A 144179-nucleotide genomic window follows, 5' to 3' on the forward strand; every position below is an offset into this window, starting at 1 on the left:
AGGCAGGATCACGATACTTCTGAGGCACTTCAGGCAAGGGCCATGCAATCCTCCCACAACAAGAATCAGAATCAGATCCTACCAAGAGTCCAACAATGGAGAACTACTAAACCAAACACCATGTCTTATGTTTTTCATATCCATTTTCATGTTATTTCTTCTTCAATATAGAGAGTAGATGAAAATGAGCATCAAGAACAGAGTTTATTGCAGTCAGAAATGACAACTTAGAAGACATGGGTAAGTTGCATACAAGTGGAATTGCTGTACTTTATTCTTCCTTGTTTTCATTTCAGGGTGTGTCCAATAGATTTTAGATCAGAATTAAGTGAACACCATGATGACTAGGTATTAAATTAGTGAAATGCCACAACACTTTTTGCATTTGCAAAAGACAGTCATGACTGTTTTCCCACATATAAAGCAACAAAAAAATGAAGCAGGTATTTTGATGTCTCTCGACTAGGCAGTGGAAACACCTTCTGTCATTTCACTGTAAAATGTCAGTGGTGTTGATGAATGGTTTTATTGACATTATGCTGTAATTAATAGTATTAATACATTGGGTAGGGGGTTTTGTCGTTTGGTTTGAGTTTTTTTGTTGTTCTTCTTCTTCTGTTTTTTTTTTTTTTTATAAAGTAACAGAAGACTCAAGACATCTGTCAGATGACGTTGCTATCCAGAACAGAGGACACATGGCTGTTATTTAGCATAGTCACCCAATTCTCCCATGCATCTTGGTGGTCAAAACCTTTAAAGCAAGGCCAGAGCAGCAATGGCGAGCCAGAGCCACAAGTCTTTCAGGGGCAGGCAGAAGCCCAGCATGGATCTTCACTGCTCCCTGTGTGACCCCCTCAGTTTTTTGGGGAATCTAGGACCTGAATTACTGAACCTCCTTCTGTTTCAGGCTGATGTAGAAACTGTATGGGAAGCATGAGATGCTAAAGAAACGTTGTCTCTTGCCTCTGTCATGAAGGGACGAGGCTGAACAAAAACAGTGGGGCTGTCAGAAGCTGAGTCCTCCCTTGCTCTCCTTTAAGGAAGGGGAGAAGGAGCAGGGGGAAGGAGTAAGCCATTCTAGGAATGGTGTGTGACAAGTATGTTATCTGGTGTCACTTGAGAAAGCATGCAATGGCTAAATTGTGCCAAGCAGAACAAACATAATCCAAGAACATTAGTATATTTCAATCTTAAGCAAATGAGCAGATTGACTACATATATTTATATTTGAAGGAACAGGTAATTTCATCCACTAGGACCTCTAATACTTAATCAGTTTATACAACTTGACTTAGTCACATTCCCAAAATGGAGGAATTAATTATATATCCATCAAGTGGATAGAATTTGTCTCCGAATAGTGGCTTGTGAAGTCCAGAAGACTTTACAAAAGTATGAGCCTGCTTTTTACTATTTCCATACCCGAAAAAACCTGACTAAACAGAGGAAAAGCAAGTGGATTTAGCCAGACAACTCACCTTTTGGAAGTATTTTGCAGTTCTTGGTGAATAACCTTTCAAATCTTACATCTTGTAATCACTAACAAAGCTTTGGCTAAGGATCAAACTAGTTCTTCAAGCAAGCTTAAAGCCCTTGTGCCTTCATCAACCACCTTTTCTAAGATAATGGTAAGCTGCACCAGTGATGTGAAAAGAGTATAACAGCAGAGTTATTTCCATGACTGCCTGGTGAGCATATTAGTGCATAGGCAGTGTAGAATAACTAAGGAGTTCTGGAAACTGCATAGATGAATACCAACATGGAGCAAGAGCAGCAGCTAGTCCACTTCCCAGACAGCAAAATTTGGGATTCTCCCTTTTAATACTGCTGCAAATTATAAAAGAACTATCAGTATGTGGACAGGGAACTGTTTGTATCTGTAACTGTATCCACCCTGAGACTCAGATTCACAACTTGGTTAATGTTTGAACTGTGATATAGAGACATCATACATACAAGGGTCATCAAGATCAGAGGAGCTATTTCTTACAGGAAAAACAGGAGACTTCAGAATGACTCCAAAGCCTTTTCTCTGGGTCACACCCTTTTTCTATACAGTACCACACTACCTGGCAGCACAAGCTTCATCTGGATCAAGCTGACTTAGTCCAAATACAGCATGTGATGTTTATGCCAGTTTAAGGCATTGTCTTGACTGTAGCAAAAAAGTTGATACTTGGTCCAGTAAAAAAGGCCTATTCTGTTATCTCTGCTAAATACAGACAGAGCAATGCTTTAAAGAAGCCTGCGAATTAAGAAGCTGAAGCCAGTGCAATGGGCAGGGGGGCTGTTGCCAATTTTTTTTTGGCAAAGCAATTGGAAAGCACCGTTGCTGTTAAAGATTTGTTTAAAATCATTCTGTAGCACATTGCCACAATGTCTGGCACAAGGAGCCCTAAAATCACATGTACTCTCTCTCTTTGCATCTGTTAGCTGAGATGGAGACAGCTGACTGAGAATGTAGATTTTTTTATTTCAGTGCTGTGGTTTGGCTTACGTGCATACTTATCAGTGTATTAAAACCAAATTCTAGTCCGGTCTTCTGATTTTATTCAATTTTTTTTCAGTTACGTGTGAAAGTAATAGATTGAAAAGTTATATAGCATCATCTAGTGTTCATTTACAAATTTACAGGAGCCTGCAGTTTCACCATCCTTACTTATTCAGATTAGCTGGCACCAGTGTAGACTCCAAAGGAAGATGTAAGGTAAATTCTTTATTTCCAGCTGTCAGTCTGTGGACTCTAAGGAAAAAAAAAGAAAAAAAAAAAGAAAGAAAGAAAGAAAAAGAAAGAAAGAAAAGAAAGAAAAAGAAAGAAAGAAAGAAAAGAAAGAAAAAGAAAGAAAGAAAGAAAGAAAGAAAGAAAGAAAGAAAGAAAGAAAGAAAGAAAGAAAGAAAGAAAGAAAGAAAGAAAGAAAGAAAGAAATGTGTCATACCCACACTGTTAGCATTTACAGATGAAGAACAAGAATATCAGATATTTTGTTGCAAGTATTTTTGAAAATAAGGTGAAGCAAGAGGATTTTGGTGTGTGATTTTAGTATAAGGATGGTAAAAGCCCAGGTTCAGAGCCTGCTGTACTTACTCAGATTTGACAAAATAAACTACAATGCTTTACTTTTTAAGTACTTGTTCAAAGACAGAGAATCAGAACAGGAATGCAAATCTTCTCTCTTCAAGGCTAAGCATTTTAAATTAAATTAATTACAAGAAAATGCAATAGAAATCCAGGAGAAAGTCACAGACTTGAAAAACTTGCCTTCTGTAAAGCTTGGCTGCTTATATTCACTGCTCTGGAGGGGGTTTTGCTTTTTTCTCCTTCTTAAAAGCTTCAGATTTCAAGATTTTAAAATCAGTTGTGCTTAACTGTATACTGTGTTAGGATTTGTAAAATAGTTGGTAGCAAGGTTTATGCTAATGCAAAAAAAAAAAAAAAGAAAAGAAAAAAATTACCCCTGGTCTTTCATTTAAATCTGAGCTATAATGTAAGACTTTCTTGTATCTGTGTCAATGACATTCTTAGTCATCTCTAACAGGTCACATTACCCTAGGAAAGGCAACCTTTTTTCCTAGGGCACACAGCAGTTCCCTTCACCACCCAAACAGCAGAAAAAATTCAGATCACGTCTCTCTAGCCTCTTCTGCTGGATGGTTTCCCATGGTATGCCATCCTGGGTAAGTAAGCATAGTATTGGAGCTCCCCACAAAGACCACAGAGCATGACTCAAGTGATGGTGCAGTCAGGGAGGAGACAGACAGGTTATGCTGGAAACCAAGGTAGGAACAGGACAGACAGCTGGATAGGAGGCTGAGGGAGGCATACCTTTTTATCAACAAAGACTATTCTTGTGTTCTTGATGCCAATTAAATATGACAATTAAGTATGACTTGAGCTGAGTAAGGTCATGTGCCACATTCATTTGAGGAAACGGCTCTTCAGAGCAGGCCAGGAATATTTGGGAAGCTGGACAGTTTTTTCAGTGAAATCAGTGAATCCTCAGAGGTTCTTGTTTGACAGGAATACCTGGGGGCTAAAATGAATTCCTTTAAAATCTATTTAAAGTTAAAAATGTGTTTCTCTTACATCCTTTTGATAATCCAAGGCTTAATTTTTTAATGACCTGGGAGAATGGACTAGAAAGCCCTGTCCCACGATAGCTACCCAGTTGTGTGCTGCAGGGCTTTTATTATAGTCCCAAACTTGGTGGGCTTTGTGGCAGTTAGTCATGTTTATGTTTGCTGTGTAATATCAGCAGGTAGCTGTTATATATAGGAAATATATTTCACATGAATAGTTATACATTGGACACTTGCATTATGGAATTGATATTGATAGATATGAAATCATGTCATGTGAGAAATCTCAGAAGCAGAGTCCTTAGTAGCATCCAGGTATTGGAGCTTGGAGAAAGAGAAGTCAAGTGAAAGAAAAGCATGAAAAAATGGGCAATGGAAATATTTATTATGTTTTCCAGAAAAATGTTCTATTTTATAATTATTTCTTTTTCTATCATATCTCAGCTTGATGATGTGACATCTCTCCATATAGTATCATTAGGTATCATTTCAATGTTAGCTTTGTTGTGCAAGTATCTGTGAATACCAAGTCATTTCTCTCTTAATACATATCCATGCACATCTTTGCTTCTTACAGACCTTTTCTAGGTTTATAGTACCATGATTATGTTTCAAAAATTACTGATTTGATTTAGGAATTTTACATTAAATACACATTTTAGTTTAATCAAATAGGTTTGGAATTTGTTTTTAGTGACTTATTCAGAATTCTCTAAACAAGAATGAAATCTGTTTTTCTTGAAAATCACCCTTATTTCCTCTGTCATTGCAAATGAAACTGCAGACCAAAATACTGTGCTGTATACCAACAGAGAATATCAATTAGAAACAACAAGAGTGTTATTCTTTTCCATGACAGAAACAAAATTAGGCAATAAATGTGAGGATAATCTATATCACTTGTCTTTTATTTTACTACATTTTCTTCCAGTTTTCTTACATTAAAATTTATTTTTCCTGCTTACACAATGAAGACTAATTTGTTTCTTTGAGAAACATTTTTGTTAGCTCTCCTTTCCTTTCTTGTAAGGAAGCTTTTCCCCTCCCCCTCCCTTTTATTTTTTCAGTGTGAGGAAAATGGCTGCAGCTGGAAGAAGATGGTTCACAGTCTTCTGAAAATTTTGTCTGCAGTCTCTGAGTTTCAAGTGCCTCAAAATATACCCTGATTTTAATTCCTGAAATAATTGTTTACTCCTTCCAAATGGCAAAAAAAAGCTATTTTGGTCCAAGTTTCTAATTGATGCAGTCATTTTGCATACTTCACATCAGTAAATCTGGGCACCAGCAACTGGCTACAGATTTACTGCTTTGGAAATTTGTGCCTTTATTTTAATGAATCTTTGCCATTATGGTGATTTTTTTCTAATTAGTTATTCCCACTTATTCTCATTTTCATCTAATTAAAATGTCATGCTAAAAATATAAGTGAAGATTCAGTTAATTTGTCATATAAATGGATGCATAATTAATGAAAGATTGAAAATCTTTCATCAGCTGACAATGTGATTCTAGCATTTTTTGCTGCAGTTTGCTCACTCCCTAATGATATACAAAAAAGCAGCCAGAAGATTTCCTTGACTCTGTACACAGTCTTAGGGAGGTATTTGAGTAACTTCTTCTGAGACAAAATAGACATATTATATTAAAAATTTACTATCATCTTCCTCCATTAGACATGTGTTTACAACCCTGATGCTCTCAGGAATATATCTATCTATTTTGGTTTTACCAGCTTTTAAATCTCTCTTCCAGTGAATGGAGGTTTTGTGTGGTCTGTCTCAAAGGAATGAATTCCACCATACGAAAATAAGGTTGATGTCTTGTAGAGTAGGTGTTGAAGAGGTGATGTGGAAGACCATAGATCTGTAGGTGCTAAATACTACAGATATCTGAGTCTGTGATCAGCTTAAGCTTCACCTTCTAAGCTGAAGATAACAAAAAGATGTGAAGGTTATGGTGTCATCTGAGCTAACCTCTAAGGAAAATATACCTCCATAATACCATTACAAAAATGAAAACTATAGGTTAATTCAAATTTTCCTGTTTTGGGTCTGATGAAGGGTTGTTGTTTTTTGGGTTTTTTGGTTGATTGGTTTTATATCCATCTATCTATCTATCTATTTATCTGCCCATGCACAAAGTCACATTGGTCCTGCAAACTAGCCTGCTCAGGAACTTGAGTATGGTCTGTACTCCTCTGGAGCACTCTGATCTGAAAGAGTACACCTGGGGCAGCTTCAGGTATGCATTACACATCTTGTAGCTTACTCTTAAATCCATATGTTTACCTTGCTGGTAGTTACTCTTCTTTTACTATTATGAACTGGAACTCTGGAAATGTTGGACTTACACTTGCTTTTGTATCCAGTTATCCAGCCAGACTTTCACCCAGCCAGCTCCATGGAAAGAATACTGCTTCATCTGGGAAAGAAAAACTGCAAATGGTAAAATCCCACCACAGATATGAATCTGGTATTTCCTAAAATAGGAGTGATTGGATTTAATTTGATTATTAGGTTCAGGAGGGGTTGAGTTTTTTGTTTTGGTTTGGTTTGTTTGGGTTTTTGTTTGTTTGTTTTTGTTTGTTTTTATTTCTTTTTTTTGTTTGTTGATTTGATTGGTCTGGTTGGGATTTTTTTTGTGCTACTCTGAATGGCCAATTCAATAGTTTGTTTTGTTAAAAAAAAAAAAAAAGAAAAAAAGCGAGAGAGAGATAAAGTGAATATATTATTATGACCATACTTCACCAGCATTTATCAGCACAATTTATAGTCTGGATTGTCAGGATCTGCAGGTCTGCAGCATAGGTTACTCTTTCTGGTGATGCAAGATCAGCAGGTAATATGGGAAGTCTTTTGGAGAAGGGAGAACAACATGAGAATGATGTTTTCCAAAGAAGGAGAAATGTTAGGTGCAAGGACATATGGAGAAGACAGGATATGATGATGCAGCACCTGCTGCTAGGTCCACTACACACACAGCGTAGTTTCCCCTCAGATGCCTGACAGTCTTACCACGTGTGTTGCTGCATTAGTGGTAGAGCCCACTCATGGTCACGAGGTTAAGCTGATGACCTTTACTCACAACCACACCAGCAGCAATTTATAATCACTTTTATAGCCCTGTTAAGGGTTTTGCTGGAGGGCACTGAAGCCAGAGAGATCCTCCCTTGCCAAATATCCCTGCCTGTGACAAAAAGAAAGTCTGTTCAAAACGATAGCTGCAGTCAATAACAACAAATATGAGTAAGTAACCTAAATATATCCCCTGTTCTAAGTTTATCCAGTGAAATACATGAAGAATACCTTCAGCTATGGTGTGGTCTTGTTTTCCCTGGAACAGATCACAGTCAAGGAGTGCTCACAGTTACTAGTGGAAATGTCAGGGCATGAAAAAATGTGCCAGGTGGTAGGGAGGCTCATCCAGAACAATATCCCATCTAAATGAAAACTCATTCTTCTTTTTCTTAGGACAGTTGCCCTAAAATGAAGTGTGGGAACCCTTCTTTTCAGTGCTATTTTATGTGATTGAAGGGTAGTGAGAGCGCCAGATAATCTAAAGATTTCTGACATGCTTCTGACTTCACTCCAGTGGGAGTACTGATGCTTCTTCCTCACTCGCTTTCCAGTTTCTTTCTCAGAGTATCCCACCAGGACTACAGAACTTTATGTTTTGATAGTCTGGGGACTTAAAGCTGCTATCTTTTCTTGCAGTCACCTCAACCAGTCTAATTGATGCTTATCAGCTTTTCTGCTGTTATCTTGAAGCAAAATCTCTAGCCCATCTGAAAACTATAGAGTTGTCTCTTGAAACTTGACAACAATTACATATCAGACCTGAAATTACCATCTATCATAATCTACAGTCTTTTCCAGCACGTGCTTCTATTGCCATGCCTGTATGAGCACATCCTTACTGAGTAACTGGTAGGGTGCTTATTAAGAGAGTTGTGCAAAGAAGAGCGGTGCTGACATTACTAATAGTCTTCCTTAATCTTCCACTTATTTAAAATTATGATAGTCCTGAAGGGGTGCTATGACTCAACACCCAACATCACCACCACTCAAATCCAATTGATATCACATGAAGCACACCCTTATCCCTCTCTCAGGACAGCAAAACCAACAAGCCTGGATTCCAAACTGGAAACGCCAGATATTTCTCAAAGGAAAACTGTTGTCCCTAAAGACTTAAAGAAACTTCAGCAACATATTTACTGACACAGATAAATGCAAAAATGGAGTAAGAGCTATAAAATTAATTATAATATTTTTCAGAAAGAATTTTTTATTGTATTATGGAAAAATTATTGTTTACTCTTTAAAGATGAATTGGGTTGTTGAACTACTTTTAATAATAAGCAAAAGGCTGAAACTCCTAAAAGTGAATGAACTCAGCAGAGTTTGTCTAAGTAGATGTATTCAAGTGGTTTTTTTACCATTTAGCATACAACACAATTTTTTTCTATAAAATAACTCAAAAATTGATAAAAGACAAGCATTATGCCATTAATTTCTCTTAATTCTGTATTATAAGTCCTTTGATAAAGTACATTTTTGCATTCAGACTAGTAATTAATAGGGTTTGCTTTTCCACATGGCAGAGCAGGACAGTTTTTCATGCACAATAAAGTTCCACACAAACATGGAACCAATCAATTTATTATATGTAATCTGTCATGAGGATGTAAATATACTGTACCTCTGCAAAAAAAAGTGAAGAAGTTTATTCACCTCTCTACCTTAATTACCTAAAGCAAAATAACTCGTAATAAAAATGGCTGGTATCTCTCACTAGCAGATTCAAACTCTCCTCCTTGACTATAGAAAACCAGAAAGAATTTAGGCTCCTGATTTAGACATTTCTTTCAGTGATGGTAAAAACCAAAATGCCAGCCACTCTTACTCACTCCTTCATGTTTCCAAATAAAATTTTTACCCTAGTGAAATTATGAAATTTGTGCCTTTTATTTCATTGAGTCACAGGTTTCCTCTGTAAGTCTTGTGACCTAGTTAATGCCTTTCAGCATTCTTCCTTTTTAGGTGAGTCTTACTGCCCATTGTCTCAATTAGATCCTAAAAAAAATATATATATATATGTACATAGGTATGTATGAAATCAAAACAGTTCTTGGCATTTATCCTCAGTATTATTTCACAGAATGTCTTATTTCAAGGAAATAAAAAGTACCTTTGAAAATATTTCTGAAAGAGTTATTTCAGAAAAGTAGGCAAAACAATATTGATCTTATTTAATCTAAAAATATTTTTTTCTCTGTCTAAAGGTAAACTTGTAATTTCTACTCCCTTTACAGTCAGTCAGGAGCAATACTCCTCTCAGTGGTGTGTTTTAAATGAGTTACATTCTGGACATGCCTCATTCTCTGGTTTGGCTATCGAGGGAATCTTCATAGCTAGGTTAATATTTAAATGTCCACAGTGAGGTTAGATAACCTCTGCGAGGCAGTATGATTAGAAAAAGCGTTCTCCGATCTATGTTAATTTCTGTTGAACACTGTATTTCAGAAGCCTTTGTTTCTTTCTCAGTAACGGAGCCAAAAATAATAAATGATCATTGAAAAATCATGCTATTTAGATATTTAGAGACTAGAAAGTCTCCTTAATACATAGAGAAAATGGAAAAATTTTGAATTGAACTGATAAATTTCTTTTAAATTTACTGTGAAAAGTTTGCAGCCACTTTTGACTTGTTCCATCCACAGTTTAAGGTACTTTAGGCACACAAAGCCCAACCGAAACTCACAGAATTACTTCAAAGAAAAGGGGCATTTGCAATTTTTCTCATTCAAATAAAAGACTACAGAGATAACAAACCATGTGTTTGCTGAGTGTTCTTTTGCAACCATTGCTTATCTGAGAAAAAGCAGCTGAAGATTATAAAGTCCCAGAATTCCTAGAAGTAGGTGAGAGGAAGGCAGCTGGACAGTTTCACTTTTTTTAGAGTGTAACTTACACACCCCTTTTATCAGTGGAGGCTTGGCCTTTGTATTCCCTTTGCGGGCTACAAGATCATGGAGGTTTAGGACTTTAGGACTTTATAATGATGACCATTTCCACACAAGACAAGTCAGTACTTGCAGACAGGTTGATTTGGCTGCTTCCAACACTCTTATGACCTGAAGGCTGCAGGCAGTTGTCTGGAAGCCAAAAGACAAAGGTGCCAATGGCAGTGCCGGCCCTATGTCACTGCTGTTCCTTTGTCAGCGCTTTGAGCCCTCCTCAGAGTACCTCAGCCCTAGCCCCACTCTGCCTTGTATGTGTGCTGGAGTGAGCTCTATGGCATTGCTGTCCCTTTTTTACCTGAAGGAACTAGGATGGGAAAGGGAAGCTGAAAACTAGTAAGAAACACTGCAACAAAAATTTTGATAATGCAACTCTACAATCAGAATTGTAGCACCTCAGCCATATGGAAGGGTGGGTATATGTCATGGGCAGCGCAGACTTGGACATTTTCTGATTAGATTGATTCTTCTTAAACATCTGTTGCTGCTCCCTAGATTCCATGGAAAGGACAGAGCATTACTCAGTTGCTAATCTGGCAATTCCACGTCAGGGTCACTGGGAAGAGGGAAGGGCAACAACGGAGACCTCTGTGTTTGAGTCACCCTTTTTTGCCCAGCCCTCACCTTTCCTGATAAAAGCCCTGCAGCCACAAACACCTGGGTTACAAGCCTTCACAATGTGGCCCTGCCTTGGCATATACACTCTTTTTGTAGTGACTATTACCCTGAGTCCTGTGACGGCTGCAGCATGGAGTGAAAACAAAGTCCCTGGAGAAGATGAATATCCCCCTCTGTGGGACATTGCCCCTGAAAAACTGCTGGATTTCCCAGTAAAGGACAACAAAATTGTCATCAATGTTTGGAACTATCAAGAAAGACTGGGAGTGTATAAGAGCTTGCTAAATTCTTCAGCCGAATATTTTAGTGCCTTTGGACTCCAAAACATTGGCAACATTCTCTGGGGATTACCACTGCAGCATGGGTGGCAATTTCGTACAGGTACGAGTTATGTCCTTAAAATGTTAGATTAGCAAAGGATTTACTGGATCTGCTTTGAGTCTTCCTTTCCAAGGTTTTTGCCCCAAAAGCCCAGCATAGCCTCAGTACGTGTAAACTTTGACATGCTGAGCTAAGCTGCCAATTTGAAAAAGAAATGCTGAACAAAGAGAACACCCTTGCCTTGTTGAGCAATAGCTATTAAAATTCCTAATAGGAAGAGGTCAGAATACAGAAGATCTGTGGTTTAGATGGGTAATATTTCAGCTAGCACAAAATCTTTGAAAAGGCATTCCCAGTTGTTCCAGTTTATAGTAGATAGATTTGAGGGCCTGCACTGTGAAGGACTGTTCTTAATTTGTTAACTAATAAGCTTTTATTTTTTGTTAATGGTTGCTAATGTTATGATCTTCTATAGGTAGTTTTAGTTTAATTTCTAATACAGACAGTTAAAAGTCCACCTCTCCCTGTGAGAATTTATTTCCATTTGCTTTTATGATCAGTTTAGAAGTAGCCTCATTATTTTCTAGATATGCTTTTTACAAAAATTAAAGCTTGTTCTGTTTGTTGAGGTTGTTTTGTTTGTTTGTGGGGGTTGTGAGTTTGTTTCGTTGTTGTTGTTGATTTGGTTTTGTGGTGTTTTCAATTTTGTCCAAATTCTAATGGTTTATCCCCTAAAAGCTTGTTTTTATCTAGGGCAGTCATTCTTGTTTGCCTGTTCATGACAGGGAAGCAGACACAGAAACACATATGAAAGGTCCCTTAAGGCTAAGGCTGTAATATCTTCTCAGGGGCTTTATCAGAGAATGCATTCTCTCAGAGGCTGCTTCACATGCAGCAGCCAGTGAACCTTTCCTTTCAAAGCCAGAGCTGAACTCGCCTTGTTCTAGCAATCAAAAAAAGAGGGGAAGAGGGGAATAAAAGTCAAGGATGTTTTCACGAACTTGTGCCTGGTGGTAACAAGATGTAAGCAAATGTATCTGTCTGCCTGTTTTTTTCTTTATTGGATATAATCTGTAGCGGCGGTTTGGCTGAAGCTGTATATTTGGAAGAAGCTAGAGGTGCTGCAGCTGGCGGTGAAGCAAGGCTGCCAGCATTTAGTCACAGCTAATGGAAAATTAACTCCTAAGTAAAAATTAGGAAAACAACGTAGTAAGCAAAATCCAAGCAGGAAACTAGCTGGCAAACAGATAGCAACAAGAAGAATTTAGTTGGAGTTTAGTCAAGCTTTTTCCTCTTTCCGTTTTTTATGTATACAAGAAGAGGAGAGGCTAGTGCAGCAGGAGAATTGACCCACTGTGAGGTAAAGATGACTGGATGTAGAAGCTACACTTCAGTGGTTACCTGCTGGAAAGGATCTAGTTATGTAGAATGGCCTCTTCCATAAAGTGAGGATGTGCCTTGTTGCAGCGAGGATTTCCAAGTAGAGACGAGGGACATAGTAGATGAGAAGAAGATTTGCAACTTGTTGCATAGATAGGTAAAGATGTACTGTCACCTGCCAGAGAGTCATAGGACTGGTCCTTAGACAAGGAGATATATTTTTGAAATTACATGACCAGAAGGTTAAAAAAATACTAAAAGGTTTTACAGTAAAAAAATATGAGAAGTTGAAAGATAAATAGATAAGGCGCAAAGAATAACATAATTCTGCTGCATTCAGTATTGAGGTTAGCAAAAGGCTAAACCTAACTGAGATAGGCAGCTGGGATAAACTAGTGAGGAACGGCTGAAGTGTTTGTATGTTGACTTAATAAGCTTGGACATAAAAAAGCAGGATGTGAGTCCAGAATGCAAGACAACAGATCTTTAAAAATACTACAAGAATTCTTGAATTAACAGTTCTGCCTGGTCTTGAAAGTTATGTTGCTGAGAAAATATTTTTATGGATATAGTTCTGTATAAACCATAAAGAGGAAGTGAAGCTGCTACTTAATAAGAGCAGTACAAAGATTTGCAGTAATCTACTCATGGACATAAAATGAAATCGGTAATTTCCCTAAATTTACAGTAGAGAAAATTATGTTGAGACAAAACGGATGTTAGGAATGAGACTGTGGAAGCACAAATTGTCACTTGGGAGATGAAGCTAGACTGGGAGTCCTACCTACACAAACTGAGGAAACTGGGTAGTCTCTACCCCCACTTCACATATAGAAGTACAAATTCAGGAGCAAGAACTTCGAGAAAGATTCAGGCACCATTGTATGTCTGAAGAGCAGGATAGGTTGTACCTATATTTAAGAAGGAAAAGTGGGATAAGAACACAAAAGCATTTGTCTTACATCAGCAGTAGACGAGACATTAGAATAAGTATAGAGGAAAGAATAATTAAAGACATAGAACTAAATAGTAAAAGGGATAAAGCAGAGCTTACATGAATCAAAGGCAGATTGTGTCAGGCTAACTTGATATTTTCTTTCATTATATGAATGTTGTTTTATCAAAGTCCAGAAATGTATTTCCTCCCTTTGTAAAAGCAAAGTATAGGATGAAAATTTTTAATGATACTTTACAAGATAAGAATGAAACAGGGAACTGTAAATTTGGTAAAGGAACACCTGAAGGAGAATTGTGATGAGTGTTGCTAAGAGAATTACACAACTAAATGGAGGATGTGCTCAGAGTTCTTCATCAGCAAGATAAGAACAACTGCATTTAGCATTTTCAGTAACAACCTTTCCACAAAAAATAGTGGAGAGATCTTGCTGGTGGGATAACATACAGCTGGGGACACTGTCAATACAGAGAGACACAGTTTAGCTTGGGTAGACCTGAAGACTGAAATAATGATCATGTTAAGCACAGAGAATGGGAGGGAGCAGAGACAACAAAAATGGAGTATAGACCTGTAAGCGCAGCTAGTAATTACTACATATCTTATAATTATCACTGATACTGCCTGGGATTCTTCATTTTCCCAAAACACCAAGGCTAACAATCTTTCATAAACCTCATATACAACTCCTTTGCAACATTTTGTCTTCTTTTCTTCTTATCCTTTATCCTCCCCATTCATCTCCTTTGCATATCAGTGATCTATTGTGCCTATTTTTGGCACTCCCTGTTGAAGTAGAATATTGAAAAATAGAATCTTTCCATTAATATTAAAAATTATAGTTTTTCATAAAAAAAAATAATCCAGTTGAACTGCAATCCTCATCACTGCAAGTTCATGTGCTCTGCTAATGAAAGATATGAGTTTGAGCACCTTGCATGCCCCAGAGCACAAGCTCTGTCCAGTCATCTAGGGAAGATAATTAGGATAATTTGTATCCACATTGTTCATGAGCATCTCTTCTTCTTAGCAAAAAGTATCAGAAAATTTGGTTTGGTAATGAGGTTTAGTTCTAATCTGACAGAAATGATGCTGTCTTCATTCAGCTGACTTGTTAGAGAGTAAGTGCTTTGCAGGGCAGAGTTTGAGAGCTTCTGGAATAGCTCAAGTCATTGGACTAGACCATGGTAATTTCACATCATGCAATTCAAGCAGACTTCCTGACACACTACATGACTACTTACCACTTCATATACATGTACGTTCTTCTTTTAATACTTGGGCTGTTTCTTCACATCACATGCTTAAAGTAAAATACGCCTTACATGCTGTCACGAATAATTGTGAAATGTCTTGCATGTTTGCTACAGCATAGATGCTTGAAAACCTTGCTAATCAGTTACAACAACATTTGCATGCTTAGCTTCACGGTAAGGCCATGTTTGTATGCATGATTAAACTGAAAGGGATTCTGTATCACACAACCCAATTAGGTGAGACAATTACTAGTACATTTAATTTGTGCTATTCTGCTCATTAAGCAGCTCTCCTGCACTAGCAGTCCTACATCTATTGGAAATTATGCATCAGCAATGCATGTGTTTACCTCTCTATGTGAATATATATTTACACCTCTGTAAAAATATCACTGTGGTGTCCTGATTTCAAACAGCTCCATAAATTCACAGGGAGGCATAAATCAAACTGTACAACACAATCAAATTACTATGCACTGAGAGATTCAACTACTCTAGGAACAGTAGTTTATGAAACAAAGCAACAGTAATTGTTTTGCTTCTCTGAGCAAAATTCTGTGTGCCTTACATATTGTTTTCATCTCAGTAGGATTTCTTGTGTGAAAAGTTTGATAAGTATTTGTTGCATTATATAATTTGATTTATTCAGGTAGGTTAGCAGATCCTTCTGGTGCAACTTCCTGTGGCTATGAAGATGGAGACCTCCTGTGCCTATCTGTAAGAAGCTGGTGGTCCTGTAAGTATATGCTAATACATTGTTCTTCTCCAGAATAAGATTAGTGTCCTAGAAGGCTATTTCTAAATCTTTCCTCCCCTTAGAATTCTCTATTACAATGTAATTTCCATGTTATGTGATGCTCCATTGCAAACTTGCAGTAAGACACCTAAGTGTGAGTAAATGAAAGTTAGTTGATTTTGATAATATATTTGAGGAAGGAGAAAAAACCCCCAAACCTGCAGCTTTAAAAATGTTTACACTGCAAAAATTTATGTTAAATAAGTGGGAAACACCATGACAGTTACCCATATTTGTAGATATTTGTAGATATTTGCAGTTTTCAATTACTCCACAGCAGATTTGTTCAGTTTAGATGGTAGCACTTCAAACTAAAACCTTGTGTGAGAATGTTAAGCAGGAATCTTTGTGGTTCTTGCAATCAGCTTTGGTTCTTTTTTGCATAGCATATTCTCCCTCCATCACTTCTGTCCCTCGCTCCCTCAGCTTTCTTGCTGTCCTGTCCTAGGTCCCCCTTTCCACCAGACCTGCCAGCAGGTTTCAGAGAGTAGCTCTGTCCCTTCCCCGCCACAGGAATGCTTTGTTGAATGATGCTTCTGGCTGTGAGCCAGTAATTAAATGTATATGTCTTCAAGCGAACAAAGGCACAAGCACAGAGAAAATTTAAAATGTAAAACCAAAGCCGACTGCGATACTCACTCCAGCTTCAGTTTCCCATCTCTGTGGTTGGATAGCACTACATGCTCTGTGGGAAGGTGTCCCATGAAGTGACAAGTAATAAGAGTCATTTCATAGTCCTGTGCAAGCAGGGTACTCTCCTGGAATAGAAACCACCACCTTTATCTTCTCAGTGTTTGCATTCCTGCTTTTCACTTACTTCTAAATATTGCATGTTTGCTTGATATCAATTTTGTTGCCTCCAAAAATGTATAAACTCAGCCTTGATTTAGCCTATTGCAGCAAGAACATGCAAAAAGTCTTTGAGACTGCATGGAAATGTCTCTTACTGTTCTGAGTGTATGAGTGCTTTCAGCTGTCCTTCAGAGCTGCCCTCTCTGGTACGAGTAGTCATAAGAAGCCAGGAATGAGTTTAAATAAGAAACTCACATTTAATACACCCCTAGGTGTATGGGAAACTCCCTACTTAAGAACATCAGTCTTTTTAGCTCACTGTTTTGGAGGGTTGGTTAGTTGGTTCAACCAACCTATTCAGGTTCATACACCAACAGCATTCCCGCTCTGTATGTATGAGCAGTTTTGTCAAGTATGATATTGCTGCCAACCACTCCTAGTGCCCTCGAAGGACTCACACCAAACAGTTTACAGAATAACACACTTTATTAACAAACACACTGATAGCAGAAAACTGTGACAGGTTAATGTTCAGAGATTGCTGTTGATAGTAACAGACTGCAGAAATGAATTTGAAGCAATATATAGACAAGCTCTAACCACCAATTAAAGCTAGCTAGAGATAAAAATTTAGCTTGCATAGAATGAGATTCTTACTCAATAAGCATCCCTATGGGGGAGAAGACAGGTTCAGCCTGTCGACTGATCCCAGAAGTTATGATTGAGTCTTTGGTGACCTCCCTCCCTACTTAAGAGATATTTATATTAATTTTTTTGAGGGAAGAGAGAAGCTAAAGTTAGAGTTGATGACATTTCAAGTTGAGGTGGAGTTTGAGTGACTTTAGTCATTAGTATATGTAGGGTATCAAAAGTAATATGTATTTTTGAGCTGCATTGTTTTTGACGGAGTATAATCTCAATACCACTGTGTTGCTCTATCCTTTGTTTCATACTTGCCACTCCATCCTTCTCATCTCATCCTTAGAGCAATACACCAAGCTCCCTCAGTGTTCCTGTACAGACAGTCCCTGGTGAATTACAGCCAAGGTATACACTCCTTTTTGCTGAACTTTGTTTTGTGGTCTTCTCCCCAGAAGGTGGAACAATGGTTTCCCATTAGTAGGACAGGGATACATGGTCACTGGTCAGGTTTTGGTAATTTTGGTCCTCGCTGCTGTGATTGTATAAAACATACCAGGGCAGCCCATGGCCCGGAGACCATAAGCAAATGACTTTTCATCACAGCACCTCAGAGGCACCCACACAAAAGAGAGAATAACGGATTTCCAGGCTTCACTTCACTGAAAGTTATTAAACTTTATTTCTACAAAGGGGACACAATTAAAAGGAGAATTTAAAATTCTCCTTTCAAATGTGGAATATCAAATAGCCCTATGGGCACTCTCACTGCAGACATGATTTGGTAGAGGTGAGAAATGAGCCTGAGCTTCCTACGTGCTGGATTGACTGTTCCAAATTATGGATCAGACCAAAGGAAGCCATCACCCTAAAATAAAACTGGACAGATAAAGTGAGGTAGTTTTCAGGTAGTTTTCAGTGCGTGAAATATTTTTTAAAAGCAAAATTATTATTTTCCAGTAAAATATTGCTAGTATTTGTCTTTTCATTGCTTATAGGTCTAGGATGCAAAGAAGGGGATTTTTTAATGAAAACAATACTTGTGGAGTACCCTTTAGTCTTTCTGTACTTAGTTTGCAATTAATATTTGAGAGGCTATTCTTGTCCTGTCTGTGACAGCCTACAAAGATTTAACTTTTTTTTCAGTAGTGTTTTCATTTCCGGCAAAGTAAAGCCCTCTGTAAGCTCATGCGAGGCTCTTAAAGGACAATATATAAATGAACATTACAAATCATATCTAAATTTCAGTAAATATGTCCCACTGCTGAACACAGTTGTATCAGTGGCAATTTGAAACGGTTGAATTTGGTGTGGGACAGAGTTCACTTTTCTATGCAGGATTTTTTCATTTGCTTGTGATTAACACTTTCTCCTTTTTAATTATTGTTACAGGTATGAATTACTACCTGGCTGTCATACCCTTTCTGGGGGCAGTGGAGGCTGGCCTCTTTGGGCAGCTGCCGTTCAAGATAGAAATATTGCCACCAGAGGAACGAAAAGATGATTTCTGTTACAGTGTTGCAGACTGCTGGTCTCGCATGCCCAAGCTCATGGATGAGTGGAAGGCCTTTTTTGAAGTAAATAATGTTACTTCCCCCCCCCCCCCATAGTTTTAGAAATGAGGTCAGAATATTACCTTTAAAAACTATTATTACTGTCACTTGTAAGACTCAGAGAGCTTAGTTTTCTTTCAATAACAACTTCATATAAAAGCAAGAAGCAGGAAAAATGAAAAGCATAACATAATTTGAGTCAGAGATAAGAAGGCCATGATTTTTACTAGTTATGGATTTTTCTTTTCTTCCTTTAAGATAATTTCTGTAATTTGGCCTCTGTCCCAAGACACTGCATTGTTAACAATTATATTTGTGTTCTTCCAATAGTACTTATGTTAGCAATGCAAAATAAGCATGCAAGATGGAACACTGTCATTAAGAAATGGCCTTGGGTTGGTTTTATAGGGTTCATTTATTCCTTTAGACATCTAAAAACCTGAAAATGTGAAACTTCGTTCAGAGGGACACTTATTCATGCAAGTAGATATTGTCTTTCCTCCACATTCAGCTGTTCCCTAATCCCAAAGATGACAATATTTCTTATTTCATAGATTTAATAACTATTTTTTATAGATAGACTACTACAGTCAACATAATTGTTGGTAGTCAATTAATTTATAATGATCTGAAAGCTTAAACTATAAGTTCCTCTTGGCACCTCTGAGTGAAGGTAGAGGATTTGAGAGACTTTGAGAGTCTTTGAAAGACTGGATTTGTCTTCATAAGATCATTTTTCCTAGGCAGCATGTTTCAGAAATTATTATAAAATATCAACTCCTCAAATAACCTTAATTATAACAACTAAGGATAATTTTCTTGTTTTCTGAAAATCTCCAGAAAGTTGTGGCCAAAAGGATAGAGACAGGTTTTTAAGGAATCCAATATTTCATTGCAGTAGCTTCCACGGAAGTTGGATACAAAAGTCCACTGACAGAATACCTAAAGCATGTGGATAAAACCCTTGCTCTGTTGATGTCAAAGAACAGCAGCTCCCATTAACTCCAGCGTGGATACATATTAATTTTAAAAATGTATATTAATCTTCTTTTTGTCCCTATGTCAGACATTATATTTACATACAAAGCAGCACATTCTAACTACTCAAAAGCAATTTTCCTTAGCTTGCAAACTCCTTATTTTGTGAAGTATGTGTGCAAATAAAAAAAATTCATTGTGTTTCGATCTCCCCTTTCATTCTCTGCCTTTTTTCCTCCCTATTGCTGTAGTATCTGCTATCTACAGAACACAAAGCTGTGAGCCCTGCAACCTTCTCCTCCTTCAAACTGGATGATGCCCTTGGTCTTATGTGGAAGGCACATGTTACCTCCATTGCTTATGCACTTCCTAAGTTCCACGACAGGTAAGGGGATGAGAAAGGTGGCCAAGGAGGATCTTCCCACCTCCATGCCTCTTTGGAAGGGTAGTATCCTAACAAAGTCTGCATGAGCTTTCTTACTTTAGGCATCTACTGTTTAGGCTCTGCTCTTCTTTCCACTCTCTCAGAGTATGGGATGACCAGTGAGAGATGGCTACCCAGACTGTGATGGGCAAGTAGGCTGTGCCCTTAAAATGAGATGTTGATTCCCCACTGGGAGCCAGGGCCTGATTCAGGAGCTGTTTTGAGTCTGGGCAGAGGCAGTAATACCAGGAGAAATTAGGTGTAAAGTACTGAAGGAGGCTTTAGGTCACTGTGGCACTAAGACCACTCAGGATTTTATGCTGAACAAAAACATTTGGGATAAATGATCAACTAGTGTGTTCTACAGGAGATTTCAATTATTTGTTACATTTTTTTTATCTTCATCTCTTTCAGCTTAAAATATCTCTCTGATCCAGAAGCAAATTTTGGCGAAGACTGGTCTAATGCTGTAGATTTCATTGGGGCCACACACTTCCCTACAGATTTACCAACCACAAACAAGTTCCAGGCTTTCCTGCCCTCAAGGATGCTTGTTGAAGGGGATGTTCCCCCATCCATTAGTGACTTCAGTCCACAGCAAAATAAAGTTCTGGTTTCAATGAGAGCTCTTCATAAAGCAAATAAATTAACAGGTATGAGACTGACCTACAAATGTATGCAGCCTATAGATATTTAATATCTTATTCTCTCTACATACCTTTCTCCATATGAATACAATGAATTTTTTGTATAAAGTACTATAAACACTTAGAGACTAACAGTAAAACAGTTAAAAATACAACCATAAGCAAACAACACACCCGAGAGCAAATGCAGCAATGGGATAACACTGACTACATGTGGGATTTCAGTGAGACAAATGCATTTTTTAAGCAGATGATCTTACTTTTTTCCCCCAGTTTTCATAAGAACTTTAAAAACACAGACACTAATGTGTGTTTCACCAGTTGAATGTGGAAACATTAAAGCTGTAAATGAAGTTATTAGATCAGTTGAACAACAACAACAAAAAGTAAACAATCATAAGCAAGAGTTTGTGAGTTCACAAGTGTTCTGGTTTTCGTTTTTGAGAGAATGTCATTTGTCCCAGCAAAACTGTATCCTTAGACAATGCTGGCTTCATCATCTTCACCAAAATAAGTCATGTATCACCATCCAGCGGTGCGACATAGAATTACACTCTTCTGAGGATTCAGTTCATGCATAGATACTGCTGGGTTGGCTATTTTTGTTTGACCTTTATGAAGCAAAGTTATTTTGAATCTTTAAATGGAAATTGAACGTAAAAATACACTGGAAAATTAGTACGCCTAGTTATGGTATTTGTGATTCTCTTCTGTCCATATATTTCGGTGAAAATTCTCTCACCAGTTGCATTTGCAGCTGAAAAAGATGTGAAATGAAGCTCTCGAGTGTTACAAAAGAGCACCCTCCCATCACAGAGTGCTTCCCTCCCACTTTCCATATAGCATTATACCTCAGAATCTGAATAAGGGTCTTAACAGCTCTATCCCCTGCCTGGTAGTCTATGTTACAGCTCAGGGTTTCTTGACCTACCTCCAGAGGGAAAAAGGGGCAGAGCAAAGAAAAGCATGACCAGCAAGATGGCAGGGAGGGAGAAGGGCACCAGGGCAGCACAGCAGGTGAGGATAACAATGCAGGGAGAGAGGAAAGGAGATATCAGTGCTGAATATGGTCGATGGAAGGAAAGCGAGAGATCATGTTTCATGCAGGTGCAGCCAAAATGAAGTTCATAGCTGAAATCCTGAAATTGCTTTGCAGGGAAAAGGTTTCCTTGACTCTGCTCTAAGGGATGAACTTTGAATTCAGCTGAGAATTAAAGGCCAGCTAACTCAGTCTGGTGACTGATTTGCAGATGAGAAAAAGAAGCTTTGAAATATATTTTGTCTGAATCCACAGCGTCAGCAGGAACCTGAAAGATCCTACATTATTGCTAAAAACCTCAGGTGACAAAATGTGACATACTGTTTTTGCAGAGTCAGATTCCTCAAAATTTTGAATACATTCTGTGAGATATAGAGTCCTCTTCTGGTACTGCAAACTTCAACAGCAGATAGAGGGATAGACTAGAGCAGATAGTACCTCCTAGGATGGGACTCCATCCAACCAAGAGTGAGACTTCATTTCTTGATTCAGACTTTGATTACTCTTTATTTTCTTCTAGTTGCCTCTGCTAGTCCAGCAGGAACTGTACTGGGAGAGTGTTGTGCTACCTCTAAAGCTTCTCAATCCATGGACAGTCAGAATCTTTATTTTTTATGCTCTGCCCCTCACTGATACCCAAAGGTAGAGCAGCATATGCCACGATATTCAAAACCTTTCCTGTTGTCCTCACCTTTTCTGCAGTCTTCTTGTTGTCCTCCTAGGCAAGAGGACTGTTTGCTTCCTTCTCCTCCTAATTCATTCCCCCAGTACAATACTGTGCAAATTCAATTCTTCAACATTGCCAGTTTTATACAAAAGCATGTTTTGCAGGAGAATAACTCTTCTTGGTTTTCTAGTTGACTTTTTACCCTCAAATTTCCTCTGTAGACCCTTTATCCACTGAGTGGATAAAGTGTCAAGTGATCAGTACTGAGTGTAGTGAGGAGCAAACAATGACTATCCTGCAAACTGGTGCTAATGTTAGGTTGGACTGGCCAGGCACACTTCCTAGAGGGCCACATCTTATTGCCTGGACATAAGTACTGGGGATTATTTTCTTCATTAGCTTGAGGTCTTAGCTGGCAGAAAGCACAAATTCTTTGTTATAGAGTGAAAACAAAGACAAGCCTAGTTATAACTATCACACTACTACTTCATAAACCATGAAGGTATGTGCAAGTGCAGACCAAGACCTTAACATGAGTCTTCAATCATCTTGACTTGCAACACAGGTGACAAGGGAATAAGCCCAGTTGTCTCTCAGTACAAAGGACCCTGAGCTGAATCAATGGCCTGTATCTCCCTACGCATTTGTAGGCAATTATTACCCCATCAGCAAGCTCCAGCTTTGTCTACTTTTCACTGTCCACAGGAGAGCGGCGAGTGCAGACATGTATTTCATCCCTTGTATGCTGCAAGCTGCATGTGCCCCATGCTAATTTGACAATGTCATGTTGTGTTTCTTTCCAAGGAGGATTGCTGCTGAAGCTCTGGCAAAAGGCTATGTCTAACGAAGCAGGAAGAAAAATGGGCCGAAAACTGCTTGAAAGCTTGACTTTGAGCCAACAGCTTGACCTAGTGGGAATTTAGAATGATTTGGAAGGAGATGATTTGACAGTGCCCAGGTTCTTGAGAAAGAGCAGTTCCAACATTGTTTGATTTTATCTTTAAGCAGACATGTGTCTGGTAATCTGACTTTGGTAATTTCTTACAGCAGAATTTCCTGAGAAACCATGTGTGCATCTCTCTCATATTGAATCAATATTTTTATCCTTAATTTTTCTAATTATCTCATTTGTTTAACTCAATTCCTTATAAATAAAAGGCCTCACAGAAAATATTACTTTACTACTTTTTTGACTTTATAAATAGTGTATCATTATTGGAGATAAAATTAAATGCAGGCAAATTATATTCTGTTTCAGACTGGGGTTTTTTGTCCCTGTAGACAGAGATTCCACCAGATACGGAATTACTCAGGTCCTTGATGGTCTGGATGATCATCAGAAACTTTTCTTTGAAGTTCTGATCAAAAACCAATGTCTTGACTGTTTCCCACCAAAGCTGTTATTTTGCAGACCAGCTGCAATCAAATTTGAAGCTTTCAGGCTTTTCAGGTTGAATACTAGAGTACAGATGTATTCCCTCGGTAGGCTGCTTTGCAACAAGTAAATGCCTCGTGGTAGTGCAGAGCCCATCCAAAGAAGTCCTGAAAGCAAATTACCTCATTCTGTAGCTGCTTTTACATGACAACAGAGATTTCTGGTTTTTGATTCATTACACTTACTTCAAGAAAACTTTGGTCTATATATTGATTTATGTGATTATGTATCCTGTATAAGCACAGGTTGCTTTTCCATTCTCCCATGTCTAATCCTCTTGTTGCAGTGTGTCATATGTTAGATTTGATTACCGAGGAAGAGAAATATTTGCAATGTTTGTAATCTCAGTGCCTGGCACACTCAGACCCAAGTGCTGATCGCAGTCTTCATGGTGATAACACATACTGGGAATCAATTATAACTTGGAAACAGAGGTTGTGGGGAGGTGGGACAGGGAAGTTTCTTGGGAAGTCTGCTGGCTTGGATCCTCCATCTTTATGGAAACTCCCTCTGAAGAGCAGGCATAGCTGGAGCTCCCTTTCCATGGTGGAGTGCAGGACCACTGCCTGCTATATCATATCAGGTTATAGCCTGCACTACAGTGTAGTCAAAGATAACACAAGTCTTAGACTCATAAGTCAAAATCAGGAAAAGCAGATTTCTTCTGACACCATTTTAGGTCTGCCTCATAGTTTTGGTTTCACCCAACATGTCAGTTGGTAACTCACTCCCACAGCACTCAATCAGAAGAAGAAAAGCATGTGCCACTTGCTCTTCTGCTGGAGCACAGAGTTTCATTCTATTGCACTCACACACCACGTTTCATTTGTAGCCATTGTAGAGATGGCCTTTCTGACACAAGCAACAGTCCAGGATTTTCCGTGGACATTAGAGGTGACATTTGAACATTTCCTCCATCAGTAGATTGACTGAAAGAAGCTCTCACAGTCTTGCTGGCCACTGAGCAAAGGCCCTTCCAGCAGGAACCCTCTGAGACTGCCCTTAGGAGCCCACCCTCCCAGCAGGTTGACCCTGGGGTGGGAGAGCAGCCCCCTCTGCATGCCTGCCAGACACAAGTCCTTGCTGTCTCTTTGTATTGCTGATTCAGCTTCAGGCAGCAGGAGAAACATCAGCTCCTCAGGAGGCTCCATGTCTCCTAAATTATTAGCCATATGCCAAGGAAATGAATGAAAGGTGTCCATGCACATGGCAATGGGGTTGGAACTAGATGACCTTTAAGGTTCTTTCCAATTCAAACCTTTCTATGATTCTATGAAAAGGAAATTATTTCTGTCTTTCCCTTCCACTTTCCCAGTTTGACTGGTCCTTTCTCCCCAAACTTGCACGATATTTGGACTACAAATTAAGAAATAATTACTGACACATTGAGCAGTTAAACACTATTCTGTCCTTTAATGTCCCAGGACAAAGGTTTTAATTATTCATTGTCACTTAATGGATAAACTCTTAATGTACCATCATTAGCTAACAATTTTCAAAGGAAATACATTAATGAGGTCTACGAAAATGTGGGAGTTTTTACCTTAATTACCTGGTTCATATATCAGAGTAATTAGATTCCAATAGACTTTAGATATAATCTAAAAGTAATCACCACAGCTGCCAGCTGCTAAAATATTAAGCTAGTTGTGCTCCTGAAAACTTTGAAAAAAATTTTTGACCTTTTCTGTGGTTAACTTAGATTTAACCTAAGGCTCGCTTTGAGAAAACAAAGAGCCATTAATACAAACTTACAAACTGCACTTGAGAGAATATTTTTAAAGCACGTTTTAAAAAAGCAAATAACTCCTTACCTGAATTTATGACAACATTAAGAGATATTTCAGATTTTTGAAAAAGAGTCATCTTTCTAATACAGCATCAAACACTTGTGTATTTTAGACACTTTGTCCTAATCCAACAACTAGTTAGGTAAAGACTTTAAATATTGGCCAATGATTGCACTTTGGAGTTTGAGGAATGTATAAAAGTTTAGATAAAATATGGGATGGGAGATTCTTACAAGTAGAGCAGAGCCCATTACCTTGAAATGGAATAGATGCATTCTTGTAAGAAAACATCTGGGTATCAGAAACAGAAAGAAACAGAGAGAAAAGCAGCAACAGAAAGCCTTAGAGGTATGGTAGGTGTCCTTGGAGAGGAATGGGAGAGCACTGGAGGAGCCTGCTTGCTAGTTGGAGCTAGTAAAAGCTGATAACTACCAAAGCAGGGGTTTGCCCAGCAAGAAGGACTCGCAAAGCATTTGGGTTTTTCTTACTCAGCATTAATCTGGGGTTTGCAGCTCTGTTCTCATACCTGTTACACATGTAATCTCTTTACTGAGGAATGCCTGGCATTACACAGGACTAGTTTCTGTTTGACAGAGGTGCTGTTAGAAGAAAGCATAACCACAGTTGGCTGCATCTCCAGAAAGCCAGGGAGATAAATTTCCATATGTGCCTACAAATAGCAAGCCTAAGAGGACTAGAAAAAACATCTGTGAGTGAAGAAGGGAGGTTTTAAAAATTAAATGTAGCACATGATAAAGGAAGAACTGGGGAGAATAAAAGCCCACCAGAAAACAGCCTGTCCATCCTAAAACTTGGATAATAGTGCTGAACACCATGCAGTGATCCGCCCCACCCCAGCTCTGTGGGGTTGATGGGGAACTACTGCCTTTGCCTCCTCAGTCTACTTGCACCCAAGGTCACCCAGGCTCATTTTAGGTGGATCAGCTCCTTATGTCTGAGAGCTGAGCAGTTTTCAGTGCCCTTCCTACAGGAATGATCACATTTCTGAGGAATGGTGAGAAATGAGGTTCTTGTCCTTGCCTACTCTTTGCAACTAGGCATACAGTCATGGTAAAATGGACCTGTGCTTTACAGATACTGTCCTAAACTATTACCTAATAGATATGTGTAAGGGCTGACCTCTCCAGCAATCTCCCTTTTTTGTTCCAGAAGGCGAATAGCACCCTTGTCCTTCTCTAGGAAAGATACCTCTCTATTCACAAAACTGTAAACAGAGGTCAGCAGTCATTTCTTTAGGTTTCTTAGATATCAAGACACAGAGGTTACAGGGCCTACACCCAAGGAGGTCATTCGCGAAGATGCCAAAAAACTATTTTTTTTTTCAAGGAGGAGTTGGAACCCTAGATTTCCCCTTCCATACGATCCCTAACCTGTGCAGAATTACTTGGGCATTCCTTCCCAGCCTATGCTCCCTATTGCATTTTTTCTGGTGGGAAAAAGTACTCTCCATACACCTGCCAGGTGTGGAGGAGAGCAAAGACATTCTTGCCCTGGGCAGCCTCTAATCTGGCAGCTAGGAGGTTTTGCTGGGAAGAAGATGTAGATTTGCACTCTGACAGAAAACAAAAGGACCTAATGTAAGTACTCTAACTGTAGTGCACAACATTAAAAAACTCCCGCATTTCCCAAGCCTAAACTGATCCATTACTTTTTTAGACCAGGGAGTGCTGCCTGCCCCTCTCACCAGGTGTTGTGAGCTGCAGACCTTCAGTTCCCACTACCAAAGGTAGTGAGGTTCGAGATGATGCAGTCATAACATTTCCCTCATCCTAACATTGGTGGCTTCAGAAGGAGCATGTTGTCTTTTCCAGAGCTCATACTGAACCTTGATATACTGAGTGCAAAGAGCTGGCAACTGAAAAAGGTATGATATTTCCTTCAGTTTAATTTTTGAATAAAAATTCCAGCTTGATACCACCTCTCCTACTGCCACTTCATTTTTGCACGAATGCTGGACAGCAGAGCACTTGCTGGGTTCTATTCTATTTAAGTTTGAAGTGCTTACAGCCTATATTCACAGCGGCATTTGGGCTCCTAACACCTAATAGGACATTTTTTATGCTTGTAAATCTGAGTCTAAGCTCCTTTTGGATTTAATTCTCTGTTCTACAAAGAGATACAATTGGCCATGAGGTATTTCAAGAGCAAAGTGCATGGCATTGAAGTGCTGTGCTGCCACAGGCAGCGGTGGCAAGGATCCCTGGAGGGCATAAGGGAGCCTGGGACTACAGATCTGCCTGACTGCACCAACTGGAAAGGGCTGCTCCAGCTGGGAAGCATAGACAGTCACTCAAAATGGGGTTCAGAGGATGAGGTATGGAGGCAGAATCACATAAAGGTTTGTTAAAAAGCATTTATACCTACTTAAAACATGACTCTAGGAAAAAAAAAACATGATACTTTAAAAACGCTTTTTAACTGATTCATGCCTAATCAAACTCTCCAGGACAGAAAATGCAATAAAATAAAATCCTTAATGTCTTTCACTTCCTTCTACAAACTGTTTGTAGCTGTGGGAAAATTTGCATGAACTGTTTGTGTGCATGTTTGCAGGAAGGGGCTGCAGCAGGTACGGTGGACAGATAGTGGCAGTATAAACCAGCCTTCTGGACTAGGAAAGTCATTTTAGAAAGAAAGGCTCCTTCTACCTCTCCTTTTGTGCGATGTTAGATCTCAAAATACTAACAGATGTGATCACTGAAGCTAAGAAGAACAGGCAGCTGAAATAAGGGGGGAAAGCAGAAGAATCTTTTTGCTGACAAAGTAGCTGCAGTGCCCCATGAGGGGCAATCCTCTGAGCTCCACTCAGACCCTTCCTCTGCACCATAGGGACCAGGGGGTTTACAGAGGAACACCATTTCCTAGAAAGAAAGACCATAACATCTGAGGCTGCCCTAGGAAGAGTTACTGCTTTCTGAGGTTGGTCTGAGCCTCCAGTGGCTGGCACTGCTGCATCCAGAGCCTCAGGGACAATGTCACAAGAGGACATGGGAACAAGGCGTGCACATGTACAGGCACTTCTTAGATCCTGATGGGATCAGCCCCTTGAGACATCATGTAACCTTCTCCACATACTCCCAAATCTTAATAAACATGAGGAATTTAAAGTTACATGAGAAAATTTAAAGGGTCAGATTGAGTTATCCATCCCAGTAACCTCTCTCTCTGCTGGGGGCTGGCAGCAGTGAACTGGGACAAGAGCAGCAGCAGCAAGGCAAAGGCAGGGTAATCTCTCCTCCTACCCAGCCTGCCAGCAGTCTGCACTTACATCAGACCCACATGGTTTATCAGTCCTAGAGAAAGAGTTGTAAAAGGCTATCCTAGAAAATAAAAAAACCTACGAAAATATATGAAGTAAGCCTATCAAAGAGACATGTTATTGCAAAGCACAAGAACTCTTCCCAGCACACAGATGCATTAAAAAAAAAAAAACAAGAGGAAAAAGCAAAACAAAACAAAACAACAACAAAAAACCCAAACCAGCAAAAACCAGCCACTAATACATGAAGCAGAAGCAAGAAAACTTTCTCTTCAGAGATGATCAGTTTTAATATGGTGTCAAAAAGTTGAAAATTAAAGGTGCACCAAAGCAGAAAAATGTTAGGGCAGTCTCAGGAGAGGTAGGAAAGGTATCATATCAGTTAAGTGAAGAGATAGTAAGAATAAAAGGCAGTTTCTTATTGGGAGCATTGTGGCAGACAAGTGTTCCTGCGACATATGTCATTTAAACAAAAGAGCTTTTGGCATTTAAAGAAGAATGCAGGGAGAAGATTCTTCTTATCTTCCCAGGCACAAAGGCTGGATATATAAAAAATGTGCATATTGATCATCCAAACAGAAAATACCATCTCACTAAGGGCTTATGTACACATGGAGTGCTGTGGAAGCAGCTGCTTCTGATCAGGTCCTCAGTGAGAACACACTGGAAATACTTCTTAGCATTAAAAGAGATAAGCCTTTAAGCTAACAAGTCTGTGCAAAAGCTTATGCCAATCTTTTGCAAAGCAAATATCTTATTATTTAAATACACTTGTATTCTCTTCAGGCATAGTGATTGTGGTCTGTGTTTAGCTGAAAATGGCTTTCCCCTCTTGAATGCAGTCTTCTTGAGCATTAATGTCTGGGAATGATAACCATGTCCCTCAAGGACTGCAATGACATTATAGCTTTGTCAAACATGTATTAGCAAACAGTATGAAATCACTGTGGTCATCTGTATGGCATAAGGGAATCACAATACTTATTAAGTCTTAAATATCAAACACAAGCGTTTTATTAGGACCTTACTTTGTGCCTTATCCCTCTCCTCTGCTTTCCTCAGCAAGACTGGATGCCCTTTCCTCACAGCACAGCACAGCACCACGGCCTCTCCTCTACGCCAGAACTGAATGCAAGAGGCACTGTCCCCCTGTGTCATGTAAATTGAACAGCCAGGCTATTTCTCATTTCTGTGATAGGACACGATGCTGGCTCATGTGCCTGAGGAAAAGATACAGGCCTTCACTCAGTTCAATAAAACTCATTCAACTCAGTGAGGTTGAACATACAAGATAGGATTATAGCATGGGACAAGGGTGTTAAAACCAGACTCCTTATGTGACAAGGATCTATGCAAACAAGAGAAATTGCTTCTTTGAAAGCATTTTAAAGGGAAGAATTTGCAAAAAGGGTTGATGAGCCTTGGTTTTGTTCACAAACTAGATCCCAAATGCTGACATAGAATGTCTGAAAAAAGCCTAGGTTTGTTGGGAAAGTTACTGCATCCCACCTCGTTCACACTCATCCTAACACTTAGAGCAACTAATGAGCACCTTGTTTTTTCTAGACTGTCTCATGCTCTCCTTGTATGCCAAAGGCTCCAAGTCCTCAGTCATCTTCATGGTCCAGAACTGGACACAGTAGTCCAGATGTGGCCTCACCAGCGCTGAGTAGAGGAAAGAGTCATCACCTGCTGGCACCATTCCATCACTGTAGCCCAGGAGGCTGTTGGTTTTCCTCTCCTTTCTATCTGCAGAAGCCTGGTTTCTGATACTTTAGTGAAGAAAAATTGTGGTAGTAATGTATCATACCTTTCAAACATTCAGCAGATGACATCACCACATTCAGTAGAAAAGTAGGAAAAGAGAAAAAGAAAATCAGCAAAATGCACAACAAATTTCTTTTATTCAAATACCAGGCTGTACTTGCCAGTGAAACAAACAGGGCTGTTTTGAGCTGCTAGAAGAGAAATACAGATTTTTGTGAAAAAATCCTTAAAATTTATTTAAAATATCCAAAAGTGATGTGTCAGCCACTTACAAGTTCTGTACACATATGCAAACCGTATTAACTAGTGATATGTATAGAATCAGAGTACTCTGAGTGATACTTTTAATACTTAAATGTTTGTCCTCATTAAAATCAGTTACAATTTATCTTGAATAAATTAATGTGAGACTATTAAGAAATCCTAAATCAATTTGCATTAGGGAAAATTAATCATTCAGTAGAATTTTAATAGACAAGTCTGAAGATACTACAAAGAAAAAGTCTTTTCAAGCAGACAAGAAAGTATTTTAAGGCATTTTTGTGAGCTTTTGCTTTTTAACTCCTCAGTAGGACTAAAAATAGGTATGACTAGGCTTTATAAAAATGTTCTCTTTTTCCACCCTGCTGTCTGGGATTTCTGGATATGTCACTCTGATCAAGTTGCTGTTGAGTCTGGAAACTGTTGGCACATCAACTCTGTGTTTACACATCAGTTCTTGATAGTTTTCCCTGGAAGTCAAATCACTGCCAGAGGGTTATGCACCTCTCCTAGGTCTAACACTTTTGGATACACAGCACTCACTATGCATGAGCTGCATACAAGGACTAGGTTCAGTACCACCCAAAGATGTCAAGCGCACCCTATACCTGCGCAGCTCGTGTGCTCGCCCAAATCGATCCCAGACAGGAATGTGGCAGGTCTAATATCAGCATCGATTACATGCTCTCTGCTAAGCCCACTGAGATTCTCATCCATGTAAGCAGAGGCTCTCCCGGTCCCTACTCAGCACTCACAGGCTAGGGGGGCAGGACACAGAGGGAGGTCCCTCCATCTGGGCCAAGGAGGTCCTGTATTCTTTCAGATATCATGCAACCATTTTGCTCTCATTTTCATTTTTAGATGTATAAAGTAAAAGGAAATTCTTCAAAACAAACACTTGTTTAATTTAAAAAGGAAGAGGTTATGATGCCCTTTCTGTACCTTTTCTCCAGTGGGGTGATGTTGGCCATTCATGGGTGTTGCAGAGAGGTGCTTGGGGCTGCCTCTTCCCCCAAACCCTGTGTGGGAATATGAGGTACCACAAGGTGTAGGTGAAGTTCTTCAGCATTGCTTTTCTCAGACTTCTTAAAGAGGGCAGCATGTGCCTTTATCTCAGTTTGCAGAGTCAGCACGAACACTAACCTTTCAGCCCCAGCTTCTCTCCATCCTTCCTGGCTGCATTTTCAGAACATTGTTGAATATAGTAGTTCTAGTGTGATTCTAAATATTAGCTGTGCAAGGGGTTACAGAGATGGCAATGCTATCTAAGTTGGGCGTTCCTGGGCCTTCTGAGTAGCACTTCCCTCTGAGAGGAGTGGTACTGTTTTCCAGGAAAAATTAAATGTTTTTCAACAGTACTACTTGTACATTGTTCATCATCTGGAAGAGTGGCAGAATCTGGTAATTTCCAGTTTTAAGCCTTAACCTGAAGCATGTAAGATTGGCCAAAGAAATTGGCCAATTGTTCACCTAAGACATCTCTTCCCTTTCCACCTTTCCCTTCTCAAAAAAACCTAAGGAAACAACCATGCAGCTGTTTCAGTAAGGGATGTTCCTTTTGCTTATACTCTACAGTGATTCAGGAAATAACTGGAATTTCAGGTGCAATGAGAATGAAGGATTGGACTTGGCATTATTATCTGAATTCATTAATAAATATGTATAGAAGAACTCTATCCCTTCAACGGATTATGAGACATTAGCTGGTTTGACTTCTTCTTCAGGACAAGTAAGCAGTTTATTTTTGTGGGGGATTATTATAGCTAAATTACAGCCTCATTGCTCTTCACGAGACAAGAAGGACACTTTCATGAGTAGTTTTTTCTTACAGTTGTGGTCAATCTTAATGTGTGAAGGACAGAGCTTCCTACTTGTTTCCAGTGAATTTCAGAATTATTTTGCTTCAGATGTTTCTGAAAACAAACAAAACAAAATGACAAGGTGAAATGAGAATTTTTACTTTCGGATCTAAAAATTGCACAGAGAGTACAGGTGAATGAGCTCGAGTGAAATTAATGGCTGCAAGTTAGGGCTTGTCTGTGCTGTAAAATGGTTTGTCAGTACCATTACACCAGCAATCCCAAGACTAGAGCAAAAAATAAAGCTAATATATGACTCCAACACAGCTATGCCAGCAACTTTGCCTAAATAAGTGAAACTCATACCAGTAAATTTTTCTTCTAGCTTATGCAGTTTAGGGAAATATTTTACCTACATGGGGCCAAAGAACTTATCTAGTCAGTATAAACTGTGACTCCAGCAAAAATTTTTCCTAGTGTTTCTCCAGTATGATTACAACCATGGTGCCTGTGTCATGTTGCTGGTCTGGTAGACATGGGAGAAGAGATACCTCCCTCTTGGAGAGTGACTTCCAAGATGTGTGCCCTGGGGCTGATGTAACAGAGGTGTAGGCCTGGAGGGAAGTTAATTAATAATTTAATTAATATTTAATGGCAATATGCCAGTGTACTAAGACTTCACTAGTGGGCTCTGTTCCCAGCTCTGCCACACTATAAAAATGTTTGAATCCCCCGTCTGGGGGAACGGCAGTGCTTGTGCGTGCAGGAAGAACATCTAGAACATCTAAATAATCGTGGTAGTCTCCCCTGCCATTAGAGTCTCTGCACCCACAACTGCTTTGAGACAAACTGTCTGAAGTCCTGCTTGTGTCAAAGCTAAGAACTGATCTGCAGCTCTACGCGCAGCACACCCTTTATTTGCTCCCTCTTGATTCTTTCTTCCTTCTGGAATCACCATTGGTTGCAACCTAGAAAAATGTTCCACTTCACATATTAGGGGAAAGTGGCAGTTGAAAAATTACTTAACAACGAAAATGAGCAAAGTAGATGATGCCCCCAAATCTGCACTGAAAGTTACTCTGGAGGGAAACTTTCAAAAGTGCTGAGAACACACAACTACATTCATGGATTTGGGTTCCTCACTCCAATATCCCCAAGGCTACAAAGTTTGCTGCAGCCTTTCAGCCAGAGGCTTTTCTAAGACAGAAACAGCTAACTTAGAGGGTCAGTGGTACAAAAGCTCTAGAGAAATATCTTAGAAAAAGAGTACAAAAGGATTAATGAAGATGTGGCAGGGTCAGAAAGGCTGGTTTTCATTTGTAGTACTGGCTCTACATTTCAATTATGAAGGAACCTGAACCTCAGCAGAACCAAGGTAAAAAAAAAAATATTGCTCCTCAATCTGCTTCATATAATTACTTTAATAATTTGGTACAAATTGAAAATACAAAAATCTACTTTGCCTAAACAAAACCCCCTCAGCTGTTCAGTTCATGAGAACAGGAAAACACAGCTGTGTATTTTTTTCATTCCCTACTGCATTACTCTATCTTTTCTACTCTTCCTTTTTTTTGTCTCCTATTTAATAAGCACAGAAGGTTAGTCAGCTGAGACCATTCCTTTTCCGGCACTTATGTGCAGTTCAAGTCCAGAAAGCAACGTCCTGAAACAGTTTGACACTAGTACTCATTTTCAGCTCTCCAGGCAGCTGGACCATGTTGTTTTGATCCTTTTTCAGCCATGAGATTACAAGGAGCTATCAGGACTGGAGACACAAGCTGCCTCCTCCGGTTTTGCTGCTATTCTTTTGTTGTCATTGCTGTTCCTGCATGCATGCCTCTCATTTTTGTCTGCAGGGACATAGGAGGAGACATTACAGCAGCACCACCGGTATTCCAATTCAATGCAATGGACCTTTTCTCTTCCGATTTTCTCACACCCAAGAAAAGCCACTGTTGACATCTTTAATACCACCTAAAAGACTGTCAAACTGAAGGCTTTCCTCCTTAAAAAAGCAAAACCAACTCATGGCAGTAAAAGAAGAGAAACTTGTCTTGTTAAAAAGAAAGCCACACATTTTAAATGCTTCCAGGGTGGTGTGTTTTTTTCTTAATTTCTCTTGAATCTTTAATGAAAGGTTAAATAAAATATGTTAATGATGGTTGTTGCTATAGCAAGCTCAGGCATCTGTAGTGAAGTCCCTTGCTTAATTGCTTATTGTTCTGGAGTGATGAGGTCATGTTAACATCATTGACCCACTGGGCACATTTTTTCTATCAAAATTAACATAGTAATGACCTGAGGCAAGTCTCCTTTCTTTCTCACTGTTGCTTAGGATGAGGACTAGCTCTTAGTAGTATCATCCTGGCATGCTTCAGCCCTGACTGTGGAAAGATTTTGAGGGTGACACTGGTGAAGCACTGCAAATAATAAATACAGGGGTTTTTTAAGTAGACCTGACTGTTGAGGTTTACTTCTTTATTTCTTTAAAACTATTTTTCCTCCTAATGACTCTATTTAAAAGTAATTTAGATCGATAGATTTAATTTTGATAGATCATACATACCAAATAATTAAAAGTGGACATTAAAAATAGCATAAATATCCTGAGGAAAGTAGGGACTATGGGTGGGAAATAGTTGACGGATGAATTCTTGAAGAACTAACACGATCAGATATTAAGTATTGGCACAGGTGAAAGAGACAACGTATTTTGGTGCATTATTTCTCTACGTATAAGCCTAAAAGAGCTAGTTTGGTTACTTTATCTGGTTAGATATTTTATAAGACTTTCATCCACATTAAAGGTTAATTGTATCAATTCTGTATTTCTCTCAATGCTCACATGTGAGGAAGCTTAATAGAAATTTTAAGTGCTAGAAAAAAGTCATAATGGAGGATTTCTTATGGCTGGGGGAGACCAGCAGCTGGAGGAGCCACATGCTCCTTAGCTAATAATTTCAGAGGGTGGATACTTGTGTGAGCCATCAAGGATGATAATTTATGAGACTGCTTTATAATCCAACAATGATCTCCCTCAAGGTGGCAAAGGTCCTTTCTTTCATGTTTTGCTAGAGCCCCACTAGAAGACAACTTATAAAGTGAAACCTTACCTCCATTGATAGGGAGTTTAAAGGGCAGGTGGATAAAGACTTAAAGAAGCTGATACCATAACAGTAAGTACTATAATCAGATGCTGATCCTCTACCTGGCTTGCTTCTTGAGAGCATGCTTTTCCTTTAATACCTATAGCTGCAAGGGGTATTTTAGTCAAAAGAGAATTTAATTCTCTCTTTCTCAGCTTCTTTACATGATAGAGCGAGACCCTACCCTCACTGGTATGTGGACTGAGGAAATAATGTGTTATATGAAACATACTACTTTGTTTCATTTTTCAGTCTTTTCTGTAACTTTGGACTTTCTGCAGCTGTGAGCAGGGGAATAGATGGTCTCACATATACCACACACTGCCCTGGATGTCATGTTTCTGAGGGGTTTGAGCATTTCAGAAAAAAAATAACAGCTTATTTCAGATTCATGATATTGTTTAACTCAAATACAACATTAACATTACATGCCAGTTAAAAATAAATAGAAAGTACATTTTGAAATAAAATACCACTTCATAAAAAAATATTTTTTTAAAATCTCTGAAACAGAAAATTTCAAGTTTCTCTCTGTTTTCATGGGTTTCTCTTCACAAAAGAAGCCATTCAGCTGAATTAAGTGAAGTTCATACAAGGTTTAGCTGTGAGTGAAAAGAGCTGGGACCACTTAGTTTCACTCATACCTAGAAAAAGTCTCATCTCTGTTTAGCTGGAAATGATGCCTAGAGATCTTTAGAAGCAAAGACTCTCTTCACTAGCGTCTAAAGCCTCTGCAGATTGCCGGAGCAGAACCTCGAGGTTTAAATGAAAACACAGATTATTCCTGAAAGCTTTTAAAGTGACTAAACTTAGTCACAAGGCATCCATTTCCAAAAAGAGGAAAAGGATTGAATTCAGAGTATTACAATTTGTTACAGCAAACTGGCACAAATCAGAAGAAATGCCTGTGCACTTCTATCCCCGGAACAATGATAGGTAGCGCTTTAACAAAGGTGACACAGCTAAGAGTGACAGGGGGTCTCAGGTGGCAGCTCAGAGGTGCCTTTCCTGCCATATTCACAGGACGTTTGGGGTAACAGCAGCAGCCCCAAGGTAAAAACTTCTCTTGTTTCAGGAAGTGAAGATTACTGTTCAGTCTGAAAAATCACTCTGCCTGCTTTTGTTTGCATAAGTGACCATAGGTTATGCTCACCTTCTTCCTTCAGAGATTGCAGGCTTATTTCCAACGCTGCTGTCATGAAATGCTTTTCTTATGTTTTCAATTATGTTTTCATCCACATAGTTGTAGTCATGCTCTTCTTCCTCTTCTTTTTCTGCCTCATAATTACTTGTTAAGCCTGAAAAATTAACAAAAAATAACTGTAGGAAACGGAAGGCTCTGCCCTTGGCCTGAAAAAAAAAAAGTACAATTCAAACAGGCAATCATAAAAGCAAAGAAAACAATGTTTCGTTTTTCGCATAGTACTAGTACCTCAATTTGACCACTCCCTGCTACCTATGCACATATAACTAAGGTTTATTGAAACGTTTAAATGACATAATCACAAACAGTATAAAAGCAGGCAGATAAAATTATCTGACCATAGTAAGAGAAGAGTAGTCCACTTGCCATTCACATACCATCCTTACCGCAGATGTGCTCCCACGTTCCTGTGTTTCATTGCCTTACAAAATGAGCCACTGCAGCTAGGAAACCACGGTGTTACCTTGGGATTTCCTAGAGCCAGAAACCCCACTTGCTGCTTCTTCTGAAGGGAATAACAGAGACATAGTCTTGAAAGTGGCTTGAGGTTAAAATGAAAAGTGTTGAAGTACATTTCTTTATATCCACCTAAACTAGCTTGAAGTAACACTGAGGACAAACCTTGCAGAAAACAACAGCCTTTTTCCAAAAGGGCAGAGACCCTCACTGGAGGCCTCTTGGGAGTTCAAGGGCTAGAGCAACCCCTGCTTTTTATCTGGGTACAGCAACAGTTTCACGTTACAGCTCACACTGACGAGCTACAGACTGCTGTCAGGAGGCCCCAGTCTCCTCCCCTGCTTGGGTGGTCCTACCACTTCCCTGAAGCTAGAGGGAGCTCTGCAAGACACATGGGACCACTGGTCTCCTGCAGAACCCCATAAGGATCAGTCAGTGAGTGCCCCACATCCCTCCTCTAGAGCCACCCCATCCCTCAGCTCAGGCTGTGGTGTGGAAAAGCCAGGTAGTAATAAGACCAGCCAGGGTTGAAGTAGTGGCACTGGGACCAGCTGGAGCTGAGGTGGTGGTGGAGGCATCATCAAAGTCTCCCTGCCAAGAACAGCTCACCCTTGAAGTTTATCAGGAAGACTATAATTTAATAGAGCTGAGAGGATACTGTATTTCTACAGCAAAAAGTTTCACCTGAAATTGCAAAACCATGTGAAATGCTGCTTTGGGTACAGCTGTTCCTGGTTGTTTAACTTGCTACGACACAACCTGAAACAACCTACAGTAGTGCACTAACTGACCTCCCAGCAAGGCTGTGCTTGTTAAACATGTCCTTCTTCATGGGACCAAGCTTCTCAAACATGAATCCTGCCAAGTTTACTCTTGCAACCACCATATGCCCCTTCACCAAGACAATAATTGTATAATCTCTCAGCAGTCTCCAAATCCCATTGTGTTCCTCCTGAGAATCTCCATGGCTGATGTGTCTCTCCCTGAAAAACTGGTTAGTAATAATTTCTTTCTGAAGTTGTGACTCTTTCCTTTATAGGTTTTTTTCAAGGCTAGAAATAAACACCAAGTTAATCAAGCAGCTGTCTGGCCACACAAGTACAGAGTCTATCACAGACCAATTTATCCACAAGTCCCCTGCTACTAAATTAGCAAAATATTTCCAGATCTAGGCATCAAAAGGAAAAAAACAAAACGAAATCCCAAGCATATGATTACAAATATATTGAAGATCTCATTCACACATATGGCCACTATCTTGTTAATAAGCATTTCCAGGTTTGTAGTTCATTTGCAATTTGGCTATGTTTGATATCAGTAAAAGTAAACTAATAAATAAAACAGGCACTGAAAGAATAAGCTAATCCCTGTGATTCAGCAAGGGAAATATTGTTTGTGCACTTAGACTTGCTAATACGGATATAAGGTACAGATTGCTCATGGGTGGCATAGCTAGACTTTCTTCTTTCCCAAACATGTGCAAACAAAATTATGCGGTTCTAAGCAAGACAGCTCAAGGGAAGAAAATTAATGTCATCAGGCCAGACTAAATCACAGCTGTCCCCAGTACCAAACTTGTGCAGGATGCCTTCTCAAATGTATATATTTACACTTCAATAAAGCATTAAGCAATGAATAGACAAGCTGAACAATCCCATGGGGATTCTGAATATTGAAATCAATGCAATTTACTTCCCTGTTTGAAAAAAAAAAAAATCTATTACCCTCAACACTGAATTACCTAATCAGATAGGTCGTGTCAGCCTGCCAAGAAAACAAGGCTTATGTCATCATGCTGTCTATCCATTCATCAATCACTTTGGTACTTTTACAAGTTTATTTCTGCCAATTTCAGTCAGATTTGAAAAGGGGGCAGAAGTCTTACCGTGGTTACAAAAGCAAGATTTGAATTAGTTACTCCATTGAAAGAGAAAGATGCAGAACAGAGCTGTCATACACTCCATTTGGCAGCAGACAGCAGGATAAGTCAGCGTGTGCATATTGGTTGGCCATTCAACACACACATAGCTCTAGACTTGCTCTTTTGCATTTGATAGGAGCACCATAAAGAGAGTTTTGGTTATTATCAGGAAAGGCAGAGAGAAGCAGTAGGGGACAACAGACCTGAATACTTATTAAACCAAATTTCATTAATTCTGCTCTTCCTGGAACAATTTGTATAATTACGTTTGCCTTTATAGTGGAAGGGTAGTGCTCTGCAGACTAAAATTTTCCATTTATCTCACTTGTATCTTCAAGTGAGTAGGATTTGATTTTTTTTTTTCTCAGAATATACTTGCTGTTTTTTCACAAATTTCAGGGTCAGAAATGGTTGTCATAACTCTCCATTTTGGCCTTATTCAAAATGTAGGCAACAGAAGCAACCCAACCCATCAAGACCCTTGGTTGGATGAAACAAGTGCTAGAGGCCCCAACTCATGTACATACAAGGTTGGCTGCACACCTAAATGCCTTTGGCTGTGTGACCATAACACATTTTTATAGCTATGATAAATATTTCAGATCAGTATTTACAGTGTATAAATTAACATTCAACCACATAGCATTTATTGTTTATTTATGCCTAACTTGAAAAAAGTAATTATGAAATATTCTGCATAATAATATTATGAATTCAACATGGTAGAACCACATTTTTATTTCTGCACATCACATAAGTGAAAATGCACAGAACTGAAAGTATATGCATAAACCAAAGTGTTTTTATGAACAGTAGCATTTTATTTGCCGTGAGCCTGGTTCTAATGCTCCTCAGTGCTAATGAGAACTAATTCCTTAGGGACTGCTGCTGAAAGTCGTTCAGTGACAGCAGAATCTGAGCCCATAAAACTAATGGATTGTTCCTTGAGCTGATATCCATCAACCATTCCTTCATGTGATGATGTAGTGTATCTTTAAAAACTGTTAAGTGCTACAGTCCAAATATTTCATATAAACTGTAGAGTTGCAATTAATGTATGGGTAATGTTTATCTCCCTCTGGAATCTACTAACCTATTGTTTGGAAAAGTTTAATCTTAATTTTAATTTCTTAAAAAAATCTTAAGTTTCCTGAGAGACACAACTGTTAACCTCTTTCACTGTCCTTTTATTTTTTCTTTCTCAGTTTTTTTTTCTAGTCTATCTTGATGGTTTTATTGAAATTTTTGAGATCTGATTTCCACTGTTGCACCACTGCCTTGTATAAAATAAATCTCCAGTGTATCAACAGCTCTTCCAGATCAGAAATGGTTGCCATAAGTTTTAAACAATCACATATTTCTTGCCTCATCACATGTTCCTGCAAGAGGATAAGGGAAAAGGCCCAGGGCACCATGAACCACACCTTCCCAGGTTCTGAAGTGCTGCTCATCACGAGGCTGGAGGAGGAGAACCTGCCAGAGAGTGGGAGAGGGGACTGACATGATGTATCCTTTAGTTACACTACATATAACACTGCGATACCCCCTCTTTGCAACCATATCCATGAGTTCCTGCCTGGAACCTCGGCATATTACTGCAGTTAGAACCAGTCATATCTAATAAATCAGTAAAATGTGGAAGGATTCAGAGCTTTCTTCCCCCTGCTCTACAGTAAGTTAGAGTTTGGTTAAGGGCAAAGCTGATTGAAAATGTTTAAATATAATTTACTAAAATTTACTCACCATCCTATGAAATTAGATGATCTCCATATTTTAAGCAATTTTCTTGCCTTTTTTTAAACTGAGCTCAGAAGATGTGGCAGCCAAGAATAAGTTTTGTGTTTACAGCCCAAAACCCAAGAGTCTTTTTTTTTTTTTAAGATAGTTACAAGACCAGAGGAGCCAAAGAATCTAATAACAGCTTTGCTCTAATCAAAGCCTGAGCTGAGTGTGGAAGCTGGAGAGAGTTGTCACACATGCATAGAGTAAAGGATTCCTAATTCATATTACTTATCCCCTGCACCCAATTCAGAACACTAATGCAAAATCTCTGTGATGAAAGAGCAACTTATTTTCAAAATAATTTAGAATTCTATATTTTGCTTTTTATGTTTTTGGGTTTGCTATGTTTAATTCATTTTAATACTGGTTTTAGAGCGCAGTGACATAGCCTCATGTATTGTCATAACTAATGGGACAGCAAGTTACAGCACAGGGGTAAAAATTTCTTAAACCATCTTTGCTGCCAAATTTATTAGACATTATATGTGTATCCTAAAGTACAATCAGAAGGCCCATTTCTCTTTTTCTTTCTCAAGCCCACTAGCCTCCTAAATCAAGTGCCTAAAGACAGTATAAATAAATACCTTCCCTAAAATATCCTAACATCAATAAATAAAATCAACATAAATACTGTTTTACCGCAGACTGTAACAATTCCAGAAACTAAGCCATGAGCAAAAAGATTATGCAATGTTTCAGAAACTCCACATAGAATAACTTTCAAGGTTAAAGAGAAGCTGATAGAGCAGATTTCTGCTGAGAGTTATCCTGCAGATATTGCTACTATTTCTAATGGATTCAAACTCAGTCAAATATTAGAAAATAATATTTTTAGTGGCCTATTGAGGTTTAATTGCAACAGAGCAAAAAGGTTCAATTCCTTAGACATAAGAATAATAAATCCTACCTTTATTAACATGAACTCCATAAGGAAAGACAATAGAGGCTTTAAAACTGAAAGAAAAACATGTTGCTTTTCCTTTCAGAACTATATGGCCTTTGGTAAGAAATAGTAATTATCTCTATAACTAGTTTGTGGGGTTTTTTTTAAGAGTACATACTCAATATCCTTATTAGGAATTTGAAATACGTTGGTGCTTTGGAGGGTGGCTTAACATTCATCAGTAGAAGTTTAAAGATTAGTCAGTGAATGGTGCATTTCCTCCCACTCAAAACCCACAGGAGTGAGTCTGTGTTATTAGTCTTGACATATTTTCTAAATCCATTATCTTGTGAATTAGCAGAGCATACTCTCTGGAACAGGCAAGCTTGCTGCATGCAACAATGGACTCATGGGGATCCCTTGGCTTGCCAGGAAGAACTGTTTTATCATCTAATCTAATCTCCTGTATAATTCTACAGTCCTATTTGAATAAAGCCAAATAATTTTGGGCTAAACAAACATGCATTTTTCAGAAAAACCTTTAGCTTTAATTTGGGTATGTCAGTGTACAATCCACCACTGTTCTTTGGACAATTAAATCTGCCCAGCTCAAATACACACTATGCTCCAACTCAGACAGAGTTTGTAAAGGGATATACTCCAAGGCAATTTCCTAGCATTTCCCTAGTCTTGCAAAAAAAGAATCATTATGATACTACTTCTTGATTTTCTGTGTGTGTACTGAACTGAAGTACCAGGAGTTTGTTTGAAACCTTCAGTAACAAAAGTTATTCTTTATCTGGTGTTCCGTGAGTAGTCTAAGCAAATATAGTATATAGGATGAACTTCAAATTATCTAATGGCCACTTTCATGATAAAGGAGGCAGGAGACGTGACTGATGAGCTTTTGAATCAGGTACATGGCTAAGAACTGTGCTAGCAGGAAAAAGTTAGGTGCTGTGAATCTCTGCAGTACCAGAGGCCCGCAAACATTTAGCAGTTCTAACATCACTTTTTCTCTAATACTCTTGGTCATACACACAAAGCTACCTTCAAAGCACAAGTCTCTAGTCATAAACTCAGGGAAATAAATAGATAGGAAAAAAATGAGCCTGACTGATACTTTAAGTTTTTAAAAAAATATGTCTACTGGTCACAGGAACAGTTAAGTCAGAAATCTACCATGACAGTTGATATGTGAATCTCAGCCAGCAGGAAAGTAAACTCTGCTTTCTCAGAAGGGATGTTACAACAAACATTAGGATCTTGATGGAATGAGGAGTAAAGAAAATAGAGCAAGAATAGCTAAGAGAAGATATTTCCAAACTTCAAAAAGCCTCTGGAAAAGGCTTTATTCTCAATCAGATTGTTTCAGAATTAAAAACAAATGGAGAATTGGCTGGGACAAATAGACTTTTATTAGAAAGTGAAAAATTGCAATAAAAATCAAGTGCTGTTCAAGAGTCTGAAAAAGGTTTATCAAGGACATATAAGTAAGGCTTAATGGGGTGGACAAAACACTAAATGCTAGTGCCTCTGAGTGAATATAGAGAGAGGTGGCAGGCAGACTTCAAGTAGGACAGCTCAGACAGTCAGCAATATTGTTTCGTTTCAACATCGTGCTGAAACATGTTCAGTAGAAGGTCCAAATAATGAACTGTTGCAGAAAGTCCAAGTCTGTTTTCTAGTGTCCAGAGCCACTAACTGCATTAGCTAACAAGCAACATGAAGGAGAAGGAAGAAACTTTGCTTGTAGCATGGCTGACAGAGGCAGCCCTCTTTCTACGGCAGGTAAGAGGCACAGGAAGTGACTGTACGACTCCACTTCTCACTGCATGAACCGAGCAGCTGTGTTCAGAAAAATATTTGAAGAATCTTGACTGTAAAGCCATTTTGAAACTTTAGCCTGTGTGACTTTCCATGTCTGTGAGGAGTCTAGACCCATCAAGTAAAGCACCTACACAAGCATTGACTTCTGTGTCCTCAGCATAAGCTTTATGTCTGGCTTACTTCAGTAAGGAAGCTTTGGTCATGTTTTCTTCAGGTGTGTTCCCCCTGCTTCCCATGCCTGCCTCATCCCACAGAAACTAACCCATGCACGTGATCTGACTGATCCCTGTAGCATGCACAGTGGTTTTCAAACTCAAGCCTCAGTGATTTGCAGGTAGTTCCCTCGACAAAAATCCTTGACAAAAATGAGTACCACATTAACCCATGCTGGTACTCTTTTTTTCTTTTTTTTGGTGAGGTTTAAACAGAGATGCTGTCCTTTGTAGCTACCAATATGTAAGCTTCACCATTTACCCTTATAAAATCTAATCAATTCATTAAACATTGACAAAATGAAGCCTGAAAGGGAGATTTTTAAAGTCACAAAATAACATATGTGGAATTATATTTCAAAGCAGCCAGATACTAAAATACCTTTCTGTGCTGGTTTTGGTTGGGGTAGAATTAATTGTCTTCATAGTGGCCTCTATGGGGCTATGTTTTAGATTTGTGCTGAACACAGGGTTGATAATATAGAGATGTTTTTGCTATTGCTGAGCAGTGTTTACACAGAGCCAAGGCCTCTTCTACTTCTATAATGCCACACTGGCAAGAGAAGTTGGGAGTGCATGTCAGACTGGGAGGAGACAAAGCCAGGATAGGTGATTCAAACTGCTCAAAGTCTGAAGTTCCATACTAAGCATATAAAGGGGGAGGAAGAAGGAAGAATGGTGGGACATTTGGAGTGATGGTGTTTGTTTTCCCAAGTAAAGGTTATGCGTGATGGGGCTCTGCTCTCCTGGAGATGGCTGAACACCTGCCTGATGATTATTTGTTTTTCTTTGTTTGTGTGTGTTGCTTTTGCTTTCCCTATTAAACTGTCTTGACCTCAACCCACGAGTCTTCTAGCTTTTACCCTTCCAATTTTGTTCCCGATCCCACTGGGGGGAGTGAGCGGGTGGCTGCTTGGTTGCCAGCTGGTGTGAAACCATGGCACTTTCAAAAATCAGTCCTCAAATAATCAACTTCCACAGCAATAAGGATTAATGAATATTCAGCATGACACTGTAATTCTTCTCTATAAAAATTACATTGCTTTTAGAAGTTTCAATACACATAGTTTCAAATAGACAATCCTTTTTAAGAATCTGACACACTGAATGACAAGAAAATTAAGAGAAACCTTATGGGAGGTTCTTATATTGATATCAATTCTCAGTTAACAAATGCTGTGAGGATAAGTATTTGTGTTTTAGTCTTCCAAATGTTCCAGTGTTGTAATTAATGTGATATGATTGTATTTCAGATATAACCTGTGACTGACAGAGTAATGAAATATTTTTTTCTATTAACTGCAAAGTTATTATATCTGTATAATAAATATAATTTGGATTTGTCCTCTTATTATCTAGCTTCTCAACTTCAGTACGGTTCCTTTCTGCAAAAGGAAAAACTTGAAAGATAAGTAGAAAAACTATCTATCTATCAAAAATTATGGGAAATCCAAACAAATGGTGACTTTAAAACCAATTATCAGTCAAGCAATTTGCTCAATATTATTTTTTCTTCAAAATACAAAAATGTGAGTTGAAGACATCCTCATATCTTTATGCAAAATGCTTGCTCATCTTAAAACCTTTTGGGATAGGTATTCTTTTCTAACAGATTATGTGTAAGCATCACCCTAAAGCTAAAGGAAAGCACATCTTTTCCAAACGTCTGTTCCTCAGACCCACTGAATATTCATGCTGGAGTGTCAAACAGAGTTTAATACCATGCTGCTTTTGAGAGCTTGGATGAATTTGCCTTACAGCATTTATGGAGGAAGAACAGAAATGTTCACTTTTCATCCCTTTTGACTAAGCCACAGATTCCAAGTGAAATAACACAAGATACTCCTGTATGTCAGTCTTTCATCAGGGCTGGGGTTAAGCTTTGTTATATTAATAGCTCAAACCATAAAGCTTAACTGACCTTTAATCATAGTAGGTTCCACTAGTGGAGTTTTCCCAGTCTTGTCCTTATTCTCACAATGCACCAAATCATTTTGACAACTGACTTGCAACTCTGAAACATCAGCAGCTTGACTTGAGCACAATTTCTTCATGGTATCTACACAAAATTTCTGAAACAGAAGAGTACAGTAACTTTACATGTAAATTGTTATTCCTAACTGATGCATTCAGAGATGTGACATGTAAGAGCAACATTCTTTGAGTTGCTTCTGTGAGTTTTAACCATAGATCTGTTTGTCAAAGTCATGGATCACATTTACCACAATGCTTGTCTTTGAGGTATGTACATCACAAAATAACATGACCAGAAGGCACTCCAGGTGAAGAAATTACCTCTAAAACCTATCTTTAGTCTTTCTTTTTTTTGTTGTTTTTTTTTTTTTTTGGCTATATGGAGTCACACAAACAACAGGAGATTTATCTGTCCTTTTGGCTGATACAGATTACTTTCTGATTAACTATTTTTATTGTATTGATTGTTCATTTAATGTGTTCTGTTAGATATTACATCACAAATTCATATAAAGTCTGACATTTCAATTCCATTTACCCAGTAGCATTCATAGCATAGTAAGTCTAGATGGATGATGGGAACAGACAATTATGGAGTAATTAATTATAGTTTTACTACATTGCAGAAAGTTATATGGCTGCAATATTTGCATCCCTTGAAATTCAGGCTTGATACGTACATTTCCATAATTCCGTTGTTTGTTTTATTTTTAATTCAGAGATATTTATATAATAAATACTTTCAGTCAAATACCTATTTTTGGCTGTGTAAATAACAGTCAATTAAAAGTGTCAAAAGGTGAATCTTTGGTGAAGCTGCAGTATAGGTACAAACCAATTGCAATCATTATACCAGAGAGTATATATTTTAAGAAATAATCAGTATATACTTTCCATTCAAAATCAAATGTAGATTTTTCCTCAGCAATGACAAGCCCATCCTATTCAGAGAGATAAGGTCATGTTGGTAAAACTGACAGCAGCCACACAGTAATAGTATTTGATCTTTTCAGAATCAACCCACAATTTGTGAAGGCACAACACAAGCCCACATTTTATGACAATCTGCCCTTTATGAAAAAAAGATATTAGCTAGCAACAAGAAAGTCACAGGTAATTGAAATAGAAAATTTGATAGAGTATATTAAGAAGACCAGATGAGGATGAAACGTGTAACACATAGGGATGATTTTCCTCAGTGGGTGGGTCACGATATTGCATAAGTGGAAGACCCTCATTTTTCAGTTAGAGGAATCTATGGTACTTTTCTCTATTTTCTAAAAATAATACTGCAAGCTGAATCTGCAGGGGGCAGTTGAGTTACAGTATTCAATGCATGTTTGTGCACTACAGGCTCTACAACGCTTGACAGTGCTCTCCTTGATTGCAAAACTGCCACTGAGGCCAAGCAAAGCTTTAAGCAGTGATGTAATAATTAAAAAAAAAACTCAAGGACTTATACAAAAATAAATTCAGCTAAGAAATATTTTGCAAAAAGGACAGAAACATCCTAATAAGTTCTTCACAGCAGAGAATTAACCCAATGGAAATGGCACTGTTCAAACTGGGATCATGCTCGGCTGGTGTGTTGTGGAATAGCTTCAGGAGGCTACAGGATCTTTACCTTTCTTTCACCAGTGTGGCATGGCCTTTCTTTCATCTCCAGTTCTTTTCTTGATCATCTGCACCTAAACATGCCTGTATGCACCACCTGTTTGTTGCTGGACTGTCCCAGTAATACAAATCCCAGAATCATAGAATATGCTGTGTTGGAAGGGAACTACAAGGATCATTGAGTCCAACTCATAGGACCATCCCCACGAATCACAACATGCACCTGAGAGTATTGTCCAAACACTTCTCAAACTCTGTCAGGTTTGGTGCTGTGACAACTTCCCTGAGGAGCCTGTTCCAGTGCCCAAACACTCTCTGGGTGAAGAACCTTTTTCTAATATCCAACCTAAACCTTCCCTAACACACACACTTCACAGATAGTTATTGAGAAACTTCCACCTTCTGCTGGGGGAAAATATATGCTTAAATAACCATGTTTCAGAGCTGTCACTAAACTAGTCCCATCCTTTGTATCAGTCATACTTGTTTATCATAAATGAAAGGTCTTGGGCAGAGTAGGGTAACTTTATTATTCACAGGCTGATTATTTCGATGTTCAAGTTATTTGGCATACTTAACACACAGAAAACTTTCACTTAGTAATCAGCTTTCAGGTGAAAATGGATCCTTAATTTAAGTAGCACACATTAAAAAAAGAAAAAACAAGATTTTTTTTTTAAATTATAAATTCTTTTATTTTCTAGTCAGTTCCTTATTTAACATATTAATACTAGCAATCAATATGATGAATAAGCATTGAGTTTATTTATTTTTGTATTGCCTTAACTAACTAAAAACAAGCCTTGGAATCAAAATAGAAAGATCCTCTCATTCGGAAAAATGTAGCTGAAATTTGTGCTAATCTTATAATTCCTCAGTAAAACCACATACTGTGAAACAATAGTTACCTGGGGCACCTTGCAAACCAATTAAAATATGCAGAATTCAAATATTTAAAAACTAATATAATTACAGAGAGCGAACTGTCACATCACTTTATGCTGAAATCTGATAGCCTTTTTAACATCCTTAATAGCACTATAGATAACAATTATATTAGAGACCCATAGAGATAAGATTTTTTTAAAAACTATGTAAGACTGAAGTCTTACAGTTGTCTTTCAAATACTTGGCGTACTTAACAGCACAGGGTTTCAATCTATGCAGTTATTTTTCCACTAATTTAAAGAAGTCAGGATATCAGCCATGGTTTTCAGTAGTTACTGCCAGAAGAAACACTAATTCAATTAAAAACTCATGATCAGAACTACAGTCACTTGTTTTAAGAGACTACTCATGAGGAAACACCAAATCTCAGCATCTGGAAAATACAACCAACAGCAACATGTGCATGAACTAAAAATTTTACCCCAGTGGCAAAGCACTGCCCATTACATCTCTAGGCTCCCTCATTGTCCAGGAACAACTCAGGAGACAAAGCACAAAGCTGTAAAGGTAAGGTAGTCTAAATGTTCCTCTCAGGAAACAGGAGGTTATGTCAAACAGGATACAAAAAAGTGTGAGTGCTAAGGTGAGACCTAAAGAGGCAAAGATGCATCATTTTAGTAAGAACAGAAGTGTCAACATTCTGCAGAAGCTGTAAGTGAGTGCAGTTTATCAAAGGTGCTCAAACTGAAAACACTGCAGTAGCAAACTGAGTTTTGGACTAAATGGTTTGAATTAATTTCCCTTGGTTACCTGAAGAGTTTAATGCACTACATGTATGTGTGTGTGTGTGTGCGTGAGCTCTCTTCTGCAGCAAGGCTTCCCTCTGCCTCTCTGCAGAAGCAGTGAAATCTGACAGTAGTTCTTATTTTTATGAATGGCACTGCACAAATAGTAATGCTTTCCCTATCTACAGCCCCAGTTGCATAAAACCTGTTCCCAAAATGCCAATTTCCCCTGCAACATAAGTGTATGCTATCATCTTCTTCTCATAGCTCCAAGGTGTGTTCTCCTCTCACTTAAAAAATTGGGATATCAACAATTGTTTCCATATGAATATTTCTTTCATTACTGTGTCTAATTGTTTTCTTTAACTCACATTTCTGTTATCAATATCATGTGGCAATGAGTTCCAGAATTTACTTCTGCATTGAAATTTACTTTTGGTTGTGGGGTTTTTTTGCTGCCCTAGCTCATAATTTCATGCTGCTGCTGTAATCCCTTTCTATTAATTTTCCCCCTGCATTCAGGTTTTTACTCTTTTTTCTTGAGCTGCCTCTTCCTCAGGTTGAAGAATTTCTGAACAATTTAAGCTTTCTTCTTATAGGAACCGAATTGTAACCCAGGATGGTTACATGACTGGAAATTCCTGCTCCTTTGCAAGATACAACCCAAAAATACTGAAGGCAATCCATATTCCACACATACATCAGACAGCAGTATTTGGTCACAACTACTCAGTAAGCCCATAAAATAGCACAGAAGTTCTTACAAAAAAATATCCATAAACAACACCACCACCACCCACCACCACCCAATAACAAAAACACAGAACAAACAAACAACAAAAAAACAACTATCAACTCTGGAGCTGCCCAGCAAAATTATTGTAACCTCTGAGATAGAACAGAAGAAAGAGAAGCTCTTACAGCAAGTAAGAAAACAGGCTGTTAAATCTGTTTACAAAAAAAAGAAAATAATACATGTGTTCATAATACACATTATTGTTTGGTTGCTTTTTTTTAAGGAAACAAAGACTCAACAGCATCTAGAACATTCAGAGCAAAGAAGGAGAAACAACATTTGTTTAAAGTACAGAATAATGTGGGAGTAAATATGAAACCAACAGCTGTCATAGTCTCTGAAAATGCTGTGAGAGATGTAGTGGCATAAACCAGTGTGACACAACTATGCTTTTCCAGACAGAAAGTCAAACTGTTACATGATTACAAATGACTCTAGTGAAGAGGAGTACTCATTTGTTGGAGCAATCAGTGCTGGACATGGCACTACACCACTGGAGTACATTTATTACAAGTCACCCACGCTAGTAAATACAGATCATAAACCTTTTACTGCAGTCTTTAAAGACAGCTTGGAGTGGCACTCTCTACTACTTGCACAAAACCAAGCCAAAGCTAGATACATATTTTTTGCTTTGGCATATACTGCGTGGATATATTTATCTGCAAAATGCTTAATTGCTGGATGCACCTTTCTGCCAGAAAAAAAAGCTGTATACATAGAATGAAAGTGTGAGGAATGATTTCACAGTCAAAACACAAACAAAAAAACCAATTTATCCCCAAAAGCTGCATATGATGATTCTGCAAGAGTCACACAGCACTTTATTCATGGGGAAGCCCAAAACAGATGGAACGAAGATTTAGTTTTCAATATTTTAGAGAATATTTTAAGGAAATTGTGAAAGAGGGGGTTAGGAAGAGTCATATCAGTCTAAGGTTATTCATAGTTGCTGATTTATAGAGAAGACTTCATGAATTTCTGAGCAACCTACAGAATTACAACCTACTTATATAATTTTGCTGCAACTGCATGAGTTTCTGCAGGGACACTTTGGAACTACAGTGAACTAGAGAAGAATCACAGATTTCGATTCTCATATCATATCAACCAGTGTAAACGCTATCACAATCAGAACCTCGGACCATCCTGAAACACAGATCCGAATACTTTTTCAGTTTGCAAAAGCATAAACTGGAGTAAATGCATTCTGGAGTAACTACATTCTAGAGTAACTTCATTGATCAGATTTACACCAATGTTCGTCATTAGGTGATTCTGCCCCTCTGCTCTGGGGACCCCAACCTAACAAGGACATGGATCTGTTGGAGTGGGTCCAGAGGATGGCTGCAAACATGATCTGGAGCACCTCTCCTATGAAAACAGGCTGAGGGAGCTGGAGTTGTTCAGCCTGGAGAAGGCTCTGGGGAGACCTTATAGTAGCCTTCCAGTACCTAAAGGGGGCCTACAGTAAAGATGAGGAGGGACTCTATCAGGTACTGTAGTGATAGGACAAGGGGGGCATAGTTTTAAATTGAAAGTAGGAAGTAGATTAGATATTAGGAAGAAATTCTTTACTATGAGGGTGGTGAGGCACTGGCACAGAGAAGTGATGGCTTCAAGGCCAAGTGGGATGAGTCTTTGAGCAAGCTGGTCTAGTGGAAGGTGTCCCTGATCATGGTAGCGGAGTTGGAACCAGATGATCTCTAAGTCCCTTCCAACCCAAACCATTCTATGATTCTGTGAAAATATATTTCATCCACTGCATGACTAGAAGTAGGAATCGGTGCTCCCACCTAACAGATGGGAAAGACAAATTTGAATAATGGGAACACACACATGCAAATTGCTGACACCTCTCAAAATCTGTATTATTACGGCAGACAGGATTGATTTATTCCACTTGAAAAGAAACAATTACCTTTAGATTATTACTCATTTGTATCCCAAGGTAGCCTTCTTGCATGATCTATTGGCAAGCCAACTTATCTTGCACATCAAGGTAATTTTTGCAAGGGCAAAGTGTACCCATAGCAAAGGGTACTGACAAGGGTCTATGATTTTGTAGCAAAGAATTTTAATGGTCTTCTCCATTGCACTGATTCCAGTACATGATATCAAGTCTTCATTTTCCACAGTCCACTGGAGTGTGGAAAAGGAGAAGAGCTAGTTAGAAGATACTTCAGAAAGGCCATGGGCAATAAAAAGGATCCTCATTTAGCCTTATTAACATACAGGACAAGAGCACTTTGGAGAATTATTATTTGCCTGCAGGACTCATAAGGTACTATAAACTGCAGATGAGCTATTTTTGACAAAGGAAGGGTCAAGGTTATATCATCTCAAAGACAGGGACAAAATTACATTAGTTTATGAGTTCTTCTCGGCCTAAAAGAGACACAGAACATGTGATCACATTAGGTTTCTTTGATCCAGGTTCAAGCCCTTGATAGGTTTCTTCCTCACAAGGTACTTTCTGTACATACCAACAAGAACATAATTAATTTGAATTTCATTGTCAGCAGTATGGGGTTTATCACAGAATCATAGAATAGTTTGGGTTGGAAAGGACCTTAAAGATCATCTTGTTGCATCTCCACTGCCACGGACAGGGACACCTTCCACTAGACCGGGTTGCTCCTGGTTCTTTTCCCAAAGATTAAAAAGGCTAAGATTATAAATAAAGTCATGCTAGATCACAGGCAGATGCTGCTGTAGGCTCATTCTAAGGGTTCAAACACCGTATTTAAAAAGTGGTGTTTTCCTAACAGTAGGGACAGTATTAGTTAATCCTTCTGCAGGGCTTGAATAAGAATATTCGTATTTAAAACCAAAACAAACCAGAGCAGAGAGCCGTGTTCTAGCCGGATCCATTTCTACAAAAATAATGCACCAAACCGAAAGGTCTTGGAAAAATCAGCGGCACCGAGCCCTTCCCGACGCGCAGTTTGCCTGTGAGCTGGGATTCCCCCGACATACTGACAAAAAGGAATACACGGGGCAGCGGGCGGCGGGCACCGCTAGGGGGCTCCGTCCGCCGCCGCATCCCGCCGGATCGGGGCTGCCGGGGCTCGCGGCTCAGCGGCAAAACCAGGAAAACCTGGCATCCGAACTCTCCTCTGACAAAGATTCTCCTTCTCGTTCACCCCTTTCCACCTGTTTAAAACGACAAGCACAGCAAATTCCGCGGTTCCGTCTGGGACTAGGCAGAAAGAAAATATGCTCGATCAGATTTGATGATTTTTTTTTTGGGATGAAATATGGTGAAATGTTAAAATCTTGTAATTTAAGAGGATGAGGTTTAATAATTGCAGGGGGAGTAGCAAACAGAGGGGAAAAAAGGGATCCAGCCGATAGAACGGCCTTTAAAGAACAGCTGTTGTGCATGAATGGTCTATGCTTTTCTAGGATATGTTGGGAGGGTTTTAATGAGCTAACGAAATAGTGCCACTCTTCAGTGACAGTTCCCACAGTTCAGGTAAATTTTCTACAGCTGACTGAGACAAAACAAATTGCATTAAGTCATCAATAAAAATCACACAAGAGTGTACTGATATTTCATTCTACTAAAAATTCTTTGCTTGCTCCAGAAATTCAGAGCCCCAAGCTTTTTGTTCTTAATCCAATGACTTTCATGTACTCATTCACCGCTCACAGTACTCGTTTAATCATTTGTTGAATGAGATCTTTTTCTTTTCCAAAATCTATCCCAGAATAAGACAATTTACGTCTCAAGAGACTTTAAAATGAAGTTTTGCTACCAAAGGGTCTTTTATATCTCTGGGTAACTGAAGCTGTCAGCCCCTCTTCCCAGACAATTTTTTCCTGCTCTGTGTGTGTACAAGCAAAAGAGAACAGAAAATGATGTTGTGCACCCATGAGTGGCCTGGGATGAAACAATGCTCTATTAGCCAGTACAAAATCACGAGGCTTACACCTTCAGCTCTTGGTGTTACAAATCAAAAAGGGTATTTGAAAATCTTTAAGCAATAGTTCAAATGCAAAGTTCATATCTGCATTTTGCCTTCCCAGCTCCATCTCTTCCCTCTTCTCTGCCTGATAAATGCATAAAGGTGGGAGTGCTTGATCCTCAGTGCCTTGGAGCAGAGAGCAGTTTTTTCATCTTTACTATAATGTGGGTGATAATAATATTACATTTATTTTTGCAGCTATGTCTTTATCTTAAGGCTTGGATTTTTTTTCTGAGTATTTAGTCTTAAACAGCACTTTCTCTCTTCAGCACAGTATGCAGTGAAAGGTAAATATTGTTTTCTGCATTTTACATGCTGGCAAATTGAAATGTGCTCTTTTCTACATAGATTCAAAAAATGGGTAGGAGCCAGGGAGGTGCCACAAGCTGTCACCTTTCCATACACACTGACTCTTCACGACTCTGCCTTCACTGCCAGCAGGCACAGCAACTGCAGCCACACTTGTGAGCTCTCAGCTAAAGAAATTAGGCCTGGACTGTTTCAGATTGGGCAATGAAACACCATTAGTAGCAACCTGTGAAAATCCTGGTTTCCATGGCACTCATGACAACTGTGAAAGGAAGCAAAAAGAGGACCCCATAGTTTCTTGGAGAGTCCACTGTCTTAACCCCAAGGAGGCTTTGCTCTTCTCCTGGGCTACTCACCCACTCAGCACTGAAGTTCTTGGGAGAAAAAAAGTGTACACCTGAAGAAGTAAATTATTGAGATCTGCTTCCGTATTATAAATGCACCTCACCTTGGCAAATGGAAGTGCTTGTTTGTTCAACGACTATGAAATGTTGCATTTTGTGCAATCACCACTTAAGCAGGAGATGCGAATTCTTCTCATTTATCTTTAATAAGACATTAACTTGAAATATAATTACAAGGGAGAGCTAATTACCTGCAGGTTTGCCAAACTGCAGATGGAATCTACTCAACAGAATGAAATCTAAATGCTGAAGCTGATGTGAACATAAGTGCAGTTTAGCGTGCTGAAAATTTGAATTGAAACTAAATGAAAAGAAGAATGAAATTTCCTGTAACTCCTGACACAGAACCTCAAATGAGGCAGCCCTCACTGCACCGTTGTCTCAGCTGTCTCTCTCTGAGTCCTCAGATCTTCTCTGTCCCTAAAAAATGAAATAAAAACCATACCGGTTCAGGTCAAAATGCATCTCACACAGTGTTTTTTCTTCACCATTGCCTTATGCAGACAGCAAGGAAGAGTGAGAACTGAGCAAGGTGACCTGCTATATTGAAATACACTCTCAGCCTTTTATTATTTTCACCTCAGGGAATTTCCTGAGTTTGATGTGGTTTGTCTATTAGCAACCCTTAAAGAGTCTCTCTTCCAAGTATCTGCTCAGTCTCCCCTTGAACTCCTGATCTTCTTCCAGCCTTGTTTGGGCTCCCCTTAATCTGAATGTATCCTGCCCCATTTCCTCTAATTGTGGTCCTGCAGTGACTGGGGAAGGGAAGGAGTAGGGGGGCAAGATTTTTAAAATAAATTGTTTTCAATTCTTACTGCTGTGCTGCCCTTCCTAGCATAAGTCTGCAAGTCCAGCAGAGCTCACACTGTGCTTCCTCTTACTGCATGACAGAAAATGCTGTGCGTGGCAGACAGCAGCCTCAGGAAAGCAGCAGGGCACTGTGTTGGTAGGAATTAAATACTTCAGACTGGACTCGGACCTCAGAAGGTGTAAATCTGGAGTAACTCCCTGTAGTTTGAAAGCATTATTCTGGATTTACTCAGTCATGGCTGAGTCCAGCATCAGGCTTCTTGTTTTTCAAAATCATCCAGTTTCCAGGCCACAGCAGGAAATGTAACAGCAGGAGTGAAAAGAAAATGGGTTATTTTATTAGTAAAATGCATTTCTATTCTAACAGGTATTTCTGCAATGTTTCGATTCCTTCAAGAAAATTTTGCCTTCTCACACACATATGCACATAAAAATGTATACAAAAATATGAGTACATAAATATTTCAGTTTGCCCACTAGAAACCAGCCTGTTTTGTCAGAAAGAAACTATTCTGCCCCATTTTCAATTCCCTTTTTGTTCTTTTTTCTCCAACATAATTTCAAAGCTCTGAAAATGAATTCCCTAGCAGCTGTGTTAAGCTGCATATTGGTAGTTAGCAAACCTGGCTAAGTCACAGGGGGTTTTGGTTTGTTGGCAACATTGAACCATGTCCTGTAGAGGATCTGGATTTTTCCTCATCAGAAAGGATGTTCACATTCTGGAACTTCTGGCAAATTGGGAAGTGCTCATCCCCTGAAAAAAATTCACTTCTAATTACAAGTACTTATCAAAACTATTAAAAGGAGACTTTTTGGTCTGTTTCTGTCTGTTGGCATTTTAGATTTTGATTTCCTCAATTCACTACAGGGAACAAAAAGTAAGAAGTGGAAAGGCTTTCAAGAGCTTTTGCTCCCCAGTATCAAAATGAAACTCTGTAATGCGATGTGCCCACTTCTGCTTCCTGCCCCCCACCCTGAACCACCCTCCCTCCTGGGCACTGGAGCTACTGGAGGTCTGAGAGATCTCCCTGGGTTATCTCTATGGCAAACAGCAGGCCCTGATAACCAGCTCACTTCAGAGCCAGGCTGTAGCCTGATCTGCCTCAATAGCAAGCTGTGAGAATAAGAATTAAATATCCTCCTCTGCTCATAACTGTTTTCCATCGCTTTTGTTAAATCCACTCCCTTTCTAAATTCTCTCCAGAGAGCTGGGTTTGTAGGACAGGCCTGGCACTCCAACAACGTTCAGAGCTATGCCTCAGTGGCGTTTATAAGGAAAGCCTTTTAAGCCCATTCAAAAAGAGATAAGTGAGAAGATCTGTACAAATCTCAACCCATTATTTCTTGGCTTTCAGAATAACAACTGAGAAGTCATCCTAATAAGCATGGAAAACAGTGATGATGGTACTTCCCTCATACACTAAAAAATGTCGAATAGCAGAAGAAGGTTCATATTCAGCCATTTTACTTTATGTTATAGAAGTCAAGGCCTGTCCCATACGTGTTCATCTTAATGCATTATGAGTTTGTCCAAGGGACAGAGATGGATGTGTCATACCACACATTTCTTCCAGCAAACACCACTGTGACTTGCCTCCTGTATTTTCTTCACAGGAGTTATGTGGCAATTAGATGTTTTCTTCTCTTGCTTGATTGTGATGGTATCTTGACACTCATTCCTGTTGCTCCCAAAGGAACTAATCTGGAGACAGTAGTTACTCATTCTCAATATATTCCATTTATTTGAGATGCTATTAAAAAGATGAGCGAACACCTGTGGTTTATTTTTGTAAGACACAGAAAGGTCTGTGATAAAGTATTCTAAGGTATTTAAATATTTAGGTAATTTTTAGATCTTAAAGGCAGATTTTATTCTCAGTCAGATATCATGCTTCACAAATATGTCTCCTTTCACTGTTTTTCTCTTTTTAATATGGGACAATTTCTTCATTATAGAATTATACTTTAGGTATAATAGTGGTTGGCTTTCTTGGGTTAAAAATGGGAAAAACTGGATTTCATTAATCTCATTAAAGATTTGTTTTCCCATCTCTTCATTGAGTGTTGTAGCTCAAAAGGAGATCACGAAATTTCATCCATGTTACATATGCATTTTTTCATAAAACCAAAGATACCCTGATAAAATCTTGGTTGCTAGTTCCACCATTCTGTAGATGACACTGATGATGCTGCAGTCTTGAAAGTGGATGTTGCTTATCCCCTGCTCATATTCATTCATGTTCAGCATGTGTATGTCTTCATGAAATAGTGTCTGAACTTTGCAGGTAGTTTCAACATACTAAACCAGGCCTTTTAATCCACTTGTTTAATATTTTTCTGAAAGACTCTATGTGCAGAATACAGTGTAAGTGGTAAATATCTGCATTTCCTAACCAAAATAATGAAGTAAATAATTCCCGTACTAAATTTACAAAACCCAGGTAGACATCCACATTGGCGGGGTTTTAAGCACCGCTGCAGCTGACTAACACATTAAAGAGCTGTTGGCATGCTCTGTTGTATCCTATGTCTAGGCACACATACAGCTGTTACATTCTGACCTGTCAGTGTATCCATATACATTTTCAGAGTGCTTTGCCACAGTGACCACATATATACACCAGACAGAACATTCTTCGAGCAAATAAATACTTGCTTGGTGGACAATACTTCAAAGTACTGACAAGGGCAAAGAACTGTGTAACTCTCATGAGTTTCAACAGTAGGACTGCTTTGGTTTCCTTAGTCCACTGAATTACCTTGGGAATTTAGAAAAGGTTTTATCTCTGCAGCCTACAATTTCATCTCATTCAGTCTTTGAGCCAAGTTTAAGTATTTATTTGCTTCTCGATTCAGCAGCTAGCCTTTAAAATATAATGCTGTCTTCTCCTGAGGTTTCATGCTCAACATTCAGATGGTCAGGTGGGTCCAGGAGGTGGAAATACAAGATCACAGAAGGTTTTAAAAGAGATTATTATCACATCAATCTTATGCCAGTCTTTAAGAGGTAATATTGGCAGTCCTATTTAGTGCACAAGAAAGACAACTTTCTTACACTTACTGACAGTAAGTAGTCCAAACACGCACACTAGGCCTCCCCTCAATGATATGTGTTACGTGTCAGATTATCAGTGTAGTTTTTATGCCCTACATTGCAACAAAGTTTGCAAGCGACGTTGCAGGCTGGTCTCCCAGATCTATGAATTTGGCTCCAGAAACAAAAAGGTGAGCATGTCTAATCAAACTGGCAGTGTTGCCAGCAGCAGGACTTTTTTTCCTTTGAAATTCCAGCTGAAATGACTGCTGATCTCCAACCTTCTCTCATTTCCTTCATCTGGTTTGCAAAATGGTGGCAGGTATAAGAGGAAGAGGCTCTTGGCTGCAGTGCCAGGAGTTAGCCATTACTGCCTCAGGAAACTGTCTGGCACAGCAGGCCTGTGAAGAAAGACTCACCACAGCCAGATGTGAGAAGACATTTATCTCTCCAGAGCTGTTCTTTTCTTTGATTTCACCAAAAACATAGATTGTGGAAGTACAGTGCTGTAGAGGGGCATGGCACTGAGCAGATGCAAAAATATTCCAGCTCTGGGAATATGGGGTTACCTCCCACCTGTGCCTTCCGCCAGCCACCATGAGTATATCAATTTTGCTGTAGATCATGCAAATAAAGAGATACGTGGCAGAAATGAAGTTGTCTGAGCTGAAACAAAATGGAAAGCCTGAAATGAGCCTGACCAAGTCACAGGTGGTGTCAGAGGTCGCTGGTACTTGTTTCAAGCTGGTTGAAAAATGGCTTGTTGAGAGTTTAACAAAAGCAACACAAATTCTCAAAATAATTTGGCTGGTTTCAGCTATTGTTGTGTTCTTGACCCAGTGTGAAACAGATTAATGCAACAAAAATATCTAATCAGCTTGAGTAAATTAGTCTGTTACAATGAGTGTGCATCCTTGTGTGAGTACAGCTATGCACATGTTTAATTGCAAAAGCAGAGCCTTAGAGGCCAACACATTCACACATACTGAAGTTTACTATGGTGAACAATCCCACTTGGCAAGTGGAAAATCTCAGTGTGGTATTGAACAAGCCTAACAGTTGGCAAAGTCAGGACCTTGGAAACAATGTTTTCTACAGCTATGTGTATTTTTTGGCATGGAGAAAGCTGAATAATCTATCAGATATATAAATCTAGTATGTCTTAAACAAAAAAGTATTCAGGGAAGAAACTGTATGGGGACAGTCTTAAACATATTGTGGGTGCTACCAAAATTCAAACAAAAAAAATGAGAAAATAACTTGGCATCATTTATTTATTTGCTTCTTTGTGGATATATGAAAAGACTGACAAGAAAAAAGGAAGAATGTACAGTGTGTTGTCATTAATTCTGTAGTTTAATAGTTTTCTATTTACTTAGGTGTAGAAAACTTCAAAACTTACAAATCCATCTATGCTTTCTGGGTGCCTGGTGACATTTGAAAGCTTATAAAAATCATGCGGATCTCAGGTTAGCCTCACCCCCCAACACTTATTTTTATTTCTTAGATAACTAATAAGACCAACAGCAGGTGACACTGCATGTGAAAATGGCTCTAGGGAGAAAATTCTCTAATCTACCTGGAGTTGGACTGAAATCTCTCATTAATTTCACATGGATCATCAAAGAGCATCTGTGAGGTAGCAACAGTTTGTGGACGGCACAACCCTGCTTGCCAACAAAAGCCTTCCCTTCAGCATTACTTATTATTCTAAGACATAAAGTCTCAAATTTTGCAATCTTGACTGAAACTGTGGAAAAAAAATTGCTGTGAATTAAAAAGCTGTGTCATAAGCAATCTGAGGGCATGCCCAATACCTCCTTTTGAGACAGAATTTACGGGGTTAGCAATTTCTGACTCCTCCTAGCCCATTTGGCCACCTCTGTAACAGGCATGTTAGCAACAGGGAAACATACCTCCTGTGACAGTAACTGTCTCCTTTTTGAGGCCCCATTTTGCATTGCCATAGCAAAAAGAGGCTTCAATGCAAGTGAGAGGTAGATCTAGGGAGGAGTAAGAAGCCACGCTTAAAGTGTAGAACTCTTTGAGGTCAGTGAGTTTTAACTATGCACTGGTTTTAGCAAACCTTTGCAGAAGGTGGTCTGTGAGGGTTTGTGTCCCAAAAGTTTCATCTTAAGTTTGGGGAGTTAGGTGAAAGACAACATTTTTGAAGAAACTGGGCGAAAGATTTACACATATCTTTGAAAGATTCAGAAAGTTTTCACTGAACTGCCTGGTTTCTAGTCCAGAATTTCACTGGAATTTTCCGGTAAAATTTCCAAGAGCTTGACTTTTGATCCACCATGTATTATGTCTGAGATTTAACAAACAAACAAACAAACAAAAAAACCCAAAACAACAAAAAAGGCAGAAATAAAGGGTCTTGTATTTTAAACCATCTTATTTCGATATTTCTAATAGTCTAACACTTTTGCAGATTGTTTGTTGCATAAACATTTTCTAATGTCTTAGAACTTGATATAAGTAAGACTGCAGTTATGAAGTTTCTTATGTTTTTCCCCTGAAAAATTGGTTTGCATTCATATAGTGAAAGGAGAAAAGCAGGGGCTATCACATACTCTTCTGATAAAAGCAGTATTACTGATAGAAATTTTTAGGTTTAAATAGTCCTCATCAAATTTCTCTTACTAACTTAAAAAATATTCTTTATAGCAATTTCATAATGTAGCTATCTAAAACTTCTATATTAAGCAGTGGATTCAAGCAGGTATTCATTTTTTTGTGACTTTACAGGTACAACTGGTACATTGCTCCTGGTAGACTGGCAAGATAGCACACAGGAATTATCTCATTTAACCGTAGATCAATGCCATGACTGCAATGATAAAATTGTAGGCAAATTGTACTGTAACTACAAGGTTATTATCAATCACTTTTAGCTCTGCAGTGGCACAGGAGAGAGGACAGATACTGTAATAGGTTCTCTGCTGAGTACATTTCTTTAACATGCTATGCTTTCTTCCAGTCTTGCACATCTCTTGCTCCCAATGGCTACTTTTGTCTTGCTTATGACAAAAGTTGGAAATCAGCCTAGGTTCAAGTAAATACATCAGGGTGAGTGTTACTTTTCCTCTTATAGACTAAAAGATTCATTTAGTGATTTATTATTTGCTAGAAATGTATCGCATGGACATTTAATAAAATCAAGCAGCATCCTTCTGCTTTTGCTTAGTAATTATTAGGTCACAGCCCTAAGTGGAAGACAAAGCAAAACCAAAGGTTTGATTTCCAGTGTAGGCAGGTGTTCCTTTACCGAACATGGTAGCATCACAGAGGCACAAAATCAGGAGGCCAGTCAAATCTCAATATTGATCTTAAACAATTTATCAGATTTTGTTAATGAATGCATAGAGGCAGAAATGGAGCCACATGTTTTTTCACTGCTGCTCAGTATCAATGGCTGCAAAGTTATTTAAAGACTGAAAACAGTAGTATAGGAGAGTGGACTTCACTCTCTGTTAAAATAGCCTCTTTTGCCCATCTCAAATGCTTCCTTTCAAAATTACCCCTTCAAAAACATTTATTTCATACCTGACCAAAATCCTTTATTTCTGGCAGTCCTCTGACTTGGTCTCTCATGGTCATAGTAGAATTTAATGTTTTGGGCCAGGAAAACAGTAACACATATTGGCACAAAAGAGTGTCTTGAGGATTTTGCTTCAGAGGAGAGCTAAATACAGTAGTCACTTGCTCCAGTATTTTTTCTTAGCTGCCTATATTTCATCTTTACACTGTAAAGATAAGAACATGAAGGACTTCCAGGAGAGCAAGGTGGCAAACTTATTCTGGTTGTCACTACAAAAGGGGACATCATTCAAGAAAGAGATGTCTGGTGATGATTTCCAACTAGTTCAGAATTATTATGCAAAACTAATACCTAATATTACTTCACAAGGCTATTCTAACACAGAACTTCATGCTAGACTTTGGTGTAGATGTATAGGGACACATTACAGACTTGTGACAAGTGCATCCTTCCAAGTATAGCATTAATTCAACCTGAACAACAATGCTGACTTAAAAAATACTATGGTTGTTTTGAATTAATTTTGTAGGCTGACTGTTTGACAAACTTTGTATCTGGGATCTCAGTTTATTTTTCTCCTCAAAAACTGCAGAGAAAAAATTCTGCCCAGAGATTTAGTTAGGACAAAACAGGCCTGCTAGCCAAGAAACCCAGCCACTAATCTGCTGAGTGACTGCAGGCAAGTCATCTGCTGTCTGTTCCCTCTGACAAGAGGTCTCCAGCTATTTAGAGCAGAAGGATATCTGCTGGGATTGCCACTCACTGCATGTTTCTGCAGGGCTCAGAGACCCCAAGCCCCTCGCTCTGCATGGGCCTGTAGGTGATACAATGGCTGTAAATATCCACGCAGTGAATCTTCACCATCACACCATTCCCTAGTGGAATTCTATTCATCCAAATATCCCACTCTTATATGCCAGTGATTGGCCAAGGCAAGTCCCTAGCTGTAAGAAGCCCTCCAGCTGCCTAGAAACTGAAGCTACAGACAGCTGCAATAGTATTAGATACCTCCCGGGGATCCTTAGAGCAAGCAGTAGCCTTTTGTTCTCATCTCTCTTCATATTACCCTTATACAGTTCTCTTGTACAGCTAATAGTAACATGAAAATGCGGAAAAAATCAAGTTTGCCTTACACTTGACAAAATAGAAACATGCACATATAACAAATATTGATATATTTATGACATATATTTTGAACACAGAATGATGGAAACCTTCTAAATGAAGGTCTAAGGTCAGAAAACTTCCCTTAAGTTATGGTTAAGGGTACAAAGATGAGTTGATTTAAATATAGACTGCCAATAAAGAAAATAATCTCTAATTAACTTTTTTATCATAAAAAATGGTATCTTACATAAATGTCCTAGTTGTCTTAAAACCACTGAGAAAACGTGAACCTGATCCCTCAAAACAAAGAGCTACCTTTTGTGAACGTTCACCATGTATTCTGGTCACTATGACAATAATTACCAACCAGCTCACAGTGTTACCTGAGACACCAAGGGGACCTGACTTACACGAAAATAGAAAGCAGAATGCAGGACACTGTATTCCACCGGGCTGTAAGGCAGGTAAGCATTGATGAAATGACAGGCACAGGAAAATATACTAGAAAGCAACAGCCTCAGTTCATAGCTTCCCTCAATGCCCATAATATCTTTTCAGACCACATAAGGCTTTCATTTCAGTTATATCAACTATAACTCCAGCCTTAACCTTGATACAGGCTTTTTCTGCAGGTTTTTTTTTCCCTGCAGATGGCAAGCTCTTTCAGCAAGGATCATCTCTTCTTCACTGTTTGTAAACAAGGCAGCCCTCTCTCATGTTTAGCAACATTTATGTATGTTCATAGCTGTCCTGCCGATTTCAAATTAATTTTGTCACAAGGGAAAGCTAATGTGTACGAATGACAGCATCAGAGCTGGACCAGAGCTACATGGAAGCATGCCTCAGGTACCACTAAGGTAAATACTCCAGCAATGAATGCAGACAAAACTGACTGCTGAAAACAGAACACAGCCTTTATGAAATTACTTTACATGAGGCTTAAAAACTAGAAGCACATTAGCTATCTTAATTGTGTGGTTCCTCTGAAATGAAGTGCCCCATTAACAGCTACATGTCCACTGTACAGGTGAGACTGTTGTCAAATCCATCACTATTCAGTCAAAAACCCTAGGGCGAAATTTTGTGCTGTGTAACAAAAAAATTACAGCTGAGGAAGAGGGAGCTTTGATGGCTTAAAACAGTCTTCTTATTATCCAACTTTTAGCTGTCCCAGGAGCTACAGCTGATATTGGCCAGTTTTGTGTCCTACTACCTCATTTTTTACCAAGGCCCTTCAGAACAGAGGAAACAATGCAACAAAGTACATGAGCTCCTGTCCAAGGATGTATTTATTTCAGTTAGATGTATTGAAGAAGGCATGCTCAGCAGACGAGAGATGGGAGATAGAAGAGAGAACAAAATTACGGAAGTGAAGAGCAGCTGTTCGAATTAACTCATTGCATCTGTCTAAAGTCATACAAAAAGATATAATTTCACCCAAGAGCAAGCCTTCCAAATGGCAATTTATTTTCTAGAAATAATTTAATGACACACAACTACTTGAGCGCCTGGTACTTTACATACAAATAAAAATGGCAAGTCCTTGCACTTCAGTTTTGTCATCTAAATTAGACTTTTGAGACCAAGTCCTCTGTGGATATAAATTAGCATAGCTCCACTAATGCTAGAGGAATCATTTATGCACCAGAAGGGGAAACAGTATGGGGAAAAGATATTTTTTGACTATAAAACACCAGCTTAGTCCTGGTTGTTTTAATTTAAATTATTAATACTCCAGGCATTTCCAGTGAATTGATTTTACAACACTTGTAGATCTAGAGAATGCACATATAGATTCATGAATTGATAGGATAACCCTTTCAGTTTTCAAAAAGAAAAAATACAGGGAAGAAACATATAGAACAAGGGAATTCTATAACCAAGCTTCTAGGCTTCTTATGCAAAACTCCTGCAAATTTTGGCTTAAAAGGTCGCAAACGCCAACAGGGAAAAAGGTCATAAAAATTAGATATGGTCACATCTATAGAAAAAAAATTCCTTTACTAGTAATTATTGTCAGAGCCAATTTATTCTCTGAGCTTTCAGGTCTCTTGGTGAAGAACTTAAACTTTTTTATACTGCTCTACAAGCAGTAGAGCATGCTCCTCATGCCAGTGGTACATGCTGTAAGTATCCACATATGGGAAGTAATCTCCTGCTTGAATGCGTACCAGTCACAGAAGAGTGGTAAAAATCAAACTTTTTTCTATAATAGGAATTAAAGCCTTGTCCAAAAGAAATTGAAGTAGTGCAAATTACAGCCAGAAGGAATCACGTCTCTCAGCTCTCGGAGAAGAGAATGCAAGACACTATACATCAAGATCACTGGACTCAATCGCATGGCTGCATTCAGCATTGCCTTGGAGCCAAAGCATTTGTACATTACTGCAACTGGTTATGACCCCTTCAAACAGAGGTACTACAACTGGGCCATTCATCTTTCTGTGATACATTGATGGTACTTCAAATGTGATACAATATTGCTTTTTTTTTTTCTCTTTTTTTTCTCAGGAGGCATTAGGTAATGCTCAGGAGGGTTCTCTTGTGAAATTTTCCGTGGGCATGTTGGAAAACTAATAACCGTGCTCCTGTTTTCTCATCTCTAATTCCATTTATTGCAAAGGACTGCTGATGCATTCTCTCTTCTCAAAGAATATATCCAAACGGGCCCACAAAAGGTAAATAAACAAGAAGTATGTGATGTTAAAAATATACATTTAATTACTTAAAAAGAAGAAGGTTTGTGATAGTAGGAGGCATTAGCAGGGGTTTTGCCCTCTGAACTTCTACTGAATATGCTTTACTAGGAACATTTTACTCATCAGTTATGTTCTGCAAGTTGAATGACAGCGATGTTTTTCCAGAATGATCAATTTATTAAATAGGGATTTTATATCAGCCCATTTATTGTAAAATGTAGAACACGGCCTAAATGGTTAAAAAAAAAATTTTACAGATAATTAAGATGAATATGGCACTTATTATTAGACTAGGCCATAGTAAATAAAATTCTAATGTGAAAAGCTGTACTTTTCATGTGTTTGGTTTCTTTCTTTGAAACAGTAGAGATGGCATCTCAACTGAACAAGCTTTTAAACGTAATGAACATAGGTGCACAAAAATACTCATAGTGGTTGTATATCAGCAGATAGTTTTCTCAGATTTGAAAAAAATACCTTGTCCAAGGTTATCTGTCTGTAAGCTATGGCTATATGAGGTAAATTAATAAAAAAACCATTTACTATGTTTTAGGCAAGGGCTCTCAATAATGGTGTGGTGTTTTGTAAAACATAATTCTCTATAAATTAAATCTATTCACATACATCTGCTAGATGAAAGAGAAATGTTACTGAACTAAAAATCAAAAAGTGATATGAAAAAGAAATAAATTTATTTTATTGCACCTATTAATGAAAATATGGACCCTGTGTGCTTAGTAGCTGGGGACACATTTATTAAACATCTATGAAAAAAAGAATTTCAGTAAAAAAAATTTTCTGTGGATGATTTCTTTTATCTGCCATTGAAAATTATCTAGGACAGACATTTAATACACTGAGATGCTTGTGTAATAAACATAAATTAAATGGATTCATAAAATTCAAAAAGAAAAGGAGAGCTAAAAAATAGTGTACTTCTGTCATGTTACATTGGCAACATGCAGTGAGGAGGGAGAGGGAGAAGGAGATGGACATGAAGAGGGAGAGGACCCATTCAATTAAATAACCCTGGGGGGGGGTGTGTGTCACAATTTTAGCAAATTGTTAGTTTATGTACCAGTGAGGAAAGGAAAACCACGACACATGTATATGCTCTTTTACCTGAAATAGAAACTGAACTGATACGTTCACGTGTGCAATGTTTCAGTATGTAGGAATCAAAATTTATGGCAGGACTACAAACCATACTCTTTTCTTTCAATTTAAGTTGATTTTTTCACATGTAAAGTCATGTAATTAAAGTTTTCTTTGTCAGAACAAAGGCATTAAAAACTTACTGGAATTATTAATTTTTTAATTCTAGCTGATACTTTACATCTTCATCAGAAGTAAAGAAGATGTCTTCAGAAATCCCCATTATTAATTTCAAGACTTCAGAGAAAGATTTGACCACTAAGCAAATACAACCAGTTTTAAATAAGGGTTTGAAGAAAAACAGTCACACCTGTCACTTCTGAGGGCTCAGCGTTTCTATGTCTTTGAAACATGTATGGATCTTCTCATGTGTGCCCTTAGCTACTGTTTAAAAAAAATGCTGCAAAAGCAAAGTGGTGGATGAAAACAAACATCTTAGAGATCCCAGAACCCAATGTGCCTTTTCAATTACTGGCATTGCAAGAGCTATGGAAACAGGAGGACTAGCTTACATTCGAATTCTTACTTTGTCTCTTTGTCCAGAAAGAATTATCATGACTATATTTAGTTTTATTAAGAAAAGCAAATCCGAGAAACACAAAATTTTCCCAGTCCTACTAAGTAATTCCATTAAATGAGCCTCTGAGAGTACAAACCATAGTGGAAGCTTAGAGATGTAGCTCACATCTCTAACACGTGGCTACCTAAGCAAAAGCGCCTTTCTGTGTAGCTAGGCTGTACCAGGCCATCAGTCACGGAACCATGCTGGCCCAGCTCTGAAGAAACACACATGACATTTTTCTCTCCCAAAACAAATATTCCAAATTCATACTTGGAAAATGTTTTGATTCCATTAAAGCAAATGGAGCTCTATTTCTTTAAACCATGCCTGCACACGCCCCGTGAGGTCCATCTATCTCAGCACAGCCAGCCTAAGACAGAACACATTAAAATGTAGACAGAGCTGAGAAGCTAGTCAAACAGCAGAGCAGTAAAAAGTTTGCTTATAGTACGGGTTTCACTAAGGAAACTATTTAGCAGTGCCCGATGACCAGAGTCATTAGCAAAACCAAAGCTAGAAAAACCAAATGCTCTGTCAGGAATCTTCATACTGGGGAGGAAGTTTCTCTGTGGTTACATATGAATGACACTATATGTTGAGAGAAACCCAAGCGTGATGTTTTGGTTAGGGATGCATGCAATGTATAAGCATATAAAACATCTGTAAAGGATTTTTTAAATCAACAAATTAGTGTCTCAGACTGTCATGTTATTACAGTTGTGCTGTACCTGCAGACAGGGCGAGGAAGTTGCATTTACACTTGAAAATTGCAAATACAAATTACATTTGTACATTTGAAAATGTATTTACATTTGAAAAAGTTATGAAAAATACAATGGCAGCACTTGGCAATGTGTCTTTTGAAATAAGCTGGAAGTTCCCATTTATTTGAAATTGTTAGCATAATGGTTTATGCCATTAGGTATCAAATCTCTTTTTGTAATTACAGAAGAGATCACAATCAACAAATAAAGAAATTGTGCTTAGGTGCTAAGGAAAAACAAATTCGCTTAATCTACAGTCCACAGACATTTGAGAGTCATATGTTACTGTTGCCTTTGTTATTTTTGAAAGCTGCTATGATTTATTACTCTAAACACATAGGCATAAATTGAAAGCACGGATTAAAATGTTTCCTACTTGACCTTTTCCGAACTATCTCATGAATATAAATATTTATTTTATGCATTCAATAGCTGCTGATCAAGTTACATATTGTGAATAGTATTGCCTGAATTATTACTCCACCATTCAAATTACATAGTTCCATGACAAACTGTATGAGCATTTTATGCTAATAGGCACTTTACAAACCATTGCATAACCTCCACAAATTTACACGACATGCGTAGCTGTAGAGGCATATGACAGCTTCTGGTCTATGACTGGATGATCTTTGGACTGTAACAATACAAGAAATCCCCTCTGATATCAACTCTTCCCCTGAAACAAATCTTGACATTTATTCATTCAGAGATGAGAAATCAGTCAGCTACTTCGCATTAAAAATGAATGTACAGCAATAAAACCAAAACAAGCACTTTCCACTTTGCCTTGATTTTTATTCCTGTTCACATTTGTAACACCTTTGTTCTTAGCCTTGCCCTTATTTCTCTCAGGCACTGCAATTTTAGTGAAGACTAAGTTGTCTCCGCTTGGCACAAAGCAAAATAAAAGATAGTGCTAAGGTGCAGTGATTGAAGACAAATAATAGAAGAAAGAATATTGTCTCAATACAGCTACTACGTTCTGGTGTTGATTACATCCTATTCTCCCACGTGTGCCTCATCCAGTTGAGCCATGGAGGGAGAAAAGATTACTTACTCTCTTCTCAGTGTGTATATCTGCTGTAGGTTCAACACACAAACAGCAAGCCCTTATACTCATGCAAAGATTACTGATGCTACCAGATTATTTGCTACTTGACCTGCAAAACAATGAAAACAATCCAGTGTCCCTATGCTGGTTGGCATTATACTACTATTAGAAGCTACTCTAAGTTCCCCTTTATTGTAACCACACTGATTTATCAGAAAAAGAACACTTTCCGGGAATTACTGTTTCGGCTGCCCTAGAAAAGTGTTTTCAAGATCTTTATTTTTTAAATTGAGTCTAAGTTTTACCTTCTCTGTGGCTTCTGTGTCCTTAATGAATTGTGACCTGCATAGACTGCATCACCTCCCTCTGTTACATCCACAGAACTGGGGCCTCCAAGATGCAGTTTTTGGGGTTTGCCCACAAAGTACCTTCTAAATGACATTTATCTGAAATGATTTTCAAAGTGCTTTCAGTCTCAGCCTGAATATTCATCTGCTTTGATAACCACCTCAGCTGCCTATGCTCGTTCTGTCTCTGCCCTTGTTTATAAAGATATTGTGCAGTAAGTTAGGATATGAATTTACAGTTTCTTGCCACTAATTTTCTCTGTAAACTCTCTTACAGAGAGTTTCCTTGAACAATTTCCTTGGTTCAAAGCAATTTAATCTCCTCTCAATGCCACGTGAAATATCTAATACTTTCTTCATACTGAGTAACCACAAAAGAGGTGATATAGAAAACCAAATTAGCTGAAAATTCACAGCCTAACACACTTCTTTACGTAGAAAAGCCACCTATTTCAGTTAATTCTTTGCAACTAGGTCGTAGTGATGATATACCAGCATCCCCGAGAAGAAGTTTCATTTACTCTTCCTGCTTTCACTTTGACTGTCATGACTGTAGAGCTGGTGTCTAGTCAGTGAGAGAATCTTATTATAGCAACATCCAAATGTGACACACAGCAAGGATTAAAGTGTTATCCAACTTGTAAATGCATAAGCAGGCTCCCTGGAAACAGAATTCAGACTGGTATTTTCATTTTCAAACCTATATTTTTCTCCATCTGAGCAGTCAATGGAGCATCTTCCTTTCTAAGTAAGATCCAATTATAATGAGAGCTTGGATTGACAGGAAACATTATTATAACTGAATGAGCTGTCAAATCCATGATTAATAAGGTTTTTCATTTAGGTTCAACAATAGCAGCATTAGACTACTGCCATATTATTATTCAATAACTCATAACATTCAAAGAAGGTTTATTTTCTGTTTCGGAGGAGAGAGGGAGATGTCTCACATTCAGCTATTCGTATGGGCAGAAGTGGTTTCAATATTTCATGAGATGATTTTATCTCTATATTTTCTGAAGATGCAAACTAATGAAAAGCCTTATGCAAAATCTAAGCCTGCTGTTTATGGATTTAGGTTCTGTTTTCCTTCTAGCTCCCATGTTTTTTCATCCATACTCCTATAGCTCGAGCCATGAGAACAGAGAGGGAGTATCAGTAGTGTAGGGGGTTGGTAGCCTGGATATTTGCACCATCAAATGTTGACTATATACAGTATAAGTAGGAGGCAAACCAAGACCTCTTTGGTCCGTCTGGTCAACAAGGTGCAAAGTGACAGATGAAGAGCAGATATTTCATGTTAACCACAATGTATGTATGCATGTGGTTGGCTCAAGCAGAGCATTTTTTTTTTTTATAGTACACTACTTTTCATATTTATCTGAGAGACAATGAAGGTGGGATAGTTATGAATTAGGACATTCAAAAGAGGAAACAAACATACTTTAAAAGAAAAATCCTCCCCCTGAAAAAAGCCTCTTTGTAGCAAAACTGCAATTCTCTCCATCTTACATAAATTCTCTTTTCCCATCCCATTTCCCAGTTTGATAGAATGTAACTGGATATTCCATTTTACTGTTTCACTAGTTCTCAATTTTACCTTCCTAGCTTAGCTGCTTAATCCACTCTTCCATCCGAACGGTGGTGCTGCTCCACCATTGTAAGTAGTATAAATGATGTGTCTGTAAAATCTGTGTGCTAGAGTTGACTTCGAAAAATTACCTTTTAGTCCAGCATTTATTTGTATATGATCAGTTATGTCCCATTACGTTTTATCCAAGTATGATCTATCAATATAATATATATATATTTATATAACCCATATTGTAGCAGTCTCTTTCTCATTTTCTTCCCTTGCTGACACCTTTCGTGCTTGCACAAACTAACCTTTAACATGGATTTCTTAGTTTAATGTTATTATCTGTCAAAGTTTCACAAGCTGTGAAAATTTACAGAGGCATTATAACATCTGAGCATTGTAACATCTGGAAACATCTGAGTTTCCATCCGTTAAGTCTTCATGTCTTGAAACTAACTGCTACCTTCAGTAAGCCAGTAGGTGCAGACAAGGATTAAGACACAGGATATACCACAGCAGATGCAGAAGGCAAGCACAAAGACCAATATCTACTATTACAGTGAACTGGTTAACAAAAGATTGAGCTCACAAAAGTGTTAGTGAGCTTCAGGGTTAACACCTTGCAGTGACATAAGTTCTTTCTTGTTTCTTCCTCTTTCAAATACCCACACTTCAGAATCCATCTATCCTAGACAACTGTCACTTGCCTTTTTCACCTCTTCTGTAGATTAACTTCCAGATAAAAACTTTTAAACAAGGATAAAATGTACTAGTAATTTCATTGTTGATATTATTTTTTATGTTGTTACTGTTGTTCCTATTGCAGTAGTCAATGCACAATACATATGAAAATTATGCTTGTCTATACAAATACCCAAGATAGGAAAATGAAATATTGTGTCCCATTTCATAGACAGAGGAGACAGCTACATGAACAAGTCGCCACCTAGTATTTACATGGATTTACAGCTCATTTAATACTCCATGGCAACTGTCAGTGTGGTTAGTGCTCCAGAGTAAATGTGAGGTAGCTCTGACCCTTACTGAAAATGAGGCAATGTATCTTGCAGTTACCTGAGATTTAAGCAACCATATAAAGTAACTAATGAGCTGTAAATCCACACTCCCTCTTCACACTTGGCAGTTTCTTCATGTATCTGGAGGCAATCATATTTATGTGATTTGCCTGGTGAAGCAGCATGTGACAGAAGTGGCAATGTAAACCAGACCTACTGAGCTCCTATGAACCCTACTCCTCTCATGGCCAGAATTTTCTTGTAGAGATACTGTTCAATTGCTTGGCACATTTCCTTTCAAACGAGAATAATTCACAAGCAAACTCAACCATTCTTTCCCTTATTAATACTGCAGAGCATGCATTTACCACTTATGCAAAACGATGGATCCGTAAAAGTAGCTTCCAGATACAGTTTCTTAATTTCACACATAAAATATTATTTACTTTTTCAAATACTCTTAAATTTAAAGCTTAAAAGTAATGCTTTGGGAATAGCCTTATCCTACTTTATTAAGCAGATTTCAACTCTAGCTAATTTCGAGTCCAAACCAGGGCATAGTCTAAGTGGTTCATCACCAGTGTTATCCATCAGGGTGGTGCATGGCATGCCACAAACTAGCAAAGAGTTTTCTTTCTTTTCCTTTTTTTTTCTCCAGTGACTCCTATGAAGTGATACTTTGCGTAGACTCCATCGCACTAGTTCAGATGGACCACTGATACAAGCCACTGTCTACAGGCATTGCAAGCCTGGGATCATTGCTCTGGTTTTCAGTGGTACTACGGGAATCCCAACAGAATTGAATACCCTGGGCATCCTCAATCCCGTTGTCATTTTGTATTAACAAAAGAAAAAAGAAGTGGGAGAAAAATCTGAACTACAACACCACAACATTGTCATCACAACATATTTACCAGTAAAACTGTTTTGTGTCCTGAGGCAAAACAAAAACATAATGTTGTTAAATACCTCGAGGTTTGGTGTACATTATACATATCTATGCATAAAGAAGGAAAATTAATTTTCTTGGTAAAGACATTAAATACATTATTTTTCAATCCTCAAAAGCTCCCTCACCATACTTTTTTGCCACATGTATGGACTAACACATTCAAAAAGTAAAGAGTGAAAGCCCACGACAGACTGTCATGAAAAATTGTAATGGATTTGATGACTGTTTCCACAGCATTCTCTGTTTCTTGATAATCACTCAATTCCTTACTGCAAGGACTCTCTGGAAAATATGAGACATGCCCACAGGTCTTTTGGGATTTGACCCTGCTGTCACACTGACAGCAAGTTTCTCATTTCCTTTCACAGGGCATATTTTTCAAAGCATAATCCCAACCTTCTGGGGTGCTTTCACTTCCAGAATACCCAGCTGATAGTACTGTGAAAGCTTGAATTTCATGAAAGAAGGTATAGTGTAAATGGGCAATGTCAGTGTTGTCTTTTACACTGATCACATACAACACTTTAGTGACTTTGGTGAGCATCCTTCTTTTCTCTTTTTTTCCATCTTTTTTTAGCAGTGGCTATATCAACACTAGTTGATTACACAGTGCCTATAAACATCCTTGGATTTCATTTCAACCTGTGCCAACTAGCACTTTCCCAAACAACTCCCAGGCATGATCTGGGGGTTAGAGCACCACCAAGGCCCACTCCCAAAAATAAGGAGACCAAAGGGTTACTAGCAGAGATGCCAGTTGGCCTTCAGAACCCAGAAAAGTCCCTGAAGGTGTTTAAGTAGAGATGGAGTCAGAGAGCCTGGCAGCTGTCCAGAGCTCCAGTAGCTAGCTCTGTGGGATCCTTGTGAGCTGCCTGGCAGGTCACTGCCACTGCTCCACACAGCCTTTTGAGGAGTATGGGGACTGTGCTTCCTGCTGGAAATTCACTGTGGTGTAGTTTATCTCTGGCCACTGTAAATTGAAAAGCTCTTTGATGACTTCCAAACAGACCAAAATACAGGCCATAAGAGGTAGTGTTAGCTACCCATGAACTTAATTTTCCAATCTTCTTGCTGTGAGAAGGGCAAACAGTAGGATGCAGCCTGCAGAACAGTCTTGTGGGAAGTCAGGCTTCTTGGAACCCCAAGTGAAAAAAAAAAAATTCCAGTTTCTATTTTGAAGAGTTATTCTGCTGTAGTGCATCCTTGAATTTTGGATTTATTTTTTTACTTTTTTCTCCTTCTTTATAATTATACATAATTGTATGATTTTGTTATGTGCTTTATTATGTTATATACTTTCTGTGAGACAAGAAAAAAAATGTGCCAGCCAATTCTCATCTTACTGACATCAATGGCTTTTGACTCACACACTCTTTGCAGGATTTTCCTTCTTATCAAAGGTTCCATATTTTCATGTGGTTCAATTTTTTATTTCTTCTGGGCATCCTCTTTATTTTTATATTTCTTTTCTCTTTGTTCTCAAAGTAATGAATTTTTAGCTCTAAATTAAGCAATTTGCTTTTAACCAGTTGGCACTTTCATCAATCAGCATATCCAAATGTTCATCTGTACCTTCCTTAATTTCATGTACTATATCAGCATTTCCTGTAGCAGTAATGCCTTTCTGCAAAGAGACTTACACCTCAGATTGCCTTGCTGTTTATCCAGGCAATTATGTACTGCCTGTCCTTCTAGCAGGCACATTGCTATCTTCCCTACTGTATTTAGTTTTTGACACATCATGCCACAGTAAGGGCCTACAGACGTTATGATTCTCTACGAAAATGTTAAGCTTTTATCATTGTTTAAAAGAGAAAGAGGTCTTAATGCCTGCTCTCTATACTGAAAATATCAGGAAAACTCCAGTCATTTATTAGCTAGGGATTTAGAGTTTACTGCTCTTCTAACTCTGTTGGTTCATACAGAGTCCATAGGGTACCCAGCAGTCCTGGTCCCTCACCATCCAGATTAGAATGCTTCTACAGACAGCATTGCTTGGTTTCTTCTGCAGAAAAACCCAGGACATGAAGTGGGATGGCACACATGTAGGCTTCAGCCCAGCATGGTATCAGGATGCATATAGGCTTTGCAGAAAATTGTCATGGGCCCCCAGGTCTGAACATAGCTATAAGGATCTCTGCAACAGAGCACCAGTGCAAAATCCTTCAGCTTGGACTGTCCAGCCAACAAGAGAATTAAATTGCTTGACACTTGTCAGCACCTACATCCTGCTCCAGTTTTGCTAAGAACCTAGCTAGAGACTGATGCTCTGCTGAGGTTTGGAATACGTGCTGCTGGGGAACACAACAAAAACCTTTGTGTAACTTGTGATATCCCTGAAACCCCTTCTCCATTATGCCTGTGACCTTGACTTCAGCTCACTGCGTGAGAGAAGAGAAAGCAGTAGAGATGTGTTGGGAAGAAACAAGGAACAGGAAAAGGCAAGCCTGTTGAAAGCAGTAAAGTGGACTGGACAACCAATGTCATGTAAGTTAGGGGGAGTGAAAGGCTACATGAAAACCATAGTACGGGGGGGCCCAAGGCACGTGGGTCTGGGGGAAATCAGGCATATGTGGCACAGGACGGGTGTTAGGAGGAAAAGGAACCCATGGCACAGTGTTGACATGGTGCTCAGAGAAGCGAGAAGCTGCAGCACAAGGACTTTGAGGGATCTGGGGCCTGATTCACCAGGTGAAGCTGCTGTTGGGATGGAATTTTGAGAGGCTTTAGGAACTTGACCACAGTAACAGCATGGGGTGACCCTCAGTCTCTAGGGCTGTGCTTCCAAACTTCACATGCTCCTTATTAGGGACTTACAAAGGTACTAGAAAGTGACAAGGAGAAGCAATACATCGAATGTGGGGAAGGAGAGAGAGAGCGGAAGGTGAGATTCCAGGGAGAGGGAAACCTCCTCTTAAGTGTGGACAGAGAAAAAGAGAGGAAGAGAGAGCACAGCTGCTTCCTCAGCAGCCACCCTCCTTCTTATGTTTGCATATGCACATTTCTGCATCTGCTAATGAACCACATTTTTCTTCATTTCCAGAGCCAAAAGATTGTTAATTCCTAGAGTCTGTTGTTATCTATTTCTTCCTGGCTGTCCAGTGTGCATTTTCTAACATGCATTTGTTTAGGAAGGTTAGTTTCTTGTTATACAGAAGAAATATTTGTGTTAAATCTACTCCATAAAGGCCCCAAAAATGTCAAAAATGCTCTGGAAGCAGAAAAGAAATAGTTATGAGGAAGGAAAGGAGACACTGTAGGAAAACTCATTTGCTGAGAAATGCAGCTTATGTCTTATCAACTTAATTCCAGCTAAGTCTTCATTTTGCTGTGAAGACAGATGCGATAAATATGTTAATGGCAGATTTTGATAGTTCAGTTTGTAGAATTGCAAAGCCAGATGGAAGTGATAATTTTTCTTTCATTTTAATTTTGAAATAAAAAGCAAGAAAGCAAGAAAGTTCCTGATATCACAACACTGTAATGACTTTTGGAAGGATAATGGACCCTAGCACAAAATGACAATTAACTATCATGCCCTGATACTCGTATTTTATTACAATCCAGTTTCCCTAGCTAGAATTCTCTCTTGCCAGAGACGAGCAGATTACTGCCTGAAACTGACTTTTCCAGTACCACATTCATAAAGGTATTTAGGAACAATCCAGCTGCTGAGTATTTTACTGATTCTATTGTTGCTCAGGTTACATACATGACTAAACATACCATTGAAAATAACATTGGATGGAGCTAACCTCTCTTTAGCAGGAGTGAAATACTGTCTTTTTTTGTCCCTTAAGTAGGGCACTTAGTGCACTCAGGGTATTAGAAGTACTAGGACTAAACTGTGGCTTTCTATGCATTGATTAAGATTGCATTTAGCAATATTTGGTGTGGGCTCTTCTTTGTTTCAATTTAATACAAAACCATTGAGGGGCATATATTAGCACCTTCTTAAATCTGTAGGATATTTACAGCTTCAACTAATAGGCAAAGAGAAAGCCAGAAAACTTTTGCTGCTTGAATGGGAAGAAAACAGGTAGCAGGTAAAAAGGAAATTTAAAAAACAATTTTCAATGGAGTTACTAAGTGAAAACTTGGTTTTGTTATATTCATAGTGGTGGTTGTAACTGTGGAGACAGAATAGACACATCTGTCTTGTTCCCTTTAAATGAATTTTCATTTCAAGAAAGTGAGGCCCCGACTGGTTCCTCTCCAAGGAACTTCTCTCCAGGACCAATTTGGCAAGAAAGTGAGATGCTCCATTCTCAAATCAGTAGCATTAACTTCTAGGGTTTTATTTGGTCATTCTCACTATCTAGATAAGCTCACAAATCAGGAACTGAATGACTTATACCATTTAATTCAACATGTCAGTTAGATCCCCTTGTGAACTTTATTCCAGCAAGGAAAATGTGGATTTCTGGTTAATGACTGCTTGTATCCCACATTTTACAATAAGACAAAGGCTACAAGTTGTTTTATCATCCTTGTCCTCAGTTGGGGCTTCTTGTAGTTAGAGGTGATATTGGTTATTGGATAGATATCTTCTATCTTCTATTCATATTAAATCGATATCTGCCATATGAGATATCAGATTAATTTCATCATTCAGTACAAGCTGTTTTGTTTCATTTGTTTAGTTTACACATATTTGCTTGTGCCTTGTTTATTCGATCAGCAAGTAATACAAAATTGCAAACATATGTGATCTGTATGATTCTTACTCAAACAGTGTTCATATGAGAGAGAAAGGGAAAGTCTATGATGTACTGTGGAGGGGAGAGGAGAGATCTCCAGGCTCTGGAAGGGAAAGCTGTATCAGCAGGACCTGAGCCAACTTAATTACCACTGTGAAAAAACTCAGCAGAGTGCTTGGTTAATGCAGCTATATTATGTTTGAGAATTCATGTGTTATCTCTGGACTGTGCTGAACTGTGCAAACATCCATTCCTCTACAGCATTGCACCTTGCACACAAGTGCAGGCAGTTCTTACACTCATCTGAGGTTCCAGTCTGTGTTGGCTGCTAATCTCATACAATTCAGTAACTAACATGACCAAAAGTACACAGTGAAGCATACAGTCCTGATCCAGGGTTCCCCTACCAAGGTCAGAGAACAGCAGGAAGAGACAGCTGGAGCCTCTCTGCCCTCATGGCCTTGCTCTGAGCTAAGAGGCAATCAGAGCACAAGCTGTAGCTAAAGGTGACCCACTCTTGCAGATTATCCGCAGGTATTGGCATAAAAAAGACAGATTTTAGTCCTCTGAGGACTCATGCAGCAGCGGCATTACATCCTGGAGCTCCAAGCCAAGCAGAGCTTCCCAACTGGTGGGCAAGGAAGCCATTTACCACCCTCCAGCAAGCAGCCAGAGCTCCCCAAGCACCAGGCAGGGAGCTGCCTGCAGGAGGAGCACGGCAACTCATGCAGCACTAAAGCTTATTCCAGGCTGCCACCTTGTCAGGCTTAAGTTCAGCTCATTAGGACGCTCATCTGTTATTTATGTAAATAAGCCTATGCATAGTCACAAATATGCAAAGAGGGCTGTTTATCAGTTTGGCACAATTTCCAACTTCAGACATTCCTGGTGCATGTAAAAGCAAATGTAGTCTCCCCTAACGCTGCAGAGGGGCCAAGGCAGAGCCTAGCTGCTACCATCCACCTCCTCTCGGAGGACTTATGGTGCTTGGGATAAAAAAGATAATGCATTCTGTGTGACTTTAAACCAGTCATATGTTACAGCTCAGGACGCTTAAACTAATGAATAAGGGATCTCTACTTGTTTCACTTTCCCAGGGAAGGAGATTTGCAAATCTGCATAATCTAAGCATTCTGACTGCAGTTTATTATTTATTTATAACAAATATGTGACAAAAAAAAAGGTCTTCTGAAACAGTGTTTAAATTATCTCCTTCATCTGGACAGCTGCAGTCTAAGGTTGCTCTCACTCATGAACGCACAAGGAGGAACCTCATGTGCAAAGGAACCTCAGCTCATCTATCTCCTGCTCATTTTGCTCTCTCCTCACTTCAGGAAAATATCATCTTCTGCGTGAACCTGATCTGGAAGCAGCATCCACCTGCTTTGCTCCACACACAGCCATCACTAACTGCATGAGGTCTAAGTTCTCCTGACAAGGGTACAGGTCTACCAGAAACACAACTTCAGGGAATTTTTCCCCAGTTCTGTACCCCAGAACAGTACCAGGCTGATTGCTTGCCTATTAGCTCAGAGACCAGTTTCTCATGTATCTTGCCTTGCCTAACAGGATGGCTTATTTAAGTTGCTGCAATGTTCATTGAACAAATTAATAGAAAAGAAGTTTCTGTATGAAAGATGGGAGAAAATGATATACCTTTTTATTGTATTACCCTTATCTGAGGGACCCCCTTATCCGAGAGACCCTCTTATCCATTCACTTCTCCTATGGTGTGTTGTAACAATCTTCCAGGATCTATGTGGAGCTTTGGACTTGCATGTAGTCTTGGAATTGGCATGAGGGGAGGAAAACCTCTAGCAGGCAGAAGGTACTCACAAATGCTGCCCTTTCAGAGGGGCTCCAACTGGACTTTAATTTGATAGCAAGAAAAAACCCCCCACTTTCTATGAAACTCTCAAAATATAATTACATGAGTTACATTGCATTTAAAGCATAGCACAAACACAACCCGGAGACCTGAAAGTTTTTCCCTCTTCCCCTGTAGGGAATTTTTATTTGCACATGAGGTCAACTGCAACCTAAGTTAAATACCTCCTAGACTGTGTCTCTCATTAAAGCCCATCAACCGGCCTTTGATTCTTTCAATACAAGCAAGGAAATTGTGGTGGGTTAACCCCAGCCAGCAGCTAAGCATTCATCCACATGCTTGCTCACTCCACCATGACATCAGGATGATGATCTCATCAGGAGAGAGAAGAGTAAGAGCAAAAGCAAGAAAACTTGTGGGTTGAGATAAAGACTTTAATAAATTAAGGAAAGAGGAAAAAAACCCACAAAATCAGTGATGCAAAGGCAGTCACTCACCACCTCCCACAAGCAGACTGATGTCTTGCCAGTCTCTGAGTTAGGCTAACTTCCTAGACAATCACCCCTTCACTTTTTATTTCTGAGCATAGCATTATATGCCATGGAATATCCCTTTGGTCATTGGGGTCAGCTGTCCCATCTGTGTCCCCTCCCAACCTCTTGTCCAACCCCAGCCAACTTTCTGGGGGAAGTCCAGGAAATAGAGAAGGCCTTGATGCTGTGGGTGCACTGCTGTGCAATAGCCAAAAGATTGGTGTTGTCAACACTGACAAATCCAAAACACAATGTGTTGCCTTAGGTTAAACATGAAGAAAATTGTCCTAGAAGGGACACTTCTTTCTTAACATCAAGTGCTTCTAAAACGACTGCCTTTTATTTTTTTTCTTTCCCAAACCTATTTGCCACTTAGGTAAGTGCAAACAATGAATTCAAAAAATTCTATATGACCTGTCCTTATGGGAACTTGAACTTAATTCTGCCATTTCCAGCTGAGCAAAATTGTCTTTACACCATGAAAACATATGCTTCCCCTTAATAAAGATTTAAATACAGGCACTTAAGTCTCTCCCTTCAGTTCTACAGTGGTGCAGTAAAGGATTATCCATGCAAAACTATACAGCCAAGATTTCTGCTGTGAGTTGGCATGGTTCTGTTGTTTTTCATGGATCAATTAACACACACTGGAGATTTTAGTCATTCTTGTCTATAATGGCTAATTTGCCTATTACTGGGAGCTGAGAGACATCTGTGTGCATGCTGTAAGGATTCAACAGAGAAATGAAGACTCGAAACCCACAGAACATGACCTGTGATTATAAGACATTCAAAGACAAGCTGTGATACCTTACCTTTGGAGCCTGTAGTACATCAGACACATCTTGCTTAGTTACTGCAAAAGCAAGTTTGGGGGCAAGTGTTGTTGGTTTTTTGGGAGGCCTAGGTGGTGGATGAAGGGTTTGGTTTTCATATCTTCGCACCATATAGTATTGCTCTTCACTGATCTCTTCCACTGTTGTCTTAGTCACAGGTGGTACAACTACCTGGACATCTTTGCTGAGCAAATGGACCAACACGTTTAAGCGATATACGGGAATCTCCCAGCTCTCCACTGGATTGGTGGCACTACTGATCAACAAGTAAGAGTCTGTGATTTCCTCTTCAAACTGCAGACCAGGCACTGCAGCCAAGACATCTTCCTCAATGGAAAGGTCTCTCACGGACACTTTGACATTAAAAGGCAAACGGAATTCTTTGCAAATCTCAGAAAGGTGGTACCGTTTCTTGTCATGAATCACTTCCACAAAGCTGCCTTCCATGTACATAGGGAGGAGCACTTTTTTATATGTATCACTTAGTATTTGCTCACAAGCTAAAACATCTACAAGTTTCTTTCTTCCCTCGTAAAGAATTTCACTAGTCTGGCATTGCTGAACTAGAAATTGATCTCCAACCGAAACAGAAAAAAACTCTTTATGAGGGGAAGCAAAGGCTTTAGTTGCTACAACATGAAGCTGTTCCTTTTCACTTCTTGCTATCTCTAGGTCATAGGCAGTTGGAAGCTCACGAGGTCTTCTCTTGAACTTTCCTTTGTAGCTCATAGGGATTAAAAAATGTCTTTTGCGAGAATCACTTCTGATCTCAGAAGCTAGGACTCTTGCTGCCTGGTACTTTTTGTAGATGATAATCTCTTTCCCTGTAGACAATAAATTATAAGGGTTTTGGCTTCCTGAAGGCCCTTCCATTATCTCAGCAACCATAGGAAATTCCATGCTTGTTCTTTCAAATACATCTTCCAAAGACAGTGGCTGAAGGAAAGAGCCAATATCATAACAGTCTGTTATATCCTTGACCTCAACATCTAGATCTGAGAGGATATGAACTATGTCCTTTCGAACTGCAAAGGAAAAGAAAATAAATACATTGGGTTTTGTTTTCAAACTGACATTGGAATAAAATACACATCCTGTTGACCAGATACTAAAAGTACTTTCCCTGAGATGTGCTGCCCCATGTGTAAACATGCACCACAAATAAGGCCAGAAAGTCTAACTGTTGTAATTTGAGATATAGGGTTATCAGATATGCATAAGACCACACAAAGGAAGAGAGAGAATAAGGTACATGAGTGAAAGAAAAGCTTAAGGAAGAGGAATGGGAAAAATATCTAGTTCACTATTTTACCCACAGCACCTCCAAATTTAATCAGTTGTTTATCTTATCAAAGATATCTTTCTTGGGTACTATTTCTATTCTTTCATTTCATTGTAACTTATGGTTTCTATAAAGAAGTGAGTGGGAAAACATGCTTAATAAATAAATATATTTGAATCCTTTAGCACATGTTGTTGCTATGGCCAGTCTGGGAGAAATAAGGTGTTTTGATATTTATAAGACTAATAAAAACATCTGTAATTACTAGGAAATAATGTCACAAAAAAAAAAAAAAGAAGGCAAAACCTTTCTGTAACAAAGTCTAAGGTTATTGTTTACGAATTAGGACATTTTACTATAATGCTCCTCTGTGGAAATCCTTGTCTGCATCACCCGGTTTTATTCAATACCAGAACTGAGCCATTGAATTTAACCATCTGTCAGGGAACAACAGCACTTTTAACACAATTGAACTTGCAAAATTTTTAATGCAAAACTTCCAAGCATAAAGCTGACTGTGAAATTAAGGCTTGTTTAAGAATTTGGCTCCAAATCAGTGACACCACAGATCCCTGACCAGGGCAGTAAAATTTAACAAGCAAATAATATTTAATTACTTTCTTCAATAATACTTATTCTGCATAGACCTACACACATGGATAGTATACCCTGGGTTCACATTTCCTTGTAGCAGGACATACCGATATTTTATACTGCAAAGTTGGTATCAAGTGTATATGACAGTGATTCAGAACCTGTTTGTTCCAACTCTGCTTTTGTCACATTGACACCTTTAGGTGACAAACATCCTAAGCACTTCAAGGGAAAGATAACAAAGGAGAAATGGCTAGTGAAAATGAAAGTTTTCTAGGAGCATTTGAGGGAGTTCCCCACACATAACTTATTCATTATTAAGAATGAGAAGTATAGAGGATTCCTGCTCACAGCCTGTGAAAATGTAATCAGTTATCCCTCTTATCAGGAATCCTTTTTATTGAATAGTGGATAGTATTTCTCATACTTTATCTTGTGTCTATTTATAGTTCTTCTAAAAATGGTGAAAATCCATTTTTCATGGTCCACAAGAAAGTAGTTAATCATGTACCATGAAGCCTACTCTCCAAGTTTGTATTAAACAGTTATTTAGGACACATTTCATGCTTCTTAAAGGTTGAGAACACTATGAAATATAAAATAAAAACAACAAATACAACTCTCACTGGGATAACTCACTGGAAGACAAGTGAATACCAAACATTCTGCATCTTCTGGAAGCTTTTAGGGACATTAAATTCCTATTGATTCTGCACAAATATTTAAATGGGTATAGAAACATACCTAAGTGAATCCAGCTTCAGGAGATGAGCTAGATTCCTGAATCTAGCTGGAGTGATAGCAAATAGAGTACTTTATCTTGTGAAGTATGTTTTCCAAACTCACACATTAAATCACATAGCAAGCACATATTGTATGATAAGCACATAACAACTATAGTATAGTGTGTTAACAGTCTCTGCCCACTTTTATTTCTTCTTCTTTTATCCATTTTCTTACCTCATTCAACAGACAAAGCTTAATTATGAAAAGATTTCCTACTTAATATCCTCACGAATTATATATTTCTGTTAGGATTTAATTCCTACGGAGCTCACTGGTTTGGTTCTAGTAAATACAACAGGCAGCAAAACCCTTCCAAAAGCTAAGCTACTAACCTTCAATTAGAACTCAGTTGTTTCAATGTTTTGGTGGAACAACTAGAACAGTGTTAATGTGCCATGGATATTTTTGGGTTTTTTAAATAAAAACTCATAACATAAATTACAGCTTTTAAATACATTGGGTTTGTAATCTTTCTGTTTCCTCAAACCTAGCAGTTTCAGAAATTGTCCATGAGTTTCTTCTGTTTATATTCTATTGATATTTGTTTCCACAATAAAGTAAAATAATATGATTTTTCTTTCTGTGGCATCCTCATTCTGAAAAATAAATGGTAATTAAGTGTATTGCAACATATATGTCTATATTCTTTTTCTACCTCCTTAACCATAGCCATAAATGTTTATTTGGCTTCTCCATGGCCAAAGTCTGAGATGCAAAGAAAGAGAATCAGACAACCGAACAGAATTCCTAAGCTCCACCTTTTCACCATGTGATATATATTATTTGCAGTGAGGATTTAATTGTAGTGATCAGTAAAATGATAACAGAAAAAAAATCAAGGTAACAATCTGAATTAACAGAGGCAATATTATTTTTATCTTTCTTCATCTTGAAACTATCATCAGTGTCAAATATGGATCAGGAATTTTTGATAAACTGAATCTTTCCTGGCTATTTTAAGCAAATGTTGTGTATTTAAGGGTACTGTGCTATACCAAGTTTAACAGAACATGATTTTGATTCCTACTTACATTTCATTACTGCCTGCACTTCATAGACAGGCATGAGAATCAAGCAGCCATCAAAATTCTCAGGAAGTGGATTAGAGGAATCCCACATATGTAAAGTATTGGAAAGTTTGACAATCCGTTTTCTGCACTTAGGGATTTTCCATTCTGCAATTTCTTTTAGGGTGTATATCTGGTCATCTTCGCACTCGTAGAATTTTCCTTCTTGCGAAAGAGGCAAAGTAAAGGAATGAATCTGGTTATTTCTGACCAAGACACAGTTCACAGCCATTGTTCCATTGACCTCTTCCACCGAGTTGAAGGTGATCTGCTCACCATGTTTGATTGTGAAGTTTGCCAGTTTTATATCCTCAGGGCTGTAGAAACATGGATGGCCAAATCTTGTTGGCCCAATAGAGACTTTTCTAGTGATTTCTTCAATGCTGACATATGGAGTTTTATCTGCCACAACCTTATAAAGACCTAAGAGCAGAAAACTTGCATTATAAAAAGGGAAATACACAAAGCAAGTCACGCCAAATTTTAGACTGTGAGTGTAATAAAAATGGGGAGCAAAGCACATCAGACAACTCATAGATGACAGTTCAGTTGCTAGAAATCTGACTCTACAAAGATAATATTGGCTGCATGGTACAAGGTATAGGCAGCTGGCATTAACCCTTTCTACTCTGCATCTAATATCTGACATCCAACATTTGTCCACAGTTAATTTTTTCTTTGCCACAGAATAAAGAAAAATTATCTTGAATTTTTATCTGTCTTCTCAGAAAGCCAACCTTTAAGAGCTAAATGCAGATACGATACAAGGAAGAGCAACATTAAAGTGATCAGTGAACTCCATAAGTTTCTGCCTAAACATCAGTACTATATAACCTTCTACACACAGACTGGGGATTCCTAGACAAAGTATGCTTAAAGATACAACACAAATGAAAAAGTAGCACCTACAGATAAGAAAAAGCAAACAGATTTTAGCATATCTGATAGCTCAGTGCACCAGCTGGATTAATTCAAAGGCTGAGTGTTGCAGCACTCCAACCATCACAACGCAATTAAAATGTTGAAGTTCTGCAAAGCAGAGGCCGTATCTGAGCTTCCCTATCCCCTAGGGACATTATTATTTCATGTTAATCACGCCCCTTGGAGCTGTCTCATTAGGAGTTTGCATTGCAAGAAAAATGTGTACATTTCTATATTTGTGTAAGTGTTTTCATGAAGGAAGATGAACTGGAGGGTTTAGAAGACTAAAATGCAGGGCTTAGCTGAACTGTGTGATTCAGCTGTCTTCTTCACAAGGTGTGGCAGCATTGTGAATGCTGCCTCATGGAATTATAGTGCAGCTTCCTGAGACAAAGACTCACTTCTGAGTGAATATGACTGAGCGTAGAGGTTATTGTTAGGCCAAGTTTGCTAACCACAGCTTAAACAACAGCTACAGGTACAGTGACAAAGAAGCCAAGCTTCCTTGGAGGTACCACACCTTTTCTCCCTTTTATCTCCCAAAGCCAACTAGCAAAAATCCTATTAACCCGCTGCTCCACACTTCTGCTCCTCTGGACTACACAGAGGGCACTTTACTTTGGCTGTTAAGGAGGAAGTATGGGATGAGGAATCAAGGAGTCCTGGTTGGTACCACCAGAGATTCTTTCACAGCAGCTCCAAATCTCAAGTTTAAGCCATGTCAACAAGGTTTGAAATCCAACTGCCTGCAGCCACTTAGTGTGGAAACTAGGTTCACACTAGCCATGACTCCCTTCTTGTGGGAACCAGAATGTGACAAAAGTGCAAGATGTCCCAGCAAATACTGAAATCTCAGCAAGGTGAGATGCTGCCAAAACACACAGTTGCTGCAAGATCTTGGGAAAAACCTCACTCCCTTCTTTACACCTTCCCTGATTGTGGGATTGTTTAAAAAATTAGATTAGGGGATTGCTTTGGTTAAAAATAAGCAATTTGCTTATTTCCTCCCATACCTTTTCCCTTACTGATCTTCACTACTGACCACAATCAACACAACTGAGGGGCCTGCATGGAAGCAGGGTCTCCCTAAGATTGTATTCCTTAAAAAGAATATCAAACCATCACCTCCACCACAACAGACTTTTTTTTTCCTTTTTTTTCTTGGTTTGTTTTGTTTATTTTGGTTTTGTTTTGTTTGTTTTGGTTTTATTTTGGCAACAAAATAAATGTGATTCTGGCTTTACTGGAACAAAACCCACTACTTTCACTTCATAACTCTAGCACCCTTCTTGTTAAAGGAGATGTTATTAAGATTCTGTCTGTTGAGTTGCTTTTAACTGAATTCATCACCCGATTGGGCATGTTTGGTTCTGGGTGTCCCATGAGGCCACTAGTAACTGTGGGAACTAACAGCTCTGAGGGCCTGATAGCAGCCTGAAGAGTAATAGTCTATTTGATCTTCTGCAGAAATAGTCACTAGTTGTGCCTATGTCACTGCTTTCTGCAGTTCTGTGCCTTGACAGTTGTCTGTATGAAAGCCAGCTTTTCCTGTGTGAAATTAGTACCCTTGTGTACATACATCCTCTACATATATGTCCTTACTGCAGCACTGCAGGAAAAACTCCAGGCTCTTTCATGAGCTGCAAGGAAGCCACATCCATGAATGTAGCTGCACAAGTACAAAGTACAACTGCAACACACTTTTCTTTCCAACTGGTAGTTGTAATATTTCTCATAGCCATTTTTAACACAGTTATTAGCAAGGAAGCTATCCACCCCAGTCCTAATCACTACCGAAGCTGTCAGTGCAGATGAACACAAACAGGTTCATCAGCATTTAGAAAGTAGCACAGTGTGGGAAGCACCAATGACAAACTGAAACTGTGGAAAAGACAGTATCCCTCAAACAGTGTTCTGGTTTCTTGCTTTGCAAGAACAAGATGGGTATCATCTCCTGGAAGTGCTGGAAGAAAGTAAATACGAATATTCTCAATTAAAAAATATATTCAAAGTAGTTATGATGTGTCCCAAAGGCAGTAACTATGCTTACCCATCTGTGATACAGGAGCGTGCATATTTTCCCTCACAAAACCTCCAGATTTGCATTAAAATGCCTCCATAAACTGTACTTAAAAAACACTTCCAGTTGAAAATATTTTGCAATGTACAGGTACGAGAAACACTCTTTTCCTCTATGAGTTTGACAGTAGTCTCAGGCTCTACTAATTTTGCTGGGACTACAGTTATTTGTAAGTCAGCTATTTCAGCAGCAAACCAACGAGCATTCTGAATTAGAAAGCAGGTTTCACAGGAAGCATAATTATACCATTTCATACAAAACTAGACAACTGATTATCCTCTTGGGCCCAGGCAGACTGACTTTGTCAAGGCTGGGAGCAGAGAAATCTTCACCTTCTGTTCTACCGTTCTTAATTTTGGTAACAGAATGCTTGTTTAGGCAAGTAAAGAGACATGTGGCCTTGCATACTTAGCTTTGCATTGATGAGATTCCTGAAGTGGAGGCACCTAATAGCCACCTATGAGTGGCTATGAGTATGCAAAGTTCCATACGCTTCTCTCTCTCTAGAAAATAGGTAAATATATATAAAGTTATTTTGGTATGTTGGGTGAAAGTGACTGTGGTTCCTATCTAACTCTCATAATCTGCCATGGTATCCTCTTATAAATGCTCTCTTTGCTACTATATATATATATATATATAAACAAAACAAAACCACAAGAAACCCAAACAGTATTATCTGGAACCACTCACAATCTTATTTAAATCATTATGAATCAAACTGCAAAACCAAATGTTTTCCAAACCTAAGATAACAAGGAAATCTCCAGGAGGAGGAGACATATGGTAAGTTTGAGACAGTAAAGTTTGGACATTTTGAGGTCAAACAAGAATATTTTTGTATTTTTTCATAAATCATGAAATGAATAAATCAAATTCACTTAGACTTTCCTAAGAGATCTTGGTGGACTATTAAGGGGTAAAACAGATGGAAATAGCAAACCTGGAAAAAAGTCCATCTGGTTTATCAAGATCTGGCATTACTGCTCCTACAGATCTACTTTCTAAACATAACCTGGCCTACAATCAAAGTGCACTGATGCCCAGTGGTTTTGGCTACACACATACGATAACTACAGGAATATATAACTGTTCTTTTCCATGAAGCCTCTGTACTTAGTGAAATTTCACTAGGTTAAATGTCAGCCTAGCCACAACATTATAATTAATAAGACCCAAACCTAATCTGACCATCATTTTCAAGAGAAGTTTTACTAATTGATGTACAGATTGATAGCGAGTTTGAGAATTTGAGAAAATTATTTTCTTTGGTATGGGAGACAAAACATAGCCTGAGGATCACAAGATTAAATGTGCTATGGGAAAGCATGTTTTGACAGAAGGATACTTTTACCGCACTGTAGCCTTCTAGACTTCCGATTTTTGGTCTTAGAGTCCTGAAGGAAAGGAGTATCCTTTTTACTCTCTTTTCGTCACAGAAAACTGAGAAAACCAGTAGTTAGGCTTTCCTAGTAGAACCGCAGGTAATCTTCAAGAAGAGCAGAAAGATCATCTGTCCCAGACTGCCAGTTTCTGTTCCCCAAGGTAATGCAAAAGACTGGGTAGAGCACAGTTTCTAACTTCTCTGGACCTGACTTAATTGCTATCCCTCTTTTCCCTCACCTCCACTACCCACTCTCTACCCTCTCTGCTCCAGCATTCTCCTCTCCCCATCCTATTACAAAGGCCAGCTCTACATTATCTCTTGTTCAGATGAGCCTCCTAGTTCCTAATCCCTGTTCTTCCACAGATGTGCTGCACAGTCACAGATGAGTCTTCTGTCTTGTGACTCGCAGAGGCTGAGCACTCAAAGTGGACAGTCGTGCTCAGTTATCTGTCAGACCACATAGGAACGAGCAGCAGCCAACAGCCAGGGACCTCATAAGAACAAGGTCAGTCCAGAAATATTTTTGCAGAAAAAAGAATACAATGGAATGAAATGTAATTGTTTGTGCTGGCACACAGTTCAGATGTTCTGCAAATTACCTGCAGATTTGCTAGCAGTGAAAATTGTAGTTCAAAATGTGGTTAGCTATAGCCGTTGAAGTGTCTAGAGTAACAGTAGACTTCTTTTTTTTATACCCAGTGTATAAGCACAGAAAGAATAGCCTGGTCCCCTGAGGCATGAAAAAGAAAAAATTAGAATGAGGATAAAACAATGTAACACAGTTAGTGAACTTGCAGTTGCAATGGTTTCTCTAATCCCAAGGGCAGATTAGGCCTTTATCAAGGATCTGATTTGCCAGAGCAGAAAAAAAGGAATTCTGTAGGCTGTAAATACATTCAGAAAGACAAAGATTAAGGCTCATTTAAAGCCAATGAGCACAGTTCTTCACTCACAGAGATGCTATCCTCAGAGTAACCTAAATAGGAGCATTGTTTACTTATGCCAGCATGCACATGGTTAAAGGATACATGACTTCATTGCATAAAAACGAAAACTCATGACAGAGGAATCGGAAAATAGTATCAAAGCAAAAGATTTCTCTGCATCAACACTGGCAAGAGAGCACTGCACATACAATGTAAATACAGTGTCAGCCTCCTAAAGACCTGCGGATATTTTTATTGAATTAAGTCAATGTCAGTGTGAAAAAGATCATCTGCAATTCAGTTCTGTGCTTTGTTCAGGAGATAGGGGAAAGCCATGTTTCATGTGCAATGTTTCAGTTAGAATTTAGCATGTGCACCTAATAAAGTGAAAAGGAAGGTCAAGAAGAAGCAGAGACAGGGAAATCTTGACTCTGCAGAGCAGAATAATTCTTCAGCTAAGAACTAAATTAGAGAAATGACAGATTTACATCTTACCAAATAGCTCTTGAATGCATAAGAGTGTGTATACAGAGAGAAACAGGAAAGAGGTGCTCCCTGTTGGGCTAATAAGAAGTATCATTATACACCTCTTCAGTGCTGCTATTCAGCAATACCTGTCACGTGGAGTATAATGATGATAAATTTCAGCAAAACTAACTCTGAATCTATTTTTCAAGTGAAATAACACAGTTTTCTAGAACACTGGTTGCGAGAGTCCGTAACTATGCATACAAATTGTGATGATTAGATCAAATTTGAAATGTGCTCAATAGGGCAACAACATCCAAATGCCAAGTTGTAAAAATGATCACTTAAATGCAAACAAATCATGATTCACTAGGTTCAAGCATATGAAATCACAAGTCCTTCTGTTCTAAAGACCAGGAGTTTCAGCATCAACAAATGTAGGATTACTTTTATCCCTCTGTTGTGTTGGATATTTTAGGGTTGGACCCCATTTGTCAACCAGGATTTAGAATATGACTTCCTATAGGTATATATATTTTAGAAATAGGAGAAATTTTAATAATAGTAAGGAAGCTTGGATTTCAAGAAAAATACCAAGTATCTTGAGAGTTCACAGGAGAGTCATATTTCAATACCTCTAGATAGTCACAGACAATTAAAATGACTTTGATCCTACATTTGGGTCCTACTAGTGCTTGAAAATGGCATTCCAGAAAAAGTCTTTTGATAAGTGGTCATATAAATGGTTCTGATTCACTGAGAAAGAAATACGTGAAAGTAAATTGAACATCTACTTGAGGGGCAAATACGATATATATGCAACTATTTCAGAGAGAAATCTGAAATAAAGACATGGCAGAAGATATTTTTATATGGAAATCAGCTAAAACATTGCATTCCCATGCACTTTTACATTTTATTTGCTTCAAGAAGCATGTCTTGTGTCCCTCTGCAGAAAAAGCACATACAAGTTTGGACACTCTCATAACCTAAACTCTATACATGCTTGCATGCACACAATCACATGCTCAGCAAGACATTAGAGCACCAATGAAGTTATTAAGTCAAGCACTCAAACACCAGAAAACACTCATATCATGTTCCCCAAGCAGCATCAATTTATCCTCCCATGTGCTTGCAGTACAATACAGTGCTAATTAAATGTTTACATACTTTTTTCTACAAAACTGTAGTCTCATTCAGTTCATTAGCTAGACTGAAGGCGAAAGTTAGTCCTGGATGTGATCTCAGACTCTTGAAGTCTGCTGTGTCCTGTGTGTGCTCTGTCCCAGTGTTTCCTACCTGCAGGTGACCCATAACTTCTCTCCCAGACCTAAACAGACTCCTTGCCATATCCCACTGGCCTTATGCTGTTTCCCAGCCTGCTCATCTCCTCTCTTCGAGCAGCTCCCATTACCTCTGCTGCCTGCAAGAGTCCCAGTATAGGAAATTGCCTACTTATATATTTTTGTGTGTGGGTGAGATATTCCTCTGCTGCTGAAATCACCTGCACCTCTGTCTCCAGTCCCTGATCTTTGCATGGCAAGTCTTGATCCTTCTGCTCTGCTCTGAGGGGTCCAATCTTTTTCCATCATTTTCCCAACCTAGTTTGTCTCCTCTATTTCCCACACATGGGATACTCACAGTCCATCACTTCTCCCTCTGCACTCCATTCACTTCCCTTTTTAACACTGCTGGGCCCTAATAGTAGAGGAATTGAGATGAGAGCAGAATGCAAAAATTAATAAATATAACGTGTGATGAACTAGGTACCCTGGGTTCAGTACTTGGCCAGCTCTCCCTAACAAGTCATCATGGACAGAGGAAAATATATTTGAAATAACAAGTCAGTATCACATGACAAATTTCAAGTCTATCCTCCAAAATATGACTATATTTGGATTTATCTATAGAACAGTTAAGGTATTTTTTAAGCAGAAAAACACATAATTTCCCTCTAATCCTCTTTCCAGGCATGGAACAGCCATTTTGACCATTGGAATTAAAATAAATAATTAAAATAAAAGCAGAATGCAACAAAGTATTGAAAATATTTTACATCCAAAAATAATAAAATACACATGTAGTAATGGTAAATAAATTATAGTTTCAGCACACAGCAAGGAAAATTTCAGCTCAGACAAAGTTCAGCAAAGTTGGAAGTAAATGAAAAGAAAATTTTTGTTGTAATTCTTAGACTGACTCCAAGTATAGAAAACATTACTACCAAATATTATAATATTAATAATTTCTATTCAGGTTTAAAAATGAACTGTAAGAGTTGAAATTTAAAAATTAGTTGATTGTATCTTGTATCTTCTGATAAAACTGTGTCCTTGACAGCATCCAACTCAGCAGTCGCGACCTCAAATATCAATCAAGACAGCAAATCAATAAAATGAACAAAGGTGATTACTCAGGACTATAATTCCTCAAAAACATGTTTGTATGAAATACTATACCAGGGAAATTTAGTGGTAATTCCACTTTGGCTGAAAACTGGCTGACTTCATTATTCTCACAGATACTTGCTATGAGCTTATTAATTTTGAAGCCAATAACTTTAATGACTTCTCCTGTTGACAGGCAGCATTCATTTCCAAACATCTCGTAGATGGAGCCTAAAAAGAAATACAAAAAGAAAGAAAAACTTTATTCAGCTTTTTCTCACTTTGTCAAGAGTCTTGAGTGAAAGCAAAAACAATACTTAAACTATATAAAATAATACTTATCCTGTGATAATTGACATAATTTTAATTTTCTTCCTTAGGGTCATGAGAAAATCCATTTTGTGACTTCAGTGACCTCTATATCAGCTCTATATGTACACTGCTCTTAGATGCATGTAAGGAGAACAAGGTCTGAAGAATCTACATTTCTGAATAACCAGACCAAAATGTAATGAGATAGAGCATAAGATTGGCTGAGTTGTCAGGAGTTGTCTTCTGAAATCAGCAGACAACGGAGTTCGGACAGACAAGGTGCCTCTGGACAGCACAGTGCATAGGAAACAACAGACTACAGCAGAAGATAAAAACCCACAGATCCTAAAAAGTGTCTGGGGAAATGACAGGAGATGTCAATGTGCTCCAGCATTTGAGCTTTCTGGAGTAACAGAAGACCTGAAGAAAGTACAAGAAATTGAAAAACTGGGAAATTAACCATGACAACTTCTGTCCCATGCTGAAACAACCCTACTGATTCTGACCTGGCAGCAAAAAAATTCTTTTTTTGTCTGTGATGTTCAGAACTTTGAGAACAGGAACAAGGCAATCCAGCCAAGCGTTTCAGCATTTCCTCAGCAAAACATGGAACTGCATCTTGCCCTGCCAAAAACAGCCTTCCCTTTTCCATTTGAGCTGTGGTCAAACCTTTACTGTTTCAGAAGCAGGTGCGGGGGGAGAAGGATAAACAAAAGCCAAGTTATGCAGAAGGCAAATTCTTCTTGGTCTCTGCAGGAGATTAGGAGAAGCTTTCAGGCATGGGATCAATTAACTATATATAAATGCAATGCGGCAGACACATGGTGTTCCATTTGTAGATAGAATTGCATTGAACACGGAACATCAGAAATGCTGACTTTAATGCTAGCTGCAATTCTTCTACACATTTCCTCCCAATAACTTACCAAAATCTGTCCTAAAGTGGTGTGGACATACCCTTTCTGAAGTCTCATCTCAAAATTTCATTTCCCTTGTGGTGAGAAACCTTGTTGTCATTTCCACTCTCAATGCATTGGTGAGTGTATTCATTTGTTCTCCTACTAACATTGTTCTGCTACTTAAAATACTTTTTCTCTCATTTCCATCTCTCCCTTCCCCAAGGGGTTTGCAATGTTAATTTTGCCCTTCTCTTTATCATCTCTGAGAAGACGGATTTGCCTTCTCACAATCACTCTAAGCCCCTTCTTGCATCTTGTTCAAAGTCACCCTTTTTTTTTTTTTTTTTAAACCTGGGTAACCAGAATGGTCTCAGGCAATGAGAGATATTTAAAACCTGACCTTTGGCTACATAGCTGTAATCAATAATTGAGTTGGTCTGTACTGAAATATCGCCATTGCCTGCAGAACTCACTTCCCACAGAGAGTAACACTCTTTTTCACAGCTTTCCTTATAGTTGGTGGGGATAGGGGAGAAAAAGAAAAAAAATCAGTTGATTTTTTTTTTTTTTTTGCCAGGTGTCACGTCAAAAAACCAATTATTAGCTGACTGATCTTCCTAATGTTCACTCAAGAACAATTCCAGCCTGGGCTAATAAGCATCTCTTACTGAGTCTGGGATATATTTATCGACTCCGCTGAAGCACTCGCAAGCGGCAAGCACTTGGCTATCACTTTGACCTCATTGGAACTCATTGGGAGCCCAGCCTGAGCATAACTTACTCTCATTTTAGCCTAAACCCAAAGCCTCTGTAGAGCACCACAAAACAACAGGTTAGAGTCAGTACAGGAGAATGAGTGAGAGTAATGACAGCAACTGGTTAAGTGTGCTCTGTTGTGAACACACATTCAGGCAAAACCATCATTTGCTTGTGCAGTGCTCTCACAATTGAGATGGACACGAGAAGATCCCCAGCTGTTCCTCTAAAGAAGATGTAGGGTTTTAACCCTTTGCAGAAGGAATCTCAGTTTAAAAAAAAAAAGTAAAAAACCATCTGTCAGATGGTTTTGACAGGCTGGATGAGACAACATCCCCTGGTTTCTCTTGCTAAGAACCCTACATAGGCTCAAGGGGTCTGCTGTACTTAGGCTCTAAACTCACCCAGCAGGCTACTGCCTTTCTGTTGCACACCAGGATGACGATTAACGCAGAAATTCTGGATTACACTGCCACACAGGTATCAACCAGAGCCAGGTGAAGAAACATGTTGTTTATGCATGCTTTCAACAATTTTGCTATTCAGCAGAAGAATAAGAAAGCTGCTGTCCTTTAACAGAAAAAGAACAATCTAGTATTCTTCTTGTAAGAATAGTGCATAGTTGTTTGCAGTCTCTCCAGTCCCTGAGCAATTCAACATAGACTACCTCAGTTGTCTCCACTGGATATTGCTACAGTTACCATCACTAGGCTGGCTGCTGCTGTAATAAACACATGAGGAATTATTATACGTCTCATTGCTTTAGGTGAGCTCCATAGGATATTTTATGACAGTCAGAAAAGTGTATGTGCATTACTTATTTCATATAAGAGTGAGAGAGAGAGAAAGATTGAGCAGCTGTGAAGAGGGTAATATTCCCTTTGTGCTGAACCACCTCACTCCTCACATCAGACACAGTAGAGATTACAAGTAAACGCGATATTATTAGATACAGGGAATCTCAGAGGACCCAGTGTGATGAGCTCTGCATTTCAGAATCATGGAAAGATGAGCAAAGAATTCCAATATTCCCACTTCTGAACAAATATTTGTGAAAACCTACTCAAAATGGGAGTTTGTGGCTTCTAGAGGTTTTTTTTCTTCAGCACAGATTTAGATCCAGCTTCTCCAGATTATCTCACTTGAAAACAAGCTCCTAGAAGCCAGTTAACATATGAAAGCAATTACACAGACTAATTAGGGGCTTCGGGCACATTTGTTTTCATCTCTGCTAGACAGTCTTTGCAAGTGTCATCCCTGGACATTCACTCACACACCAGCAGTGCTCCTCCATAGGAGCACAGACATTGAACCGTACAGGTTCGGTGTCCTCGCCGGCTGCAGCTGGTTTGCTAACAACATGGTATCTGGAGTAGAGCTGTCCAAACTGTCCCTGAGGCAAAGAATCATAGAATCATCAAGGTTGGAAGAGACCTCTAAGATCATCAAGTCTAACCTTCAACTGAGTACCATCATGCCCACTAACACATATTACGAACTGCCATGTTTACTCGCATTTTTAATACCTTCAGGGATGGTGACTCGACCATTTCCCTGGGTAGCCTGTTCCAATGCTTAACTACTCTTCCAGTGAAGAAACTTTTCCTAATATCCAACACGAGCCTCCCCTGCACTGCTTGAAGCCCTTTTCCCTTGTCCTTTTGCTAGTTACCTGGGGGAAGAGATTGACCCCCACATTGCCACAACCTCCTTTCAGGTAGTTTTAGAGAGCAGTAAGGTCTCCTTTTCTCCTGACTAAACAACCTCAGCTCCCTCAGTCACTCCTCATAGGATTTATGTTCAAGCCCCCTCACCAGCTCTGTTGCCCTACTCTGGACGTGCTCCAGCACCTCAAGGTCTTTCTTGTTATTCATTTACCACAACTCTCTGGGTTTGGCCATCCAGCCAGTTTTTTAACCAGTGAAGAGTGCACCTGTTCAAGCCATGGGCTGCCAGTTTCTCCAAGACAATGCTGTGGGAGACAGTGTCAAAGGCTTCACTGAAGTCTTGGTAGACAACATCCACAGCCTTTCCCTCATCCACTAAATGGAGCAGTTAAGGGGCTAAAGCTCTCAAAAAAATGGTGTGATTGAGGAATGTTTAACCACTACTTCAGTTTGTAACTGCAACAGAGTGGTGCCACTGAAAAATAAAGAGGGGAGTCAGAGGAGAGAGTTCTGTTTCAGACTATGGCTACTTCTGAGGGACTTACTACCTTTATCAGGTTTACTTTTCCTCAGACATAGTAGATTAGCTACAAATTTTATGACAGAGTTTGAGAAGTCCTGCAAAATAAGAAGTATAAACATCTTGAAAGAAAGTGAAAACATGGATCAATTAGTGATGGGTCTGAGGCTGAAGATCCAGTTGGGCAATACCCATAAGAAGTTTTTATGAATGGAACTTACAGGAAAAATAGGGCAAGACTATCAAGAGCACGTAGTGACAGGACAAGGGGGAATGGGTTCAAACTGAAAGAGAGTAGGTTTAGATTAGATATTAGAAAGATTTGTTAGATATTACTGTGAGGGTGGTGAGGCACTGGAATATGCTGCCCAAGGAAGCAGTGGATGCCCCATCCCTGGAGATGTTCAAGGCAAGGTTGGATGGGGTTGTGAGCAACGTCGTTTAGTTAAACTCCCGCTCTGGCAGGGGCGTTGGAACTAGATGATCTTCAAGGTCCCCTTTCAACCCAAAACATTCTAGGATTCTGTGATTCTATGAAGAGAGTTGTTCTACCAAACACTCAAAAAGAGATGATTTGATGACACAAAAAAATTAGCCTTTGACAAAGCACTCAAAATTTGCAAACCAGGAGAAAAACAGGGTAAGTGGTGGCCTAGCACTGTGGAGATGGCAGACAATCTAAAACACTACAAGAAAAGGGTAAAATACACAAGGAAAGAAAATGTGCACTCACAAAAGAGAGAAGGTACCTAAGGCAGACAAGCATATGTAGTACAAGCTGGAGCCTACAAAAAGCATTACATGGAGCTGCAGGCTCTGCTTGAAACATCAAGGGCCAAGATAATGCATTCAGGAAAAAAAATGGATTATAAATGCCACAGTGCAAACCACAAAAGTGTGTGCACAGAATAATGAGCAGGGCTGCCATAGCACCTTACCTCTCAGAGTATTTAATCAGAATGTAACATAGCATTGCTGTGGAAAAAAAATGGATCATTCATCTAAGAGCATCAATTCTAGGAAAAATTTGAGATGAAAATTAATACTTTGATATGGTTTGAAGCTGGCTCCCTGCCAAGTCTCGAAACCTTACCACAAGAAGTCCCCCCCAGAGACCTCAGGGAGAAGAGGGAAAAAACAACCAAGAAAACCGAAACGAGAGAGAGACAGTTAAAGCAATATATATAAATATATTTACACTTATGTTACAGTTATATACAATTGAAATACATAATTTCACAAGGGAAAGGGAAGGGGGAAGGGAAAAGGAACAAAACCAAAATAAAATATATATATATCCCGATTAGTAGCCCAATATCTAGCAACTAAAAGAATTGGCAAAAAAACTATCTTACTACTCTCCTTGGGACAACACAGAGTCGCTCTGGAACGATCGCCGGCAACCTCTGTCTCCCAGGGTCGACAAGGCCTTACCAGGCCTCGCTCCCCAACCCGACAGACTCAACAGCAGGGAACCTGCACCTCCAAGCCGCCGGAAGAAAAGAGAGCGAAGGCCTTTCCTCCTTTCTTCTTATAGCCTGGCTTATGTAAAAATCGTAGGGAATACTGGGTAAATCTGGACCCTTCCTTGGTTACAAACTGGTCACCAAGGAAGGCCTAGACCAAACTACCACATTCTTAAAGAAAAAAAGCCATGGCTTTAATTTTAAAAAAAACCAAACAAGAAAACAAACTAAGAACCCCAAGAAAATTAAAATCAAGGAAGCCTGTGGTCCTACCATCAAAGAAATAAACATGGGTACATAATCCACTGGCAAAGAAAATGCTTTGTAATAATACCAGTGAAAGTGAACCTCTTCTTGAATTAAAAAAGAGGAAGAAAGAAAATATTTATTTTTGGGGATCATCAAGAAGAGAAAGGGTATTAAGCATCTAAGAAAGATGATTTAAGTCTTCTAGAAGATAGGAAAGCTTTAGCAGAGGAGAAGCAAAGAGTCTCCAAGAATCCCAGTACTCATCACCATAGGATGGTACCTTTCATTGCAGAAGAGAAGTTGGATAAATAGCTCATATAACTAGTGAATCATGGAGGTATGCCACCACATTTTCCATCCGATTAAGGAAGTCAGAGGCCAACCTTCAGCAGCTTATCAGTAGGAAAACATATATGAGTGGATAGACAGATATAAAGATGTGTATATATGTACGTAGATAGATATCTACATAGATGACCATTTTCATGGACAACTTGTAGGACTTTAATTACATTCTCCTTTACCAGATTAATTTGAAATAGGCCAAGAGGTTGAAAGATTATGAGGGTGAGAGGCTGGGAGGATGATGGCTAACAGACTGAAACCATGATTGCAGAAGCCTCATTTTTATTGATACCAGGATTAAAAAAAAAATAAAATTAAAATCTGCCAGCCATACAAGAACAGACTCAATTTTAGGGGTGCAATTGCACATGTAGTATTGACTGTAATTACATATTTGTCTGCAACTGGATTGCTTTGGCCCTGATTTTAGCCCTTGCTTGGCAGTTTCCCTGGAATAATACAATGTAGATTATATTCAGACAAGAAAAATGTTACCTAGGCATTTCCAGCAAATATTTGTGCTGATAAAAGGGAGAGAGGGAAACTGCACAGCTTTCAAAAGGGATAATAAAAGTTCTTTTTCCCTGCGAAAGCCATCATAACTAATCTTAAAACATTATGAAAATTCCCCCCTGTGTTACAATGTGACCCTGCAAGATTTTACTTCAGCTATGTGATGTGGAGCCCATCACACAATATCTCTAAAAATAAAATTAAAATGGACCTTTTAGTACATCGATTTGTTGTTGCACAACAATAACTTCATTTTTTCCCACTCAAATCACAAAGAAAATGTAACACTTTGAAAATGTAAATCAAGTAACCTAAAGAACAGAATCTTTTGATTTGAGAAAGATGTGTGCATAATAATCCAAAAAACCCTCCCAACATTTTAGCAGAACCCACAATAAAGCAGCTTATTTACAGTGATCAAATAATGCCCCTGAAGGCTGTAATTAAAGAGCTTGTTGCCTTTGAAATCACCTTTTATGGAATGTTACTTTGTTCAATAAAAAACACATTTATACCCTTTCATAAACTCATCTCTAGATGACAATCTGTGTTAGCAACCACTGTGATCACATAAAAGAAACCACCACAACTGGTTCAATATCTTTTTCCTCCATCTTTCCTAAAATGTTAAGCAGCCACACCACTATCCTCCTGAATATGAGCCCTTTATTTGATTTATTTCTCGTTATAGGTACAAGAAGAATATTTTTGTATTAAAACCAACAATATAAAATATAAATACAGTGAATGCCTGACATGGAGAATGTCATTCTTCATGTCAGGACATGTGACAGTACCACTGAGAGAAATATTTTATAATACGATGTAAAACAGTAAAATATCTCAGTAATATGTCCCTTTTTCTTCCCAGCAGCTTAGAGCTCCATTTGGTGACTGCTCTCAGAATGAACGCTTCACTGATGCTGATAGGAAGTATGGCTCAAAATCAGGCCCATGACTAAACAGTAACAATACATCACTTGGATGTAACACTCTTTCATCACATACCTCTGGGCAGTTTAGCAGGGAGGGCCAGGGAGACCAATGCAAGCAAAACAAAAGGCTTGACTAAGGCGGCACAGAGGATTATTCAGCAGGGCTGAAGCTCAAGCACAGGCTGGCTGACTCCCAGTCTCAGTCTGTCTGCTACAGGGTGCTGCTAAAGCACTCCCAAGTATCCCCTGTGCTTTTTTCCTTTTCTCTTTCTTTTTTTTTTTTTAAACAAAGACCAAGCTTTTTTTCTTAACAAAACCCAGTAACTTGGGAGGCCAAACACTAGGCATTGACTCCCTAGCCCCATGAGTTTGAACTCTTGAAGGAAAAAATTCTCCCTTTCATCTCTCAGTAGCACTTACTGAATTCATTGCAGCTGGCAGGCTGAGCAGTCTTTGAAAGAAGATCCAAAGAACTGAGAACCTGGCTGCTTAGCAGGGAGATGAAAGATCTCCCTACATCTCCTGAAAGAGTAGAACTTTGTCCCCATGTCCTTTTCCCAGTGCTCCTTTCTCCACTATTAAGTTGTCATCAGTTGCCCATATGGGTGCTGTCTTTCCCGATCAGAGGTGACTGTTTCAGGGGCTGGTGAAATGGTTCTGCTTTCACATAAAGGCTCAATCTCCTGGTGCAGCCATTCAGTCAGCATTACAATAGCCTGCTTTCCCCTACGACATCGCTCAGCTGAAATCACAGTTTTATTAAGGCTGCTGAAGGCTCCCACAGTAATATGAAGGCCATAATGTATCTATAATTAGTGTAAATAAAAAAAAATCATTCTTTACAGGTATTTTTTGACAGCTAGCCAATTGTTCAGAGTTTATGCTCTATGGCAAGAAAAGAGATCTATTTTAAGGTTGTGGGAAGGAGAGTTTTGCTTGATAATTTTAATCATTTTATACTCTGATTAAGCAGAGGAAAAGCAAACAATTCCTGATGGTGAATTAGTTGTTTGGGTTTTTTTTCCCCCCAGTGAAATACCTCCTGAGCAGCAAAGATGCTCATCAGCATGCTGGATTTTCCCCACTAACCTCAAATAAACTACCATCTTGCAGGGAAGAGGCTGAAAAGCATATGCACGAGTCAGGTAAAGAAGGAAGCATGCCCCAGCTTCTATCTAACTCCAGGCTGTGAGAGTGGCTGCAAATAGTATAAATTATGGCTTTTATTCCACCCTTCTCTTCCTACTCTCAGAAGGTGTCCCCAAGGAGAGTGGGTAAGTCCAGCTCTCCCGTGCCCACGCGGTATTCCAGAGTCCAAAGGATAGCAGCAGTTGTGAAGGCAGTGTGAATTTGAGTGGAAGACCCTTTGTCAAGTGACAGAGTAACCTACTGGGCTTTCTAACAGCTCTCTTTAACATGTTCTGTGCAACAAAAAACTTTCAGGTTTGGTCATTTTAGGACAAAAATCCTTCAAAAGGCTCTATGCAAAAATGCATGTTATGTTGATCATACCTTCTTAGGCTGCAAAGGGTCTGATTTTTGCCAGCATGAAACCATCAAAAAACAAAAGCTGTAAGATTTATCTTTTGCCATATAATGTCAAACTTTAAATGTCAAATGCTTTAAGTCATTTCAGTCATAAAGAACATTTTTAAAAAATTACTTCAGCAGTTTCTAATTTATTTCGGATAGGTTTATGGCCTTTTTTTTAATAAATACTTTCTTATGATTTTCATCTATCCAGAGGAGTCATGCTCTGCATGTGGCAGTGGAGCTTTATTGTCTGTAACATCCACTATAATGGAAAGAGCACGGAAAACCACAACGCAGAATGCAGTATCTTTGACCTTTTATTTGGGTTTACCCACGAGTTGAAAATACTGCAGCAATGAAGAGAACTCCCAAACTTGCTTTTGAACAGCATTAGCCACTGCTTTATAAAGCTGTTCATGATTTATTTTATTTTATCAATTTTCTTTGCAGAAAAACTACTTAGAATTAAAGTATGTTTAACAGAAAAACTATGTTTTGTTGGACTAGGATTAAGAAGGTTGCTTAAGTCAAATTGCAGGTTCAGGTCAGAGTGTTGAGCACTTCACAGGTGCAGGCCAGAACTGGAAACAATTTTAAGCATCTTCCCCTACTGAGATCACAGCACTCTTCCCCTTGTGCCATTACCATGTGTCCAAGAGAGCTAACCAGAAACAGTGGACCTGGACAAATGCCATGTTCCTTCATGAAAAGACCACCTGGTACTTGAAGGAAAAATTACCCCAGGAAAGCCCTGTAACTCAGAAAGAGTGCGTGGTCATGGGCTTGTGTATCATGGGATGTTTATCCCAGATCTTCCCTCCTATGTTATTTAATATAGTTGTCTCATTATCTTCCCAGAGCCTGAGTTTATGAAAATTGTCTTGATATTTTTATAAGCTTTTTATAGGTTCATGGGAAGGGAAACAGGGCTCCTCCTGCTGCAGACTTCCTCCTCACATCCTTGGAGGCTCAAGTGCAATGACAGCTGGAAAGCCCTCTTTGTTAGAGGAAACTAGCACATTGAGGGAGCTTTAGCAAGCCAAGACAAGAGGTTGACCCCTGCATTGAGACAAACAAGGCAATTTGGGTATTCTGCCTACCTCCTGTGCCATCAACAGGGAGGCTCAAAGCTGAATGTCATGGAAAGAAAATCCCTACAAAAGAAATCCTTGAAACAGCTTCATCCTGAGTGAAGCTACCCAGGGTCAGATTTTTCTCACTGTGTCTGAATGAGTCATGTCATTTAGGGCAGTAGTATGAATAAAGTGAGCAATATTTGACCCATAAAAGTCAGGGTTTGTTCTCACATTGCATTCACTGAAGGATATTTTCTTTCTTGTTTAGAATAAAACCTGCTTTCGAAGCAGCTTGAACAAGTGCAGGAGAGTTTTGGTGGTACATATTAATCGAGAAAATTTACCAACATGCTCTGACTACCGACCACAACAGAGAATCCAAACTATCTGTTACTCTGGCTGTACCTAGGGCTCTCGCTCCTAATTGCTCAATAAAGAGGAATGGAAACAACTGTGTTCAAGGGAAAACACCGTTCCATTTTTACAGACAGTTTGGCTTCTACCTCTGTAAAAAAAAAAAAAAAAAAAAGAGACAAATTAGTAAGTGCAAACATTGTACCACAAATTTCACTGATTGCGTGTGCAACTGGGGGTCCACCCTGTAAATACACAGATCATTTTTAATGATACTCCACCTCTAAGAAATACAACCCTTATCTTCATCAAACCTGCCCATGCTTTAGCCTCTATTTTAAATTATCATGTTACTTTTTGTAAGAAAAAGTAGCTTTATTAATCCTGAAGAGGCAGCCTGCTTGTTTTATTCATACGTATTACAGACTGCATATCCTAGCCTTCATCAACTCATCAGCTTATCACACTTGACAAGGGAGCAGGATTTGTTCCCTCTAGGTTGACTCAGAAACAGTAAAAAAACATTCTATCCTACGTGATCATTTTCTGTTAGTGTTAAGAGCGATTCCTTGTCTAAATCAGGACTTGGGGCAGCTGAGACTTGATAGACAAGGATTCCCCTTATGTTCAGTGTGCCTAGCTACAGCTACAGGGTTAAGAAGACTTTTTGCAGAGAGTTCCAGCACTCTGTTGATGGCCAGAAGAATCGATCGCTCCCCTGAAAGGCTTGCAGAAGTGCATGCTGGAAAGGTGTTGTTTCCCAGTCACAGATGCAGAGAGAGTGAAATTGAAACTGCAGAGACAGAGAGTGACCGTGGATACACAGTCAGCAAGAGGAACCGTGAGCCTAAGCACATTCATATTCTTCATAGTTCACCAAAATGACTTCTGAAATGGAACTATTCACATGGAGCAAAGAAGGAGAAAATCCCAAAGGGTTTTGTCTGGCATTGCATCTCATGCAGCTGTCAGAGAGCATGAAGCAGCTGCCCAGGAGAGGGATCCTCACCTGGCAATACTGAGCAGCTTCAGATCCCTTAGGTCAGGAAGGGCATTAACCAAGGATGTATATGTGACCCCGCAGTTGCCTCTTCCCAACATTTTCTCCCCACACAGAGAGACCTGTAACTTTCCAGAACCCCAGAAAGCAGAGAGCACCACAGTCACAGCATGCTGCTTCACTGCACACCCAGCCGGGAGAGGAGGAGGCTGGCTGCTGGCTTAGAGTTCCCTTCTCCTCAGAGAAAGAGCAGGAAACATAGGGTTTCCCAATCTGTTTCACAGGTCCATTGAAAAGAGGGGATGTCCTGGAACTGCAACTTGCACAACACACATGCTGCTTTCATGCAGCTGAGCTGCAGAGCACAGCTACCAACTCTCCCCGCACTCTGGCAAGTCTCAGTCCCTGGGGGAATGGGAGAATACCATCACTGATGTGCATATTTAGTTTAGGGGAATAAAAAAGAGCCAATGTGGGACTTCTGTTTAGGTGGAGCAAGAATGGGAAGGCTGTGGGTAGGCTAATGACAGGAAACACCAACAGAATAGGTGCCTTGAGCAGTTCTACATTTTTCACAATTAAAGTTTGACACTTTTTACTGTTCTGCCACTGGTTAAATTAAGCCTGCAGAATATTAAATTCAATTACCCATAAAATAATTATATCGGTATTAAAACAGACATAAATTTTGCAACATAAAGATGAAAGCCCACATTTGCATGCTATCTGTAAAAATCAGTGGTCAGACAGTACTTACCTTGCTAAGTATCAATATTTACTAAAATGTTCACAGAAAGATAGTCGATCAATCAAATCGGTTCCCAATGGAGTTTCAGCAGTTTAATTTTTTTTATAACATATTTTAATGAGCTATTAAATTGTCATGTACTTCAGTCTGCACTGTAGTTTTTTCTAATCAGTGCTGATTACTAAGGTATTTGTATCTGGCAGACTTGCTCTCATTTTATAATCAGCCTTCCTATTCCCTTCAGAGATTCAACACTACAGTCCAGTTTCTGTAGCAATGACATTATGACTGCAGAGTCCAAAATTATTATCCCAACAGGCATCCCTGGCATTTGCAGAACTACGATCTCCTTTCACTTTGGTTTCTGTTTTCAAACCAGGGATGACAATAATTTTTCTATTTATGTATGGTCTTTTTGAGTATGATGAATGAAAAGCACTTTGGAAGAATTTAGGGCTATTACTAATACCCCATGTTCCTGACTCTGCACAGTGTTGGACAGTGGTAGGTGATGACTGCAGGTTGGGGCTCTGACTATGCACCCACACATGGCTGCAGGGAAAGGGGAATAGGAACATGAGAGTATGAACAATCTCCTCAGACCTTGGTATCCTGCCTGGAGGCAAACTGGTAAGGCTTTAAACAACTGCAAGGTCCAGATGTAGCATGAAAACCACTGATATCACCCCAGGGAAACCCTTCCCTCTGCTTCAGGCCAGGAACAGACACGTGAAAAGGAACAGAACTTCCTCAGAAAGGTGTCTACTTGATAGTATTCACTACCAACAGCAAAAGTTTAATTGCCTATAGCTTTTCTAGCTGAAAGTATTCCGAATGGAAGCAGAGTCAATAAAATCCTGTCCATTTGCAGTTTGGAGAACTAAAGTTAAATATATAACATTTCACTACTATCAGCAGGAACATAATTTTTTATAGGCTAGTAAAGAGACTAATGGTAGAATGAGTGCACACAGCATACGTTTTCTACATACTCTCCATCAGGAATGGTAGCAGGCAGGCTTGGGTCCGAAAGCAGAGACCTAGACTGTACTTGGTATAACATGGATATAAAGGCAGAACGGATTATTTCAGGGATGCTACTTTGCTCAAGGCAAAAATATTCACACTCTTTTCCTAGAGTCTGACTTTGTAGTTTCTAAGTAAAGTACCTTACCACATGGAAAAAGATACATCCATCTTTACAAAGCACTATGCTTTCTTTATGCTTTCAGAGGTCCTGAAAATCTGTCAAGCACCACAAGGCTAATTTGCAATTTGTAAAATCATTAGACCTAAGTGTAGTGTGTAAAAAACGCTGCTTCCAGACAGAGTAAATGGAGAGTTTCATCCCTATAGCACACAAGGCACCACAGAATAGTAAATGAATTACACTTTGCTGTCTTATCGCATATCTTGCTGGTAGCCTTCTTTGGTTGGCAGCTACAACTTTGATGTGACAGCTCTAATGGATTTAGTAGACTATTATTTACTCCATTAGCCATTCTGTGTACCTGGTTAAGCTGACATTAAGAAACTTCACCTTTTTTGTCAGGGGTTGTAGAGAGAAGAATATATATTAATGTTTACATATATACAAATTATTGCTATTTTAAATTCTTCCACAGGAAAATTAATTATGCCTTGTGATTGATCAGTTTCAAACAATCATACATAATGCTTTAAAAATAGATCTTCTCCCTTACTATCTGCCTGTTGTGCTGAGAATGATTACAGATTCAGGAAATCCCACTCCATAAAACCACTCAGCTGACCAGGCTGACGGCGTACCCGTTTGGGAGCTACTACAATCAATGCACAAATGCTCAGATTTGGTCCCTGCAACCATAATAATAAACCCATCCTGGCTGATGGACCTGCCATTACCTACACTGTGATTGCTGGTGTACTGCATGGGGTAAGAGAGATCAAAAAAGCTGTCACAGGGGTGGGGGAATCTGCCTGAGGAAGGGCTGAAGAATGGTTGCCCTAATGGAAGCTTGAAGTGCTCAAAGTAGTTCATTCTCCTGTTTAACAATATAACAGGAGTGACTTCAGACTCTCTCTGAAGCACTACTCTTGCTTCAGAAAATGCAACAAAAACGCAATGCAATCACAGAACAGTATGTTCACCCCTGCTGCCAGGTACAGAAAGGAGCAAAATATTCAGGAGAGATCTGACAGGGACAGAGAGCTCATGGAGGGAGTGAGAGGAAGAGAGAGCCTGGCCTGAGAAGATCTTTTGTAGACCTAGATCCTGCAAGCCTATCAGGCATCGAGTGTCTTGAGCATCTCAAACTTCCTCTGAAGCAAGGAAGAAGAGGAACCAACATAAGTGTGCTATGGGATATTGGTGTTCTAGGTACTTACAAGTATTCTTGAGATATGTTGACTGTGAGGGGAAGGAACCAAGTAGAATGTCTGTAACAGTCTTGCATGTTGTATTAAGCAAGAGACACATGGACCTATGCTAGTGCTGCATCTACTCTGCAGGTGGAACATGTATGAGTACAGCTGAGAAACCACCAGGAGCAGAGGACAGGAAGAAGTGGTGCTGCTGAAGACCAAAAAAAGCACAGAGCAGCACACTTCTTAACGCAAATATTCCCGGGTCTTTAGAGCACATACCACCCCCTCCCAAGGCTGTGCAGGCACTTTTATTATAGTCAGCTAATAGCTTTTTTGTCTCACATATGAGAACACAGCTGCAGAATGGTCTGTGGGCTAAGCTGCCACTGGTTTTTCCTCCTCATGTAGAAGGGTTTACACAGTACATGGAAGCACAAATTGAAAAACTCCAGCTACAAAGATTTACTTACATGAATTTTACCATCCATGAGCAGCAAGTTGGAACTCAGAAATATGCAGACAGCTGGGCTACTATCATTTTATCACTGCATTTTTTACATATATATACATATCTCACAATATTTTGTGTACGCATATAATACATATATATGTACATGTATATGCACATAGATGTACATATATATGCAAATTGTTTTCATATCACTTATGGTTCCTAGCTGTGTGGAAAGGGACAAATATAGTGGCTACTCCAACTTAAGGATGCGATCTTCCCTTTTTTAATTTCAGTTCCACTCTTCATCACTTAGGTAGTAGCTTCCTTACCAGGAATTTAATTCAGTCCCAGCTGTCAGACCAGTTTAAAAACATAAAACTTGAACAGGCCACATAGCAAAGATCAGAAAAAGTGTATTTTCAAATGTTTCTGGTATTTTTAGTTATGTTTATTTTCCAGAATGCTTTTTTGTATATTAATACTTTTCATGTGCCCTAGGCAGTTTCCAGAGCAGCCAGAATGGGCAACTGGGACAACATGGACAGTTGTTGTTGACACTACCATCACAGACTCAGTATGCCCTTTTCCATTTTCTTTCTGCCCCAAAAGGCTTGTTCTCATGGAGGGAATAATCGTCCACTCCAGCCACAGCTACTGATTGCTGCTCAGATGTTCCTTGGCCACCTCCTGTCTCCTCCTACTAAGGACCAGCATGAGGATTTTTAGATTGGTGTAAAGACAGATATTGTGGATCCTGAAGTGGGTATTTGGCTGAAGCTGAATCAGACTTCAGCTCATGTCATGAAACTCTCTGTTTTATTTAGCTGGAGCCCAAGTTTCCCTTGCAGTGGCATGGAGGTAATTTTCTTTTCCTAGGCTGATCATGAGCTTGTTTTCACTGTCATGGAACAAAGCCCATGCCCTGACCAAGATAAGGATTTTTCCTTCCAATGGAAGCCTCTACCACCTTTCCACTGTGTTTTGTATGCAAGCAGAGCCCAGCACTAAAAAAACCATAAGAAAGATCTGCAGCAGGAAAACACAGTAAAATATGTCACCTGTGTTGCTCACACCACTTCGTATTATTGCACCACCTGAAGTATCGCAAAATGCAGGACAGAACTTGAGGATAACCTCACGGTCACTTTCCAGACTCCCTGAGCCAGAAAGCACCTCTTCATGGCAGCTCTAGAATGCAAGCTGGCTTTAATCGAATAAACTCTGTGAAGCGATTTGTGGTTGCTGGATTGATGGCTCTGTGTAAGAGCAAAGCAAATTCATGTCTCATTCCACTACTCTTTCCAGGATACAACGAGGACTAACTACATTTTCTTCTTCACTGCCAGTGAGAAGACCAAATGCACACCCTACCAAAGACATTTTCAAAGCCATTGATCAAACACTCATTCTTCAAAGTGAAAACTGGGAAACTGCTAGGAGACAACTCCATCAGCATCTTCCCTCTGCCTCCCCCACATTCTCGTCAGGAGGGGGGCCTGATGTCAAATACAAAGCCCTGACAGAAAGCACTCCATGCTCACCTTGGAAATAGACGCCTGATTGGATTTCGAGGACCCTGGGAAGGGCTCTGGGGTCCAGAGAATGAATGAACTTCTCCAGGGTAGAGGCCATGGTCCGCAGCAAGGCAGCATGTGGGCTTGGCACGTAAAGATCAGTGAAAAGCTTTCGAGGCAGTAACACTTGCAGCCTGGTGCATGCCGTGCTCGGGAGCGCTGTGGGGCTCCCCGGCGGAGGGGAGGAGTGGCACGGGGAGGTACTTCTGCTTCCTTCCCTCTATGGCTGCTTCCTCCCATGGGTGCAGCTGGACTGGGGTGAGGCAAGTGGTGGTCCCCTCACCCACACACCCCCCGAGTCCACGCCAGGCTGGGAGAAGGCGGGGGGGGGAGGTTGCTGTGGGTACTGGGCTTCGGAGGGGGCAGTGTGATCTGCTACAAAACTTCATTTTGACAGTGATGGTTATTGAACCTGTGAAAAGAAGATACTGAATATCAGCCCTACCTAAAGTGGGAGAAAAACACCATGTCTGGGGGGGGGGGGGGGGTTTTTGGTTTTTTTTTTTTCCCCTGGAGCATGGCAAAACAGTTTAGTGTTTGTTCACTTCAAAACTAAAAACAGCCTTTGAAGAAAAGAAAACCATTTTGCTGTCTTAAATATTTTGTCTGGATTTAAGACATACAAATAGAATACAAATGACTTCATCGTGTAAATGGACATTAAGAGACAATGCTGTTATGCAAAATGGCCAACATTTTTTAATGCCACCAGCGATTTGTGGGAATTTGAATTTGAGATGCTGTAACTGGGAAAGGATTTTAAGAGACTACAGCCCAGTACCAAGGGAAAATCAGACTGCTTTGATGACAAACCCCCAGCACTGGTTCCAACTCTGCTGTTCTGAGCTTGATTATCATTATTGCTGGAGTACTTGTCTGAAGAACAAGGCCATAGTAAATAAGCAGCAGACTCAGATCACGAGGAAGGCTGAAGTGACTGTGATTTCATGTTTCCTTACACTGTTCTCCTGTCTCCCTGAGAGGTCAGGGAAAGTAGAAAGCATGACATTGTGACAAAACAGTGAGCAAAATAATTGACCATTTATTCAAAAAGCTTATTAGCTTCATTTCACCAATATGTAATATTTTGCAGGAGGCAATATTACTCACACACTAAAAACTTCACATATTAAACTCCCAAATTCTTATTGTGGGTGCACAGGCCTTTGAGCTGCCATGCTAACTATGGAGTTTGAAGAGTTTCTTACCTTGGTCTTAACAAATATTTCTCCAGAGAACATGAAATAGGTTTTCTAAGTGGGGAGCCTGCAGGTGCAGAGCAATAACAGGACTTTGGATCTATGAGTGACAGGTATTAGTAAAAGCCAAACTAGAGAACATGCACAGCCAACACTCATCAACTATTTTAATACAATGATTCCTTATTCTCCCCTCCCAACAAAATGCATTTGAAATTAAACACTTATAATTGATTTGGTAAAGAGTTGGGAAAATCACATGCATTCAGTGGTAGTCAAAAGACCCATATTGTAAAAACTGGTTCTTACAGGCACAAAGCATTGAAATGTATAAGCGGTTTCAGTTTTTTCAGTGGGACATCTTTATATGTTTAAAGATTATGTGCAATTCTAGGAAATCAAAGCCAATTTTCTTGGTACCAGCTCCCAAGGCTGTGAGGTAATATGTCAGTGCCAGCGGCTGGACTTTATCCATAGACCAGAACAATGTGGACAGGTAAAGAACCCCTAAAGCTATTTCTACAGTTCGTCAATTCACTTGTATTTGGCTCTTCACTTTGATAAGACTGCCAGGAACAACACCACAAAAGAACATCTAACATGAATGGCAGTGCACATGCAAATTAATAAAGGCTTTCAAAATCGCTTGAATCCAACAGAGCAAATGTACAAACAGACATGGATTTCATACAAGAAAAATTCAGCACAAAACCTATTTTATGTTGGTGAATCCATAAGCTGAGCAGCATGAAGAAGGCAGCTGCAGCTCTGTGCTCTCATGGCCAACCAGAAGTATGTGTTCCCAATAGGCACAGACACTCACATAGACATATACAGCACCTATACACATAAGTACACACAGGGAAACCTAGACAGAAACCACAGTAAGCACCAACGGCCTCATCCTGTTCCCCTCTCTGGCTGATTGATGTACTAGTGAGAAATATATATATATGCAGTGAGGATCCCTGCAGTAGCTGGACTTAAGCACAGTCCACCCAGTAACTGGCCTCTGATCCTGCTGTCACTGGAGCATGCAAGCAGCCCTCAAGGCTCAGAGCCTCATGCCTCACTGGGGAGATGAGCCTCAGTGTGCTGATGGCTCTCTTGTGATGTGCCTGGAAGTACCGTGGAAGCACCTCTGGGGTTCCCCCACCCACTGTTGTCCCTCTCTGTTCCTCTGCAGAGACCAGCTTTTTATCATGTAACCTAACAAAACCAATCATCTTCATTGCAATGAAGGAACTATATAAGCACTTGTCTGAGATTGCAATTTAAACCAGGAATGCTACTCACTGGTCACATGTTATCAGAGGAGTGCCCATCTCTGCTAACACATAGACTGGTAAATGAGGACCACTGATCTGCTCTCCAAATATTCTGCAGGAGCTTTTTCCAGTTTGATGTGCAATGCCAAGTGCAGAGGAAAATATTTTGCCATTTCCAAAACATCCTTGATCCCAGAGTGGAAAATCATCACATTATCATCATGGACTGCTGGTAATAAGGGACCATTTGGGGAGATTATTGTATTGCAGACTAAATTCTTAGGAGGATCTTGACTTAGAAAAGTCCCTTTTGCTTTGCCCAAGTTTCAATACTGAAGATTAGGACATGCTGCTGAAAAATATGTATCTACTGTACTGAGAAGAGGCAATATCTGAGCCTATTCTTCCCGTACTGAAAGAACAGAGATCACAAACCTCTCCTTACTGCACCTTCATTTTTGAGTTATTGCACTCTTCCCAAAGAGCCTATTGGGACCTCAGTGCTACCTATGTCCTGTGTGAATCTGCAGGTAGCATTCAGCTTGGCCACTCCATCTCCTACTGCCAGCAACGGGGTGAAGGTCAAGTCAAGCACCTACCCCTGCAAGAGCCAAAGAGACCATGAGTCCTCATGCAGCCATGGTGTTGGCAACTCCAGCTGCTCTGGAAGATGCACACAAACAGGGACCCACATCTCTCCACGTGGAAAAGCCCCTGCTTATTCTCCCAGAAGGTGGCCAAGAACTGTAGGGGAATGTGCCTGAAAAATAATGGTCAGAAGAATGGACACATAGGCAAAACAAAGAATTTTGAAAACTATATCCAAGAATATTTTTCTACCTTGCTGGTGAATATTAATTTGGTTTAGTTATTGGTTTTCAGAAAGTCAATAAAATGTTCCAAGTTTCCAAATAAAATCAGTTCTGAGCCTGTGAAGGTTTGCAATATGTTTTAAGCTCAGACCATTCTCTAGATAAATGCAGCCATTAGTTGAGCTAGTTGAAGGTAAACTTTAAAACAATCCTATAAATATGAAACTAGGCATTATGTCAACAGAAAGATATGTCCCATTTATTGAGTTTATAAACATAAGGGAAATGTATTTGATACTTGATTTGGCAGAACTGTAATTCCAAAGAGGAAGATACTTTATGGAAACTCAGAACAGCCAGCCCCTGGGAGGCCTTGGAATCCAGTTCATACTGAAGTTCCAGCATACCCAGGGTGAGCAAGTCTTGCTGGCCACTCCCTGGCTCTCCAGTTCACAAATTGTCTCATGGATGGCATCATAGAGTCCCAGTTGGTGCTGTACTGCCAATGGTACACTGTTGAGGTAGCAGTCAGTACCTATTGTTCTTCAGACCTCAGCAGTCCCACAGCAGAAGGGTCCTCTGAGAAACCAGGCAACATATTCAACTGTCTAAGTTCCCCTGTCTCTAAAGCAGCTATCCCAAAAGCCCAACAGTGCCCTTTGGGGACCCTGAAATACCCTTTCCTGAGGTAATCTATGCCAAGGATGCATGGGGCTTCTGGGTCAGTCATAATGGGGTGTTTCTGCCGTTTGCTCCCAGTCAGGATCACTTCAGCTTCCAGTACAGTCAGCTGTTGGAATCCCCCTGTCACCCCAGAAATAGAGATACCATGAGGTTCTGCCCCTACGTACCTTGATGGCATCAGGATGCGTTATGTGCTGGTAACGGGCTCTCAAAGGTAGCACCCATGATAAGGGTAGGAGAGCAACAGTGAATACACATCCCAAATTACTCTCATTGCCCTTGATGTTATCGTATCATACACTGATATCACACACTACAGCAACAAAGCAATCCTGGTCCCTCCCCCTGCTCTGAAAAAGATCCCCGTGAGCAGTATATACAGGAGTACATTCAGGGTTAGGTACCACACACACAGGAACAGACCAAGCAATATTGTGACCAGTGACTCCACACCTAATACAACAAATGCTTAGATCAAATTTGTTTCCAGTCCACTCTGGGCAGATCTGTCGTTATCTCAACACTTCATACCCCACATTGGGCACCAATTAATGTTGTCCTGCTTTAGGAATGGTATTCTCCAATTTAGTACTCCCACTATAAAAAATACACACGTCTCCCCCTGACCCGCCTCCAGCTGGAGGCACAAAAGGTAAGGATCACAGGTTGAGATAAGAACAATTTACTGGAAGTGGCAATGAGATAAGAAAAGGAACAGTAACAACAACAGTAATAAGAAAAGTATACAAAAGAGAGTGATTCATGTGCAAAAATGCTCGCCATGGAGGCCACGACAATAAAGAATTCTGGACAGCTCCTCCTGCCACATTTTCTCAATTGGAAGGAACCCCTTCTCCTTGGAAGCAAGAGTCTCTTTTCCCTGCTCCCAGCAATGATGTGAGATGGTATAGAATAACCTCTGAGTCCTAGACACACCTCCTCCCACCCACTGTAAAAAAAAATAACTCTTCCCTGAATGGAACCAGGACAAAGTTGGAAACTCCACCTTTCATTAAAGTAATACTAAACTGTAGGGAATTCTCCCTGAGACAGGTGCATTGAACTGTGAAATAATCTCTCAAGGGAACAAGTGGACACCAGGGATGTTTCAGCCTTGAATAAATATAGGACTATAAAACACCATCAAGAACAATTCTGATAAAGAAAAGGAGAGAAGATATATCGATGTTCACCTGTAGTGTCACCTTTCATTTATAGGAACCTAAGTCAAGTGAACAGTAGTATACTGAAACTGCTCCAAAGGCGAACGGAGCTTAAAAACAAATTGCAGAGACTTTCAAGAGCTGTGATCTTCCTCTTCCAATCAGCACTGGTTCTGGTAACATCACTCAGGTTTCATGCAACCCACCCAAGAAGCACAACACTGAAGTTCCAGTGGTCCTTGGGATGTAAGATGATGATCTCGGCAGCTTGAGCAAGCTGTCTCCAACAGAAGAAAAAAATCTAACCTCAACAATGGTACACCTGGATTAGTCCTGGAGAGACAGGGGCTGAATAGGCTAAAGACCTAATTGAAACATGAGCTGTTGTAACATGAGTTACAACATGGTGTGTGGATCTTTGTGTACAAGCTTTTTCTGCTACTTTGGTATGCATGGGTGAATGAGATTAACTTCCCCTTAAAGCCAAAGACGATCAGCTCTTAAGCACTGCAATCATTCCTTCTAAAGAAACCTAGCTTTGTTAGCCTAACATTTATGTGACTCCAACAATTGCTTATAACTTCACCTGAAATTAAAAAGCACTCATTGCACAGAATATTTCAATGACCCCAAAAAGTTGGTTGTTGTTTTGGTTTTTTTGGTTCATTTTTTTTTTTTTTTTAACATTCCTACTTCCATGGACAGCCTCTGCTCATAGTCCCCATAGAATGAGTCACTTTGGGTACAGGACTTTTCAATCCTGGAGGCAAAGGCACAGAGAGATCCTGCTGGAATTTAAAATTAGGAGCCATGTCAAAAAGCAAGGATAATTTTCCACAGAATTTTATACTGCTTCACCATCAGCTGAAGCCCACAGATAGGGATAAAAGATACCTTTCTAAAGTTATAATCTTGCTCTGCTCCAAGTTTCTTGGACTTGGTATAAAAATTATCATGTTGAAAATGCTAACACCTTCAGAAAGCAGTTGGTCACCCCTGTGAATTGTGATGGCTCCTGGCTTTAAAATCTTGGTTTTAGGGCCCTGTGATTTTATTGTGAACATTCCTTTATATTTTCAGGCTATACGTTTTGGGTTCTTTGACATTTCCTTACAGTTGGGCAGAGAGATCTTAGACATGCTCCTCGTATGAAATTTAAATGGCTTAGCAGGTATGAACAAAAGGCTGTCAGTAAAAGCTCCTGAGCCCAGAGGGTTGTTTGCCAATGTTTGACTCCAGTGAATGGTCTATTGAAGAACCAGGATCCCCCAGTGCTTTTAAAGCACATGTACACACATTACATTGTGAAAAATAGTAAGTTTTTGGCTGACTTTTTATGGACTGAACAATAATAACCTGTGGGCATTTCCTACATTTTATTGAGCAATTCTGTACCTGCCGGAGTCAGAAAGATCTTTTCATTGATTTTAACAGAGGTTGGAGTGGATTCTTAATAAGGAGGAGTTATGGCTTTCAGCTGGTTGTGGCTTCCCATAGAAACACCTTGCTGATAATGGCATTTTAAGTTACAGTCTTGCAAAGAATATTGACATGAAGTTTTCCAAAGTTTCTTCAACAAAGAAGAAGTGTATGCCTTTGCATATATCACTAAACTACAGGAAATGTATCTCCAGAAATCTCTCTTGAACTGTTGGTAAGTGTGATTAGAATCACAGTCTTAATAAATACATTTAAAATGTTAGCACTGTGTATGAATGGAACACTTAAAACCCTGAAAGGTTTGGGTGCTGCATAGACAGGCAGCTCTGCAAATGTTTTGTTCAACCAAAGAGGAAAGGACACTGAGATTTCTAAGCTCTACGCTAGTACAGACTCAAAGCTAAAAGTAGCCTTGAGAGTATAGACTATCAAGCTAAAAATTTCCCCGTCTATTGACAGGTATTAATGCTACCTGTCTTTATAAATATATTAAGATGATTGATATTGAAGCATTTATAAAGTATTTTGAAGATAAAGCAGAATGCAAATGTGTAATACAGTAGGAGTTCTAGGCCTTTCCAGTACAAAGAAGCATCTGTCAAAATGAGTGTTTATACAAAATGGGTCAACCAGGTGATCCTCAGCTAGTGTTACCACTCTTTATTTGACAGCACAGAATGTGAACTCACTATTCTAATGGAAATATTTATCTCTCTGTGAGTAGCACCATACTATAAAACCTATTCAGGCACCCTCAGTGTTCCAATAGCTCAGTAAATATTCAGCATATTTGGTTTCTATCTTCCATATACTCAGTTTGGGGCATCATTTTGTTGGAGTAGACTCAAAGCAGAGAACTTACAACATATCCAGGGTTACATGGGCCTTGAGTACAGAACCCCAAAGCCCAGCCTGAGCGCACTCACCACAGAACTAAATTTTACTCTCTCAAAAAAAATAAACCAAGAAAAAGAAAAAAGTCATACCCAAACAGCTTGGCACATTTCCTTATCTATCTGGTTTCTGTGGATTGTTGTTTGGGTTTTGCTTGTTCATTTGTTTGTTTTTGTGGGGAAAGAAAAAATATGGGAGGGGCCTAAATAAAAAGACATGCCACAGTTTTAGAGAGAAGTGTGGGTCCATTAAAGATCTACTTTGGGAGTAAAAATTACTTGAGAGATCTTCAAATTACAGAAAGTGTTTTGAAATATGTTTGGCATATCTTCAATGCATTTTTGACAGCTGGAGACATGTTGGAGAAATTTTTGAATTAATTTCAAATATCACTCTCTCCCTTTGTGATTTCTTGAGTGGGGTGTGCTAGTAATTTATTTTTAAAGAGGCAATGTAGGTTTCTAGATGCTGTTAAAGAAATCCAAAATAATTTTTTTGCACCCTGCCACTCTTCAAAGGAAAGGACACTGAATTAATTTACATATATTTGTTAAAGATTGATTCCCCCAATGGAATTTACATATCTACTTTCCCTAATTATTCCTGAAGTTTCACCTATCAACTGTCAATTTTCCATAGAAGAGAAACAAAACACTTTGACTTTTCCTGACAGCAAAGAGCTTTAAAAGAACTAGAATGAAAACTGGCATCTTGCACGCCTTACCTCCCTAATGTCTACATTACTGATAGAACAAGCACTAATAACTCCTTTTTATGTGAGCATTAGAAACCACAGTTTTGCCTAAACAGCCAGTAAAAGAAATCAACAAAATATTTAGTTTAATAATGGTTGCCTTGAAGTTTTTGTCATCCTTAGTATTTGTCTTAAATGACAGACTTGTTGTCTGACTTTCAAATTAATGATGAATTGATTGCACTGAATGTATTTACTCATTTTTAGTAGAACTGAAATACTACCTGTCATTTTAAAATATATACAAACCCAGGCATTCTGCAGTCCTCTCTTTCTTTCCTTTTCTTTCTTTCTTTTTCTTTCTTTCCTTCTTTCTTTCTTTCTTTCTTTTCTTTCTGTGGGAGCCTCTCTAAAAGGTACACAGAAAGAACAAACTTAATTGTAAATACTTTCACTGCATGTATGAAGTTGAATTTAAAACCAAATGTTTCTGCAGGAAAACTGTGCTTCATTAAAGGATAAAGTCTTCATATAAAATGCAGTTAACACTTGCCAACATATCAGTTAAACTGATTTTAATTTCCTACTTTTCCCAAGGTATTGATACCCTGCTGCACGGCATTTTGGTTATCATTATAATTTACCACACAAAACCTTAGATGTATTTGCTATCTCAGTGATTTGAATCTATATTTGTGTTCCAGGTGTCCGTTGCTCTTTCTTAAGGAGAAGCACTATAAAGATTAGTGGACTTCTTTCTTGGACCGTCTGAGAAAGCTGTGGAAAAACTAAGATTTGAAATAAAGAGGCTAGAGAGATATTTTATGTGAAGAGGCAACCAGACCCTCGGGCTGGCACTCACCAGAGTTTCAGCCAGTGGGAGAAGAGAGTGCCCAGGGAGTTCTCATCCTGCCCTCATGACTCCTCATCCGTAGGAATGGTAGGTTAAGGGCTGTATTGAATCTAGCTGAGATGGGGCCTGTCTGCACTTCATCGCAGGCACAGATCCAGCTAGTGCTTTATTTCATCCTCATATCATATGTCTTTTTGTTTACTTATCAGCCATAAAGTTATTTGGTTTCAGGAAACGGTCTCAATGCAATTAAATAGAGGTTGTTTTTTATATTAATGCAGCATCCAGTAAGTTTGGCCATCAAAAATTCTGAGAGAAGTATAATCAACATACATTTGCTTTATATCAAGCAAACATGAGCATCTCCTTCTTTTTCTCTTCCAGTCCTATTTCTCCCTTTTGAAGAGTAGAATGTTGCCTTTTCTGCCATGCCTGGTACCATTAACATAAACAGTGTGGTCACCAAAACCCCTCTAATGCCCTCAGTGGTGGCACGTGTTCCATCCTCTACCTCACACAAGAGAGAAATGCAGTACTGTCAATGGCTGCTGGCCAACACCTTTCCTGAGTGATGCACAGTTGTCATCTTTGTGGTAGACTATGACAAACAGAGAGAATCACTAACAGGATGCAGCACACTTACCACTATGAGAAGCTAAGCTTTCAGAGACTCATTTGTGAAAAGTGCTGGAAAACAAATGTATTTTCTTATCAAATTGTTCAATTAGTCTGTCTTCCCAGCTGGGCAGGAGGAAAGAGCACAGGGGCTCCTCTCCAGAACAACCTATAAAAAGATTGCAAAAAGATTTTTTTCTTGAAGAACTCATAGGTAGCATTTATTGTAACTTTTCTAGTGTGTATTTTAGCCTTCTCCTATTAAAATACTCAATCTAAAAAGTTCACCTTGTGTTTTCTTACTTACTTTTTCAGCATTTCCAAGGCTAAATAAATCTTATTGCTTCATATGCAAAGTGGTAACTCACTGAGTACCACACACTGCATCCATTTCTTCTTATAGGCAGCTTTGCAATATGGAACATGTTATGATCCAGCCAAGGCCCTTTCACTTTGTCCTTCTCCACAAATTATCTAAGATTTCAAACGGTCTGTAAGGAAATATCCCGGGGCTCTCACTTTGGAGTTTAAGTCCTTCTGCCAGCCTTTCATATTGATTTCAGTTTGTTGCATGTACATTTATTTGACATCCAAGAGCATTTGTGACCCTTGGGCATCTCCTTCAATGTGTTCCTAGCACATGTTCTCCAGGATGAAGCATACAGCACAGCAGTTGGACCCTGCTCATTCCTTCCCCTCACCATACCGCCAGAGACCCCAAGACAGGGGATGCTGAGAGCCTGTGGGGCACTACAGCATCCTGGACCTTCTGGTGCTGAGTGCACTCTGAGATTTAACAAACAGACAGCACAAATAGATAGCTACATTTTGAAAAATGAGATTCTACAGCTCCTTCCACATCTCTCTGAGGAATGTATTTGTAAGTGTTTTTGTAGAATTATGTCAACAAATTAATTCAGACTTACCAAGGCTAGAAGATGAAATCTACAAAGCTATCACCCCAAAGTCCACTTTACAAACAACATATTTTGTTAATTTTTTTTCTGAATTCTGCTTTCTGGTCACCTACAAAACCCACCAACACAATATGGCTGAAGATGAGCTTGCCAAGGAAGATTTAATACATCATATAAGAGAAAGTACTTAAAAAAGAGGAAAAAAAATTAAATCCAAACACTCAAACTCTTCCTAGAAGAAAGAATAAAATAAAATCAAAGCAAGCAGAGTTACAGCACCCCCCCAAAACCAAAACCAAACCAAACAAAAACAAACAACAAAAAAACCAACCCAAAATACCCATCCCCAAGATTTAAAAAAAAAAAGGTTGAAGAAAATTTGCTGGTTTCTGTTTTAACACGCAGCTGAGTATGTGGTACAGCTTTCTAAAACTAGCAGATAAAAGGAGCCCCTTGCTCATCCAACCTGCCCTATGACAGGCACTCATCACAATGCTGTTCCCTGTGGCAGACCTCTCTCCTTGCTTGAACAGTAGCAAAAAGAGCAATTGACTTAAGAGATTCTTGCAACTTGGGGTGCCTCACCTCATTTTGGGCAGTTATGACTTTCCCAGAACATTGTATTTCTGAATATTAAAACAAATTTAAATTTAAATACATAAAATATTATTTTCTGTCCCTGGGCTGTGTTTTCTAACCCAGCACCATGGCAAAGAGACAGGAGAATGTCTCCCAACTTCCACATGGACACTAACTACAGTAATGTTATTAAAAGCTGAGTGTGGGAAAGTTATTTTTGCCACACTCCCTTTAGTAGTTAATTTTAAGGTCTCATTTAAAAATCACTTCACAGCAGCCCATTTCAGGAATTGCCATGACAGAAAGCCGGTTACACCATACATACTGGAGTACATACACAGATATTCCCATTTTCTTTCCTTCAATATCTATGATCTTCTGTGGAATTAACCAACCTCCCCCCCTACATTGTTGGGTTAATCTTTTTCAAATCAAACACACCTAAACATATCACTTACCAAAGTTCTTCCTTTGTTGTTTCGCACTCTTTTAAAGTCCACAGACCTTTAAAGACTTGGAAGCACTGTAAAAGAATTGGAAGGGAGCAGGCTTTTTCACTTCCTCCCCACTCCAGAGAAGCATTGGAAGGAACAAGAAAGCATTTTCATTTGTTTCAATTTGAAATTAAGTCATTGTCATCCTGCTGAAAACACTCAGCACACTTGAATGACAACCACCATGAAGCTTGCTTTCAGAGATGCCAGCTGACCCTGGCTCAGGTGAGATTAGAGCGTGGGATGTGTTAGTCCAGCTATTTAGTGTAAATTTGAAACTAACTCTTGAAATTGTTTCTGCTGAAAAGTTGAAATACATTATGGAGATAATACCATATTCCATCTATGCCTGGTTTGCTTCAGCCTGTGCTGAGTATAAAAAAACATCAGTGCAAACAAGAATTAAGGAATCCCAAACCAAACCAACAAAACTGAGCAACCTATACAGTGTTCATTTGCTGGATCCCAGTCAAGTACAAAGACTACTGGAAGAAGAGGAAAAATGGTCAGGTGGGAGTATAGAAGCTGAAAAACACATAGGCTTGCAAAGAGGTGAGTATCTGTCTTCCTTAAATATTTGCGTGCCTGTGACAAGTCTAGGATACACACCTCACTGGCAAACTCAAAGTAATAAGTAAGATCAGGACATCATGGTACTGTGAGGAGTCTTTGCATGACCACACAGGTGTGTGGAAAATGCAGACTTGTGTGTGTATATCAACAAAATAATTGTTACATTCTAGTCTCTATTTTTCCTGAGGTCATCTGCTAATTCAGTTTTTATTTTGCTGTGCTGGACTGTAAACACAGACAGCAAATTGCAGAGCATGTGCCCCTCCCCCATCCAATTTTTGCAATTTTCTCCACGTGCTAATTGGTGTAGGACTCTAAAGCTATTTCCTTTATCAAGTTGGCTTATGTTTTCAGAACACTCAGAATCCATTTTGGTCTTTGAAATCTTCTTTTACGGTAGTTCCCTGGAGGCCATAGTCAAGCAGCTGCCTGTCAGAGTGCTTTCCTAAAATGTTCTCCTCTCTCAACCCCAATCTCTAAAGTTGCTCGTCTTGGTATAAATGTTCTTCTTCTAAGAAAAAAACCATGCCATAATTATGCTAAAAATCAAGCATCAAAAAGAAGCCCATGAAGTAGTATTTGGCTCTCAACTAACAGGGGCTGAGACCATGCCTGTGAAATCACACCTGAGCTATGACTTCCTGTCACATTTACTTTACTTCTCATTTGTTGTTTGTCCTCAAAACTAAGATAAGAACTATCTGAATGACCATGTTCAGTGTTGCAGCATTCTCCTTTTCTTGATTGGCATCAACCAATATAGTATCAGAAAAATAGCACCTTGTGGGCTTCAAGGCAGACTAACTCCACAAACCACCTGTAGTTCATAGCTCATAAAATGAAGTATGTGACCTCAAGTCCCCTGCCTGTGCTAAGCCTGGTTTGGGGGCATTGTTATTTTTTAAATCTTTCACAATATGTACTCAGAAATCTCCTTTACTGAAGGATCTGTTCACATAAATTGCCTGTTTCTTTCCTTGGCAGTGTCCCTTGCTCAGCATTTTTTATCCTCAGTGGCCCAAATCAACTGTTCAACCTTTCTTGACCACAAACACAACATTTAGTCAGTATTCAAAACTTTTTCATTGACTGTAGCATTCAGGATTTTTATATCCTTCCATACATTTCGTAACTGTGCTTTTTGGGAAGTTCCAATCTCGTCTAGATTTTTTATACTCTCCATCCTCCCAGTTCTTATACCCAAAGCTAGTGCTTTCTATGCTGTTGCCCAAATAACAAGTGAATAAGATTCCAATCTTCATACTGGTCCTGGTCAGTTCACTAAATACTTTTTTTTCTCTGTCTCTTGCACAAAGATTATAAATCCTCCAGTGGAAAAACTGAAGGCCGATTCCTCCAGCCTTTGTGCACTGCAGTTGCCCCCTGAATGCACTATAGGATCCATCATACCTATCTCTGCTACCTTTAATCCACATACCAACAGTTTACTTGTATTTAAGGACAGAGACCGCTGCAGGCTGTGATTCTGACTGCTTAAAGAACTATCATCTTAGAAGGGGTCTGTGTTAACGAAGGCTATTATTTGAAGTAAACGAGTGCCTTAAAGGAAGGCACATTGAAGTAGAAACAAAGCCTGCACTTCTTCCCTGTTTTTTTTTAAAGAAATTTTTAGAAGCCTCTGCCACAGAAAAAACCACACAGCTATTTTCTCACAGCTGTAATTACAGCTCACTGTCACACTAGCTGAACCAGCTCGTCTTACTGGAGGAGAAATATTAGAACCTATATTATGCCTAGTGCTTTTATGCTCCATTTTTATCCTTATCCCTGAAGTAGTCTGACCTGTGAGAACTACTGCTCAAACACTGCTGTATTTCTTACTGCAACGGAAGCTGGAAACCGTGATCCTTTCAAGAGATGAAACTAAGTAGCAACCTATTTACACAGTTTAAAAGGCACCAACTGAAGTTTCAATGATGTGACTTTAGTGCAACAGAAAAGGTTGCAGCAGTGTCATAGCTTTCTGTGATTTCCACCTAATTTAAAATGAAGGCATACACCTCTTCAGCAGGTGGTTTCAAACATTTTCAGTAAACAGAGGCAATTTTGCATCGTTAATCTGTATGATCAGGAAATTTCATAACAACTTCATCCTAAAACTGGGGAAAAAGGCTACAGGACCAGGTTCTGTGCTGAAGATAGTTCCAACTGTGGGTCCAGGTGGGCTGTTTATTGTACTGCTCATAGATACAGCAAGTCGACCAGAAAGACTAACAAAATATTAAGTAGAGAGACTTAATGTCCCTGATAACAAATGAACTGAGATTTCCCCTGCTGGGACTCAAACAAAACAAATGATTTCCAAAACTTTTCTGAAACTTATCATAGTTTGACTTTATGGCTACTACAAAAACCAGCTCACTGGTTATCTTGAGAGAGAAACTCCAGTTCTATAATATCTGGTTTCACATTTTCTATCAGAGCACAAAAGGTAACTTTCTTCAACATTTCAGGATTCAGCAAAATACGGTGTTGTTTCAGATATTATTCTAGAAGACTAGATACACAAAAGAAAGACAAAAGTTTTGTGCTGTGAAATTAAAAGAGCTCACACGGCTTTACACCTGGCAGGAAAATGCACAGATATTATCAAAATTTGGAGGTACTGTGTTTTGCCAGATGCCGTTTTTGTGCTCATTACCAAAGAACTCCAGGGTACTTGAAAGCTTGCAGAAAGATCATGTTTTTCTGCCATGCAGAAGACAGAGTTTGTTGCTGATTTTTCTTTTTAACATAGACTTCTATTTTTCTGTTTTATTTAGTGGAGATTTGAAAAATTTTCTGAGCATATGGGGATTTCAAACTTATCTTGATGTAATTTGTGAAGCTGGGACTATTTTCTAATCCAGATGGAAGCTAGAAGTCATTACAAGAGTATTGAAATCAAGCTGTTGTATCTCAACAGGGCACAAAAACATCTGTTCTTTGTTGGCCAAGACACAGTTAACAAACATTATTATTAGGTAAGCATCCTATTGTGCCTGTCATCATATATGTCAATTTCTGCATAAATTAGGACTCTAAACCCAACAGCAGGGAAAGAATTAATTTCTAAGAAGCGTGGGCCAAAATAACATTCATGCCTGTCAACCACCACCACAATCAACAACATCCTTTTACTCAGGCTTAAAGGAAAAACATCTAGTAAGCCCAAAATAATTTAACAACACTTCTATATTATCTGTATCTCAAAATTTTGCTCAAACAGAACCTCTAATTCAGAAATTAACAAAGGTTTTTCTTAATAAAGTTGAAGGAAAATTTATGGGACTAAACTTCTGCATATTCTGAAAGTCTTATCCTCAGTATACATAATCTAATCCTAGCAGATTACTCAACCCCAGAAACTAAAGCCATAAATGAATATTCACAGATACCCTTGACTATCCTGGATTTGCAGAGGTTACAAGATCTTTGACTATTTAACAAAAGAAGAGTACAAGCAATAAACCACCACAAAGGTTCTTTTGTGAGATTATGATCACTTAATTCAGACCTCTACATGACACAGGAAAGTACAGCTGAAAATGAGTTACTTTTCAGTAGAGAGCAGAGCACTATAAAAGCAGCTTTTACAATTATTTCAAGATCTCAAGGTTTCTTCTGACACAGCAGCAGAGTGAAGTTTAAAAGAGGCCCTTTATACAGTCATTTGCCAGTCCAGGTGGCCTGGCCATGCAGTGATCCTGCAACATTTTTTCTCAGGCTGCCCCTTCCTTGTACTTTAACATTTCAATTCAAGCTTGAGGCTCAATGACAGAGCACTTGCCTACCATTGCTCCCCTAGTCTGCTTTTCTTAGACTTTTGATTCTGAAATTGTTAACTCATTTGAAAGAGTATGCTCCTTCAGTAGCTTTGGTTTTCATGTTTCTTGAAGGAATATTGTGTTTCTTAATGTAGAATGTAGGACATAGCATAAACTAAGAAAATATATTATCTGAGCAACTTCCCAAATGAAATAAATCCCAGTAACTGCTTGTATATGGTGAGAATACTAAGCTACAAGCTTCTAACTCATATGCCTGTGACTGTTTTCCAGGAGGCAGACTCTCTTCCAAAGCTGTTTTTTCCCGGTGGCAGCATTTACCCAGGAAGCATGAAATGTAAATACTAGGATCCCATTTACCAGCTGGGGTCTGATCTCTCTGGACCCAGACAAAAGGTCAAAACCTGAGTCTCTTCACACCTCCTTCTGCTGGAGTTGGGTCATTATGATCAGGGAAGGCAAATTCAAAGGGCCAAAAGAAAGAGGAAAAAAAAAAGAGCAAAGCCTCTCTCTATACAGGATGCTGAGGTTTGCAGACTCTTCAGTCTCCATGAAACTGCTTTAGATATGTCCAAGGATTTACAGCTCTTCAGTGCTGGATCCTAAGATCTGGTTATTCTGGGAAAATTCAGATAGTTTGAACACATCCCTAAGTTACCTCCTTGATTACCGTTCTATAGTAAATGAACCAAAGCCATCAAAGCAACTCACAGAACTCCTTCCACTGGCAACTACACAGACTAGGACACTGGAGTCATCACGTCCCAGTTTTAGAGCAAAGAATACCTTCTTGTACACAGCAATCATGTTTTTTGGAACTTATACATTCCTTTGGTTCCTTTCATTATGTGATATTAAACCAGTTTCAACTTGTGGTGGTTTCACCCTAGGCCTTCCTGGAGACCAACTTGTAACCAGGAAGGAACTAGAAAAGTGATCACAGAAGTATTCCATGCTATTCCTTTACGTAACTGGAGGTATAAATAAAGCCAGTGGGAGGGATCGCGCCCTCTTCCTCTCTGGCGAGGTTTGAGAATGGTGGGTCCCTGTTTCGGTCGAGCTTATCTAGAGCCGAGGCCTACAGTGACTGCCGCTATCCGCCACGCGTGAGAGGAGAGCCTTGGGCCGCGTCAAGTCACTCTGCCTGTTCGAAGGGAAGTGGTGAGATTTCTGCTAGTTTGCCTTCGGGTGGCTGTTTGACTTGCTCGGTCCTTGCCCCTTTTTGTCTTTCTCCCTTTCCCTTCCCCTTCCCCCCCCCCCCCCCCCCGGTGGTATTTTCCTTTTGTGTATCTGTCTCATATGTAAAATATATATATATATATATTTGCTATAGCTTTGGCTGCTTAGTTTTTTTTCCCTCTTTTCCCTCTCTGGGAGGCGGGTCCTTGTTGTCGAGTTTCAGGGAACTTGGCGGGAAGCCAGCTCGAAACTTGTACACAACTTCATTCCTTTTAAATTTGAATCATCTCACACACCTCTATGAAGCTTTTTGTGCTTCTCTGTTTTCTGACTTGATGCCCATTTGCTCTGTGTATTTACTGCATGTGTGAGTCCAGGTTTCATTTCATGCTGCTGAAGAAAGTAGAGACAATGTACCATGCAGGCTTTAGCCACTTGACTGAGTCTGTGCTAATATTTCAAGGGTAATAGCAAGCAGAAAGATTTTAAGGAGTCTTGAAACCTATGGACCGCTCCAGGGCTGGAGCTGCTGGTACCTTGTGATATTGGTGCCGGTGGTGTCTCACTGCCTCAGGGAGTGAAATATTTCCCTCTTCAAGTGCCCAAGGTCAGGAAGACTTTTCTTCCACTGCACACTCTTTTTATGAGAAATACTTTTTTTCCCTCTGGGTCAGGTTTCCATAGTCCCCTCACTTCCCTTTTTTCTGTCTTGCACAGGTGTAAAGAAAAGGACACTGGCACAGCATCTATCTGGGGGAACAGAGCCGGTGTTCTCAGAAAACAAAGATGGTATTTGTTGCCACTGGATGAGATAAGAGAGAAGAAAGAGCTGCACAATGAAACAATCTGTCTCTTCTGATTTTACACTTAAAAGCAGATTCTAACATTGTCTTTTGCCTAAGAGACCCTCAAAAGGTACTATTATTGGAGAATGATATTTCTGATCTGCTTCTTACACATAATATTCCCTCTACATACTTTCCCCTGATCTTGCTAGGAAGAACTTCTCACAGATTTTTCAATCATGAGCTATTGAAAAAGCTCTTTAGGTCACCACAGTCAGCTACAGTTACAGAAATTATGTGACTCTGAGTACTCAAACAACATAGGCAGAGTTCCCCTTTGCAGAAAAACCACTGGCAACTATAATACCTTCCAGTTAAGGGGGATTCTCCTAAGGAAGACTCCTTTGCTGTAATGCCAGAATTCATTTGGGCATTTGCACCAGTCATGTTTAATGTACAGGTGAAGTTGGACACAAAAATCTTAACAAGGATTATGAAATTCTGATGTGAATGGACTCCACTGTCCCATACACAGCAGCTCTCCACGAAAATAAGTATTCAGTCAGCCTAATGGTAATCTACATTTTTGGTCAGGAACCAAAAAAGCAAAACATAAATATCATTCTGGGCAGTACAGAATGTGGCTTTTGCTTTCCACTACCCTAAAAGCTATACATCTCATCTGTCAAAAAATTAATCTAGACTTCTAGACTAATCTTCTCAACATCCTTTACAGACAACAGAGGAAGATTCTTCCAGAGTCCAAACCATTTAGTGCCAGACAGACACTAAACAGGCAGGATGCATCAGTCTGTGAAGATGGCGTGTTATTTCCACAAAATGTGGTGACCAGACAGCTAACTTTGAGTGCTAGACCCAGCACTTTGACTGTTAAAGTTAGCCGAATGCTGTTACCTCACAGGGAAAGCTGGAAATGTTGCAATTCTGTTGCATGCAGCACTTTCCAGTGTGCACACTTTCCAGTGTGGCAGAAGAAAAAATAGGGCAATTTGAGTATTAAGAAGCCAAATCCAGTGAATGTTTTCAAACCTCATTTACTTACCTTGCTGTTCACAGGTAGGAATTAACAGTGGATGTCACAAAAAAGGAATTTTTTAGATCTGGAAGAGGTGGAGCTATGCAATATGGATGGAGGCACTGAAAAAATCTGAAAAATAGTATTTCTCTAAACATTTCTCTGCCATTTATAGTGTTGGATAGGTAATACCATGTATCTCAAGTAAAAGAAGAAACTTAGGACATACAGATGACATGGTATCTTTTCAAACAGTCCCTGAAGCAATGGGCTGAAAAATAATACAATTTCCTTTTGAGATTTTCCTTATCCAAATATATTGATCTTCCAGACAAGAATGACTCCTTAACAAGAACAGTAAGTGAGAGGGTATTAAAGTAGGAAAAAAATATAAAATAATCTTTAAATAAAAATTTAATTCACTCTTACTTTACAGAATATTTAAAAGCACTATAGAATTTTACTGTCAGTTCTAAAAATGATCAACAAGAGACTGGAGTGATTTTAGCCAGTAATATATAAGAAACTTTCTGAAGAAATGGATGCAAGCTAAGTGAAAGCAAAGTAATATTTTGTACACCACAACTATAATCAGAATCTTGCATTGGTTTATTCAAATTTTGCTTTCTTGGAAGCAAAGCTTACATGTTTGTAAACATCAAATTAAACATTGCTTAATTTTACAATTTGCTAAACAAATACTTTTTTACCCTTAAGGGCATATGCAGACCCATCTATTTGTCTCACAGTTCTCCTGTTGACCTGTGCTTCAGTGTTTTTTTGAAACAATTGGTTCCTGTACAATTTTAATGAAGCTTAAAAATTTCTTCCAATACTGTGCAAGTCATAGGCAAGGCCATTTTGAAGTGTGTACTTCCTTACATAGTTTTTTGATCAGTACTTAACTAATGCAACTGTGAAAAACTATACATTTTCAGGAAAATGTTTAGATTTTGGTCCTGTACTTAAAGACCTTCTATAATCAAGTTGTTTACATGAATTTGAATCACAAGCATGTACACAACAAAACCACTATACCTATGTTTCTTGGTCTATGCATAAAAAGTATGTTTTCTACTTACACTAAAACATACAAAAAATAAACTACAAAAATTGTTTACACTTGATTTCAGCAAAAAAAGCTTTCTTCAAGAAAAATGATTCTTCTTTTTTTCAGCCATCATAAAAGGAATGCAAGTAAACAATAAATACATGTGCTTTCTCCATATAGACATATTTACACTTGAGTCTTTGGCTTATGTTTAAGTTTCTTTATAAAGATCTTTATGTGATCCAGCCATCATTGCACATTAAAACAAAATAAGCCAGTTTTTTTTACTATATATAATATATATATGCAACACTTGAAACGTATAAAGAATGAACCTTACGATCAATTTGCACTGTTATTGTACTTTAACAATGTATCAAAAGGAAAAAAAATACCATATAGGAAATATTGATACATGCAACAGATGGTCGCTCTAACTGTTTTGAGAGACGGCTGCATATACACACACTAAAAAGTCCTAATTTGCGCAAATCTCTTCTGACTCTGGTTTTCATTAAATAGTATTTATGTGGCACTAAATGTTGATACTGTATACAAGCATAGAAACAGATTGAGTTCTTTTATTAAGATACACAACTTCATAAGAAAAATACTTTGCATTTAAAATTTAAAATCCCTCCCCCCCCCCTTTCCCTAAAATCTTTCTTCACAGGATCAAGAACTGTTGTCAAAACAGCTTATTGAGATTCATGTATTTGGTGAACTTTGCCATATCCCTTCCAACTAAGAGGATTCCAGGTACTCCAGCGCCACATCATAGCAGAAGCGATATTGCTCCTTTAAGGGGAAACAAAAACAAAAACTGAAGTTAAATAAATATTCTAAAATCTTAGCAGCAACATCTACAACCAAGAACACTGTTTGCTAACTAGTAAGCCAGACATGCTTGGATTTTCTATTTTTTTCCCCTATTACACAAGTAAAGTACGTTACCAGGTCTGATTTAAAAACTCACCCTAATCAATGAAGTGGAAAAAATCCCTGACCATGGAATGCAATTATGTGCTTCTCTGATTTTTTCAGCTTCTAAACTGGTTTATCAAACATGAAAAGCTCTGCTCTCAGTCAGAGCATTCTTGCAGTGAAAGCACCTCGACTCTTACACTTGATCACTTATACTTGAGTTAGCTGATACTGAGCAGTAACTAATGCCTGCTGCTTGGACAGCCAGTGAATGGATGGGGAATACTGAGCCATGATACAAGGCTGCTCAGGGTCCACAGCCCCTTTGTACAGTCGTGTTGATGTAACATCCAAGAGATCAGATGCACATTTAAAAGAGAAGGTAAAGCTAAAACTTCATTGTGGTTAGTATTTTCCCTCAACAAGGCTGCTGTTGAGACCTGATACTGGGAGAAAGGGAGGAGGAAGGAGAGAGGAGAGGTGAAGAAGAAGAAAAAACAAGAAAATTAATGCGATCTCTATTGCCCTTGTGACTTAACAAAATAAATCTGCTTTTGTGATTTATTTTTGTTTGCAAAGGAAGACAGCGTGATCCATAAGCAGGAAGTTGTGGGGATATCTTAAAGGCTTTGTTGTGCTGCTCATTGTTGTTATCTGATCATGTCGCTGAATGTAGGGCACATGACAGTGTTATATATTGGTTTTCCTGGTTTGTTTTCTAACTAACGACTCAACATCTGCAGCTGTTCAGGAGTTCTGAATAAAACCCCACACAACAGAAATACATAACTACAAAAATTTTGTAACTTCAGTTTAAAGCTACAGTGGAATTCAGGTCTATTTTGAAATGAAATATTATTTTGCAGAGCGTTTATCAGAAACACACATAATCTACCTTGGCCTCCCTTTAATTTTCCATGTGATCTGACCTGTTTTCTTCACAGCAGTCAACTAAAATCCAGGCAGCAATTTAATATGTTGTGTCTGAGATGTCTGTGGCGCAGGAGAATGCAAAGTATTTGTGGTAAAACCAGCAATACCTAACCCAATGTCACTGCTGTTACAGGACGTTCTATTTGTTACCATGTTAACTATCTTCTTAATTTATGTGATGGCAAGGGATGGAATTGATGCACAATAATTAAGAAAATCATGCCACAAAAGCTACTTGATACTAAGTGAGCACTGACACTTGCAAAAAAGGGCAATATGGGGAGAGGCAGCTATAGACATTTTGCTCAATATGCAAGTTCACAAGGTCAGAAGCAATTTCCAGTATGCATATACTGCGAAATGTTTTAAATTTCAATTGGCATCCCAGATTTTTATGCTGTAGGCAGCCATCTGGCTGAAGACACTGGCTGCTGGCAGTGTGAGAGTCAAATGGCAGGAATTCCCAAACACTATCTTTCAACCTGCTTTCACATTCACCTACGAAAAGGAAAAATGTCCGTGTGGGAGAATTTTTTTTAAGGACTGCTCAGCTTTTCTGACTGAAGCAAAAATTCCTATGCATATGCACTCATACTGTATGCATAAAGATTATCCAGAAGAGCGAAGATTATTTTGAGTTCTGGTAATGTACATACAGATATTTAGTCTTGCAGTTTTGCTAATTCAGACTCATATTTTTTATATTAGTGCAAGGTGATATAAAGGCTACACAAAAGGAGAAAAAAACTCCTGATGGTTTCCTAGAAAACCCTAGCACCTAGGGAGACATTCCCAGAAACTGATAAAAGGATTAAAATGAAGAAAGGAGTGATATGGAGTAACATGGTCTTTTTTTCTCGAACATCCTGGCTGCCAGGAACTGAGGAAGTGGACCCTTGGGCCTATTTCATCTGTCTATCACCCCAAAATTAGTTTATTGACTATATCCACTCAAACTGCCTAAAAAAAAAAAGCATAAAAAGAGATTTGACAGAAGCAAAAATAGAGGAGAAGTTTCATCAGCTCTGTGGGGGTGACTGATGGGTTACCTTTTCTATCTCCACCTTCTCGGGACACCTTGGGCTGAGTGATCACTTCATTAATATATACCAATTTTACTTCTGCTTCATAGTAATTTAAAATTTTTAGGTATTACTTCATTGTAAGTTGCTTTTGCTTTATAGTGTGTATTTAAGTTTTTTGCTTTACTTATTCTTTGTTGTCTCACTTATTTGTAAGTTGTTTTTGCTTTAGGGCATGTGCTTAAGTTTTTGCTTTACTTATTCTTTGTAGGTTGTTTTACATCTTTGTAAGTTGCTTTTGCTTTAGCGTGTGTCCCTATGCTTGGCTTTATTATTACTATTACATAGTTTACGTGTGTTTTTGCAGTTAGACCCTATTCCAGACAAAATGAACCCCATAAATTGTCACAAATTTGTATTAATAAATGTGGTATTTCATGAACTGTTAGAACGAGTCAGTTTTTACGTGCTGACAGTTTTGTTGACGGTGAAATAACTCATAGCAGAAACCTGCTGAGGGGTTTTCCTACTGCTATTAAGGGTAGTCCTGATATAAAAAGGTATCAAATGTCCTGTCCGTCTCAGCAAATCTGTTAAGCGAAGGGTCTCATTAGGTGAGACGCTAACAGACTCTTTTGGACATTAAAAGGCTTTGATCTCCTGGGGGAGACACTGATAGACAAAAAATAACACAGGTTGGACAGAAAATTCTTCTTTTCTGCCACTTTTCATGTGACAATTAGTTTACTGTTTATATTGTTTATTATTTAACTGTTGGTCTCAATGATCTTAAGGGTCTTTTCCAACTTAAATGATTCTAGATTCTATATATTCATTTGCAACATACTAGATCCAAGGCTTTGATTTTAAAGTTCTGAGGTATCATTTTGACTACTACGAATCTGAGTAAAAAAGATTATTGTTATTCAATAAAACTTTCAAAGTAGCAGTTGTTACTAAGGAGAAAAATATTCACATATCCAGCTACGAATCTATACTTTACAGCCTATTTCTACCAAGGAGAAATGTCTTACAAGCCATTTCAAGATGGCTTGTTTGAGCACAGCCTGCTGCAACTTCCTTTCAAACAGACAGGGTTATTTTGGGAGATTCTGTTAACTCAGAATATTTTCTGTGAAAATCATGCTATCAGTACAAGAAAAGTACTGTAAAATGCTTAGTCACTCCTCTTGTGATGCTGACTTGTGTGTACACTCAGTATCTGTCCCTTTCTTCTTGTGGCCCATCATAGGTTTGCACTGTTTTGTGGGTACAGGAATGAGAGAGCAGCTCACACAACAAGAGAGCCTCTGGTTCCCTTGCTGTTTGCAGTAACCCTGATGGGCTGGTACTTACCGGAGTTTCTACCATGTTGGGCTTGCTGTTCCGCAAAGTCTTCACAGCATGGAAAACATCCACCACATTCTGCCTTTTTACCATCTCAACCACAATGCCAATGGCACAGAACATCCCACTCCGGCCACCGCCATTTCTGTACACAAGGAAAACAGGTGGTTATATATCACTACGACCTAAGAGAACACCCAAAATGCATTTCTCTTCTTTTATGCTGTAAGCACAAGTGATTCATAAGTCCCAGAGGGAGATCAGAATTTAGGAATCTCATTGCAGCACCAGTGAGTTTGGTCTAAGAAATTTGGTTTTTCTGACCTTTATCTCAATTACCAGTTTTGAATTCTGTCCTTACAGTCAACCGTGCTGCCCAGCTGTACTGTAAGTCTAAATTACATATGCATTAGAAAAAAACCCCAAAACACAAGTTCCAGGGTAAGTAGAGCATTAGAAATAAAAAAAACCCCAAGTTCAATGGCAAATAATTTTTCCACTTAGTTTTGGAAAGACACTCACTTAAATTATCCTGTAATATGAGGATTATCTAGCCAGATAGAATAAGCAATTCAATATCTTGTTGACCTTTAGGCACACTTCTGAACTATTTTAATATTATTTTCAAAGAAATTAGGGTAGATATTTCCTCTTATGAAGTTTGAGGTGGGATAGGCAGAAAGGGGTCACTAGTTCATTCTGAACATTTAAACAGAATCCTTTTAAGGAAAAATGCATAAACTTTGTATTTAAATAAGGTAGGAAAGAGATCAATTATTCTCTGCTTAGGGAGGAAAAGATGCCATCTTTTCAAAACTCTCAAACCAGCTCCCATTTAAAGCATCAGGTCCAGATAAGCAGCCAGCAGTCATTTACTGACAATAGTTGTAGGATCACGTACTGCAGTAGAACTTTTCTCTGGTTTCATATATCCATAGTTTTCAGTTTAAACACCTCAAAATATTGTAGGCATTCCTTCTGGAAAAAATGCAGCACACTATATGCAAGAGTGGCACAAAAAAATAACTATTTGGCAAATAGTTATAATAACTCAGCAAAAAAAGACTTCCTTCTGAAACCAGGCAGAAGTTGTTTATCTGTAAAGGTTTTGTACCTGAAAAACATGCTATTATGTACAGAAGAAGGCAAATACACAGTATCACAGTAGTATCATGTTCCCATGGTACCCTGACCTGATACAGACAAATCCAAAAGTTGACTAAAAGCAGTGGTTCTTACTTTCTTTTAATAAAAGTAACAAGGGCATGTGAAAAAGAAGGTATCAATAAGAATACTGCTTAAATTTAAAACAAGAAGTAATTTATAACCATTTATTTGAAGAACAGCAATTGACTTTCTCCAAGTTACTCACAGGCAATGAATGATGGTCCGGCCCTCCCCTTCTTCACATTCCTCTTGCCATTTTTCAACCTGCAGAATTAACTTCAAGAAGGATCTCTTGGAAGCTGGTACATCTCTGTGAGAAGCCCATCCCAAATACTGGAATTGCTGCACCATCAGATAGCCCTCCTGTGGCTGAGGGAAAACCAAAGAGCTTTAGGTCAAAACGACACCTTTACATCTTAGTTTAGAAAACAAAACCATAAAACTAACATGAAATCTAAGTGTTTATATTATGAACAGATTCCAACAAGTATATACATTGCATGGTAGGCTCTCCATTAAATTGTACCACTTGAGCTCAAGGAAGATGTCAAAAAAGGGAAAAAAAAGAGGACTACATTGAAGACATCAGCACAGTTTATCAATCACTAATGTAACCTATTCTGACTTTTAAATGGACAAATTCCCTAGATTCTAAGTGCCAAGCCGGTTTAACATCAATAATCAATAAAAAAATCACTGTTAAGTTCTTAGACCTGCAGAAATGAAGACAGATCTCTGACTCCTAAACATGAACTGATTCCATTACAAATAAACAACAAGTAATATTGGTGCACAAATACAACTACGGTCCTTGAAGTCTTCCCTTTTTGCCAGATGATAATCATGACAGCCTTGCTGCCAGTCTCTGAGCTTTCCATACACTAGATGTGATAGAGGGAGAGCTTTGAATACAATTAGACTGTCACAAGAAAGGCCTCAATAACAGGAAGAATAAATAGTCTATTCACTTTCTTGCAGCTGAAGATGACGAAAAGGAGTAAGACTGTGGATTTTAGAAAAGGAAGAGCAGAGCAGAGAGATATTTAAAAACAAGACGTATAGGTAAAAAAGCCACAGGAGAGGAAGAGTAGAGGAGTAGAAAATCAAAACATCATAGAAAAATAAGAAATGGAAAAAACAAAAATAAGAAATGAATAAAAAAAAATAGAAAAAAAAGAGGAAGTCTCAAAATACAACAAAAAAGTGCTATGATGTAATATTTGCCAGTGTGCCCACACCCACACCCTCCTGTAGTTTCCAAACAAGGCATGAAAAGCTGAAAATGCTTTTCATAGTTCTGAATATAAGCAAAATAAAAGTTTGAGTAAAACACTGGCCACATGAAAACTGACCTCTGCTCTCTGAAAAATGAAAATAAAAATCAAATAAGAAGAAAAATCTTTGTGTATACACAGTAATCAGTTTTCCCCACAGCTATCCTTCAACATTAATGAAAATTAAACATATACTCCAAGTACCAGTCAGTGGTAAAGTCAGTACTGGATGAAAAATACAAAGCAGTGTTGGTAAGTAAAATAGGGATTGCTGGTTAATTGTACATAGAATGGTGGCACAAGCATCTGTAACTCTTTAATGGCAGGCAACATAAATAAGTGATGCATAGAGGTGAGACAAAGGAGGAAATGCCGTGTGGCAAACAGGGTCTGAGAAGATGCTGCAGTAGTGTGAAACACTGTGGGATAGCAAAAAGACAAGATGGTGCAAGGTATGAAAGAGCTGACAAGGATGCAAGACTGGCACTGCTACTGAGCTTGAGAAAAAGATGATAAATGTAGGTCGAGGCACAGTGGTGAAGAACCCTTCAGAGGCAGAGGAGCTTTCAGACTTTTTTCACGCCCTGCTTTACAGGGTGCCACAATCTTCCTTTTATGTTGTGGTTTTCACATCTTAGGCTGAGAAGGTCCTCGCTGTATAACCAGCCTCAGCTTTCCTGTTCCTGATTTACCATGGAAAACAACTTATCAAACCTATGAACTAAATACTTGTCACTACATGTTCATTACAGGGATATTTCTTTTACTGTACACCAAACAAGCAGACTACAGAATACTTCTCATACATCTACTCATGAGGGAAAATGTCACAGAAAAACACTCATTCTCCCTAAATCTCTCTCTGTTTAGTGCGTAGCTAAAGAAAAGTACTAGAAATTAGTATTAGACAGTGATGCTTGTCTGACTCTTTTCTGGTTAATGTCTTAAGAACATTAGTATTCTACTATTATTCAAAATTAAAAGGTAGAACAGTCTAGAGAGCATTAAAAATAACATATTTTTCTGTCACATATTATTATGATACTGCTTACTCTTGTTAGGTTGCATATCCTGAAAATTCGGTTTATGACATCGCAGTCCATTGAACACGACATGCATTCCACTTGGATGGGACCGTATCGCAGTATCCCTTCCTCGGGCCAGTATTGTGGGCAGCCCTGCACCAGAACAAAATGGACATAATTAAATGCTGTAAGTTACACCTTGAGCATTGTCTTATTCCACTGCAGACCTTCAGTGAACAACTAGTGTTGATTAGTTTCTGTAAAGCAGAGAATAACTGTAAAATCACTGCACTCCTCTACATTTTCATCATGTAGTGAATGCAGAGTGATTAAAGCACACAATGGTACATGGAAAATTCAAGCTCCAAACTAACCTGTGCTAAGTCGACTTCATTTAACATCACAAGAGAAGTACAGCCATAGTCATACACTAATCTCCAGAAATCTTTCACAGTGTTTGGTAAAGGATGTTGTGTGACAATAAAAGCTGCTGGCTGCCTGTAGCTCTGTAAAGGCAAATAATTTTATTAGTACCTGTAGGGGAAGTACTTAACTTCTACTGAAACACTGCAACAGAAAAAACCCATAAAAATAGAACAAAATTGTAACATCAACTACACCAGATTTCACCAAAGATGTTAAAGTTAAAAATACATTATCATTTCCAGTAAGAACAAAGAGGTTGACTCTGCTCAGGTCTGCCTTCTGCTCGGTTACAGACCAAGCACTGTTTTCTCAGTTCAGATATGCTCTGGGTGGGCACTGATGGTGCTTTTCAGGGCTCTGCTGAACTGAGGCTCAGGCAACTCTGCTCCAGGCACTGTGTCCAGGAGACCAAGCAGGAAACCTTCACCCCACGGTTACAGGGAGGGGTGCAGAGGTCTCAGAAAGTCACCCTATCCACAGCAGGCTATAGGTGAACTCCGTGACTGAACCAGGGACTAAGCTCAATCCCAAACTCTGTTTCACAGTGCACACCCACAGGGTCACCCACAGAACCACTTTCAGGATTACTGGGGCCCATTTCCAGCAGAAAGCGTAAGTTAAACAGCAAAGTACTATTTCCTGTCATGACCGCAGGTTCCATTTTCTGTATGCTGTGTTATACACAACTGCAAATAGGGATTTCCAGCTTTGCACAGAATTAACTGAGACACAACTAACAGTTGAGGGGCTCATTTGATGATGTACATTAATTACAAGCATCAAGCAGAAGAAGAGAGATCAGAAGTCTTTTGCAGGCAATTCGCAACCAAGCATGGAAAAGTTCTGCAGTGAAGGAATACAGATATGAGGTAGTAAGGAAGCACTAAGAAGTTGATCCGAGAAATGGAATAAGGTGGTGAATGTTCTTGGAGGTGGATGGGATTTTAAGTCATCAGTTTGAAAAAGAAGTTGCTGGGACTACTGTATGCAACACAGAGAGCCCCATGTTTAGCACCAGTGCTGGTACCAAAAGCAGTCTGGCTCTTTTTTTACTGAATTAAGTAAATTAACTTAAGAGAAAGACCTAGTACCATAGATAAACCACTTCCAGTATGGAAGCTTACTTGTTTGAAGATTGATATAAGGGATCTTCATGTGCAATATACTGACATACCCTCCAATAACTTGTTATTATTGTACTGTAACTTGTCTTTATGATCAGTACTTGTTTGACAAGAGAGTAAGGAGGCTGCCAGTTTTTTTAATCTAAATTTTTCCTATCCTTTTCTAATGCAGGAATCATGTTGGGATAGTAGCAGTTTGTGTCTTCCTTCCTAGATCTGCCCAGGGGGAACACAGGAACAACCAATTTTGATTCTTCCCCTGTATTTTTAAGAAATAAAACATGCCCTAGCTGATGTTTTCCTATCCCTCTTCCCCATAATTTCTAGTCTTTCTTGAGATAAGAGAAAGATAAGGGGAAAGTTTCCGTTTCTATTTTGCTATTGAAAGTCCCCTTTCCTTGTCCAGGAGTAATTCCCCCCTGTGAATAAATCAGTCTTAAAAATTTCTGCCTTTCTTTACTTGCCTCTGATTTCTGATCCATTAATACATTGCTTGGTTCTTGTCCCTGCTGCCACATACTGTTGCACACTCAGAGTCCTCTTGCCACCCACGGCCTGTGTTGCCTTCCTTTCACCCCAGACTACACTCCTCTGTGCAGCTGTGTTGGTTGGTCCATAGTCCATCAATTTTATCCAGGTACTGAATGTAATTTTAACTGCAATTCTAAACAATTTTGATTGCTACCAAAATTCTGCTCACTGCTTTTATTCATCCATTGACTCAGTCACCCAGTGACTCCCTAATACATTGGTCTTACACACGCTACTCCTCTAATCTTTTTGGCACAATAGCTAATTCTGAGATTTGGCACTGCATTTTGCTATCAGTTCAAATGTTTCCTGCACTAGCTCAGGCAGAACTCAAAGATGGCTACATCATTCAGTGCTAATGATTTCTGCTGCTATTTGCTATTTTATTCCAGCATCTCTCCTTGACATGGCAGTTTCTGACACCACTTTATTTTTAAGGAATGTGAGGTGCCCCTGGAAATCAGGCCACTTGTTTAAGTATTTACCGTAAAGGTAGCTTTAGGGGTCTATTGTTGGAAATGCTAATGGGAGGCACAAGCAGGTATCTGGCAGCATGTGTGATGAACTGATCTATCGATTAGATCTGTATAAGCAGGTTCAACTCCGTTTTTCCTATTAATTCACATTTTCCCCTGACAAGTACTTCTGTCACTCAAAGTTAAACTTTAAAGAGTTGAAACTCAAAATATGAACAACAAAACCCCCAACTCTATACCCAAACATGACAAAGAAACAATTTTTTTCTTCCTCTGTCACTCCTGCCTCAATATAGAAAGCTTTTTTTATGAAATAGTGATAGTAACCTCATGCTCAGACAGGTTATCTGACAAACAGCAGATTTTTGAGATCCTGCTGAGATTTGAGATTTGGACATCTAGAGACTTGAGCTCTATATAATGCTGTTAAAAAGGTGAGATTTCCAGTGGGTCCCACAAAGATGCAAAAGGTTAAAGATAACAAACCTTCTGAACAAACAACACAAGCTAGTGGGGCTTCTTACCCATTCCCCCCCAAACTCCTTCATTAGGACTATTTTACTGGGCACTGCAGTAACAAAGAATTACCCTTTCTTAAACCAGCAAGTGCTCTCTCTTATATTACAGAGCTTTTCATGACAAACTATGTAGACAAAGAAGATAGTATCTTACGTCCATAAGAGCTGCATTGATGTAGTTGCTGCTGTCCCCATCAATAGTAATTAAGAAAGGCAGACATCTGTCAGGTGGCAGCATATCCATGAAGCGGTTCTTGTCGTGGTTCCTTGGCAAGCAGGCTATGCTGCAGTCCTCTGCTTGCAGGCGAGGGGTCACAGAATTCAGGGTCTAAGGGAAAGAGGATGCTTGCTTTAGTGCGCTGAATCAACACAAAATGGACTCAAGATTCCGCAAGTTTTAAGGTAAAATATTGCAATATGAGAAAACGTGAGGCGCTAGTGAGAAGACATTAGCAAATATGAGCTCCTATCCATTTGTTGGACATACTGGTGCTTTTCAAGGGAGGTTAAGCTGCGGGTATGAAAGGCACTCCACATACCACTGAACACATTCCGCATGACAGCATATTTTCCGAAAGGAATAAAAAATCAAGATCCTTTGGAGCCCTAAAGAGCTATTCCTTAGCTGTGCAAATGCAAGCCAAAACTCTCTGTTGGTTCCTACTCACTGCTCATTATTCCAGACAGATATTTCTAAGCTATTTTATTAAAGAAAGGATATTCCATATTTAAAACAACTTTGCAAAGCACATAAATGTGGGTGCTTTATTTTGTGTACAAAAGCTAGAGACCAAATGCTATTAAAGTTATTTGAAAAGCCTTTTCATTGAAGTAAATTAAATGTATCTAGAGGTAAAAAAATTGTTGTTGCATCAAGAGTTAGTAGGAACTGTGAATACCTGAAACTCATCTTTGAGATGTGAAGAGTTTGTCTGAGAGTCAATTCTAATCATATCAAAATAAGCAGCTTTGAATTCACAGACAGGAATGGCAGTTTCTCCACACAGACAAGCTTCTAGAATGGCATCATGAATAAAGATGTACTGCTCCTATCAAATCAGGAAAAGAAACAAAAATTATAGCCATTTAAAAACAACAGATCTTTTCTTCTTTTAGGATAAACAGATGTACTGCACACTGTAAAACTCATCAAGGTAGTGTCCATCAATACATTAAATAATGTTTTAATACAAACACAGTCTTGTTCTTATTGGGGTGCAGTTAACAAGGACATTTTCTTTATGACCAATTTAAATTCAGTAAAATTTAACGAAGCAGGGACAGCAATTTATTTAACATGAGGTTTTTAGTTTTCTTGCAGTGCTTATGGGTTTCTGTGCATATGCCAATGACTTGTTGGCAATACTAATTTTTTTAATAGGTTTCAGACTTCTGATAATAACAGAAAGAGTAAATTGCTTCAAGCACTACTAGTGTGATTAGCCAGTATTTGGCACACCGCACTCTCCTCATGCATGTGCAAGCTAGTACCCCAATTGCCTCATAGCCAGCTCTAGGCCAGTAATAAACTCAAGTGTGTTCCAACAAAAGCACCATTTCTTCCCATTTTTTTCCGACTTGCCTTGAGATAGCCTGAGTCCTAGATAACTGCACTACTATTTCAATTAAGTCTTCTGTCAATTTTTACACAATGTCCATTATATTTACTCACCCCTAGAGTAATAGATGCAAACCATGTCTAAAACTGTGCCAGCCTCACCTAGTTACTGTACATACAAATGAGGTTCTAACAGCACAGACTTTAATATGTGTCTGTAGAAACAGCACATGTCCAGGGACCATGGTCATATTCTGTCTCTACAGCCTTTGCTGCCTTACCCGCACAGGTATAGAGCTATTGGCATCACTGTTGCCTATATAACAAGAACTTCCTGCAATTACAGGTGTATTTTTCTATGTCAGTATGAACCTCTGAGAGAAGGTGAGAGGCAAAAAGGAGAGAAAGAGAAAGGAATAATAATAGAGGTGTTAATTCACATGCAGACTCAGGTGGGATAGTTGAAGCAGTCAGACTGAAACACTACACCCCAGGCATTTCCCAAAAGTTAATGGCCCTGTAGTAGGACTAGCTAACCATGAACATTTATTTGTTGGAATAAAAACTGCACCAAATTACACTGATATGCCTTGCTGCCAACTGCAGAGATTTCCATGTGGTCACAGATGAAATAACTTCTCAGGTAGATGTCCCTATGGAGAGAAATGGCAAACCACTTCAGGTCGCCTGTCTTAATATAAACCAATAACCTATGTTTCCGTGGAAGCTCAATGGTACTCCGGTGGCAGAATGGGAACTGCTAGAGCTTCATTACTAAGGCAATGGTTTTTAATGTGAAGCTGCTGAAGACATGTTGAAAAACCAAAAGGGTAAAAAATGGTAAAAGCTTGGCAGCAAGGTTAATAAAGCAAACAAAAACAGAGTTGAAAAGGGAGAGAGAAATAGACATAAAGTGCAACAGCCAATTTATGGATAAAGTGATTGGAGATAGTCTAAAACCAGTGGCAACCTGCTGAAATTCCACCTGTGGATTCCTGGAATTGCTGATACCAGAGCTGGGGAGAGATGTCCCAGACAGGTCTTACGTAGCGTCTTCCCTAAAAATAATCCTCCTTGTTTTCCTTTTGTTACCCAGTGAGGTGGGCACTTGTTTGTGTGAAGACTAAAAGAGTTGTCATGTTTGTTGCACCACCCTCGTTCTGGGCACTGTTAACACTGAGCAATGCTCCCTGATGGAGATAAACCCTCAAGAAGGCCACTGCCTGCTCTTTTCAGAGCCACAGTGAAATTCTGACGTAGTCTGTTTCAAAAGGCTTTGAAGGAGAACTGCCATACCTCAGTCTGTACCATGTTGATGCGACGAGACCGTAAAGCTTTGACACAGTTGTAGATATCCACAACACCTTCTCTTTCTGCCATATCTAACATGATATCGATCACAATATAACAACCTGTCCGTCCAGCACCAGCACTAAAAAGAACCAGTAAATACTGTTAGGAATATCCCCTGAAAAACATCTACAAACTTTAAAACCATTACTGAGGGCATTTTTATAATGACATTCAGTTCTGTCATCACAAACACTATCTAATTTTTATCTTCTCATCCTAATGTCCTTTAAATCTTTTGATGTGTCCAAAACAACCTTTTTCCACCAGATTTGAGTCACTAAGTAACAGCAAAAAAAAAAAAAAAAAAAGAACCTCCTTTTATCATCCAGATCAATACTGAATTATTAAAATCTATAAAGGCCAAGCAACTTTATGTACAAAATGTAATTAAACATTTGATGAAAATGTTTAAGAAAATCGCACATCTGCTGAAAATAAATTCTATCTGCCAAAGGACTGTGTCCCAACAACAAAACCTTGCAAAACCTGCACAGGAAAAACAACGTTCTGTATTTGTTGCCATTAACCTCATTCCATCTTCCTTCATCTAGTTGCTTACTTTGATTTAAATTAATAATCTGTTCAGACATTATATGCAACACCAAACTATCAGAGCAGATATATCTACACTCATT

At 39.0% G+C, this 144179-nt stretch overlaps 3 protein-coding genes across 17 annotated transcripts in view; 1 reads left to right on the top strand and 2 right to left on the bottom strand.

Moving 5' to 3' along the window:
• The first annotated feature begins 10776 nt into the window (after window positions 1-10776).
• On the top strand, window positions 10777-23087 carry CUNH6orf58 (chromosome unknown C6orf58 homolog). The gene is made up of 6 exons (XM_027632471.1): window positions 10777-11098; window positions 15279-15365; window positions 18249-18433; window positions 19639-19772; window positions 20226-20464; window positions 22969-23087. The coding sequence occupies exons 1-6, from the start codon at window positions 10777-10779 to the stop codon at window positions 23085-23087; spliced, it is 1086 nt and encodes a 361-aa protein (XP_027488272.1).
• Window positions 23088-36791: 13704 nt separating this feature from the next.
• THEMIS (thymocyte selection associated) lies at window positions 36792-109900 on the bottom strand. The gene is made up of 6 exons (XM_027631796.1): window positions 109810-109900; window positions 93168-93326; window positions 84888-85346; window positions 81174-82219; window positions 45852-46002; window positions 36792-36940 (listed from the first exon to the last, which is right to left on the bottom strand). The coding sequence occupies exons 1-6, from the start codon at window positions 109898-109900 to the stop codon at window positions 36792-36794; spliced, it is 2055 nt and encodes a 684-aa protein (XP_027487597.1).
• Window positions 109901-129401: 19501 nt separating this feature from the next.
• Window positions 129402-144179, bottom strand: part of PTPRK (protein tyrosine phosphatase, receptor type K) — a 393103-nt gene continuing 378325 nt past the window's right edge. For all 15 annotated transcript variants that reach the window (XM_027633191.1, XM_027633178.1, XM_027633156.1 and 12 more), the window contains 8 exons: window positions 143488-143623; window positions 141533-141682; window positions 140788-140961; window positions 137933-138064; window positions 137586-137711; window positions 135465-135628; window positions 134102-134237; window positions 129402-130664 (listed from right to left, as the gene is read on the bottom strand). In XM_027633191.1, the coding sequence (XP_027488992.1) occupies window positions 130611-130664; window positions 134102-134237; window positions 135465-135628; window positions 137586-137711; window positions 137933-138064; window positions 140788-140961; window positions 141533-141682; window positions 143488-143623 (1072 nt within the window). In that variant the 3' untranslated portion in view covers window positions 129402-130610. The remainder of the gene's footprint in view (window positions 130665-134101; window positions 134238-135464; window positions 135629-137585; window positions 137712-137932; window positions 138065-140787; window positions 140962-141532; window positions 141683-143487; window positions 143624-144179) is intronic.

Source organism: Corapipo altera, unplaced genomic scaffold, assembly GCF_003945725.1.
Source record: "Corapipo altera isolate COAL_440 unplaced genomic scaffold, ASM394572v1 2b, whole genome shotgun sequence".
Lineage (NCBI taxonomy): Eukaryota > Metazoa > Chordata > Aves > Passeriformes > Pipridae > Corapipo > Corapipo altera.

Excerpts from the sequence above, each read along its gene's own strand:
- THEMIS (XM_027631796.1), bottom strand. The coding sequence starts at position 109,900 with ATGGCCTCTACCCTGGAGAAGTTCATTCATTCTCTGGACCCCAGAGCC. Across the intron at positions 82,220-84,887 it reads AGTGCAGGCAGTAATGAAAT|TTCGAAAGGACATAGTTCAT; the intron begins GTAAGTAGGAAT and ends TTTCCTTTGCAG. Across the intron at positions 36,941-45,851 it reads GGAACCTACTATGATTAAAG|GCTTAACAAGTAATTATGAG; the intron begins GTCAGTTAAGCT and ends TTAATTTTTCAG.
- CUNH6orf58 (XM_027632471.1), top strand. The coding sequence starts at position 10,777 with ATGTGGCCCTGCCTTGGCATATACACTCTTTTTGTAGTGACTATTACC. Across the intron at positions 15,366-18,248 it reads TGTAAGAAGCTGGTGGTCCT|GTATGAATTACTACCTGGCT; the intron begins GTAAGTATATGC and ends TTATTGTTACAG. Across the intron at positions 19,773-20,225 it reads CTTCCTAAGTTCCACGACAG|CTTAAAATATCTCTCTGATC; the intron begins GTAAGGGGATGA and ends CATCTCTTTCAG.